The sequence below is a fragment of the Lathamus discolor genome, chromosome 11, assembly GCF_037157495.1.
Source record: "Lathamus discolor isolate bLatDis1 chromosome 11, bLatDis1.hap1, whole genome shotgun sequence".
In the NCBI taxonomy this organism is placed as follows: Eukaryota; Metazoa; Chordata; class Aves; order Psittaciformes; family Psittacidae; genus Lathamus; species Lathamus discolor.
Window position 1 is genome coordinate 2,704,811 of NC_088894.1, and position 109,014 is coordinate 2,813,824.

Sequence of the window (109,014 nt, forward strand, 5' to 3'; positions counted from 1 at the left end):
GCCACTAAAAAACAGGTTCCGTTCCTCCTGCTCCAACTACTGAGCCAAGCTGCTCTCTGTAAAGATGGTTTTGGGCTTTTCTGAGCAGCTTAAAGCAAACTCACTCTGGGTCCAGAGCATCTTCTCCTGTCCTGTAGAATCATAGAATCATGGACTGGTTCTGGTTGGAAGGGACCTTAAAGCTCATTCAGTTCCAGCCCCTGCCAGGGGCAGGGACACCTTCCACTGGAGCAGCTTGCTCCAAGCCCCATCCAACCTGGCCTCGAAAACTTCCACTTCCTTGAACGCTCCTCTGAGAAAAAGGCCAGAAAACATTTTGGTTCTTGATAGCTTCTTTTGCTTTTGACCCATTTTGGCCTCAAGAGCTGAAGCTGCGACTGTGGTTGCAAATCCCCGCTGTGGCTGTGCTCTGCAGTCTGAGGCAGCCAGTCTGGGTGGGTGGATATCACCCCAAGCCAGCTCTGAGCCATGCTGCCGTGCCTGGGCTGCACTAGTGTGCCTGGAGCCTTGCTTGACGGCTCCTCCGGGAGTGCTGGTTATCCTACAAGCTTTATGTAAATATTTGTAAGTGGCACATCTGTCTGAATTACAGCCGTGCCCTCCTGGATTGCTAATTGTAGGTTTTAATTCAGCTCTGACGACCAGTTTACATAAATTAGGGAGCTGGCAGTAAGCAAGCTTTGAGGAGATGGGGTATTCAGTGAGAGCTCATTTTTTTCTCTCTGGAATGCTTCTCCTCCCAAGCTAGTGCTTCCTCCCTTAACTTGAATTATTGAGGGGGGGGATAACAGAGTAGTTCAGCTCTGCATGTTGAAGGCGTGCAGCACTGTTTTGTCTTTACCCCAGTGCTGGTGTGCCCAGCTCACACCAGTAGCCTAATTGACTTTAATTTGCTATATTAAAAGAAAAGGATTTGGCGTTTAATTTCTATGGCATAGCCATTGGCAAAAGCCAGAGCCAGCATGGCTTGGCATTGTTCCACTGGCTTGCTGAGGTGAGGCTCTTCCTGATACAAGCACGATGTGCATGCTCCCCAGGCAGTCGGTGCTGGATGAAGGATGGACCAACCAAAGGTACTCAAATTATCAATAAAAGTCTTTCAGCTCTTCTTCAGCTGCACAGGCTACAGGACTGGTGCACCCAAGCCAGCTCTGGTCATTGAATAAAGCCCAGCCAAGCTGATTCAAAGTACAACTGCAAAAGGGACTGGGACTATCCCTAAAGGTTTTAACATCACCATTTTTTCCCTGGCTCTTGCTTGTGCTGGAAGCGTTAGCACTCCCTCATGCATGTTCTTGATGTGGAAAACTTGGAATTCAGGAATGTCACTCTCTGTCCTCTCTGAGAATGCCAGCTCCTAAAGGCACTGAGTGATGCCTGCTTGCTTGTGTCTTCCTTCTGTAAAATACCTCCTATGCATTGAGCCGTCTAGTATAGTTCTAGATAGTATAGTATAGTATAGTATAGTATAGTATAGTATAGTATAGTATAGTATAGTATAGTATAGTATAGTATAGTATAGAACATCCTCATCCCTATCTTTGCTGCTTCTGTATGATTTCCTGCATCCCAGACTGAACCTTACATGAGAACATTGTCTTAAGCCATCACTGATGCAATGGACCAGAACAAGACTGCAGCCAGTTGAATTTTTGACCCTTTCTTCCCAACATGTACACTAAAAACAATGAATTTCATCCACTTGAGTGACAATTCAGCTGCACCCAGGCTGGTCCAGAGCTCAATAAAGCTGGCAGAACTCTTTCTATCACTTCCTCGCTGGAGCAGGGCTGCCTTCATGAGCACTGCAAGCGGGTGCTGCAGTTCCTGAAGCACAATGGTGGTACCTCACTACATCCAGCAACCAAACTTTCCAGAACAAAAGCTTTAGGGTTATTTTTCTCTCTGGCTGGCTGCTACTTTTCATGGAATCACTCAGGGGCCAGGTTGCAGTTCTGTAATTGTACAGGGCTGTCATCCTCATAAATATTAAACACCACTTCCAAGTGAAACTACGGCTCCTTTTATTGCACAAAGCGATAGATATCCCAGCTGAAACCATTCTGCCTCCTTGCTGGTGCCTGCTGAAAAGTGACTGTGGTTCAAAATATTTATCGATGCTTTGTTGTATCGGGAGAACGCTCAGTGACAGATGGACACTCTCTTTAAAACCTCAGCGTATGCAAATCTCCATACAAAAGAGCCCAGGATGTTTTTAATATCACACACTTGCCTCAGGACATGTTTTTAAATCCCCACTTACCAAGAGCCCTGGCTTTTTATCAGTCAAACGCCTTAAGCACTATGTCAATGTGGACATCTGGCCGCGTGGCTGAAAATTTTTCTATTTGCTAAAATATTTAGTGATGTGACAGGGGTTTTAACTGGGGACATCGGGTCTAATGGCATATGTTCCAACCCAACTGCTCAGAGAGGGAAACCTAACGAGGTAGCTGTTCGGGGCAGTTTGCTGTTCGATGTGTAGTAAGCCCAAATAAAAAGGAAGAGAGAAGGCTGAACCCAGGCGTTATCCCTGAGTAGTGCAGGGATGTTAAGAATTGTGTTTAAAGACATTGACGGAGTTCATTGGGATTGTTCTGATTCCTCTCCATGATTTGGATGTGTAAGAGAAAGTCTCTTAAGGATGTGTGTGGGTTTGAAGAGCTTCTCCCTTGTTTTCAAGCTGTTGAGGAGGCTGGCTTGACCTCTTCCCATGTGGAAGCCTGAGCAGCACTGATAAAGGGTTTGGGACTGGTGGGGATGTGTGGGAGAAGATTACTAAGGAGAGAATGGATGAAAATAACAGATAGAAAAGCGTCATGAGTCTTTCAGGTTTCTTTCAAACCTCTCACATTTAACACTGAGCTACTCAGCAATGGCAATTCCTACCTAACACCATCTGGAGAGCAAGTCTTAAAGCTTCTCACAGGTTTTGGTGCCCCATCAAGCACCCAGACCATGGCAAGGAGTTACAATCCCAGCAATGCCAAGCATCCACCTTTCTTTCATCCAGCTATCCCTAGCAAGTCCTCCTTGAAGGACATTGTCAAGTTGAGAACTGAACAGAAGGTGTTGAGTAAAACAACTGTTGAGCAATGACAGGGCTCTTCACTGGGGCTCTTCCGAGGCAATGAGTGCTAACGCAATGCCCCAGCCTGGTACCAGAAGACCTTTTGCTTCCAGAACAACCATCTTTTAGCTGTAAAAATCAGATATGCAAAAGTGATTTCCAGGCCACTCTGCATGGATATGCCATGGTTTTGTAAAAGCAGGAGAGTCAGCTAATTGTTACTCACCTTCTAGAGCTATTCTACTCTCAATTAACACCCGTATTATTAGCAAGTTACCACATGTGAATTGAAACATTAGGCATGTTTGCCTTCTGCATGGGCAACCAGGCAGCCTGAATTGCTTAGAGAAATCCAGGCTTCCTCACCTCAGTGCTAATGCTAAATCCAAGGATAGTCATTTAACACTGTCATTAGGAGTTGATGTGACACCGCTGCTGTTACAAAATGAGCTCACGAGCGAAGAAAGTAACGCGGGTCACGTCACCGTTGTCATGTTTGATGGTAGAGACTGAAGAATCACTTCATTTGAGGGCGTAAGTTTCCTTTTCCTTCATTCAAGAAGAAAAATGAACCAGAAGAACAAACCCACGGTCTGACCCTTTGTCTTGTATGTATGTGATACCTGCATTTTATGTCACTGCATTATTCATGTTTACATATGATTAACTAAGACCCGTTGGGGTTTAATGGTATTCAGTGAGGCTGCAGATATGTCAGTGTGCCGCAGAGTTTCAGGTCAATATGTTAGAATAAATGAGGCCACTTTCCCTTAGAATAAAATTGCTGCCTTTTGTACTGACTGGTGAACGCTGCAGCACTCCATTGCTCTTGCAAAATGAACGAGAAGATAAATGTGGTGGAAAAGCTGCATATTACAATGCAATGTGATGATGTAAGGCAAATGAACAGTAAAATCAAGGAGTTTCAGCTCATTTATGCAGAAAAGAACAAACTGTGTCAGAGCCAAGCTCCATCCACATCAGTATTCTGTTTCCAGTGGTGACCAGAACTCTGCTGAAGGTCCAACAACCCCCGAAATGCTGATGTGATAAAGTCAGGTATGCAAAGTTGGTGCACCACCACCCAAAATAGGTTTGAATCCTGAAGCACAAGGTTCTCCTCTCTTCCAAAGTGCTGTTTATGGTGATAATCGAAGGGGAAAAGGTGATTTAAATAGAGTTTATTAAAACTGTTTTTACCTGGGGGGTGCATATATGTTACAGGGAAGCGTAAAAGGTCTGGGATGAGATACCTGGACCCTTACCTGACACTTATTGTGACTGTAGGGAGGGATTCTGCAGGGATGAACCAGCAGAGACATCTGCCTGGAGAGCCAGTCCCTGCTCCCTGTGGTCCCCATGGTCCTCCAGGCACCTTCTGGTTTTGGTTCCTATCACTGCAGACTTCCCAGCTCTGTATCTGCTCTCCCTCAGAGAGAAAGGTTTTGGCTTCACCCCTCTTCCTTTCTGGAAAGAGACAAAACGTCAGGCCTAGATCCAGGGTACATTGACGGGATGAGGCACCGTTGCAGGCACCAAGTGCTACATTTGCTGCTTATTTTCCAAACTAGAAGGTGATAAAGCTCTCTTAAAGTTCCAGCTTTTTAGCAAACCCCTAAATGACTTCGTTTTTAAAGCAAAAAGTTGTTTTCTCCAGCGCACATTCCTTCCTTTGTGTCATATGCTTGTCTTTGCTGCATCTCTCCCGAGAACAGCTGGTCACTCTATTTCTATAAAGTATTAATACCCCACCAGTGATATTTATGTACCCAGATCTATTTTCTTTTTTACCTTTAGATGTTCAACAGCATGAATATTCTTATTTTTTATTTAAAACTAATTTGGAGTTCTCGCTCTCTAAGGGGTTTCTAATCACCAAAAAGTGCCGGAGGCTAAAACTGATTGACAGGAAAACGTTGTGGCTTCTGAAAAGTAAATTGGCTATTGACAGAGCGGTATACAAAGGAAAATGCTAAATGCTTATTATTTATGAGCTATTAGGGAAAATGTTATTAGCATCTGTTTCCCACATGGGCAAAAACACCTGTCAGACATCAGGCAACTATAAAACGATGCACAGTTAGTAGTTACTTTGTTTAAAAAGTCATTAAAATTGAATGTCAGCGAAAACTTAGGAAAACATTCTTCTTCAAACAACTTTTAATCTCGCTGTTCAAACCCAAACCCAAACTAAAAGGAAAGACCTTGCCACGTTTTAATTTCCGGGAGCAGAAAGGAAGAAGACGTTTGATTTGGAAATGAAGAGGTGACTTCTGGTACACAACAAACAGGGTTTGAGGAATAAAAAAGCAGAGGAAAAAAGGGACAAGTTGGCTGCTCTCCTGGAGCTGTACAGCAGAGGGAATCCGGGGCAAGGTCAGGCATTGATATGGGTTCCCAGTCACAGGGATGTTTGGATTTCACTTAAACCTGTAAATGGGGTAGGTCTGTCTTTCCTCTGCCATGATGCTCTTCCAATGCAGAGGTAAGCATAGAACAGCACTGGCCTGACTCCAAAGCCAGCTTTGGCATCGGCCATAGACCAGGATGTTGATGTCCTCTGGCTGGGTGTAAGAACTGTTGGATGGCCTTCCGGAAGCAATAGCAATTAGCTTAACGAGTTGCACCTAATGGGCAGCTTAATGGTAGACTCTTCTAGGTGGGAGAAGCATCATCATCATGCCCCATCCCTGGCAGTGCTCAAGGCCAGGCTGGACACAGGGGCTTGGAGCAACCTGCTCTAGTGGAAGGTGTCCCTGCCTGTGGCAGGGTGGTTGGAACTGGGTGAGCTTTAAGGTCCCTTCAACCCAAATCATTCTGTGGTTCTATGATCATCAGACCTGAATCACAGTCACCGTAAGTCAGGACCAAACTCCACTCTGCATAGGATGGGTCACATCCAGGTTGGACTTTCTTGTTGTGGATGCACATATAAAGGGAAATTGTGGCCAAAATGTTCCCCAGTCACCAGCCAGGCTCCTTTCCGCCTGTCTACATTGCAACTGAACAGGGATTTGACTGTATTTTCCAGCTATTGATGGAATTTTCCAGAGTTGCAAAGAGCTGCATCTGAAAAACACCGTGAGCATCTCTCTGCCTTACAGCAAGAAAGGGGATGAGGATGGGACAATCCAGGCATTTCATGCTCAGCATATTTGGGTTTACTCTATCAAGACTGACCCTACATCAGGAATTATTTTTATTAGAACTGTTGAAGAAAGTGAAGACTCATTAAGGGGTTTTCTACTGAGGAGAATCCAGCCAGCGTTAAAATAATCGGAAAACAAGGGGGTTTAATGCTTAGTTTTACAAAAGCCAGGACATCTTCTGCTGTTCTATGTGCCACCAAGGTTTATTTGCCCACAGAGCCATTTTCCCTTTAAAAATCCAGATACGATTTTTCAAGCAGCCTTGTTCAGGAGGCAAACCTGCTCTCTGTGTTTATACACAGCTGAGCACACCAGCAGCATCTTAAAACCAAAGGCTTTTTATGACACACGATGTGATGGCACTTTCCCCTCCAGCTTGGTCGCAACTTTAGCACAGGTTGTGAAACCAAACCCAGGGGCTCTTGAAGGGATGTAGCTCCTAAAGGTGAAAATACAAGTACAATGTGTTGTTTTCAGTGTCTGAGCAAGTGTAACAGCAAAATGTACACACATAAGCCTTTGTGGGGAGCAGAAACATGACTTACCTTCCCGCAGCTGCACAGAATAACTGCTGTTGCAACGTAAATAAATCATTTGTGTCTATACAATTTGTGTTCTCACCTGGGTGGCAATTTTATGCCTGGAATTTCACTTTGGGAAATAGAGAAAAAGATAGATGATCTTTAAAACAACCCCTCACCCCAAAGTCACCCTGGTTTTACTTGCAGTGAATGGGATCGTACTGATCCAGGACACAAGGACAAACTCAGTGTGACACCAGTAAAAATGCCAAAGAAATATAATATAAAATATTGCTTGTCCATTTAAATTATTTAATGTTATTAACATTAATTACCATAGTTGGACACCCCGAGTGATTCACACGTTTTCCCTCCCCCAACTTCTCCTCCAAAGCTTAACTCTGAGTTTCGACATCCACTTGTTTCCTCCCTTTATTCCCTTAGAGCAGCAGAAGGGGTTTGGCAGATGGTACCTCGCCATCCCTGTCCACTTTGCTCCAAACCTGATTTCTTCTGCATCTCCTTCTTTTGCACCACAGCCACTAAGTCCAGTTTGGTGCATACATGTGTGTCCAGTTTCCAGCTATATCCATAGGGATACTGGGGGCGGGTCTGGAAGGGTTTGGCCCATTCCAAGATCCAGGGTGTGCTCAATTAGTGCTGTTGGGTGTCAGGGACTCAGATCTCTCTGCATCCTCTCCAATAAGGCTAAAGAGATACTGGAGATGTTCAGCACTCTGGTGCAATAAAAGGGTCGTATTTTACTATGGATAGTAGTATAAATTATCTTCACTTGGTGAAACTATCGGCTTTTATGAGTAAGTTTTAATGCAGTTTCTCCTGTAGCCCATAAATTGAGACAACATCTGGCCTGCTGGAGGGAAACAGTGTCCTCATCGCATGATGGACGGAGCGATCAGCCTGTGCTTCTGATGGGGTCGGCCATCCTTTATACACTGGCAAGGTAACAGCAAGGTAAAGGATGCTTCACCCAAGACCTCCTGGAAATGGCCAGGAAAGGAGGCATAAGATGTTCTTAGTTCATTATTAAATCAGTTTCTGGGGTTGGTTAAAGACACGATGACATTTTAGCAGCACAGGACAAAGCAGTGACTTTCCAACCAGCACCATTACCCCATAGAGGCAGATGTGCTTCCCAAAGCTGCATTAGCCCAATCCAGACCCCAAGTACCTTCAGAAAGACTTGGGGCTGCCTCTTGCCCTTCCCACCTTCTCCCTCAGCGCTCCCAGCAGCAGCAACCGCCTCTGCCTTGTCCAGCCCTCCAGGCAGGATCCCTCCTGGGTGGGTACTTCAATATCGGGCTGGAGCCGTCTTTGATGTGCCATTTTCCCTTTGAAATGCAATGTCTCGCTCATCTAATCCTCATCACATTTGGGAAGCTTCTCTTCAGGCTTTCAGATGGGGATGTCAGGGGAGTAGAGGTTATTTTTGAAAAGGGCCAGTTTGAAGTTTTTTGTTCTTAAAATGGAAATGCTTTTTTGATCAAAATGTAGAGTAACCCTTTTGGTGGTTGTTTCTGGTTGGGTTGGGTTGAGGTTTCATTGGTTTTGAGGGGGTTTCTTTGCTTGAGACTGTGAATAGCTCTCAGACACCCTTGGATCTGTTTTCCTAAACTTTCCCTTGATGCTCATTGTGTAGTCCCTACATTCCAAACCTCCAAATTGCTTTACAAGCACATGCGTGGGATCACTCCAAGAAGAGCTGTGCTTACAGCCAACAGAAACCAGCACTGTGCCTATTCCAGTGCCAGGGAGCAAATCCTAATCAGACCAAAATCTGCTGTAATTTATTCCATTTGGCTCATTGAAACGATCCTCTCCAACCCCTGTGCCTGTCTCAGGAGTGATGGGTACTTTCTTCCCAAGGAAGCACCAGGGTGGATGGGAGCTGTGATTGAGCAGCTCCAAAATCCCCCAAACCCACATTTTCCCTCGGACAAACATGAATGTAGAATGTCAAGCACAGCATGGGGTGGCTTCCAGCAACACCTTGAGTACAGAGATGTGGTTTGCTTGGACCTTGCTTTATACACGGATCCTGCAAACACAGCGGCTGCTCCTCGCCCATCCAGCAGCCGGGAGCCATGCTTGAGGCATGGCAGCAGCAGGGATTTAACTTTGAAATGACTTGCACTCTGCCTGTTTTTCCCTACACTAACCTTTCCTCCTCCCAGTCTTGAAAGTTAGAAACATCTTTTGTATTCCAGAGGCCAAAGGGCCAAACTTGCCTTTAATTAAAATGCATATTCTTTAATTAAAAGCCCTATAACACATGAAGGGCATTCATTGAAATACGATGTGTGACACAGTCATTACCCTGCTGTTAATTACTAATTAATGAAGCTATTTCAATTAATAGCTTCCCCACTGTCACTCTGGCTTTGACAGGGCTCCGTGCTGAGAAGCCGTAGTGGAATCACAGGCGATCGTAACTCCTGGAACAGCACCAAAAGGCATCAGCTGAATATTCATGTCGGACGCCGTTAACACTTTTCAATTAAACATAATAAAGTAAAAGCTCCGTCAAAAGTGTATATCAAACATGCGTCAGCCTTTCCCTCTCTCCCTGTTCTCTTCCAGCTTGTCAAAAATCAGTGGAAAGCAGTCGGGGGAGGGAAAAAATGAGTCTTTCTCTTTCCTTTTGACACTTGAGGCTGCAGCATCGTTTATCAAGCAAGTGGTGCTGCAGCACGGGGGGAAGACTTACACCAAGCCCAGGCTGCAGTTGGAGCACACGCACTTGCAGGTGGCTCTTCTCGTTCCGAGGGCCTAGAAATGCATCCCTCTCCTGTTTTATCTCCCTTTCCTACAGTAAAACTGCATGGGGACAGGTCCTCAGGGGTCTTCCCCGCCTTTTTGGGGGAAGCTCAGTAGCAACGTGTTTAATTTCTATGGTTAAAGGTATCACTTCCCGACTGCAAGTTGTAATTACAGAGCTGTGTCACTGAAGAGGTTCCTATTAAAAGCTGGTATAAGGAACAGCGGGGAAAGAAGCTGTTTTGTCGTTGAGTGTTAAGTTACATCAGTCCTAAAAGGTGCAGAGCTGCAATGTGCTCTCTCGGGCGCCATCTGCTTGAGGTTTCCCGTTCGAAACACTTTGAGAACGAGATCAAGAGAAATGAATGCGCAGTATCCATCCCGAACCCCAAATGGTATGTTTGAAGAGCTGCTTTTCTCATGCAGACCTTGGGGAGGAGGGAGGAATCTCTCAGAGAGGAAACATTATTTACAGAAAGCTGGAAATTGGGAGAAAAGGATGATATTGTCCAACTATCCCTATTGTTTAGGTGCACAGAGTTGTAGAGAAGGCTCATATGATTTGTTGTAGAAAGCAAAAGAGATGGTGACCTGGTGTGGGATGCTTCTGCTATGGGGATAGGGAAGAGAGATGGAGATTCCCATGATTCCTATGGAAAGAAAAGAGGAAAGTGAGAGGGACCACAAGGAGATGTTTCAATCCACATCTCAACTTCAAGTTTCTGTCTGAAGCCAAGCAAGACAGTACTCATTATGTTGCCTGTTGGAAATGCTTTGCTGACGCATTAGCTAACAGCACATCATTGAGGGGACTAATAAATAGATCATGTGTTTTGTGTTCAGCATCTGCTGCTCCGAATGCTGGCAACCATCTTGGGCGAGTGGCACTCCATCCCTCCTGGTATAACCTTTCAGCTGCTGCCAGGTTTACCCACCCCCTTTACAGAGCCAGCAATGCCCAGTTTCCTGCCCCATCCTTACAGACAAGTTTTCTTTGACACTTCAGGGTTTCCTGCTCTCGTCCTAGGCTGAGACTGGAAGCAAAAATCACACCAGCTCTTGAAAACAAACATTTCAGACACTCAGGAAACGGTGGCTACATCACCCAGCTCCTTCCTCCATTTGGAGGGCAGTATATAAGAGCAAAGACCCTTTTTTTCTCTGAGAATAGGGCAGGATGATTTTACTCACCATCTTGAAGGTACTAGTCCCCATCTTGCTTCTAACTCACTCTGCTTTACAGCAGTTGCTTGCAAGCCTTGGACCATGCAAGAGCAGAGTCAATGCCTAGAATAAAACCCCCAGGGACGGACAGACAGTCCTTCTGAATTATTTCTTTTGCCTCTTGCTAAAATCTGGGACGTTTTTATTCCTTTCTTCTTTTTCCTTACAGCCATTCCCAGACCGAGCCCTGCTAAAGCCGAGTGCAAGTGGAGCCCAGCTGATGTGCTGAAGCATGACTGAGGAGCAATCGTTTTTGTCCAGCTGGTTGACATCTAAAGGCTGGTCTCTGAGGTCTCAATTAGGATTTAGGCTGCCTCACCTCCACCTCTCCTGGGAAAAGGTTTTGCCTCTTCTGCTCAATTATACACAGTGTCCTCCTCATGCAAGACAGACCGGGAGGGAGGGAGCTTGAGCTCTGCTTCAGTTGTTAACATCTAAGGCATAATTCAGAGCCACACATTGCTGTAAACGCTTCACAGATTGCTCTTATAACATAATAGGCCCTTGATCTGCTATGTTTGTGATAGGTTTTGAGCCAAATTACTTAATTGGATAGGCCCCTATTTTATCTAAATGCTGTGGCCCTGTCTCAGGCAGCAAGTGATGCTACACAGTGATCTGTGCCTGACTTCACTGGTGCTGGTGGTGACTTCTGTGTCGTTCTGACATGTGCCTGGTTTTATTCCTTATTATTAACAAAGTAAGGAAGGGGAGAATTCACACAAGTCGCCCTTCATACATTACACTGCCTGCAAAAGAAAAAGGTGTTTTGGGGTATATTGAGAGAAGTATTGTCTGAGATCAGAGATGCCCTTCCCTGGAAATATTAATCCACCAAACACGGCTGAATCTCCTGGAATAATCCTCTCTAATGCACGTTCAGGAAATCAATTCAGTGCTTTATTCTTTAATCCAGACCTCTCCAAGGAGGAGGAGGAGGAAGAGGAGGAGGGAGAGGATGAACTGACACCATCAGGAGTGGATAACAATTGGCACAGCATGTAAGGAAAAGAGAGAAAACAGTGTCTTTACTGAGGGTGATGACATGTTCTTACCAGCCCAATGGTAAAGATTCGCCTATAAGCACTGAAGCCCTGAGCAATGCCTAAATGTGCTGTTTCTCACTCATGCTGTAGTTTTTGGCTCTGCATTAAACCTGCCAGAAAAGGTACTAAAGCAAAACCCTTCTTGGTTTCCATCATCTGGGACACTGCTGGAGGTAGGTGCCTTATTGGAGCTGTCAGCCTTAACCCCCTCTCAATCCAAACAGCAAAACCAGCCACTAAGACCCCAAATTCCATTACCTTGGTGTTACAAGCCAGATACTCGTGTGTCTACTCGGCATGTGTTTTAAGTGTGACAGCACACAAAGATACAACCCACACAGGCAGGTCTTAGCCAGGCTAACCACGGCAAATTCAGCATATAATTGCATGTGTATTAGCATAGCTGGTTCTCAAACAACAGTGAATCTGGTTCGGTTTCCATCCTGAACAGCTTTATCCATATCCTTTAAACCTGTGGCTAATACATCTTAATGATGCTCTTGCAGGCATGGTTTCTGTCCTAAACCCTTTAAAATACAGCTGGTTCCAGGCACGTTTGTCTTTCAGCTCTGCCATTTGTCAACCCCAAGCTATTCCCATTCCCATAACCTGCCAGGAAGAGTTTGTCCATCTCAAGCCTCTGCCTCTGCTTTCAGATTTCAGTAACTTTATCCTAACTTGAATCAAAATTACACAGTGCGCTTCTGAAGTGATCCAAAGATGCTGAGAGAGGTCACTTGGCATTTGGCAGAGCTCAAAGGATGAAGAGCTGCATCCAGAGTTTGGCAACAGAAAGACTAAAGCTTTTCACTTCACTCATCACAGAGACACAAGCCAGGGAAAAAAATCTGATTTGGAGGTGAATCAAAATTTCTCCATAGTTTTAAATCCTGCAAAATGCTTTGTTTAAGCAAGAAATGAGTTAAATTTGGATTCTATACTCTCAGCTGACTCCAGGCACAGCGTTCCCCCTCTGGAAAGGTTTGTCCTGGTCCCTGGATCCAAACCTTTCTCTCCAGGTACAGAACAGCCCGTCCCCACCGGTGCCGGCTCTCCTGGAAGGGCAGCCCAGGGCTGTGCAGATATTTCTCAGGTCACCCACTTTGTGCGTCCTACTTAGAGGTTTCTGTAATGGAAATTGCAAGGACGGAGGTTTTCTGCTGAGCTCTTGCTGCTCCAGGTGGCTCCTGCAGTGGGAACTGCAGCCTCCAGCCCTTTGCAAAGTGCAATTGTGCCCCAGATGGGCTGAAATACAACGAAATACAACAGATCATGATCAGTTACTCACCTGAAGATCTCCTCTCTGATATCTGATTATGCTCTTGCTGATAATATACTTGCTTAGGGGGGTTATTTTGTTAAATAACCAGTAAATACCCAGGTCTGGGGTGCAGAAGAAGAGGGCACATCCTCCCTTGTCACCTCCCCCAGACCTGCTAAAGGGCTAGGAGAGGGATGGACTATAGGATGGAGAAGACAGAGGGAGGATGCTGGAGGATGGTGGCATGGACCTGACAAGCAGGTTCATAGAATCCCAGACTGGTTTGGGTTCAAAAGGACCTTAAAACTCATTCAGTCGCACCCTCTGCCACGGGCAGGGACACCTTCCACTAGAGCAGGCTGCTCCAAGCCCCGTCCAACCTGGCTTTGAGCACTGTTAGGGATGGAGCAGGTTGGGTTTAGCAGCAAAACTGCAGCTGGGAAATACGTGACACCAGGGTTATGGGGCAAAATAAGAGCGAAGTCATAGAATCACCCATGATCCGTTCACACCCGCTCCAGGCATCTGAAGGGACAAGGATGAACCTCATGAAAGCATCCGCCTCACTTGTAACTCAGGTACACAGGGGAGATTGTAAATGAGTGAGTTTGTCTGAGACTTGTTAAGAAGGGGGAATAAAACCCAACATGAAAGGAACTTAACAGCTGCAACGAGCCTAAATGGTTGCACAAGAAACTCCCCTGTCAACCGCAAGCGGTTTGTGTTTAATGAGGCTGCAGGGCGTGCGCGAGGAGGTTGCTAATTTCTGTGTGCAAAGTCCTACCCGTGATTATTACACGTGCACCTTTCCATTGTCTCCCATGGAAGCGGGGCTTTTTTGGAGCTGAACTGAAAAACAATCAATGAAAGAATCATTAATGCCAAAGCACCAGGAGGTCGCAGCCAGTGTTGCGTTTGGAAGAGCAGAAGTAAGTCACTAGTAAATCGGCAGTTGCACAGAACAAGGGAAAGCAATTTGGGAAGGGATTCAAGGGATCAGCTGAAGCTTTTCTGGCAGCCACTTCCTCAGTCAAATCATTAATTTTTGTTAATCCTGTGCAGAAATCTGGTGATTTGGGAGCAAAATTTCACAAGTATTTCAGTACAGCTTTAGGACGCCAAATCCTATTACTGGATAATGGGACTTTAGCATTCCGGGAGCTGAGAGACTTTGGAAGATGTGGGTTGATATGGCGGGGGGTTCTTCTCTTTTCATTGTTGGATTAAAACCTACCTCACCCTTAATCCTGCACCAGCAACTGTGTAAACAGGGAGCTGAACCAGTCTGGACACCAACTGGAGCATAAAACCCCAGTTACCATTCCTGTGGCTGATGGCCATGCTGAGTTTCTGTTATGCCTGTGACTCTTTGCTGATGGAGCTCTGCTGTCCTGGCTCACACCGTGTCCCCGGCACTGCTGTGGGGCCATCAGATGGGGCAGCCTGGCCTAAGGTGATGCCTGAGAGCACAGAAACACCCCCAAAAACTACAGCCCAGGAGCACCCTTTTTTTGGTAAGAGGGAAAAAGCTCTTTCTTATAACTAAGTTGTACTAATGGAACTAAGACTGTTTTTCACATGTTTTCAGGCCACCAGCACTGAGGACACTCTAGAAACAAACCCAGGGAAGTTGGTTTGAAGAAATAAAAGAGGGAATTAAAAAGGGAAGAGCGCTTCAAGCTGCTGGCATGAGCTTGATGCCCTGGACCGCAACTCTCTGCCATCGCCCCCCCCCCATAACCCCCATTTTTAATTACAAGCAGTCAAACTGTAAAGACCTTAATGGACATCTTAATTATTGCATTAAAGTTTGAAATGGAAAAGTCCTCATTATGTGCCGTGCAGTAGGTCACAGCTGCAGTAAATGGTGATATTTTGCTTGTTACGATGCTGGGTGCCCTTTGCAGAGCTGCGGTGTCTTTGGGGCACGTCCCAGCCCTGGGGAGCTGGCAGGTGGATGCTAGATCAGGTCTCTGCTGGGAGAGCATCTGCTTGTGTTTTCAAGGCGAAAGTACCAGCGAGAAGTGCTCTTTGCTATTTCTTTCCTCCTCCAAATTGTGCTATTTTCCTCCTGTTTTGCTTTCCATCTGCTTGAATGTGTTTATTGATTTTGTGTTATGCAAAGTGCAATAAAACAGAATCCTTCCAATGCCAGCTATTGAATATGCCCCAAACTATTTAAATGCAAACCGATCCATCAATCCCAACGCACAGCAGCAATACAACATAACTGTGATTAACCAGCCTTTAAGCCCAGTATCAGATTCCCAGCTCCTTCTGCACAGTACCTGTCCCTGCTTGCCCACGGCAGGCTGGAAAGCCAGGATCCAGCCTGGCAGACGGGGTAATTATCCTGGGAGCTGGATAATTTATGGAATGTGGCAGAGCTTATCCTTCTATCTCAGGCTTTACACAGTTGTAGGATCCCATGAAGAACAGCAGGGCTGGGTTTAAGGTGGGTCTGTGGCTTCATAGAGTTTTTCAGGCCAAAATAGCTCCCGGGTGTATATCAGGGGCTGTCCATTCCTTGATAAGAGGAGCAAAGGGACAGGAAAAGATGAGGGTAATTCGCACTCTGCTAAACTCTTCACCATCATTTTCGTACCACAAAGATTCATGTTGCTTTATTCTGAACCCATTGAGGAGAAAATGAGTGAACTCTGCAGTCCTTAGAGATATCTTCTTGATTGCCTGACCTTGCAGATGAGGTTTGGAAACTCCTTTGGTGGCTATTTACCTTTTTAACAGGTTCTCCCAAACTTTTGGTCCCTTCCATACTAACTGTACAATTGCCACATAGTAAGGGAACACGGATGCTGGGGCAGCAGGTCCTGGGACTCCTCAGCACTGGCTCTGTCGGTTACAGCCACCAGCCAGGGCTCTGATCACTGCCCATCTGTGCCAGGTAAACCATCCATACCATCCGCACTGTCCGTGCCAGCTGTGCCAGCTGTGACAGGGCCAGGCTCAGCAGCTCTCAGCAGCCAGGAGCTGCCACATCCCAAATCTAACAGCTCCCTCTGTTGGCATCTATTCGAACCTATGAGCGAGGATGCAAAGAAGGGATCGATCTATTTCTATCAGCACAATCTCCAGGTGGAAGGCGATGTCTCCGGGGGGGGCATATCTCACCTAACCGAAGCCTTGCTTCATTTGTGTTGCTACTCAAACAACTGATAATGGACCATGTCTCCTGATGCTGCACTGACCACGGCTTTGCTGAAAAGTAAGATGTAGATGGATGTGCTCCGAGGCCCAACGTACAAACACACACAAGGATGCTGTGAAAATCTGCCAACCCTCATATTCTCCCAGGAGAGCCTCCCCATCCTCTCGCACCAGCCCTGAGGAGTTAATCACATTAAATGCACTTGAGCTCTGTCTGGCCGGACTGATCACGCAGATTAGCACCTCTGCATACACAGGAAAGTCAGACAGTGTGAAAATGATTCACTGCCTTTATTCTGTTAGATCCTTCCGTAACAAAACCTCTCAGGCAGCAAGCCTTGGCAAGGTTGCTTAAACAGATAATAGCACGGCTGTGTAAAATGGTTTCAATACTTCTCCAGAGGCACGAACATAATGAAACCTCAGACGTACTTCAGATATTTAACTTGCTGGCCAGTTTACAGAGAGAGGTAACCTGGACTGCCCACCAGCGTGTTAGCTGAGTTTACAGCGAAGGCACAGCAGCAACGTTGACTTCTTACTGAAGATGAGTTCCACATCTCCCAGTTTGCGGAGCCAAGGGGTGGCCAAGCTGCCTACTTTGAATGCGAGTGATTTAAACCCATCAGCTCTTCCCCAAGAGATGGTGCAAGCAGTAGGGAGAACCAGAATCCCCTCCTTGTGCTCCTGACCTACAACAACGAACGCCCAGGGAAGATGCTGAAAAGAAACCCACATCCCTTTTTTTCCCTATAGAAAGGCCATGCGAACAACCTGCTCAGACTGGGTGAGGGACAAGGCTGGCAGAGATGTCCCCACAGCCTCTGGCCTCTTTAGCAAGCCTGACTTGCATTTGCTCTGTGTGCCCTCCCTATTTTACCCACTGATTTTAAGAGGCTTCCCAGCAGCATTCGTGTGTCCTGGCTCTGCAGCAGCTCAGATACAGGACTGTAGCAACCAGCCTTTTAGAGACAAAAAAGCACAGAAGGAGGAAAAAACCACTTTCTTATCAACCCAGCCCCCATCTGGTCACAGGGATCCCATATTCTCTTGCAAAGACATCAGCCAGTCACATCTTTATCTCTTAATATCCCTGTAAGTAACATAGCTTAGCTTAGTGGCACCCATTAATGGCTCTGCAATTCAAAGGCTGTCAGTATTTGCACTATAAACTCAGCCATTCAGAGACTTTACATGGTTCCAACACACCCTCCAAGACGAAATTTGGCCAAAACAAAAGGAAAAACAGGGGGTAACCTAAAGCTTTTCCTGTACCATGAGGTCCCTTGGGAAACCTGCTTCCAAGGCTCAGCTGAAGGTTCCTGGAGCAATGAAAGGGTAAGGCTGTAAGCAGGAGGTGGGAGGGAAAGCAGTGAATTGCTTTAATACGAAACGTCACATTTAAAATAGAACCTCCAAAACCAGACACCGGAGCCTGGTAAATCCTTCCCTTCTAGAGATACTGTGGGGAAACCACTCAAAACAAGCAGAGTCGGGCCTCAAGTCCATAAAATACAGAATTTGGCACTTAGATTTAAAAATATTCATAAATAACTTAAGACATTCAGGCTCAGAGGCGTGTACAGCCTCTGTGTGTCCTCTGACACAGGGAACCGCAGGGATCCCCAGCCGGTGCTATGGATCCCCAGCGCAGAAATTTGCTCTATGCTTAAGACAGAAACAAAACCTGCCCCTTGCGGGCTCTTTGGAAAGTCTCCTGTGTCCCTTTGGGAGCGCATGGAGGATGTGTCTAACCAAGCAAAAAAGCATTTGGGAGAATAGATCCATAGTACGGGACGTGACCTGCTCTTCCGATACCTTCAGAGCATATGGCATAACAGCTCCCAGGGGATGCCTTGGCTGCACCTACACCATGAGGTCAGCCCAGCTATGCCTGACCATGGGTGACTGCACCTTAGCTTGGCTCTCACATTGGAGCTGCTCTCTGTTGGCTCAGGGATGGAGTAAAGCCAACCAGGAGAGATGGAAGCCCTTGAGCAAAGATGGGCTCAGCTGATGTGAGAGATTTGCTTTGCCGCATCCCAGCTCAGCATCAATGCAACCTCATGCCCCTGGGTCCACAGTAGACATCCAGCCAGAAGACTTCCCTTGAAGGGAAGCCTGGAATTCATCTCAGCCTGGCTTGTACCTATCAAGCAGGCTGCAAACGAAGGCACGCGAGGGAGGGTAAGGTCAGAGGTACATCCATTTGGGTTATTCCTTTCATTCAGTTCAGAGGACACTTGTCACCATCCACCCTCCCTGTGGTCCCAAACCACAGCAGCCTTTGGAGACACACCGTGTGTGAGCTGCTTCAGCCACGTGGTATTTGTCCACTGCACACAGACTGGGGCACACTGGTCACACTGGCTGTATCCTCACTGGAGATGTTGAGCTGGAATGGCTCTGCAGGCCATCAGCTATGCCCTGAGCACAAGGTAAACTCTATATTTCTTTTCTCCCATGGGTTCCATCCAGACCCACAATGTATTTGGTCCCAATGTACGTTTTCCTGTTAAACACCTAAAAAAATATGTTCTTTGGCACTTGTGCAATGATGACACAAAGATGTGACACTCTCCTGCCCTTGGGCTGCCTGTTGGACTCATCCTTAGAGGTCCATATACGCAGAGTCTGTGTCCACCCTCTGGGCCTCTCCGAACAGGAGGAATGCACAGAGGCCAATGCTGTTAACAGCAGCCACCAGGTTGAAAACAGAGATCCAGGAGCCGGTCGTTTCAATCAGGTAACCGGCCAGGTACACACAAATGACACCTGGGATGGGAGAGAAGAGAAAGAAATGCAAAGGCTCCAGGTCCAGATCCTATTTTCCTGCAAGGATAGGACTGCCCAGGAGCGGCTGAGATTGAGGAAGGTACTTTACCTAGGAGGGCTCCACCTGTATTCCCAACACCTGTAAAGGAAAGCAGCTATATCACAGGAGGAAGCTGAGGCTGCACGTATGGAATAGACATTGCACAGAGCTCAAACCTTCCTGCTGATGACTGTATTCCCCCCCCGCACACACAGCCCTCCCACAGGAATCCTTACCGAACAGCAAGCCAGCACACGAGGGGGCCAGATCCTGTACGTTCACTGAAATGCCACTAGTGAGAAACACAGACGGAAAATGGTTCTTTTAATGGAGCACGGCTCCTTTTTCATCATTCACCCAGAGTTCAGTTGTCAAACAAAAGGAAAGGACCAAGGCAATAAATGGCACTGGTGGGAGAAAGGAGGGAAGAGGCTGAGAGTGAAGCAGCACCAGAGAGTACCAGGAGGAAAAGGACTCGACTTCAAGTGTTTAGAGGGGCAAAAATGCAATCCCCTCCCTGCTTCATCTCCCTAATCCCTGCTGGTCCCAGCCCTTCCCCACACTAGAGGTTTGCTGCATCATTTCCAACCCACTGAACCCCGCCACCCTCACAGGGACCAACACAGGATGCTCAGACAAGCACCACTTCTTGCTCTGACAGTAACGACGGAGACAGCTTCCTCCAAGAACCCGAAATGCCAAGTGTGGGGTAAGAGCTAAGGGCCACAGCTCCTGCTGCTGTCGCTGGTTACCTGTGGTTAAAGGTCTGGAGGCCAACAGAGGCGGAGGCAAACACTATTGCTTTGCAGAAGCTGGAGGTCTGGCCCAGGCACAAAGCAAAAATGCTCGAGACACCGGAGCCAATGACCTGGAAGAAAGGGAAAATCAAACACCGCAGCACATTTTCTGTAGGGAATAAAGCAAGTCCTTCATGGACAAACTGTTCCCTTCTACAGTGGCAAAAGCTTGTATGCACCAGGTGCTTCTCAAGCCTTTTTTTCCTTCGTGTCCTGCCTTTCTATGTCTGTCCGGAGGGATGGGATGCTGCGGAGCTGGGAGGATACGCTGTGCTCTCAACCAGCATTTCTATGTCTGTCCATCCTTGTATTGCTACTTCCTCAGTATCTAAGGGAGTGACAGCATACGATTGGCCTCTGCCTGGGAAGGAAAACCTCTCTGGAGCACTCACACATCTCTGTGCTCAGCATTACTTTTGGTCCACGCTCTGTTCCTCGGTCAGGGGTTTGTGCTGTATTTCATTTCCCGTACATAACGATCACCGATCAGTCTTCAACCCTTCCCTCTTTCCGCCTATAACCACCAACCCAGCTCCTTAAGAAGCCTAATCTTGCCATGTAAGCAGAGCCCAGCAGGTACTCAGGTGTCTCTCTTGTGGCTTCAGCTCTCTTACCTGCATGAACTTGCGAATGGTGATGGTTTTGTACCCTGGAAGAGAAAGGGAGAACTGGAGTTAAGCACAGCTCACCAGGCCTCTTTGTTCTCCAGCTAGAAGACCACAGGGTCAGTGGATTTCATGCGGCCAGATTTCATCTCCAGGTGGATATTGCAAGTGAGATCAAAGGGAGCCCCAAACACATGGATGGGATTTGAACCCTGAAGTATTTATTCTGCTTTCAAATCAGAGCCTCACATCTATTTGCTGGGTCTTCATCCTACCAACAAGCCCACCTCCTCCCACCCAGGTCCTCTTCCCACATCACGTAAAATAAGAGCTGAGAAAAAGCCAAAAGAGCTCTTACCTTGGCTGATTAAATGATCAGACAGAAACCCACTGAACAAGCTTGTCGGAATCGCAACCAGCCAGGGGACTACATTAAACACCCAATCCTGAAAGGGAGCAAAAGTCAACAGAGGTTTGCTGTCAGAGGCGAGTTTCTTTGCAAACACTTTATGTGATAGTCTGTGATATCTGCAGAAAGGAAAACAAATGGAGTGATCAGGACTGCTTGCAGGACCTCTACCCCCTTTATACAGCAAGCTCCCTGCTACACCCTGCATGACCCCAAAGCATCTAAGGTATCAGGAGCATCATAGGGCTGCAGCATCTGTGGGTTTCTTGTCTTTCCTTTCACCCTGGTGACCCTGCAGAGGCAGAAAGCTCTGGGAAAGAGGGATTAAAGTTTACTGCTCCTAAAGGTGATGTGGCAGAGCCACAGAGCCCTGCAAAGCAAGCATAGACTTTACTCTGCCCTGTGGGTCGTCAGTAAAGCTGCCGGCAGAATTCCGCCATCAGCTTCAGCCTCATTAGCAGCATCCCTGTAAAGCTGAGGGACCAGAGCTGAATTTTCTAATGCCAGGATTAGGAAGTGTTATGGGCAGCAACATATTTTGGCCTATTTTCAATTAAGCGAGCTTGCTGCAGTTGTAATCACAGATGATTACTGGACATCAGGATTAGAGCAGATCAGAGGCGTTTTGGTGCCTAGATCCCACGAGGAGCTGAGATCAGTGCGGGTTGGGCTGAGCATCATCTCAGCTGGTTGAACCATCCGTCATCCCCAGGGTATCCCCCTTCACTCAGGGCCTGTCACCCCATGGGGGCATCCCTCCCTTCTTTGCCTGGTTTTAGGATGCCAGCTCTTGGGTGATCTTGGATTTGAATAATCCTGTTCCTAGACATCACATTAGGGTCCATCTTCAGCTTTCAGTGCCTCGGAACTTTGGGGCTCGGTCACTTTTGGAAGTGTTACCCTATAGGGCTTGTGGTTGGGTGTCTGTTAACACAGACTGGGGTTGCTCAGCAAGTCAATCCCAGCACTCTGAACTGCCCATCCCTACAGCCCATCACCTGGAGCCAAACCCCTCCATCACCTCCATCCTCATGGGCTGCCAGCAGTGGTGAAGGCAGCCCACCTGCAGAAAGGGACTTTGACCAGTAGGTGACACAGGCTTCCCACATTCAGGATCATCACCCATCCTTTAAAATCAAGCATCCTCAAGCCCCTTTATATTAAAACATATGAAGCGATTACCAGATGCAGGAATGCTCATAGAGCATCTTACATAAAGGCACCATGATATAATGCTGAACAGATGGTAAATTACTGCTGCACAAGCACATTACTTGAGGTGCACAGATCTTGTCACTACAATATGTTTGCTCGTTTTAATACATGATTTTAATATGAATATCAAGTCTGCCATAAAGCACTTTACACATGTAATATGAAAAGGCATTTGTAAGGAGCTCTGGAAAGTATAAAAACCTAACAGAGCCATTGTGTAAAGATTGTCTTGAGTTTCTGAGAACAAGATCTAAATACCAGCTCCCAGCCCAGATGAGCACTGCCTAGGCTTCTGATGAATGGGAGCATCATTGGTGTTGAGGAGAGGGAAGCTGTTATAGTACTTTTGAAGTATGTGTTATTAAAGGTAATTATGATTTTCTCAGGCCTGAGCTATACAATTCCAGTACAGTTAAAAACCCTGTGAAAACCCAAATGTGAATGGTGGTCATTTGCAACTGCATTAATGTCATGAGCTCTGTGCCATTTGGAGACCTCAGAAGAAAAGCAGTCCAAAAGCCTAATATAACCTTCTCTTCCCCATCATGAAGTTGCTCCAGCTCCACCTCACTTCGGCATCCCTAAAGAAGCAACTACAAACCACCCTCTGCCTACCTGAAGGGAGGATGCACCTCTAAATGTATGTACAGGGGAATAACAGCTCTTAACCCCATAGAGAAACCTCCCACCTCCTCCTGCTTCCCAGCCTGCTCTTACCACTTCCCTCTGCCATCGTATCCCTCCCTAACAACCCATTTCAGCTGGTACCCAGCACGACCTCATGCGCACAGAGACCTGCAATGCCTCGGGGCCAACTTACTTTTGACTCGGGGAAAGTTTCCTTAAAGAAAGTTGGCAGCCAGGAGAGGAGAGTGAAAAACGTGCTGGCCGTGGACAGCTGAGCGATGATGACAGCCCTGGAAACACGCAGCAGAGAGGACACCATCAGGAGGGACAAGTCACGTTGGAAAAGGGCACTCGAGCAACCTAACCTGTCAGTTCCTGGTCTATAAAGGGATCCCTCACAGTGCTACAATTGCTTCCTGCTGTTTCCATGGGTAATGACTCCTTTTGGCTTGCCACTCGCCGCACTGCTGGTTCCTCCTCCTCCTCATCACCCAGTGCCCATCATCAAGCGAGGTTAACTGCAGCAGCAATTGCGTGAGTGCATTTCCAAGTGCTGAGAGCTGGCCTGCTCCGAGAGGTGTTTAGGGCTTCCTAGGGATCTGTTATCAGCAGATGCTCCATGGTTATTCAAGGCAGGAATGGGCTTGCTGCCCTGCAGCCCCACCACCCTCCTCCCTGTCTTAATACAGCACTTGGGAACATGCTTGGATGAGCTTCAGTACCGAATGCATCATCCCGAAGGAAAAACAGCTATTAAAAAGACATTTTGCCAGCAATGAGAACACCCCCGAGCACCACTTCTTAGGAGCCCATTACAAGCAGCATTTCCAACCAGACTGGTGGAGAATATCCCTCTAGAGGAGCACACGACATCCAGGAAACAGCCTGTGAAGGAAAAGGATTTGCCAGTAACATTGAAGCCTGACATTCCTCTGGATAGGACATAAACCCTTTTGTCAAGCTTACCTTTTTAGTTCTGTATTTATGCAGAAGGGGTTAGAAAAGCTGGTTGTGTTTCCCAAATACATAAATAAGTGGACAAAACACACATATGCTGAAGAAATAAGCACAGAGGGGAGGAAAAGCCCTTGGAAGGAGGCTGCTCCCCAGCCCTGCTGATGCTCAAGGCCACCGGAGCTGCCTACCATATCGGTGCCTTCCTGAACAGCTGCTTCCAAGGAACTTTGGTCTGCTTGGATATGGAGAGGCCTCTCATTAAACAGTCTATGGGGATGATGAGTTCTGCAGGGAAGAAAACGTACAAAGGGAAGCTTTGATCAGTAATTTTCTGTGCAGCTGGAGGGAGCCTTGGGAGGCCGCTCTACAGCCACCTTTAATCTCCTTCTCACCCTTGTTTTTTGGCTATACCGCTATTGAATGCTCATGAAAAGACCTTTCCATATGGAACAAGATTTTCCCACTGTATCCACATACTTTTCCCATCCAGCCACCTTCACCCATTTGTTATATCTCCTGTTATAATGAAAGAAAAATCCCCTGGGCAGGGACCAGGATTGTACGTTGTGCAGCATCAGGCACACGCCAGGCTCCTGATGACCTGGGCTCCTACACATCACACTGTACTAATAATGCTGTAGCCAGGTGTAAGGCTTTCCCCATGTGTGGAATTACTGCCAGACAGTTACCTCGGAAAAGACACTCCAGATTAACTGGTTTTTAAAAGCTCTATGTGTAAATGCTCTTTGTTTGGAATAAGTATCTTGCCCTGCTTTAGCTTAATCCACTTTGAAGATCATGCTCTGTGTGGTGTTTTCGCTGGTACTTAAGAGTACCGAGGAGTCGGATCAGGCTCTTGGCAGCAATATAATCCAGTGCAGGACTTGGAACAGGAGATCAGCAATGCCAGAGCTCAAAACTGCCAGCAAAAGGGATACAGGTGACTGGATTTACCTTTCTCACTCAGCAGGTACTTGCAGGTGCAGTAAACCCAGAGCAAAGTGAGCAATCCAGAGAAGTAGAAAACGCTCTCCCATCCATACCAGTCCAGGAGGAGAGATCCAGCACCACCAATCACCAGTGTCCTGCAAGGAAAACCACCCTTGGATTACAGGTCTGGCCAAGAGCATTGGGACCGGATGCATCAGCGGGAGATGCTCCCTGGGGTGGATGCTACACGTCACTAAATGCACTTAAAAGAGATGCTGCACATCAGCCCCATCACACTGTGTCTTTGGAACCTGCCCTGCTCCCTGTATGGCATCTTGGGCCAGATCCTCACTCAGGCTGTAGAAACCATGAAAGGATCTCACCAACCCCTGGAACACGCACGTCAGTAAAGAACATGGGGTTACTGGTGCGCAGGAAGCATCTCAGAGAATGTATAACACTGGGAAGCCAAGTGGTTAAACACAGTAATATTTCTATTTGGCCTTTAAGCAGCCCTTCCATTTAGAAAGAATATTCTCATGGCCATTAACACAAGAAATCATATTACCCCATCTATCAAAGAGGACAGGTGAGCAGTTTCAGGCCAGCCCTTGCTCTTCCTACCGAATCAGCCTGTTTCCCATAGCAATTCAAATGTCGCAAGCACCCTTCAAAGTCTGGCTTGAAAAGAAAGTTAAAACCATACATAAACCCTTGACATGCACGACAGCAACTGCCTGAGGCTTCCTCAGCTGCAGCCGGTGTCCTCAAGGGCCCAGGAAGCCACATGCAGTTTGGGCTGTGAGTTTTGCCTCCAACTCTTCAATGGCATTTCATCGCGTCGGATGTCTGGAGACTGCCGCTCGCTGCTCAAAGCCTTCTGAACTTACCCAAACTGCGAGCCGGTCCCCACTGTGCTGTAGGTGAAGGCTCGCTCACTCTCACGGACCTTCTGGGATAGCAGGCTGGCCAGAGATGGGAAATACACCCCTACAAGCAATGGGAGGAGGGCAGGGAGCAGTCAGGCTCCTGTGCCCTTGAGAGCAAACCAACAGCAAATGTAAAGAACCCAGCAGGAGATAAACACAGAGACAAAGCACCAAAGCCTTTGGTGAATTCAAAGCAGGGGCATAAAGCAATGAAAGTGAATCCATCACCGTGGAAGTTTGGTTTGTGGCCTTCTCCGTAATCCCTTGTTTCATCATTACCTCGGCTGCTGTAAATCCATCAGTGCCAATGCACTTATCCCACCAGCTCCCAAGTGCTGCAGCTTGGCAAGAGGGAAGGAAAATCATCCCAAATGATCCAAAAGTTTTAGCAAGGACTGATTTTAGCCAAGTGCTTTGAAGGGGTTTTAAGACGTGGAAAACCAAACAGGAACAGGGATGGTTTCAGAAGCGGCAGCCCTTGCCTGGCACAGAGATTTCTACAGGGGAATGATTCATCAATGGCTTTCTCTAGAGATGTCACTTTCTTTTCCAGTGGACGTCCTGGATGTGGAGGCAGCTTTGAGGCAGAGGATGGCTCAGACGTGCAGGAGAAGGGTCCATGCACTGCAATGCATGTGGCCTGCATCTGAATTCACTGCACAAGGGCCCCCGTGCAAGGAAGCCCCTGGGCAGGCAGACACAGACACGTGCTCAGGACATGGGTCTCACCTTGCAGCAACCCCATGAGGAACCTGGAGGAGGCCATGAAAGCGAGATGTGCAGAAGTGATGTGGGTGAGCAGCGGGGTGAGCACCGTGAGGAACCCCCAGGCCGATGCTGACAGGAGGAGGACTTTCTCACCTCCTATTCTGGAACACAGAAACCACGTTATCAAAACCAAGGGGATGGCGAAAGGGCAAAGTCCCCCAGCCAAGACCCAAGGGCTTTTCCCTGTTCAGCCTGTTTTTAAGAGCCACCTTTCAGCCAAACCTGTTCTTCCCTCACAAATGTCTTTAGCCCCCCGGGAGTAGCTCTGACCTCCTGTCCCTTCCCACCTCAGCCTCCCCTGGAGCAGGCAGTGAGTTGGGATTGCTCCCACCAGGACACTGGCCACCAGTGCTGCCCACCCAGCTCCAGCACACCAACCCTAGAGACAGCACCACACTGATGTGCTCAAGGCTCTAACAGAGGGGAAGCTCAAGCTGCCGTCACCATCCTGCTTTTCTTATTCAGCGATGGTGTTTTCTCTTCCGTCTGCTCCTTTGCACCAGATCTGCCTGTTCACATGCGGGGTTTTGCTTGCAAACTATTGAGGAACACAATGAAATAGCACAGTGCACTGCATGGATGATGTACCTCTTCCAGGCATGTGTTCCTCACCAAGGATTTCATAGGAAAGCCCTCCTAAGAATAGGGTGGCTGCGGTAAGGAACGCGAGCAGGTGATTACTCAGATCTTTCCTTACAGTTAGCTGGGGAAGTTGGTTTTTAATTGATACGGTAATATGGAGACACTTGTTTTCTCCATACATGATGGAAACTGTGATGGGGGTTTGCTTGTGCATGAGAATAGAGGGTGGAAAAACTGGAGGTGCTGAACTGAAAATGAAGACGGGCTGTGCAGCACAAATCAAAGCTGTAGGGCTTGCAAAAGGAAGCGTTTTCTTCTTGTGGGTAGTGATTGCAGCTATAAACCTTCCTGTCCAGCACTGCTGGGATCAAACTGTTTGTAAATGGACAATGAGCAGCAGCCATGAACTGTGTGAAGAGCATCAGCATCTATCACTTCTCTAAAATAAATCCTGCTTCACACCCACTATTTCTTTCATATAAGCCTGTGGGTTTGCTTTTTTCACTCCAATTATGGAAGCAGTGCTAAAAACAACCTCCATCAGAGGAATCACGTTGGTATAGAAGTGCTCTTCACTGTTTCCAGGTGACAAAAAACCTATGTTGGTCTGAAGTGCCCATTAATGTGACTGTAGATCTCCCCTGGCAGTTGCTGTTTAGGAGCTCTTGAGGCCATAATGGTCGTGTGGATACCCCCTGTGTTTGCTGGGGATTTTGGCTATGCAAAGTCCATCAGCGCATACCGCCCTGCAAGCACTTACTGCAGCAATCTGAAGGCAAAGGAATCTAATCAGACAAAACTACCCATCCCTTCTGAATCAGAGCTAGAGACCCTGAGTGAGGCTGGTGGAGAGACCCCAACGGCTGTCAGATCAACCTGCAGTGCCCCGTAAAGCGTCTCCCCATGGATACGCGTCACCCCATCACTGTCCCAGGGTGAAGCTTGGCACTGCCAAGACTAGAACTGGGGTTGGTCAAAAACAAACTAAGTGTCATTAAATAAAGCCCAAGCAGAGGCCAACATGAGAATAGTTTCCAGTACTGGTCACTGATGTGTCCCCCGATAATCTGTGTCAAGCAGTAGCCCCAGAAGAAGCTGCTGAGCACTATCCCGGACTGCTTCTTGTCCCAGTCAAAGTAGGTGCTCAGGGCGACGGCGCAGATGGGCACGGTGACACGGGCGCAGTACAGCAGGCACGTCCCCAGCAGCAACATCACCGTCCAGACACGGGCCTCGGGTCTGCAAGGAGGGAGAGGAAGATGGGGAATGGTCTGTGGGGTAGATCCCCGCATAGCGAGGACTCAAGGGTCAGTCTTCGCTTGCGAGCTGAGTCTGTCTTCATAAAGGTCAGTGCAATCCCCTGTGGCACAGTGGTTCTGACACATCTTGTGACTATGAATGATGCTAACTTTCAATCCAAACACCATTTGACCCCAGCAGTAAAATAACGCCTGTCCAGAGGCTGCAAGGTGGAATGGGCTGCTCCTGCATTGCTGTGGATGGAGGGAAAGGAGGGGGGACCTGTTTGCTTTTTTCCCCAAACAAAAGCTTTAGAAACTGTTCTTCAAAAGATAAGGATAACAAAGGAAAGGTCAGCGCATGAGGTTGGAGGTATTTGCATAAGACACACCGTCTTGGTAGCAAACATTTGCTATTTGGCATTCCTACCCATTCCCCAGAGAGGGTGGCTGCCTGTTACTCCTCCTAAACAGGAGGGAGATGGAGGTTTTCTTTAGTGAGAGACAAGATATGATGGGGCTAAGTAGCCCAGAGAGAGAAGAGCAAGATAATCCAGGCTGGCCTGGTAAGAAGCCTAAGATGATACGAGCAGTAACACGTTAACAGAATACAGGTTTTGGTACATAAGCACCCAGCCTCAAGAAAAGTGCACCCCTCCTGCAGAAGATACAGGCTGGAAATAAGTGGGAAAGCAGTCTTCTCCTGCTCCAGGTCAGCGGTGTTATTCTGGAGCAGAGACCCACATCTTCCTGTGAACTTCAAGCTGCGATAACTGAACTCTTCTGCCTCCCCTCAGCGCCACTAACATCAGCCTGGATCACCCTTTGCCTGTGAATTATGGAGTTAAAGGCTTAGTATGAACCCCACTATTTGTGTTTGGTTTTTTCTATGCCCAGAGGCCAGAGCACGAAGCACTGAGCAAACAGACTCGCTCTGCTCCAGAGATGACTGCGGAATTCACCATAGCGGGGCATTAACCTCTGTGCTTTCCACCCTACTAAACATACCCACCTCCCGCGAGGGAAACAACCTGGGTCACTTCGTGTACCAAAGTGAGCGTTTATTCCTCTGTCCTGGAACGATGATAAATGCAGGTTAATCCCACACAGCACAAACCCATTTATAAACGTGTCAAATGGCCCGTCACGGGGGGAGGCAAAGGAACAATGAAAAGTAGAACCCGCCGGGCACTCGGACCCGCTGGAGGTGAATTTATTGCTGTTTCCTGACAGGGCAGATAAGCAGCTCAGTGCCAACCTCTGGCAGGAGGCACTGGAAGGGTTTCAGTTGGTGCTCTGGAGGTTGGAACCGTTGTTACTGTGGACACGTACGAAATAACACAGGAACTAGAAAACCTCACGTATCTTTGCTGGAGGAATGAGTAACCACAGGGTGAACTGCCTCAGCCATTTGAACTGATAAACACCCTCAGAGTCCCACCTGGTCTCACAGCAAGAGGAAGGGATGAAGCAATCATATCTGAAGGTGGTAGGAACTTTGCCTTCCCATGGGAAAGCACAATGAAGCCAAAGGCTCCTGGATGCCACGTGGCCGGGTCAGACCAGCCCCAGCAGGACAATATGGGCAGGACTTGGGTATAAATCCCCCATCAGAGGGCAGACGGGGAGCAACTGGCAATGGAAAACGTTATGGAGGGGTGTCTGAGATAATCCAAGATGGGATGCTCGCAGGTATAAGCGACCAACCTTCTGCACCCACCAAAAGGGGCTGTTGCCAGACCAGGTCCATCATCTCTCCTGTTATCTCCGGTGATTATTTTGAGCTATTGAACCTGCAGCTATTGAGGTGACAAAGTAAAACACAGCAACCTGCGATGTGCGTAGGTATCTCCTATTATTTAGCTGCCAAGATAGTTTTCTACATTGTGCTTTTTCCCCCGGAGCAAAGGGAGAGCTTTATGAGTTTTCTCACTGGATGAGCTCTGCCTCTTCTCCCAGCAGTTATTCGATGAGCGCAGCAGCATTCAATGGGATATTAGAACGACATTTCTTCCTTGGCCCTAAACCTTGTCTGGCTCTGATAGGTGTGAGATGGAGAGAAAAAGACTTGTGCAGCTCAACCAGCCTTTACTCTGCTTCTCTTTGTCATATTGCCATGGTCTGTACCATGTTTGCAACTAGGAAACACAGCAATGACCATGCCCAAGCACAGTTTGGTGCTAATGGCTTAAACCCCCAATAGCAATGAGCAGGCTGCAGGGCAGCTCTGGCTTCAGAGCACAGAGGCAGGAGGGGATGCTGTGAGATCCCAAGCTTTTTTGTCACTCCAATGAGGAGGGCAGAGTCACCCAAACCCCCAGCCCCTGTGTTGGGGGCACTCAGGAGGATTTGGGGGTGTGGAGGGACAAACACCATTCAAAGCACAGCTCAGATACAGCAGTGGGAAGGGATTCCCAAGCAGGGATGCTCTCCTGACAGGCCTCATCCCCTGGTGATGTTTGGATAGAAATCCCATGAATTTCTTCTCTTGACTTTAAGGCTTTTTCAGGAGCACTAAATAAGCCCCTGGGTATTTGACACAGTCCCAATGCTTTGATTACTCCACTCTGTACATTCATATTCTTTTCCCATATGTTCAAATGCACCAGTAGAGACTTATGCTCAAAACAAGCGGAGATGATAGAGATGGCTTCAGACTACCACTTGCTCCGCAGGTAGCATATCCAGGTAGGAAAATCCACTTAAACAACATGAGTGACAAATGTAATCACTGGGTGCCCACACCCACCTGAGAACATAGCAAGAATTATTCCTCTGCAAGGACAATGCTGGGCTTGCATCAGAGGAAAGAGCTCTGTAAATGCATTTTCTCCTAATTATAGTTATCACAGAGGCTGCCGATGAGTCAATGTTCTGCTCAGTGCAAAACAACAACAGCAAAGGTTACAGGAGAAACCTCCACTAGCACAGAGGGGGGAAAAATAGAGTTCTCCTTCAAAGAGTAAGGAATAATGACAACTCTAACACTAGTTTTGGGGGGTAAAATCAGCTGTCTGAGAAGTGGAGCTTTATCAGTGTTAATGAATTTAATCTGATGGATTAACTGAGGAGGGAGGTTCAATATAATCTGTGCTGGAGATAACCAAACTGAGTCAGAAGAAAACCTATCTAAACTTAAGGAAGCCGCAGCCATCCGTGTCATCGGTGCCACCATGCCCATCCCACCAGCCAAGTGGACAGACCGAGCATCTCCCCACAATGGTCCTGGCTAAGCCCCAGCTATGTGGGGCAGAACCCTCCATGAGAAGGGGCAGCCACCCCCAAACCATTGGCAGGAGAACCACCAGAGCTTGTCTGGAGACACCTAATTGACTGAATTGGATGCCCATGATGGCAGTGGCTCGCTGGTGCCCAGTCTGTGCTCTCCTGACCTGTCCTGCCTCTCTGCTTACAGGCACTGCAGGTGCATCCCCTCTGCATGGCACCAAAACCCTTTTTACCAAGGGAAGCAGCCATGCAGCTAGAAAACACTTCCTATTTCATAACCTCCAACCACCACCCAGACAGACTATAATTAGTTCAAGCCCTAATGACTCTTCCTGGGTGGCTTTTGCATGGCAGCAGCCCTACATTTGAACAGCTCTGCTTGATGTCCCTTGGTCCTCCTCTGAACACAGCCCTGGGTGCCTGGGGAGGTCACAGCTTTGCTTTTAAGCACCCAGCTATGCCCATGGGACCCAGCTCCCACCAACCGAACGGGTCCCCTGCCCAGGGCACAGTGGTTAGGACTGATTTCCAAGGGTGCCCAAGAGCCCTAAAGGAGCAAACCCAAGCCGAGCTGTCCCGCGGTGGAAGGGGAGCCAGCAGCACAGGGTATCTTTATTTGCAGTGTGTTTTCCTGCTGGAGGAATTTCTCCAGTAGATGCCACAGAGCAAATATTTATTTAACTTTATTTCTCTTGACTTGCTCCCTCCTTTCCCCCTGCTCTGTCTGTTTGCAGACACTGCAGGGCACTGTTAGAATGGACTTGCTGGAGTTGAGGCTATCAATCAGATCACAGTTTAGTATCCCCTCCAAGGCACGGGTTTGGGCCGTTGGGTATTTTCAGGTGCTAAAAGAGCTGTGTTAGCAATGCTACAAACAGCCTGCCCCAGCAACAGTTCTTGGCCAGAAGCTGTCTCTGAGGTTTGTGGGTGTTTTCCATAACTGGAAGTGGGAGAAGATCTGGGAGCTGTAGCTCCTGATCTGCACTGGAGCAGTGCCATGGCCGGTGTGGGCACAAGCATCGGCAGCGGGGCACACCGCCTACACCTAGGGCATCTTCACCTCAGTTCCCTTCTCTATAAACAGACTGAAATAGCTCTATGGGAGATGCATGGAGGATACATCACCAGGAGCCACCTCCAGTGTCCCCAGCCCATCCCTGCCAGAACCCCAGAGCAGGATGGGGATGAGCCCACATGCTGGTACCCAGCTCCCAGCCACACTGAAGGGACAGCAGCTCCAGACCAAGGGCACCCAGCAAGCCCAAGCATGGGACCACCTCCCAGGGGAGCATCCCCAGCACATGCCTGCGGTCCCCCTGTGCCTGGTCACTTGCTTTCCTCCTTGTCACCCATTCCCAACCCCACTGGAGCATCCCCCTTCTAAAATCTCTTTTCCACCTTGCCTTCCTATGGCTTTAATTTACAGTAATCACCACCACAACTGCAGCCTGACTGATGTGGCACAAACACAGCAGCCATGCCCACACTCCAGTGCAGGGAGGTAATACCCAGGTAGTTATTTCTAAGGCACTTTGACCATCCTCTCACTGCTCCCCCTTTGTTTTCCTCAACAAGAATTCCTCCTTCCCTTGGAAATCCATCACGCTTGTCAAGAGAGAGGTGAATTCCCCCCTCTCCTCAAGCTGATTTTGTCACGCTGCAGACTGGCTCCAAGCTAATGATTTGTCGCTGTCAAAAGGAGCTTTGGGGTTTAGAGGAGGGGTTTTTCCCTCCCCATCCACCCGCTAACAGCCAACAAGAGCAGTACAGAGGACACTGGGCTTTTTTTCCTGGGAAAGTTGCTGGTTTCCTGCCCACCTCCTGTGCACAAACTCCCTGCGCAGAGCCACAGATGGCAACAAAGTGGTGTTCAGCGAGCACGGCTCTGGGTTTATTCCCTCTCTTCGTTTCTTGCTTTCAGCAAAAGCAGGGATGAAATCAGATTTCAGCAGCTCATATGAGCTGGAAAGGGTTGTTCAGTCCAGGTGGAGGTGGTGGGAAGCCATGATACAGCACACGCATGCTTTGCACGCTGATTGAAGGGCATTCATGGAGCAGCCAGGAATGAAATGTGTCTTCCTTGCATTTTCCAAGGGAATAAAGTCCTCAGCAAGGTCATGATTAAAACCAGGGTGAGGAACGGGTACAATAAAATAACCCCACCACCAAAAAATGCAACTAAAGCTGCAACACCGTGTTGACTCAGAAACAGAAGGGGACCACTGGCTCAGAGCGCAGTCAGGAGACTGGAGACCAGCCTGTGGCCAGTGCTATGACGCCTTTTATCTCTGGAGCTTAAAGAAACTGATAGAATAATCCCTTGTCTTTGGGTGTAGCCAGAGGCTGGGAGAGGCAGAGTGGTTTCGGGAGTCATTTGTTTCCCAGGACACACTGATGACTTTTCCATGTTGTGTTTATCTCCTGGAGGCACCATCCCAAATGCCAGCCCCGTATCTGCGGCTGGATCCACTTTGTGTGCAGCCTTTGGCAACTGAGTTATCTTCTTACTGCTTCCGTCCTCCGCCGGTTAAACCAGAGATGCTTAAACACATCTACATGCCCCAGTCCTGCTTTGGCACGTTAAGATCTCCATTTAAAAGTGCTATCTAAATGTTCAGATGCACTACATGAAGTGTTGCTCTTGGAAGAGGAAGCGGAGACGCGCGATAACGGAGCCATTGGAAACCTGCACAAACGTTTGGGAAAGGCAGCTGGAAAGGCAGGACGAAACACAGGGCAAGAACATGGAAGAGGAAGGAAAAGCCATCTGAGAAAGGGGAGGACAAAAGAAGAAGCAGGATGAACAAAGATGGAAAAATAAACCTGCCAAGATCACAGAATCACAGAATCCCAAGGGTTGGAAGGGACCTAAAAAGATCATCTAGTCCAACCCCCCTGCAAGAGCAGGGTAACCTACAGTACATCACACAGGAACTTGTCCAGGCGGGCCTTGAATATCTCCAGTGTAGGAGACTCCACAACCCCCCTGGGCAACCTGTTCCAGTGCTCTGTCACTCTTACAGTAAAGAAGTTCTTCCTGATGTTAACGTGGAACTTCCTATGCTCCAGTTTACACCCATTGCCCCTTGTCCTATCACTGGATATCACTGAAAAAAGCCTAGCTCCATCATCCTGACACCTACCCTTTACATATTTGTAAACATTGATGAGGTCACCCCTCAGTCTCCTCTTCTCCAAGCTAAAGAGACCCAGCTCCCTCAGCCTCTCCTCATAAGGGAGATGTTCCACTCCCTTAATCATCTTTGTGGCTCTGCGCTGGACTCCTTCAAGCAATTCCCTGTCCTTCTTGAATTGAGGGGCCCAGAACTGGACACAATATTCCAGATGCGGCCTCACCAAGGCTGAGTAGAGGGGGAGGAGAACCTCTCTTGACCTACTAACCACTCCCTTTCTAATGCACCCTAAGATGCCATTTGCCTTCTTGGCCACAAGAGCACATTGCTGGCTCATGGTCATCCTCCTATCCACCAGGACCCCCAGGTCCCTTTCCCCTTCACTACTTTCCAGCAGGTCACCCCCCAACCTGTACTGGTACATGGGGTTGTTCTTCCCCAGATGCAAGACTCTACACTTGCCCTTGTTAAATTTCATCAAGTTTCTCCCCGCCCAACTCTCCAGCCTGTCCAGGTCTCGCTGAATGGCAGCACAGTCCTCTGGTGTGTCAGCCACTCCTCCCAGTTTTGTGTCATCAGCAAACTTGCTGAGAGTGCACTCAGTTCCCTCATCCAGGTCATTGATGAAAATATTAAACAGCACCGGTCCCAGCACCGACCCCTGAGGAACTCCACTAGTCACAGACCTCCAGCTAGATTCTGCGCCATTGACCACAACTCTCTGCCTTCTTCCTTTCAACCAGTTCTCGATCCACCTCACTACTTGATCGTCAAGCCCACACTTCCTTAGCTTATCTATGAGGATGCTGTGGGAGACAGTATCAAATGCCTTACTGAAATCAAGAAAAACTACATCTACCGCTCTACCATCATCCCTCCACCTAGTCACTTCCTCATAGAAGGCTATAAGGTTGGTCATACATGACTTCCCCCTCATAAAACCATGTTGGCTGTTCTTAATGACCCCCTCATCCTTGATATGCCTAGTGATGGAGTCAAGAATAAGTTGTTCCATCACCTTTCCAGGGATGGAGGTAAGGCTGACCGGTCTATAATTACCCGGGTCCTCCTTCTTGCCCTTCTTATAGATTGGTGTGACCTTTGCCATCCGCCAATCCTCAGGCACCTCGCCCGTTTCCCACGACTTACCAAAGATGATGGAAAGTGGCCTAGCAATGACCTCCGCCAGCTCCCTCAGCACCCGTGGGTGCATTCCATCCGGACCCATCGATTTACAGATGTCCAGATTGCATAGCTGATCCCTAACCCAATCCTCATCTACCAAAGCAAACTCCTCCTTTGTCCTGACTCCTTCTGGGGCTATAGAAATCCGGGGCCCTCGGCGAGAGTCTGCAGGAGTAAAGACAGAGGCAAAGAAGGCATTCAGCACCTCTGCCTTCTTTATATCCTCTGTCTCCAGGGTACCCACTTCGTTCAGCAGTGGGCCTATATTGCCTCTTGTGTTAGTTTTATTTGCTATGTATTTGAAGAAGCCCTTTCTATTGTCTTTAACCCGACTAGCAAGATTGAGTTCCAAGGAGGCCTTAGCTGTCCTAATTGCCTCCCTACATCCTCTAACAACTGTCCTATATTCCTCCCAAGCGGCCAGCCCCTCCTTCCATAATCCATAGATTCTCCTTTTCCACTTGAGTTTGCCCAGCAGCTCCTTGTTTAACCACGCCGGTCTCCTAGATCCCTTACTTGACTTCCTACTTATTGGGACGCTCCGATCCTGAGCTTGGAAGAAGCGGTCCTTGAATGCTAACCAACTATCTTGAGCCCCTTTACCGCCTAGTACACTTTCCCATGAGACTTCCCTTAGCAGTTGACTGAAGAGGCCAAAGTTGGCCCTTCGGAAATCCAGAACTGTGGCTTTGCTAGGTATTCTATTCCTCCCACACAGGATCCTAAACTCCACCATCTCATGGTCACTGCAGCCAAGGCTGCCATTGACCGTCACCACTTCGACCAAACCCTCCTTGCTGGCGAGTACTAAATCTAGCAGCGCTGCTCCCCTAGTTGGTACGTCCACCATTTGCATTAAGAAATTATCATCAATGCACTCGAGGAACCTCCTAGACTGTGAATGACTGGCTGTGTGAGTCTTCCAGCAAATATCGGGGTAATTAAAGTCCCCCACGACGACTAAGGTATGTAGTCGCGAGGCTACTTCCAGTTGCCTGTAGAAAGCCTCATCAACTCCTTCGTCCTGATCAGGAGGTCTGTAATAGACCCCCACAACTGTATCACCCGTGCCAGTCAGCCCCTTGATTCGTACCCACAGACATTCCACTTGCTCCTCATCCGACCCCGGACAGAACTCAATACATTCTAGTTGCTCTCTCACGTAAAGAGCCACTCCACCACCTCGCTTTGCTGACCTATCTTTCCTAAAAAGGACATAGCCATCCATGACCACATTCCAGTCATGTGAACTGTCCCACCATGTCTCTGTAATCGCCACTAGATCATAACCTTTAGCCCGCACACAGACTTCTAACTCCTCCTGTTTATTCCCCATGCTGCGTGCATTGGTGTACAGGCATTTCAGGGAGCCAGTCCTAGTACCCTTTTTCCCCTGCGGGACAGGGTCTAAAAAGCTATCCTTTCCCACAAGTGAAACAAGAGATTGATAGTCCTCCTTAGCCCGCCATCCTTCAATCCCTAGCATGTTCCTCTTGGGCTTGTCCCCAACAGGCCCTGTTAAATCCCCTCCCCCCTTCATAACTAGTTTAAAGCCCTGTCAATAAGCCCTGCTAACTCCTGCCCCAAAACCCTTTTTCTTCTCTGGGACTGGTGTATCCCGCCTGTCACCAGCAAACCAGGTGTCCCATACAGCAGCCCGTGACTGAAAAACCCAAACCCCTGCCTTTGGCACCAGTCACGTAGCCATACATTAACCTGCAGAGTCTTCTTATATATCCCTTCACCCTCGCTTGCAACAGGTATGGAGGCAAACACCACTTGCGCTCCAGAACCTTTAACCAGCCGTCCCAGGGCCCTGTAGTCTCTCTTCATCGCCCTTACGTTCCTCGTAATAATTTCGTCACTGCCAACCTGAAAAACCAGCAGTGGGTAGTAGTCAGACGGCTGCACCAGTTCAGCTGATCCCTCCTTGCACTGACAGCACAGACGGATCTTGGAAGGCTGCCTGGTATGTCTTTCGTTGGAGCATGAAAGGAGAACCCATGTCACTTCCCCCACTTGATAAGACCTTGCCTTCATGGCAGTAACTCACACTGGGAAATGGGGAGAGCTCTTTATTTGCATATGCTCTTTGAAAACTGGCCACCAGATTGACTTTAAACCACCCAATGAGGTATTTTATCCAACTCAACCAACCTGCGCCATGAGCTGGCTGCTCGCACCTCCTTGCTGCTCTCCCTTTGCCCTTCCCACCCTCTGCCTGCCCATAAAGCCTCCTCAATCACAGGCTGTGACCACGTGCGTGTGTCTACACCAAACAACAGGCAAAGGAGCTCAGCTTCTGTAACTGACAGCAATAGAGATAAGGATCTGATGGGAGTTATGGTTATCCTGCTGCTCCTTCGTGTTAACCAGGTTCTTTTTATTACTAGCAGCACTTAAGATGGTCAGAATCACTACAAATACATCTGTCTCGAGCCACAGACTGTCTTCATCTACATCCACTTTCATTTGGGAAAGTGTTATCGAGGGGGTTCAAAGAGATTTGGGAAATGGGAGGGTTCATTCTGGCCAAACGTGTTGGTTTTGTACTAGAGGAAGAACATCTAAATGGAAATTCGCTTCATGGAAACTTGGTGCGAGGTTCCTCCTCTCCCACCACTCTTGTTTCACAGAGGGAAAAGTTAAAAAGGGGGAGACAGAGAGACAGGAATATTCCGAAGTGCTTTGGGGGAAAAGAGTTTATTTTAAGCAATCAGAGTGCCAAAAGTCTGCTTTTGAGACCTTTTAGGTGAGATAAGCATGGGTTTGATTGGACTTTCAGGTCTCTGACTGCTGGAAAAGTCTCCCTTGGGATGGAAGTTTAAAGCAGCCATCATCCTGCTGCCCCTGCAGGAAGCGATTGATGATAAACCTCAGTTTATCCAGTGGCTGCCTGTTGCTGGAAAGGGCAATTCCTCCCCTTGGTGTTCCACCTTCCAGTGGACCAGGTTGCTCAAAGCCCCATCCAACCTGGCCCGTTTGCTTATCCCCTGACTGTTAAAAGTGCTCAGTTAGGGCTTAATCATGTTTTAATTACTTAACTTGAAGAACAGTTCGTGCTGCTGCCCAGCAACTACTCCAGACTTTATCTTGATTAATTATCATCACCAGCACAAGCATCCCTGCTGGAACACTTCGATAAGAACCTCTCAGCGGTCTCAGCACTATAACTGCAGGCCAGAAATAAGCTCAAAAGGCTTTTCCCCCCTCTTGTTTCACACTAATCCCAGATCTTCCCCTTTTCCTCCACCATCTCCGATGGAGCCGGCAAAGCGAAGCAGCGGGGACTGCCCGGGGCGGTGGGGCCGCGTACCCCGGTCCCATCCTCCTGCACCCGCGGGGGGCAGCACCGGGGCGATGCTGAGCTTGGACCGGCCGCGGTCCCGACGCGGAGCACCGGGCGCTCCCGACACCTCCTCTCCAGGGAACGGCTCAGGCTGCCCGACCCCCTCCATCCCGAAGCTGCATCTTTCCCTGGAGCTGCATCAGGCGGTGGCGAGGGACCGAGGGATGCCATAGGGGGTGTCCCGGGAGAGCGCTGCGAGCAGGGAAGCCGGGGCCAGCCTTACCTGGACCAGTGCGGGTCCCCGCCGCCATCCCTCCTCACGCCGCCGTGCTCGGCGCTGCACAGCGGCACCTTCCTGCCGCCGGCACCCGCGGCCATGCGGGCAGCGCCTTCCGCCTCCGCCGGCTCGGCTCGGCTCGGCTCGGCTCGGCTCCGCTCACATCGCGGCGGCCGCCGGCTCCCTCCCCCTGCCGGGCCGCGGCCACGTGTCAGCGCCTCCCGCCGCCCCGTTCCGGGAAGTCCCGCACCGGGCGGGTCCCGGTCCCTGTCCCCGGTGCCGGTCCCAGGGCGCTGTGGAAGCCGCGGCCCCCTGCGGGGTCGTTGTCTCCATCCAGCACCCACCGACCTGCGGGGTTTTCGCTCTTTCCCCTTTTCTTTCCTCTTCTCCTCCGGTAAATACTGACCCCCCCATCGGCAAAACCAAGCGGGGTTATGAGAGGGGCTGAGCCGTGTCTGTCCTCACCTCATACCAGGGAGTGCAACACTTGGGGAGCCCCCTGCGCCTCCGGCTTTCATGGGTTTGCCAGCAGAAGTCTCTCTCTCTCTCTGCTTTTTCAGGATTAGAATTGAACATTATATTCCTATCTAAGGAATTTAATGAATAAAATAAAGAGGAATCAGTGTTGTTACAGCTTGATTTAACTCTGTTGCATAGGGCTGAGGTCATGTAATTGTAACTGAAAGAAAGGACCAGAGTCTGTTATAGAAATAGAATCACAGACTGGTGTGGGTTGGAAGGGACCTTAAATCATCTAGTTCCACCCGATCCACAGCTTCCACTAGACCAGGTTGCTAGAAACTCAAAATAGATCATTAAAACTGTGGTTATTTCAGTCAAAATAAGAGGACTCATGACTCATTTCAGGAATACAAGGGAGCCAGCAGAAGAGCATTACAAAACATCATCCAGGTGATTCTGTGGCTGGCGGCAGCGTGGATGCAGGCACGGCAAAACCTGAGGTCAGCGGAGGACCGAGGAGCTCCTGCCCAGGCTCACCAAGGTCATACACAACCGTGGGGAAGGTGCCAGCTTCTGGGTACCAAACTGCACCAAGAAGTACAGGATGCAGGTGCAGGGCAGGCATCTCCCCTCTGCTCCTGTAAATGCCCATTGAAATTAAGCCTTTAGCAGACTGACGTTTTACCTAACTCACCCATTCTTCTTCTAAGGTGAATAGCTTGCAGGTCCCTAGCAGTTAGCTACTTAAATCAAGCAGGGTGACTGTATTACAGAGTTGAACTTCAGGGAGTCAAATAGCAAAGAGGTTCCTTACGCCCCATAGAGAACTCCAGGAGGAGAAGGCTGCCAGGGCTGACCAAAGCAAGAATCATACTTTGTCCTTTGCTTCAGCATTTCTTCCTCAGAGAGATCTACCCCAAAAGGCCCTTGGCACAGCCACACAGACCTGCTGCCAGCTGCGAAAACCAGCTACAAGTGGAAACTGAGAGGAACCATGCGTAGTAACCACAGGGCTTAACCTCCATCCAGTAGTAGGCTTTCCGCCCTTTATTTGGACAGGAAACTGGAAACTATAAAGTATTTTTATTCACTCTGCTACTGTGCCCGTTTCCAGAAGAGGGAGCCAAGGCATGGGAAAACGCAGTCAAAAATCAAAGCCATTGTTCAATGGGGGGGGGGGGTTAAACAGTGTGCATGCATAGAGTTAATTCAAGGCAGGAGGGGACATGAGTGCTGATGTAACTACACAAGTGAAATGCACATCATAAGCTCAGAAACGAACTAAAGAAGTCTTGGGCATGGGACAGTAATCACATAGACAACTTACTAACTTGAACCCCTGCATGAGTTACTACTATGCTAAGTCTCACTGCTGTGGGATGCAAGACACAACAGCAGCTGCAAACTTACCAAAATTAGGATGCAGTTTGGAAATCAAGCCCAGTGCAGCTTTCTTTAGCTATTGTACTCTTCAGTTCCTCTCCCTGCACCATTCACTATCACCTCCCCAACTAACAGCTGCTTTAACTAATTTGCTTCTCACATCAGCCGCAAGTTTCACTGTCCAAAATAGCTGCAGTTAAAAAAAGCATTTGAGTCTAGCATCTCTTGCATGCATATAAATAAGAAGTAAAATCACAGATTGCATCATTTTCTGGAAGCAAACCTCCCACGGAGCTGATTAAATGGGAAATGGAAGGAATTAGTTCAGAATCCAGGTGCAAGAACACAATCTCCTACCATTTTTCCTGCGTTCAGCTTAATCTATACGAAGATTCAACCACACGAAAAGATTATTGGGTTAATATATGGGCTGAATTATCACTGGAGCTTATCCACATAATGGTTGTTGTTGAAGATTTTATGAAGCTCAGCTCAAGACCAAATCCTGAAGGGGTGTGAAAGGAGAAAGAGGCTCACATGTTCCCTAAGGGACAAACTGTCTCCTGACAGGCCAGTCCAAGTGCAGCCTGAAAGCCTCCTGCTAACCAAGAGCAGTTTCAATGCGACTTGTCCCGTCTGAAGAAAACAAGTGTGGTTTCTAGGACTAAATAACACAACCTTGCAAAATCACTGCAGACAACTATATGCTGAAAACAAGCAAATGATCAGAGAGGTTCACAAACGGAGACTGCTTTTAAATGAACAGCAGCTCCCACGCAGGAATTCCCCCAAGTGGGTGAGAGGTGGCAGCATATTGTTGGAATCCCCATTTGAAGAATACATCAGTGTGCCCCCCAGAAGAGGTAGTTTGGGTGATCTCACCCTCAATTTAATCATATGAAGGCAAGAGGGGATAGGAAATGAGTAAAAATCACTTCTAGCACTTCAACATGTCCATTGAGAAGCACAAATCCTTTGGAGGCTGCTGTTAATCAGCTTCGTGTTTTGTCCCTGCTCAGCTGAGCACTCGAAGCAGTGAGCTGATGAACTCGACTAGGGATATCGAGCAGGGCTGGGGACACGTTGCCATAAACCCAAGTTGTCCCTTTTCATCAGGAATACGACAGTAGGAACAGATACTGACCAGTAACAGCACTTCTGGATGGAAGAGACACCTGCAGAGCAGGCCAGAGCCCAACCCAACTTGCTAAAGGTAGATTTATGGCAACATATGACTCCATATCCTTTCCTACTTTTTTGAGGCAAGCATCTCCAGGATGCTTTCGGCTGACAGCAGGAGGCCCCATTACCCGTGAAGATAACACACACAGGATCACGCTCCAACTCAATTTAATAAGCTTCTTAACAAACTTGGACAGAAAGTGGTTTGAAATAAGTCGAGCAACACTCATCTACTAGTCAAGGATTCTTTTGAAGTAATGCTTTTAAGCTTATACTCAAGCATACAAAGCAAAGTTTACAAATTAAAACCAGTAAAACCATCCTAGAATAATGTAATGGCTTCCCCCTATATGTACAAGGAGCGGAAAGGAGACAGAATTCTTTCCAGGTAATTTCACACATCTTAAATGCTACATAAGTGCTCTCCACGTTCATTTCAATTTTTCTTTTAGTGTGGGTGGAAGAAGCTGAAAGTGATTCAATGAAATCACCTTACGGAGAGAGCGGTACTTCACCTGGTTTCAAGCAGTGTATGTTTGCCTCTTTGAAAGTCTTGAGAAGAAATGCTTTACTTAAAATGCTGATAGCTTCTGTGCAGCAGCCTCTGTTTTCCAGCTATGTAAAATTACACAGTTTGGTAAGTACTTCTCAGAAAGTATGACCAATCTTCATGGAAACCTATTATATCCCCCCCTTCACTAATGACTCCATTGTACAACAGGAGCAGCCACGGTTTAGATTTGACAGGCAGAACGAGACAAGGCAACAGCAAAGACGACCGTTATTAAGGAGGCGATAGGTTTTGCAAACAGAGATTTGGAGCCTAAACCACACTTGACACAGAGCCTTTCTGCAGTGGCATTTAAGACAGGGTATTTTACAACCCAACTTCTTTGTGTCTTAATGAAAGAAATCATATTTGCTTTGAACAAGAGAAAGGTTGAGGAGGGGGAGGAATGACTGTAGTGTACGATGTTTCATTACCAGGTTTGCCACTGTTGAGTCTGGAACAAATCTTCTTATAAAAGTTATTCTCGTGTTGATCTAAATTAAGTGAAACAAAAGATGGACTTTTTTTACACTAAAGCAAACGGATCCAAGTGGTGTTTAATAGTATTTGTTAAAGTGGTTATCTAACAAAAATGGGTTAGCAAAATCCCATTCATTAGTAGTCACCAAAGAAGACACTTCTCATGCATATGACAAAAGTTCATTCGTGTACTGAGACGTCTGTTTACTGTGTACAATATTTCCATAAATTATAATATGTTTCACAGCCCCTACCATTCAAGAATATTTCAAACAGATTATATATTATATTTGTATATGCAAACTATTTTATATACACTAATATAAAGATCCTTAGAAGTACCAATATCACTACCTTTATGCTTTCTCTAAAATGCATAGCTTTCGAATATTTTCTTGCAGTTACCAAAAACTTTACAGATTAAAGCTGCTTATCAATGTGGCATGTTCATAAAAACAAAGGGAAATAGTTCTATGCTAATTTGATAGTAAACCCCTTAAAAAACAGGTGTCTTTTATAATGGGAAAAAAACCCAAACCCAAAACCAACACCACAAGCTAGTGAGAATTCAAGTAATCTATGCTTAATCTCTGTCCAAAGACTATAAGAAATTAATGCAGTGTTCTAGAAGTACAGTGAACTTCTCAACCGGGACTCTAATACTGCATTTCTCATGGAGAAAAATGCCACAGAAATGCTCCACTTTCCATTTCAACCAGGACAAGCTTTAGATGACATTTACCACCACCACCCGTGTCAGAACAGAGGAAAAGCTGATCAGTTCTATACAAAGAAATTAAGAGCTATTCCAGTTTTGTTTCTGCGGTTTGTTATTAAAGTTGTATTAAACCATACAGTTACTCACAAACTAAAAAGTCATACAGAGTTTTCAGACATCAACCGACTTGAAAAAAGGAAAAAAGAAAATAAACTTCAGAAAATAAAGTAAAACTTAAAAAAAAAAAAAGGGAAAAAATAAAAAACCCAACAAACAAAACAAACCCACAACTGTTAAAAATCTGGTGTTAGAATAATCAGCCTGGGTGAAGGCTGCTGTAGTTGGGGGGCTACTGTCAGCTTCTTCTGTATAAACTTGAAGATCGCCATACCACAAATGCCTCAAAGTGGAGAACAGAATGATCAGTAAGCAATGGGAACGAGTTATTTTGTTATATCCATCATCTAGCTTAACCTTGGCGCTCCACAACTCTAATAGCTGCTTAACAAACAACGGCTTCCCCCCACCCACCCAGAAAACAGCTCCACAAGTAAACAGTGTTCACAGTAATGCAATCAGTAACAGGTTTTGTTAGATCCCGTTAAATCAGGTGTATCTGCAAAGCTTTATACAGTTTAATGCGTAAGTATTCCAGTAAAATTAAGTGAAAACTAAGTTTCATTTCTACAGGGTAATATCTACCATACAAGACTAGATTATGTACAGTATGGGACCGGTGTGACAACTGCCTGTGTTTCATGATGTTAAGCTATTTCACCCATCAGCTCAGTCTTTAACTAAATCTGTAATAACTTGATATACAGACCTAAAAACCTAGAGATTGATTTGGCAAGATTAGTGCTTACTACCACTGGACATACCCCAGTGCTGCAAATCTAAGTCGACCAGAGCATCCCATACCCAGAAGATTACAATTTGTTGACTTGAAAGTCTGGACTTCACATGTAAAACATTAAAACTATAATCCTAAGCGGAATAAGGACAGTCATTAAACAAATACAGGTGAAGATGAACTGCATCTCTTCAGAAAGGTATGGAAGAACTGAAACAAGGAAATTTCTGGTTTTAGACAGCCCTGCTCTGCTCAGCTCAAGGCAAAACCAGCCCAAGTAGCTCTAAAACTACGATTCTTCCTCAGCAAGCATAAAGGCAGATCCTGCGCAAGATGATGCATCAGAGGCTTTAACAAGCACCTCTCCCCTCCACTGGATTTCCTAACACAAGATGTCTTTCAGATTACAAACATCCAGCAGCCTTCAAAGCTTTTGTAGCCTGCTGGAATCAGTACAGTGTCCACAGCTGCAAAGTGTATGTAGTGGGGAAAGGCCCCTGTTAAGAAAAACCCACAAATGCCTCTGGGGGCCATTTTGGTCATTAGTGAAAATGAAGGAAAAGAAACTTCTTTCCAACAATACTCCTCCTGAAAAGATGGGTCACTGATCCATTATGATATAGCTCTCACCATATAAAGCACCAAAAAAGTCAGAAACAAGGAAAACAAAAACAAAATAATTCCTTAAATTATGATTTACAAGTTTGTACACTATTTCCTAAGCAAAACATTGACCTTACTGCAAAGTTTATAGATGAAAACTTGACCAGTTACTTTGAAGGGGAATGTATATCTGGCTATAACTTAAAGGTAGAAAATATTCACTGTTCTATATACACATTTCAAACAGGAGACAGTTAAACTGAACTGAATAGTTGCCAATATAACACCGTGTTAACTCGCTGGCCACTAAACTAGGCATCAGTAGCCAATTAGAAAGTTTGAGTTCTGTACTTCTAAAAATGCTCTTGTTCCTGTCCTGTTCACTTGGTTTTTAAAAAGGTATTATAGTGCATAGCCTAAGTCAGACTTTCAAAGAGATACAGCGCCTTTCAATGCAGTTTTTGCAGCATTTAAAAGGGACTTTTCTCCCTTCAAATTCGATGTTCATTGAAAAATCTGAATTGAGTGCTGTACTGTAGTAAAAATATTTCAGTCACAGACTGATATAAATGTATACTGTGCAGTACTAGGATTGTTTGATGTCCATCTGCACATGTTTTACTTGGGTTCTTCAATCGTCCCCTTGCTGAGGTCTGTCATTTTGGGGTATTTCACTTTCTTCTGGTCCAGCTCATTCTGAGCCCACAGTAGTAGTTTCAGTAATTTTGCCAACTTGGGTGTTGATTCACGATTTTCATAGTCTAGAACAGCTTGATTAACCTCACTCCATACCTGGAAAAGAAATACTAGCGTTCAGTAATAGCTTTTGTATGATTAACACTGCTAATGTCACACAGACATTGCAAAGATCACACCTAGTGTGCTAATTCCTCAGGACAAAGCTCCTCAGACTATGAGCCTGGAGAAATCAAGAGAGCCAAGTAGTTGAACACTTCATGGTTTTTGAATGTTGCTTACGAAATACTTCTGTTCCTTTGTAACCATTAGATCCATTATTTTTCTAAACATATCAACAATATCTGGACATTATTTTCATTACACATTAATAAAAGACATCAATTTCCTTTTGCAAAAGGACTACCTTCTGTCGCTGCATCATGTTAAGCAAGTCTCCAAATGGCGATTCTTCAGGATTATCAAAGGCAAGCAAAGCCAGCGTGCGCTCCATTTCTGTCAGGCATTCCCTGCTCTCCTCCCCTTGCTCTGCTAATTGGGTCTGAGCAAATTCCAGAGCTGCTTCTGTCTCACGCTGCCGAATCAGCTCAATCAAATGCTGCTGCTACATAAGGAAGACACAGCAATATTAGCTAAAGAAATTAAACCTTAATTATGTCAAGGCTGTAATATTGAGACATTAGTGTGAAACCGGAGACAAACACTAATCCATACTTTAACAGTTTGAGGTCAGTTGTTCTTAATGTGCGAAAAAAGCAGCAGCAGTCTCCCAAAAATCTACTCGAAAAGGCAACCTGATGCTTCTGAATAATGTTTTGAACAGAAGCATTACTCAAATGCCCTGGTTTCAGTTGGAATAGAGTTAATTTTCATTTTAGCAGCTGGTACAGGGCTGTGTTTTGGTTTTAGTCTGAGAATAATACTGATAACACACTGCTGTTTCAGTTGTTGCAAAGTAGAGCTACTAAAATTCAAGCTAAGAGTAACTGAAGTTGGTTAAGCCACAGACCATAGCTAGTCGTAAATTTTCATGCTGCTAATTGTATATAAAGGTTCCTGCACCATGCCACAAAGTTTCCTATCGCTACAAAACCATGACAAGAACACTTGAAACTGCACCCGTGTTCAGTCACGCAAATCTCCCAACACGCTGCTAAAGTCTGCACTGCTCTCAGCAAGCTCTAAAACAAAGTTTGCCACCTGTCCTTACCTGCAAATGAAAGTAAAGATATCTGTTTGTATCTAGCAATTCTGGATGGAGGCTGTTTATTAACGCAATGGCTTCTTGGATCTGTCCTTTCAATATCATTTCTCGAATCTTTATTCTTTCATCCAGAGTCTCTAAATCAACACTGGGTTCAATTCCCGACTCCATTCGAAACTTCTCTGCTGCTTCTTTAAAGCCCTCTGAAATAGAAACATTTTACCTATAAAATACATTTCCTTAAACACTTGAATATCAGTTTAAATGAAAAGACTTGAGTACTGCTTGTTCATTTAGGGTTTTTAAAGATTAAATCCAGACTTCTACTAAATTCTTCTCTATTTAAATAAGCATTCATCCAACAGACATCTAACAGGACATATTTAATTCATTCTTAATTCATGTGCCTTCTCTAAAGATGCATGCAACTTGTAATCCCACACCTCTTAACTTGGAAGTTTGCTTTATACTTAGAGCAACGTGCTTATTCCAAAGTGGGATTTCTAAGATTTGGGCAGTTCTGCTTCACCCTCCAGCCCGCATATCTGCTTCCACAGCCCTAGCAGTATTAACAGCAGAACATTGTTTCCTCATACTATAAAGTACTATACAAGTACTATAACTGTACTTTTTAAAACAGCTATTTTACATGCAAAGTCATGTTTCCATATACACAGAAACGATTTACACCACCCACTGAGATGCTCTTCCTTCATCCCAGAGGCTTTACCTACACGCCAGTGTAAACAGGGTGTAGATGGGACACAAATGCCTCCGCCCAGGCAACAGCTTAGTCTCATGGTATGTATCATAATTGCTAAGGACAATTTCTGAGGAGTTTTGATTGTTCTAAGTATAAAGTTAGGCAATCTGCTGTAGGGGTTAATATTTCTGGTCTCAAGCTGTTTTGTCAACAGTGCCCTTTTAAGAGTTTATCTTCTCAACCAGTTAAAACTTGTTTCTGATAGCTCTGTACCGCTTTCAGAGTGTTATTTAACAAATGCAACATACTTTGAAGTCTGTTTTAAGGCACAAAAAAGGACATCGTACAAAACTAGGTTGTGTTTCTTTATAGCATTCCAGAAAACACTTTCTTTTCTGTATCATTTAGCAGAGGAGTTAAGGTTAATGAATGTTAATTTATTACATGGTAACTGCTCAGAACCTAAATTTTGGTCAGTTTACATAAGAGCGGTTGTACATTTCTAAGAGCAGCCAACAGCAATCACCGAGTTCTCAAAGCTCTTAATTTCACTCAGGTGAGTGGTATATTCCAGCCAAAACTGCCTTGATAAAGAAAGTGACATTTGTTCAAGAGCCTCCTAAACATCACTACTCACTGTTACCTGTAACAAGGTAGTTCATGATAAGCCGGTTCATGTCTGCTCTCTGGATATGCAAGTTATTAAGTTTTTCCATCCACTCATCTTTTGTGATTTCATCAGGTTTTTCTGTATAACTCATCCTGGACTCTTACTACAAGAAAAAAAAAGCATCTCATTTAACAGGATTCAAGCAGTAGTGAGTTTAATGTGTGTAAGCACTGTGTTACCACCATCTTTGTATCTTTTTATGAGATCTTCTAAACTAATAAACCAAATGAGAGCCTTTTATCTCAAACCACAATTTCATATGCTCCTCCTCGTCGTTCCCGCACACCTTCACATCTACCAGCCAATCTCTAAAGCTGCTTTCAACAGTCATCAGAATAAAACATTCAAATACCATCTTCTTTTACTTACTCCAAATAAAGCTTGGTTGGAATTCATACAGGACATACAAAATCACTGTGTGAAAAAGTGAATCAAAGAGTTTGACAACTAGCCAGAAAAAAACGGAGCAAACTTCTAAAGCAAAGCCTACGTAAGCAGCATTTGCTTTAAAGTCTTCCCCAAAACTTAACTCAGGGCGGCTCCATACAACGTACAGCTACAAAACTACACATTACATTACCCAATGTACAACTAAAGACTTAACGCTTAGCTTTGCTGTCCCCAGAAGTGCTCCAGTCAATGCTACTATTAAAACGTTACCTCCTAGTATTTCTCTCGACATGTATTTCCCGATTGTAAGCAAAGCGCTTTGCTAAACCCGGCATTTAACCATCGCTACCGCCAAGTCACGATCACGGGGCAGCGAAAGGGGAGGAGAGGCGGCAACAACAACAGCAACAGGCACCGCCACCCCTCGCAGGCAAACACGAGCGGCAGCGCGCCTTCTCATCACCAGCCACTTCCAACAGGTTCTTCCTTCTCTCAGCTACCGCCAAGCCCCCACGGCGCCCAGGGGAACCGGCCGCGGCTGGAGGCACGATCAACCCGGGGCCGGCCGAGGAGCCGACCGGGCCCCGGCTCCGCATTCACACCGCTCCCAACCCGACCACGCCGCAGGGGAACCGGGCTCCCCCCACGACGGGCTCTGGCGGCCCGAAACACAAGGGACGTTCCCCCCGCTGGAGGACCCCGACCTCCCTCCGCCGCCTCGCAACCCCCGGCCCGCCGAGCCGCTGCCCCCAGCCTGGCCCTCCACGGGGCCCAGGACACCGAAGCGCTGGGCCGCGCTCGCCCCAGGCCCAGCGCTTCCCCGCCACCCGCAGCAGCCGGCAGCGGTTTGAACCGCGGGGCCACGGGAAGGGCCCCGGCAGCCCCCGTCCCCCCCGAGGGCAGGCGCGGACCGCCCGGCGCCATCTTACCGAGCGCGCCGCGATGCCGGCTCCGACGCACAAACACGGGGCCTCCACCGCCTCCTCCAGGCCGCTGGCGCGGATCTCGCGAGAGCCGTCCTCTCGGCCAATCAGCAAGAAGATGTAACCATAGAGGCGTCTCCGCGGGATAGATCGTACACCCGTCCGTGCGGATCCACCCCGCCGGCGGTACCATAGAGACGGCACACGGGTGGTGGTGCGCTAGAGCCGCGGCTGTCAGTGGAGGGGCCGAGGCCGGTGGGATGCGGCCGGTGTGGCTGCAGGATGGCAGCAGGATGGCAGCAGGATGGCAGCAGGATGGCAGCAGGATGGGTGCCGTGCCGCTCAGGCGCAGCCGTGCGGCAGCGCTAGCCCACGGGATCGCGGTCACTGGAGGCCGCTGCGCCGCGTGGGGTAGAGGGCCAGGGTTCGTTCCTTACCCGCAACCCCTCGCGGCCGCAGGGCGGGGCCGGGCCTGTGCTGGTTCCACTTGCGGTCATGGCCGCCGGTACCGGGAGCTGCCATGGCTGCTCGGCGGATCACGTCCCTGCCTGACGCGTTGATAATGCCTCTCGCTGGGAGAGCAACACCAACCGGCAGTACCAACCGGGGCAGAAATAGACGGTTTCGTTGGTCTGGTCCCTACTTCGGTGCACCGGCAGCGTGTGTGAGCACCTACACGCACACAGCAGGGTCCTCAGGAGCAGAACAGTTATTCTAGAGCCTTCCTTGGCAAGGGCTGGCCATTTGAGCTGGGGCTGCTGCGACAGAGTTGGCCCTGTCACGACAGTGGGAAGGGAGGAGAGTCTGCTGCAAGTCACAACTAGTTAAGTCCCACCAGTTTCCACACCGATACGAGCTGAAGGCTCTGGTTTGTGATCTCTGACAGAATTCGTCTTGGCTGCTGAGGAGAGTTAATAAACTGACTATGGTTATGGTTTGTGACTAAAAGCACTCCACAGCGAACAAGAACGCACTTCCGTTTGTGTGTTAACACGGACAGTGAGCTGAAGATGTACAACTTTCATTTTGCAAATGAAACTGCTCATAAAAATGTAATTTTACTTAGATAATAATTTTAAATCAGAAACTCATTTCTATTGGCTGTGCTTCAGCTTTGCCCTTTCCACTCATTTTCCACTCTTGTTTTTGTAACTGCCCAATAAAGCGCAGCCAAAACAAAGCGAGTCAAACTCAATTTTATTACAGTTGTTCTTAGATTGAAACCAAGAAAATCCACAATGAAATGACTTTATTATTTTCATTTACCTCCCCAAGCAAAGCACCAAGTTTATAAACAACACAGAACGTTGGTCAAAGGACTTCGAATATTTAGTAATAGATGCTATTAGTTGTGACAAAGCAAGCTACAGCTGGCAAGTATCCCTGTTGATTGGAGAGGGCTCTTCCTCAGGCTTTACCCTAAAAGCTAATCTCAATTTGACTTGTTGGGAAACATAAATGTTCAAGCCCTATTTTGGAACCAGTGGGCTTGTAAATCTTGCTTTGGCTTAGTCCGGTTCTTGTTAGCTCCTCCCTAAAAGGTGGAGTTTCTCACGAGACTTCCGTAAAGAGGGAGAGAGGGTAAAGGTGCTCTTCTCTAGGAGGGGGTTCCTGACTTGTCAATAGAGGGAGACATACCCCTAACAAGAGAGGAAGCAACCATTCGTAGCCACAATTGCTGTTTACAGGTAAAGAATAAAGAATAGGTATCATTGTTTTCTAGTAAGTAGAATAATGTAGTGAATAAGTACGGTAAAAATGTATGAGCTGCTGTTTGGTTTCATGTTTGACTGTGAGGTGCTGGCACATGGTTTTCCAGAGGCTGAGAAGTCCAACCAACTGCAACAGAGGTTTCCTTTTACTCCTTTGTTGTTCCTGAACTAAAGAAGAGGAAGAATGGGCTGAAAGCAGCTCATGAGTTGTGGGTTTGCTTGTCATGAAGTATAGTTTGGTTTGTTATTTGGGGTTTTCTTTGTATTTGTAGGAGTTGGCATTTCTTATGACCATAATGTTAACAAAAATAAGTTTGCAGTGTTTCTGAGCAGAGTATTATGGCCAGCTGCATGCTCTTCTTTTCCTTTAATATGCTGTCCCTAGTTTTTTGATGCTTCTGTTAACATCAAACCTTCTTGGAAACGGGCTTTTCATTTGAGAGAAAGGGAGTTATAACCACTTCAGTCGCAACAACCACACTGAATGTTACTATAGTAGCATTTTCTTACTGAGCCTGAAAACAAAGTGACTTTCTAATGCATGAATTGTTTTTATGCAGTTAAATACTACTAAATAGTACTGCTGGTAGTGACGCCTTTTTTTTTGATGGCATCATTAGCCCAATGTGTTAAAATCCTAAGTATAGTAAAAAACCTTCTAGAACTGTTATTCCTTTGTCTTGATACAGGCCTTTTGTTTCTTTACTAATGCTCTGGGTGTAATGAAATCTCTGCATGTTTGGGGGATTGAGCAGTATTCTTAAGTAATAAATGACACATTTACACAACTCCTGATAGAAAGCTGCCTTGAGACCTTCTGTATTTCCCTCTTTTTAACTTGTATGTCAGTAAATAAATGTTTGATCATTCCATGTGTAATACCCATGGCTGTCTTTAATGAAGACGGATGCTTTTGTTCCCTCTGCTTCATAACTTGGAATACTTAAGGATTTGGAAATACCAATCTTGCATGACTTTTCTTTGTTAAGATTTACAAAATTAAGAAGGGAGTAGGTAGATACAAAGCTGTGCAACAATTCCTGCATTATTCCCTCTTTTCCTAGCACTAGCACCTGATTCTGTTAAAAACCCCTCACATTCTCCCCAGATTTGGAACCAAATCTGTCTTTTATTACGTGGCGAAAACCTTGCAGGATATTTCTGTGAGTACAAAGTTGGATTAAAATGTCTGGAAATAAACTACTTTGTTCTCAGGAAATTCTCCTATGGTTTCAATATGCCACAATCCTGTAAGAATCTTACAATAATGAGGGCAGGAATAACATGAAAAGTGGTATTTTTGGGTAAGACTACAAAATCAAGATGAAAAGAAATATAACTACTGTAATTCAGTGCAATTTGTAGGATTTTTACATGAGTTAGGATTTGATAAACCCTAATCTCAAAATGCCATTTTGATGGTGATGTTTGGAGTTGAGTGAATTTCAACCCAAGATCAGTAATTCCTGGAGCACTCGCAAAAAACCCTGCAAAAAAAGGCACAGGGGGCAAGCGGAGTTTACCTAGAACTGGAGGTAAAATATCTGTGCAAGTTTCTGTCTGCTGGTAGGGCATTGCTTTATTTCTGTGAATATGATAAACCCTCAGTAAAGTAATTCTCTGTGTTCATTCAGTCTTTATGACAAATGAAATATCAGGAGCCTTGGAGAATCAAGGACCCAGAAGATACACTACTTCAACATCTAACATACCTATTTTGAGTGCTGTGCTGAACTCCAGGGACAGAGGCCTTTTTCCATAAAAAAAGAGGTAAAGCTGAGGCACAAAAACCAGAAATTGGTCTCTTCTGACCTAAATGATTGATTATCTGTTAAAAAAAAAAAACAGAGATGGAGGGAAGAGAACTTGCTCATTTGTTTCCCTCTTCCTACTCTTTTCATGGGCTGTCTCTAGTTTTACCTGGCTACTGAAACTTGCTCACGAGAACATTCAGTGAGGAAGAATTGAGAGAAGGGATGAACGTAAAGTAAGTATTATGTTGAAGGGGTTTGCATCTTCAAAAACTGGAGATGGTTGCTGTCTTGGTGAAGGGAAAGGTGGGTGAGAGAGCAGAAATGACATCCCAGATCTAAGGGGACCATCTCTTTGAAGGAAAGCTAGTGCTGAGGGATTTATTGATACCTCAGCATAAGCTTTTGCCGTGTTTAAGGAGAGGTGGACAAGGTGCTTATTAGACTTTTTTTAGAAGCTGATTGATAGTCATTAACCTCTGTTAGGATTTCCCAGCAGTGTTTTCAGTTCAAACCAGTTACAGACTATCATCATGTTATATGCGAGGAGGCCTAAACCAAGATAAAAGCTACTTCTGCTTTGCTGCCAGGACAGTGCAGATTCAGAACAGTAACCCAGGAGTAAACTTCCTAAATTAAGGGAAACGAGGCTTTTACAGGGAAAAAAAATGGGAAGGGAAAAAACTTGAGGTGCTAATGGTACCCTTAGCAGGTGTTTAGTCAGGAAAGGTAGATAACTCTGACTTGGTCTTGAAATTGTAATGTGGTTTGGATGGTATTCACTGGGTGTGCAAAGTGAATCAGAATTATGTTAAGATGGTGTAAGCCTCTTACCAAATATATGTAAGGGGAATGTAATACCTGTTTCACTGCTGGATCCCCTATCACAGGCATCCCCTTTTCACTGCTGGTGTGCAATTCCATGTTTTGCATGCTCCCTTTCCCTTGGTGTGTAATTCCTGGGTTTGAGCACTCCCTAGATGCTAAATTTGTCCATTAACAACATATTTTAGCTTTTCCCAGGGCATAAATCACAGCGCAGCTTGATCTACCAAATCATAAGGTATTTCCCTTCCATGTGCTTTTCATTTATTGTAGCTGCAGAACGAAAATCAAACTCTGCTTGTCTTTAATCATGGTGTCTTGTACTTTTGCACAGCAATCCATTGGGGGAGATTACTTCTTGGTGCTCCTGTGTAAAGTATTTATACCGCCCAGTTTTACAGATGAGAGAAAGGGGCTGACTGTGTTAATAGTACCTTTTCCAGCATTATTCTGAGCTTTTAGCACCAGAAGTCACTTGTATAGAATGTAGGCTTCTAAAAGATGCCAATTATTTGATGGAATCCTGTAATTCTACAGAATTCATGCAGTGTGTGTGTGTTTCCTCATGTTTTCATGCCTTAAATCCATTTTAGTAAACCCTGTACCTGTCTGTGATCCAGCTGAAATCAATGTTATCAACCCATGAGGAAAAATGTGCAGTACCAGGGCCAGTCAAAAAGGCAAAGCTCTCACTTCCGGCTGCCTGAAAGGCTCTTCAGGTGTCCAGGTCAGGCCTCAGGTGCTCCTGTAAACATCAGCACCCCTCACTGACTGTAAGCTGCGGGTCATTAGTATCACAAAGGATGGCAATAGAAACAAAGCATGTAAATGGGAATTAACTGTTTATAGGTATGTATAGCAGCTTGGATTCTGGAGAGTTTTTTGGGTAGCCTGACCCTTTTAAAAGCAAACCAACCTCCATGAGGTGGATGAGCTGATCACTGAACTTCCCTTCCTCAGCACTCCATAACCCAGACGCAGAGGAAAGCGGTACTGCAGCAATTGCTGTTTGACTCTTTAAAACAGGTAGAACAGGAATAAACCAAACCCCAACGGAGTACGCACAGGTGGGCAGCACGGAGCAGCTGGCTGCACGCAGGAGACGGGCTCCTCTGCCATGTTAATCCTGTCACGAAGCTGTGCCTCTCCTCCGGGAGGTCATTGCGAACAAAACGGTGTTTAGCGCTGCTCGTGTGCAGTTTTGCTCACGAATAAAGCCGGGGCTCTGTGAGGTAAGACCAGCCCGTATTTTAGCTATGCGAATCGGAAGCAGGCGTTGTTGATCCCGCACAATTGGCCTGCGGAGGAAGCGCTGAGGTGACCGAACCTTCCCGCACCCCGTGTGGGGAGCACGGGCGCGGCCGGCGGTAGGCGGGAAGCGCGGCCGGGGCTGCGTCCAACCCTCCCATTCGCCAGGGGGCGCGCGGGCGCGCCTCCACCCGAAGTCCTCCGGGAGCCGTGCGCAAAGCGAAGCGCTCTAGGCAAGCCGTTGGTCGCCATATCGGTCTCTATGGTAGCGGGGGAGGAGCGCCCCCGCCCAGCGCTCTGGCGCGGCGGCGAAGAGGAAATGGCGGCTCGGCTCGGTTGAGACCCGCGGCGGCAGCGAGACCCCCGCACCCCCTCCCCGCGGTGAGTGAGGGAAGGAGGGCGGCGAGCAGCCGGAGAACGCACCGGGACGGGAGGAGAAAGGGCAGCGGGGCCCGCCGCCGCGGCGGGGAGGTCGCGGCAAAGGGGCGGCCGCCTCCTCCGGGCCTGGACGCCTTTGGGCTCGGACTATAAAATGGAGGCGGGCGGGTGGTGCGGGTCAGGGCGGCCCCAGGGAGCCCGGCGCCGGGCGTCGCGGCCTGTTTTCAGGGGGACCGTCGGTGCGGCTGCAGGGCGCGGGCACGCCGGAGGCCTGGCCCCGTTCCAGAGGAGGTCGGCGACTCAATGCGGGGGCCCCGGAGGACGCTGAGAGCCGCCGCCCCGTAAGCGCATAACGTGGTTGGGCCGGAGCGGAGAGGACGCCCTCCCCGGGCGGAGCGGGCTGGAAGGCGGGATCCTCCATGTTGGGGGGGGAAAAAAAAGGAGAGGACGGGTGTGCTCTGAGGCGATCGACGCCATAACCAAGCTGACACCGGCGAGCTTCTCCGTAACGTCAGGACCGACTTTAACCGCCTTTCCCGTTCAGTTCCACCGTTGCCCTAGTACCGGATGCGGGGTCGTTGGGGCGGGGGTAGCGCACGCCGCTGGGAGCCCCGGAACTCAGTGCTGGGGCTGGGGGCTCTCGGAGGGTGGGCTTAGAGCTCACCTGCCCCGAGGTGATGGCTGTTATCTTTGAGCAATGGAGGCGATCTCCTTATTGGTGAGTTAAACAAGAAAAGTGGAACTTTATCACACTCCTTGTGGGGGAAAAGAGGAGGGGTTGGATTGTTAGGCGGTAGGGATTGTTGGCTGGCTTTAAATACTCAGTAAATACCCTGTCAATACCTATTCCCCATCCCTTGTGCTAATGTGCTGAAACACTGTCTCTTGGAGGTGATGGTAGTTTGGAGCTGCTCATTTGGCTTGCAAAAGCCGTTCTTTGATGCTGACCAAATATTGTTTCATACAATTAAGTAGTTTTCTGTGTATACCTCCAAGCGATAGCTATATTTTAGTAGTGGGTTAAGAAGATCTTACCGTTTTAGCTTGTCATTTTTAACTTGGAAAGAACCTTAAATCTTTTTAACGTGTTACAAAACGAATGTATGTTACAGTCTCCATGCTCTTTGTATGTTCAGTAATGCAAAACAGTGTAACATGCAGTTTTTTCTTGCATGTGCTTTCATGTTTTCCTTCTCGGAACTTCAGGGAGACAAAAAAATGCAGATTTCTTTTATTTAACTCAAAGGATGTATATAGTATTCCTGATTTCCCTGGTTATTCCCCCTCGATCTATTTAAGATTTTTTTTGCAGAAATAGCTCTTTTGAATACTGAATCAGCACAGCCTTGTTTAAGTAAATTCTTTGGCAGCTGCTACTCAGCTATATTTTCCTTTATTTGATGAGAATTTGCTTTTTTTGTCTTTCTGTTTTACCCAGTTTTCTCGTAAGTGGCAATTTGAATTGGTTTAGCTTCAACTGTGTCGTTGCTACTTCTACAAACAAAATATACAAGTTGTTCAAGCATTTTAATTGCTGGTCAATGACAAATAATAATGTGTAGTTACTGCACAAGTGTAGCACATACTGTGTTAATTGTAATAGATATTTTGGGTTGTGCTCCACTTTTATGTATGCCAGCTGCTTGTTACTGTTCTTTGACATTTGGAACTTTCTATAGGAATAAATATAGACATACACTCAAAATAGCTCTTCACTTGGGCCTTAAATTTATTTTTCCCTTGATGGCTGCATAAGCATTGCTCCAAAATGTGGTTTAATGCATTTTGGTGGAAGAATAAAGGCTCATGTTAACCTTCAGCCTACTGGGAGACCACATGACCCCAGTGATTTGCAAATCAAGTAATTGTTGATTTCAAGACCAGCATTTAAATAATGGGTTTTTTTTACAAAGTTTCTGTAGTATTCGCTTTTCTGAAGGTATTTATATTTTAGTTGATTTCTGTTGGTATGCAAATGAAGTTTGCAAATGCATGTACATGACAAAATATAGATCTTAAAACGGCTCAAATATAAAATGATAACATGTAATTCGCACATTATGTGTCTTTTGAGTTTAAAAGAACCCCAACCAACCAACCAACCCTGAAACTCCCGAAAGCTATGTTAATAGAATTGTCTGAGTCCATAGTACTAAATAGGAGTTTTTCAGTGTCTAGAAGACTCATCAAAAGGCAGTGTTTGTTCTACTTAATCCTTCTTCCTCACTAAGATTTTCTGGTAGTAGGTTATGTTTGTTTCCCACTTAAAATAGTAATTGTCTTCAGAGTTGTAACTTAAAACTGTAGTATTTTAATTCTGTACAGCAGGTGGGGAGAGGAAGGGCAAGGATTATAGGGGTTAGGCTGAGACTTTATCAAGTTTAACTGATAAAGATGGAAGAAGGGTCTGTACTAGATAAGAGTAAGATTAGGTGGTTGTGGTAATACCTATCTAAACTAGTATTATTCTCTGGTGCACTTTTCTCTGCCTAGTGTCATAGTGCCTCAAATAGTAGGACAGCGGTAGGAGATTTAGGGAGAGGATTTTAATATACGTAAGATTTAGCTAGTTTATGCAAGAGCTGGTTGTGCTTTTTGTGTGCTGTCAGGCCTGTCTCCTCACTAGGAGAATCTTCAACAACTGTGAGTTATGAGGGTTGTACTACTAAGTTTTTATCCAGTATAGCTTCTGAAATCAGTGAAAACTTCACCAGGTACTAATGGTGGTAGATGTCTTAAGCATTCATGGACTTTGAGGTTGAGAAAAATGTTAGATTTTCAGTTAGGGAGTAAGAAACAAAGATTAAATGTGCGTTATGTGTGTTCTCACAGTAAACGCCAACCAAAATTGAGAACTGAACTGTTTACTGCATTGTTAATAGCATGGGGGTGTGCTCTAGTTACTGTGCTTCACTAAATTTTGTAGATAAATTATTTTACTTCATTTAATGAAGCCTTTTTGTTAGAATAAGAATGAAAATGGTAGCTGCTTGTATTTTAGCTTACTTTTTACAAATGAAATAAGGGGAAAAGTATAAAGCCGCAAGATTTTTGTTTTTCTTCAACAGCTGTGCTGATGGAGTCAAATCATAATCCTGCAGTTGTTTTGAGTCCATTTCTGTATATACAGTTTTGACTGACAGCAAGAATTAGTCATGCCAGAAGATGCAGATTGTTTAATTAGAAACTAAGTACAACAGTTTAGGCTGTGTAGCTAGTTTATGTACAGTTGTAATGCCAGCTTGATAAAAAGCCTGTACAGCTTTACTAGTTGGTGTAAAACTGTTTGAAAAGGGGGATTTTTTAAGTACAGCGTAAGTATTCAAGCTGAAATCTGACAGTTGTAGGATTGTCATCTTACATGTTTAAATATGAACAAGCTTATGAGCTGCTGAAGAGTTAAACAGTGAGGTTCTCTGATTTAGCCCCAGTGTTCTGAATATTGTGTTACCAGTTAACAGCTGCTGAACTGTTGCTGTTCAGTTAACAGCAGTGTTCCTAACAGTCATGATGAAGAGCTTATTTCTTTGGTACTTAAGTGGATGAATGCCAGATTGTGTGAATCACCTTTCCAACGTGCTTTTTTTTTCCTGTGCAATTGCTGAAAATGTGTTTTCAGTGCTGCTGAAGAAGTTGGATTCAGTAGCAGACACTGAACATTACACATACATACTACTTATTTGACTAAAATATTTTCAGTCAAGGTGACAGTAAAGGAATGGTAAAGATACTGTGTCATGAGTTTACCCAATAACAGTCAGAGTTTGTAATTGACATTTCTGTTGCCTAAACTTAGAACCATGGCGTGTAAAACTGGCCTGTGCTGGGGCCTTTAAAAGGTTTGCTACACAGAGATGCTTATGTTTGTTTCTTTTAATCTAAGCTTGTGACCACAGACAGCTGCCTTTCTTCGTAATCTATATAAAGGGGGGAAAGAAAAAATCAGAGGTATCTACACTGCTTGTGATTCTGCTCACAATTTTTCCTAATGAGCAAAGTCTATTTGCTATCTCATTTTTGCTCATACTGTTCAGACCCCGAGAGCAGAAGTAAACCTGACCAAAAGTAAATAAATTTTATTTTGCTGTTTTTGGGTAAATTTTCATTGTTGGGGCAGATATGGGATTAGCTTGCTTGGAAGAATGTGAATAAAGACTTCAAGAAAGTATTACAGGAGTAGTAAAACAGCCAGTTGTCAATCTGTTAGTAAGCCAATAGAGTGTATGTGCTTAGTGTTTTAAGCACCCATGAAGCTCTGGGCTAGAAAATATCAGTGGCATGTGTATAATACTTTTCTTTCCTCTTAAAATTAGTTAGTATTTCCTCAAATGCAGAAAACAGTAATGTGAATTTTGTTCATTGAACATGATTATGGGCCTTTGGGTTGAAGGATGTGCATACTTTTAAGTGCTGTTACTAAAGCTATGTTAGTACAGTAGTCAGTTACAGTTCTTTTCCCAGTTACAGAGCTATGCTGGCAAAAGCTCTAAGACGTATGCAAATATTTTGCAATCTGTTTGCTAATGTAACTTTTTTCATTCAAGGAATTTGAATCAACTTTCAAAGTCTAGCTTTCTCCTGAGGTAAACTGCTGCCCTCCTTGGAAGGGCCTGTACTAGTGTGTTGCTGGAACTTTCTTATATGTGCAGCTGCACTGATAAATCACCATTGCACCAGGATAGTGCACACCTGATACCCCACCCTGCCAACAGTGACTGAGGTGAAAGTACAGGTTTGCAGGTGTAATCAACACTGATACAAGGCACTTGCACCAGCACAGCTCTGTTGTTAAGACGTTTTATCCCTTCACCTTGAGCAGTCGTGACAGTGAACATCTGTAGCGTAGGTATGATTATAGTCCTGTCTATCATTAAATAAAATTTTCATGTTTGCTAGATTTCTGGTAGACCTGCTGCTAAAGCGCCTCAAATGTTTCTATGAGAAATCACTATTTAGTTGTGGGAACTTCACTCTTGGTTCAAAGGAGCACTTTTTGCTCCTTATCCAGAATAAAATACACGTGTAATACTTGGTGCTGTCCTCATTCTGCTGCACTTTCTGCTGAGTGGTCATCCCTTCTTTCCTTTAATTTTTAATTCTGGCTCTTCTGATCCTCTATGATGCAATCTGAAATAGGATTTTTTTTTTTAAGGATTTTTTGCTTAAGAAGATGATTTTCTAGTCTGAAAGACACAAAAATAAACTCCAGAATGTGTGTATTCTATATAAATCAGAGAGCTGCTTCATGCACATTTGCTTGGAGACGTTACGTTCTGCGGAGCTGTTCATTGTCTTTTGTAACTGCTGCTGTGCACCAGTTGTCTGTATGTGCATGGTAGCGTGGCTCTATCACGCACATTAAATTCCACACTTTCAGGAGGTCCCTCATTCACTGCAAACATGCAGGGTTGCTGTCCTGTGTGTGCAGTTTTCCACCATGTGAGGCAGTGGCCTTCTTATGAGGCTTACATAAGGTAAGTGGGGAGCCTGACAGAAACCATGGAGAAGGATGATGGTGTATGTATTCATTTCATTTTAGAGAGGATTTATAGTAATGGGTTACTAAATACATTTTAATTTTTAAGGATTAATATCTTTATTATTTAAAGTACAGAGACCAAGTGATTGTATTTATAGTTTTTAAGGGAAGCTCTTTAGCTTCTTAAAATTAATCATTTGCTTAATGATTCTAAGAAGTAAGCTGTCAAGTTCATTTGCTGTGAAGTTTATTGTTGATTTAGACTGTTTCTTCAGTACCATTCTCAAGTGGAAGAAGGTGGTCTTGTGAAATCATAAATGTATTTGGTCTTATTTTTCGTGAGAGAGAAATCTGGAAGAGAATTGAACACTTGTTTCTGCATCTCTGGAAATAAAGAGTGATTGATGTTTGCATTTTAAATCTCAGTAGCTGATTGGCATCAGCACTGCGTATTGGTGGTACTTGGTATCATGTAAATGTGCACTTAATAGGTTCTCCTGTACCAAGATAGGACAAGTGTTTTGCACCATTTACTGGACATTTAAAGTAAGTTTTCAACACCAAATAAAAAAGCAGCTGCATTTAAAGTCAGAAAGCCTGCAAACCACAGAACATCATTGAAATGGTCAATCTGAGTTTTCAGGGGTGTCTGTTGGTAGAAGGGTGGTAGTGACAGACGTTACTGAGTTCCTTGTGAAACCACATCACAACACCACAGGGTCTTATGGTACCTTCAAAGATTTCTTGGTAAAATGCCAGGGAGATTGAGGAAGGGGGAGCCTCAAAAGAGGTGCAGAAGCCTCTGAATTAATGCCCCCAGCATTCCCCTGGGAGATCTGATCATGTCTGTGTGCTAAGGTGTCCCTGGAGAGCTTTTCCTCTGCATGAGAGACTCCTGCAATATGGGTACCATCATTTATCTCTACCATCTTCAGAGGATGCAGATTCTCTGTTGTCTGGTGCAGCCATATATATCCAGAGGGAGCCTTATCTCCCATGCCACTTCAGTCAGGTTTTCTCCATTACTTTTGGTAGGAGCTTAGATGGGGTACCACTGAACACAGAAAAATGAGGCTTTACAAGTGCTAGAACCTGTCTTTGTAAAGAGACGTGGGAAGGTGAGGGAAGCAGCAGGTCTGAGTGAAAGGATGGAATGTGAGACTCCACTGTAGATGTCAGTGGTGATATCCCTGACAAATTAATATCATGTGCATCTGGGGGCGAAATGCTATTCAGATACTAAAAGCTACCTTAAAACTAAATCCTGGTGATGATTTGTCCTAATCTGGCTCTGTAGCACTGTTAATATTTGCCTGAAATTAAAACTGCTTTATGCAGTATTTAAGAAGAGTGCACATTCCTTAAATTGGGATGGCTCATTTCTGAGGAATGTGGCGGTATTACTGAATTATGTATTACTGAATTATGTATTACTGAATCTACTTCATGCAAATTTCAAGGCTTCTTAGAGTGTGAAGTTTTTAAATGGCAATCATGTACTGACTCTGAATAGGAAGGAATTAACTGCCACTTGTTAGAGTTGTGGGTATATGAGATGGTGGATTTGTTTATAATCTTGGAACTAATGTAGTGTATTTAATGATCGTCAGCAGAGCAGTTACAGACCAGTAGTACAGTTCTTGTAGGATTTTTCTGTTATAGGTCTAACTGTAAGCATTGAAATACTTTGATTTTATGCAGATTCTATTTTTAACATGATCTTTCAAATGTAAGCAGGTTCTGATATAAAATCTTCGCATTTACCAGGGATGCTTGGACTCCTGACTTTGAACTGTGGCTTGCCTATAGCAGTCAAGTAGTGAGAGAGTGAATTATTTGGGGTGCAGGGAAGGAGTTCAGGATCACAATGATTTTCTTGCATGTCCGCTTATCTGTACTTTAGCCGTACAACTGCGGCCTCTCTCACTCTCTCTTGTCACAGCATTCCCATTTCACAACTTTCTGAAGGGTGTTTTCCTACTTTCAGAAGGAAGGTACTTAAATCAATAAACAATAGATACGTTATATATGAAAATAAAAGACTGTATGCTAGTTGTACTTGGTCATCTGATTTTTTTCTCACTTCTCATGTAAGTCAATTGCTCCTGCATCTCTCAGAGATGAACAGATGGAGGAGCTGCGCTGCAGCCTCGGCTGTACAGGGCTTCTCCAGTTCTAGTGCAGAATCTGCTTCCTGCTGGCCTTGGGGACAGTGGGTTGCACCTTTTGTCCATGTCTGAATGGAACTGCTCATTTATGTACAAAGTAGGTTTTGCCCTACTGGCTTCGTTTGGGCTGCTTTTGTAATGCTTGTTGATGCGAGGGATTAGTTTTGTCACTGCTCTGTCAAAAGTGCAGGTTTCCCAGATGTCATCTTTGATAAATAGGGATGCAAAGTAATTTTCAGTGGGATCAGTCTTCTGAGTGGGAATGGCATCAGCTAATCCATACCATCATTTCTTTGTTTGCATCAGGAATTACGTCCTTGCATGAGTTCTAAGTCAGTTGGTTTTTTTTTTTTCCATGTGATATTAACATATTTGTTTATTAGGAATTTTTTAACACTGGCCAAGCCCAGTTCATCTTTTATAGGGAATAAAATGTGCAAACAGTGTCGGTTGTGATTGGAATCACTGTTACAGCATTCTGGAAAGGATGTTTTCTGTCCTGTTTGTAACATCCTGCAGTTTCTTTGCTATTTAAGAAACCTGTCCTGGATAATTTGGCTCTAGCCAAATATGTTGTGCGTCAAGCCTTTTAATTCTGAAGAAACTCGAAGGAGTTATACCTAGAGGCCAGTGGCAGGTAATTCAAACTGAAGCTACTATGTTCGATACTGACATTGGTTGTGTCTGGACGTGGAGATGAAACTGGTAACTGATGTATGAGACCTGCTTTTGAAAGACAGAAGGTGTAAGACTCTTACACTTTGAATTTCAAGTGCAAACTGTGTTTGGTTCTCTTATTATAACCCTAGTTTGCAGAACCTTGTGTTGGTCATAGTGGTCTTTATTTCTGTCCTGTTGTTGGGCAGTGGCCATTGAATTTCCAAAATGTACCTAAAACATCAACTTGAGCTTCAGTAAGACATTCTTCTGTAGAGTTCTTAGGGTGACTTGGGAATAAGAGAACTAATAGGTGCCAGGTATTAATACTTGGACTGAAGTATTCCTGCAAGGTGCTTGTGTAACCTCTGAATAATGAGATACCAGCACTTGTGCAGGTTGCAGCAAACTGAGTATTGAAGAGTGCTGACATCCAGGAACATGGAATGAGGTGCAGCGTGTTTCATCATGAAGCTGTTGACAATGAGAATCAACATTCATGACAGGATAAAGATCATTGGTCTTTCATATAGGAACCTCAGAAAGCTAAATATAACTGCTGGTTAAGCAGAAACGGAGAGATTTACTCTCAATTCTGACAGGTTATTTTTGTCTCAGTCTTCAGATAAAGGTGAAATTATTTCTTTTGGGTTTTTGGTTTTTTTTTAGTGCATGTTAAAAGGTTTTATTACTAAGCTGTCTTTCAAGATCCTTTTTTAGAGTGAAGTCTTCCCAGTTAACTGAGGCAGGAATTCTTAATGCAGTTAAAATAGTAAGTTCTAGAAAAGACTAAATCTTTCTGCAGTCAGTGGAGCCACTGAATGTCTTATTACCTGATAAGGGAAATGAGAGAAAAAATAACAGTGGAGACACTGCCTGAATGGGTATTTGTTGGCAACTTGTTGAATTGGCCTTTGTCTAAAAATACAAACACAAGAAGAATGGGAAATGTTGACGTTCTTTAAAAGCTTTTCTCTGTCATCATCAGCTTAAGATGTTATATTGAGGTGTCTTAAAAAGGACTTAATGAAGTCAGCATCAGCAGATCCAAGTGTCTCTGAGCTGCATGTCCTGCAGTTAACACCTCTCAGTCCTGTATTACTGGCATGGAAAATGGCTCTTTTGTCTGAGATTTGTATGAGCTGTTGGCTTACAGAGATGGCAGTAGATAGCAGTATGCTTTTCTTGAGGGTTTGTCTGAATGGGAGAGGGATAAAGAAAAACAGAGTGAGATTACAAGTTTTTTGTTGTTGATGTTTAAGAAAGGATAGATTTTTAATGAACAAGTGGCATTGCAATAGCAGGATTTGGGATTCGGGAATATCTTTTCTGTCTCATGTTAAATTAGCTGCTGAGAACTCCTCTGGAATTTCTTCAAGGCATATTTACTTAACACCCCACAGGTTTACAGGGATACTTGATGTGGGTGATGGCCCCTGTCATCTTAGAGAGTGGGCAGCCCTGGGGTTTTGGATTTGTCATTGGTTGAGAATAGTTGACTGTGTTGGAATTAAAAGTTTGTGATAGTTTTTTCCTGAGTAGGATACTTTGATTCTTCAGCTGCTTCTGTACTGTAGGTCCCGAATGAATTCAAGTGCTTAACTTGTTCTGAGAAAACCCAAACATTTTATCTACAAAACAGTGGGGAGGAAGGGAAACCCAGAATGTCATATTGGCTGAATATTCTGTCTGAAGATACTGTGCCGCAACTTTATGTTCCACTTCTGATAAGTGACTGTTCCGTTTCACTGGAATGCTCCCGTTATTACAGTTTGTAAGACTAAAACAGAACCTTGAGGAGGCAGTTGAAATCCTGTTGGCTGAGATCTGATGGGCACATGCTACGTGGATGATGGTGTGCACGTGTTGAATGAGATGGCAGCATGGTGCTACACCAGCTCAGCCTGCTTGAGAGGATCGTGTTCTCCATCCCTGTTCTTGAATGTCTTTATGCTGGTTCTAATGATCATTATTTTTATCCTTTGGCTCATTCTTTGGCAGGTTCATTTTCTGCTGAATTCATAAGCTGTTTGCTAAGGAGCCTGATAACTGTGTCAGAGCTGTGTGTGGTGGATGTGGCATAGACCATGTAACTGAGCACAGGAGAAGGGAGCGGGACAGTAGCAGCCCAAGTAGTGTCAGGGCTGTATTTTATTCTTTGTAGTTCATAAATATGGATTTAATAAGTACTGTGAATCCTCTGTTTAATGAGGACCTGCTGCCTATCTTGTGTAACCATTTAAATCAAGCTAGGGCTTGTATTGGCAAAGCTTGCTTCATCTGTAAGGGGAGAAGGGAATTTTCATGTAAGAAACTCTTGATTTATGTTTCTAACTTCCCTTAATAGTTGCTCTTAAAAGCTTATGCATTTTCATTGTAGCAATTGCTTACCACAGAGGTTGTTAACCAAAGCAAACCCTGAGGTTTTTGTTAGGCAACAGTATATCTGTTTGATATTATTTTGCCTTTCTGTACTGTCATTTGCAGAGATCCTTGCATTATTTTTCAGAGGTATATAGTATCCTTTCTAAAAGAGATGGGGCAGAAAGGCAGGGTGATGCTGATGGTAATTGGCCATTAGGGGAACTACAAGGGTTTTCAGTTTCTGAACATGCAGTTTCAGAAATGTGATTACTGTATTAGGAGGTAGAAGATTAATTTCATCACAAAGGATCTTCAGCTCCTTTAAAACAAGATAACTAGTTTGCTGCTTCAGCTTAGGTTTCTATCAGAATCTCAACTGCAATTGAATAGTGAACTTGAGAACAAAATGAGCAAAAAATCGTACTGAGTTTGGAAGAGAAGCAAAAATTTGAAGACTTCCAACGTTGCCTTGCATTGCAAGTAAATATTTTTGCAGCCAGTTAGAACGTTTGAAGTGCAAATTATAATTGAGTTAAGGCTTTGTACTTTCATATGTTGATAATACTTGATTTTTCAGCTTCTTCTAGTCATTTAAGTGTATTAAAATGCAGTTTTGTAAAAGCAGATTTATGTAAAGTAAGCTTGAATCCTCCTCTGTTTTTAATGAAGAAAAATAATTTGGACCAAATGAGGGAGGAATAAATGGAGACACTGGTAATAAGGAACAACCAAGAGTGTTACAGCAAATGCAGGGGACTGTAATTGTAGTGTTTTAAGTGTACTGAATTTTTATACCTTTCAAATTTGATTATTTTCAAATAACAGTTCTATTGAAGTTTTTTCTATAGGTAGTAATAATGCAATAACATCTGCTAATGCAAACCAGCATGCATAGAATCTCTTGGTTTTCAGTTATTACTTGTGTTGAAAATGCTATTTCATGTTAAATCAGAGCTGTACACTGCAGTGTGCAGCTTTGCCACTGGGTGGGGTATGAGTACTGTTGTATAAAGGATTGCTTTCAACGAGCCAGAACTTCTCCTGAGAAGAGAGGAGGATCCCAGTTCCGCGTTGGGGATTCTTTAGTGGTATCAGCTCTGCAGCTCAAATGTAATTGTAAAGGGCGCATTGAACGCAAGACCTTGAATGCACCAATACATAATTGTGCACTGTGAAGGCAATCCTTTGGACTTTCAAATGTTACTGGATAAGTTACTCATAGGATGCACTTTTTTTTGCCTGTTTCAGAGTTTGTTTCATAGTTTAATATTAGAGCTGAACAAGAAGTTTTTAGCTGACTTTCCCTCTTCCCATAGGCCTGTCACTTAAAAAAATTGCATGATGTGTGATCAGTTGGAGATTCTGAACAGGGAGATTGAGAGGTTATTGCAGAACAGCAGCGTGGAAGAAGACGCTTTAAACTCAGACTGTCTTCAGCCATCAGTGACTGATTCCCTGGATATAATCACTGATCCAGACAATGAAGCAAAATATTTATTAGAGCAGGTATTCAATGCCATGAGATAACAGCACCAGGGTCTTTAAAAGTAGCTTATTCTGTTGCCTTCTTTTTGTTGTTTAATTGTTTCCTTCTCTCTCTGGAGTGGGAACAGTTGGCTGAGGGAAAGAATGTTGATAATGTACATAATCCCCTATGGAGAAGGTCCAGGGGAAGGAAGTTCTGATGTGGATCTAGCTACAGACCCATGATGTTTTTCTTAATTCTTCTTTGCCACAGTCATGCAAATTCTGAGGTTTGCTGTTCGTGAAATAATAAAGTGATCCACTGATGGAAATCAGATTTGGGAGGGATTTGTCTTTTCCCCTCTCTTTATTTCTGGGACAGTGACATGGCATTGGAGAACAGCTGGAGACAATCATTGCTTAGGAAATAAATAGTATTCCTAAACAGCAAAGATGCTTTAAGAGTTGGGGGCTTGGCAGATTTGGAGAGGGGAAAAAAATGTCCCTTAAAAAGAAATGACTGTGTATTGGCATGTCTGTGAAGGATTATCTCATCTGTTCTTAAACTCTCCCAGTTTTTACACCTTTGAAAGTTACTAATGTTTTAGTCATTTCCTGCACCTTCTGTGGCAGTTCTGCGTCTTTTAATGGCAGAACACAACATGCAGACTCTGTCCAGTATTGCTCTTTTGTTCTCACTAGTATTTTAGAGGCCAGTTCAAAAGTGACATTTTCTATCCTGTCCATCTGGTCCTCCTTTTCCTCCCAGATTCTTTTCCAGTGTTCTTGTAGTTTGGTAGACTACCTTGGGTTAAATCCTACTCATTATCCAAGCTCACCTGCTTGGAAGCAGGCAGTCAGTGTTGATGTTGCATTGCCATTCTGCACATCAGTTGGGACCCCTGGACTAGCCATTTGCTCTTGTTCAGGTGCTTTAAAGGAATTCCTTGTGATTTTGAGATGGTTCCCAATGGTTGCTTTTTGGGAAGCCTTATTGTTACTGATAGAATCTGCTGTCCTTGAAATAAAGCTTCTGAGATGTTCTGTATTGCAAAGCTTACTTGTGAAAAGAACAGTAATAAGGAATATTCTTCTTTAATTCTGAAGCTCAACTATAAATTTTTAGTACTTTTCTTACAAAATCACCAAGTAGTCACTTGGATTTAAATCCTCAAAGCTGCAGGTGTCTTTTGCAGATGTCTTTAGTATAAACTGATAAATCTTCCCTACTGTAACCTTGAGCATGCTGATAGGGTTTAAAAGCATTTCTGCAGTTTCATTGCACACTACTGAATTTCACTCTTGGAATGCTTTTAAACTCTGTAAATGGATAGACTTGTTGATTACAGTTTGTTGCCATTCTGGAAGCCTAATGGGATCTAATCGAATTTGTAACAGTACAGTCATATTTGGTATTTATTTCAGAGGTCTCAGCTGGTGGAGATGGTATTGGTTTACTTGGACTTTTCATTCCAGTTTCTCTGTCTTTTGGAGAGCAGAAAACTCTAAAGAAGGTGATAAAATGAGTGATAGAGGCAAAACAGTTCCAAATTTATGTAAAAAATAGCAAGATCAGTTCATAAATACATCGGTGCCTGATTTTGTTTCTTTTTTTCCCCCCCAGGAGGCAGCAGGAAAAGGAGAATTTCTAGGATTTGGTCCTGCTGACAGCTCAGAGACTCCATCTGGCACCTCAGAATCGGGGAATTCAGCATGTGCTGGAGGGATAATGCTGAATGATTCTGATCCTTTGCTGCCCTCCTCTGGCTCTGCTTTTCGTTCAGCTCTGCAGGGAGAAACCATTCAAACCTCTAATGCTGTGTCAGGTAAAGCATATAGAGGACATAGAAGAGACTTCTTAGTTCTTTACTTTCTATCTGGAATTTAAATCTCAGGATTTGGATACCTCTTCTTGTAGCTTTTAACATTTCTTCATCTTTCAAGGTAAACAAAGTTGTAATCTTGAACTGTTTTGGCTTATTCCCTTCTGTTGCAGCCTTTTTCTGATATGAATATAATTTTAGTAGTGCTTATAAAAAAAAAACTATACTTAGTGATGTGTTTTACAGGGAAACTTAATGAAATTTCCCACTGGATTGAAGCAGTTTCAGATTTTGACCTGTGTCCTGGAGGCTTAAAATTCACTTTTTATTCTGGATGCTATGCTAAAAGTAATAAGTTACTATTAAATGGATGTTCTGGAGTCTGCTGCTTTTACAGCAACATTTATAGTATCTCACTGAAATGACTTTTAAGTTACAACTTAAGTGTTAATTATTTTAACCTATTTGCATGAATGTTGATGTTTCTGTAGTGCTGACAAGTTAATATTTCTATTGTAGCATTGTTAAATATAGTGCTAGAAAGCAGAGGAATTTCACTATAGAGAGATGGTGTTGGATAAGGCAAAACAATAAAGCAGCTGTTGCAGTATGTGCAATAAAGAGGCATTTATCACCAGTGCACACTGCAAGATTGGGAAAAGCTTACTAAAGGATGTCTGTGAAAACATGTAGGTGTAATATGTGCAGTTGTTAATGTTGCCTTTTGGCTATCCTGTGCAGCTCTTGAGCCAGGAATACTCATGTAACTACTCCAAAAACACTCCTGGGGGAGAGCTGGGGGATGTTTGTTGTTTTTTAAAGTTCTGTTTCTGTTTACCCAGTTCAGGGTATACTTACTACTGCATAGTATAGTTTCGCATGAGCAGTGTAATTGCAATGACTGCAAAATACAGTTTCTGCACTCATTGAGGAGAGTATTTATATGGCATGCAACTCATTTAAAGTAGTGCACCATGATGTAATACAAACTTCAATCCATGGTTATGTTATTCCTGAATTACTCAGAATGCAGCCTCAGATCTTGTATTTCTTCCTGTTATTTGCTTCTCTTGAATAAGAGAGTCTCCTGGTACACTGGGAAAGACTTTAGAGTTAAAAACGGGTTCGTGATTGTCAGCACAGTTGCTTTCTTTTTCCTTATGGCTCATTGGTCATTCCTGCAGATCATACAGGCTGAAAACCTTTTTGCAAATAACCATGGCAAGGAGCAGCCTTTCTGCGATTTCATTCTACACAGGCTTTTATATTTGAGAATATTTCTGAGTTGTTCTTGTCTATATAATTTTTTCTATCCAAATAAACGTTGCCAGAGAAATAACAAAGGGAAAGCGTGTTGCCTTATCCTGAATACACACCAGTGTTTCCAAAACAACTGAAAAATAGCAGCTAAACTATTAGCCAGGATACAGACTTGGTTTATTTTACCAAGGAAGACTGGAGGATTTCTCTGTTTTTTTCATTTTCTTTAAAATCCAAAACCTCATTTATTCTTTGGCTCTGTGTTCCCTAAACAGCAGTGCCTTTAAACTGATGGGTGTTTCTACCTTGTTTCTTACCTCCTGTAAGTAATCAGCAGAAAATAATACTGGTATCAAATGCCATCCTCACCTTTGAAGCAGTAACTCTGCCTGTACTGTCTGTTTGGATGACTCCTTTTTCTGTTCTTTGGTCTTTCACACTACTGCTTACGTGATTCCTGTGTCCACATAAGGAGTGGAACTGCTGGAGGTTTTTCCCCAGACTCCAGGGAAGCAATTCATACCATTGAGAAGTATTAGAAAATATCAAGAGATATCAGAAGTCCTAAGGCTGTTTAATAAAATATGTCAGTATAGTGTCCAGACCCATATATTCAGCTAAGTACTTTGAAGGGATTCAGTCAACTTTTTGTTGCTATTCAGTGACTGTTAGTGGCTTGAAATTTGAGGTAACTATTTGTTACAATAACAATATGTAGATTACATCAGAATATGTAATAATTACTTAAGCTACGAGTATTTTTGAATCTGAGTTTTGAACCTTATGTTTTTCTTCAGCATTTCAGGGTGTGGACAGTGGTGACCATACTATGGAACAAGCTGTAAGTTCACAGCCAGTGTCATTAGAATCTGAATCTAATACTGACAACATGGAAAATAGTTCTCCTGGTAAGATTTATTCCTTTTACATTAAGCAGAAAATGTGCTTTTTTGTCTGGTGTGTGTGTGTGTGTGTGTGTGTGCATATATATATGTGAATATATATGTATTTTTAAGTAACAGAAGCGTTTGTAACAGCTGGGTTATGTTGGCACAGTATTCAGTGAGGCACTTAATTGCTGCTGTTGTATTACATTGACTATAAAGCATTTTATCTGTTTTCAGGGACATAGAATGAGATAAAAAGATACATTATCACAAAGAAAACATACTATGTTGAAAAAAAACTTCTTAAGAAATAACATCTTTCTTCACCACCAGTTTAATACCTGTTCATTTGTGTTTAGCATCAGTTGTGGATGAAAAAGGTGAGCAAAGCAATGAGGAAGAACAAAAATCTATCAAGCCTACAAGTAAAGAGTTCAGGAAAACCTGGGGGTTTCGAAGGACCACAATTGCTAAGCGAGAAGGTGTAGGAGATACAGATATGGACTCCAGTGAGCAACAGCCCCAGCAACAGCAAGGCTTAAACCTCAGGAGAAGTGGACGGCAACCAAAGAGAACAGAAAGAGTAGAAGAATTTCTTACCACAGTACGACGCCGAGGAAGGAGGAGTATTCCTACTACTCTAGAGGATTCAAGTGAAGCAGCATCTTGTCCAGCTACAGATGCTGAAACTGCTTCAGAAGATAGTGTAGAGAGCACTCCAGATGCAAAACCTTTAACTCGGAGGCTTGGCCTTAGGAGCAGTAAGGATCAGAAAGACTCTAAAACGAGACATACAAAAGAAGAAGAGGAGGAGGAGGAAGACGAGGAAGAAGAGGAAGATGATACTTCTGATAGTGATAGTGATGGGTTAACACTAAAGGAACTACAGAATCGACTAAGAAAGAAGCGTGTTGAACAGAAACCTGTGCAGCTGACAATAAAGGATATACAGAAACGCTTTGGGAAAAGAAACGCAGAACAGAATCCTACAGAAACTGGTGATGTCCAACCTGAAAAAGAAGTTGAGCCTGAGTTGACTGTCAAAGAAGAGCCTGAGACTGTAGACAGCACTGAGATTGCAAGTCAGGTGGTTGTGTCTGAAGAAGACACTGAAGATCTTGAGCTTCAGAAGGAGGCAAAGCCTGCTGTTGCTGCAAAAGGGAACACAGATGAAGAACCTGAGGAACAGCCCAAAAGCAAACCTGAGTCTGAGATTTATGACCCGAATGCACTGTATTGTATTTGTCGTCAGCCTCACAACAACAGGTAGGCAAAGGTTTCAAGTAAGATCACAGAGCAAGTAGTTGGAATTTTTCTTTGATGAAAAATGAAACCAAATGCTCACTTTTTGAGTGTAAGTAAATGAGCTCTTGGGTTTGTTTGAAGTTTTGGGGGCAGTTTATTCAGTATTTTAAAGAGGGGATAAATGGATATGGAAGTGACGCAGAACAGTGTACTGGTACTTTATGGGGTACTTAAGATCTGCTTGAAATACCTGTAGAGCTTTAATTGCCTTTTCATAATGTTTTACTGTTCCTTGTTCATTTTATTTCCAGGTTTATGATTTGTTGTGATAGATGTGAGGAATGGTTTCATGGTGACTGCGTGGGTATTTCTGAGGCTCGAGGGCGGTTGTTGGAAAGGAATGGGGAGGACTATATCTGTCCGAACTGCACCATTCTACAGGGACAGGATGAGCCTATTTCAGAAATGGACCAGCAGGAAGCTAACGCTGGGCAAGTAAATGTGGATGGCACAGAATTCACAAGCATAGGAACAATTGAGCAAAAATCTGTTGAGGACCAAGGAATCAAGGGTAGGATTGAAAAAGCTGCAAATCCAAGTGGGAAGAAAAAACTAAAGATCTTTCAACCTGTAAGTATTTTAGTAGTTTCTTACTTTCCATGCCTCACTGAGTATGTTGAGACAACGGCTTACTTGTGTGGCTGTAAATCTGTCTTGGGTTTTTTAAAAAGCTTAATATGAAGCTGAACAGCTCACTAAATATTACTGGGTATCCATAGTTCTGTCAGGTCAGGAACTAAAACTAAAAGTGTTATTTTGATTTGGGGATTTAAAAGTTTAATGTAGGCATAAGGAAGTGCTTTGTGCAGTTCTGACTTTTTGAAATATTGTTTTGGAAGTAAAATAATACGGTGACATTTTAAGAAAAATACTAAAATTCTGGACTGAGTTATACTATATATATATATACACTTTAAAATAATTAATTTTGGACGTTTTCAATGATAGTGAAACTTTTTACTGAACACTGACAAGTGTCTGTTGGAGTTAATTCCAGCTGTACTTTCTCTATACATCCAGTTAGTCTCTGAAGTTCTGACTTCTGTCTTGGTGCTGCTTCTTCACGTTATTAGTACGTAGAAAAATGTTCTATACAGCCTTTTTAACATGAAACTGTGTATTTTGAACTATTGCAAATTCCGCCATTAAATAGAAATACAAAATCTTGTTCCATGCCCAGTTCAAAATCCAGGCAAAGAGTACTGAGCTTCTTCAGCTCGATGTATGCAGACGTAAAAATGTCATGCTATGGGAGTCATCTTAGTCAGGCCTAAACTACTGTAGTAATGCCAAGTCTTGAACATTTTCCTTTTCTCACTGTGCCTTTAAGAGCATGTTTAATGTCATTGCTGTTAGAATGCTACAGCTATCTCTGTAATTTTTTCCGATATGAATTTATTCTTTTACACGTGTTCTTGAAACATTGAAATCATCCCTAGAATTAAGTATGACAAGTGTGAGTAAGCATCTCTGGAGGAATCTTTTTGTTTTAGTACATTTTTTACAAAACGTTTATGGAACACTTTTAGTCAATTTAAATAGCAGAGCTGTCTGTATTAGTGTAGTGGGGATAATGTATAGATGAGAAGTTTGAGCTTAATGTATGTGTTTACTATTTTACTGTGTGCAGAAAACAGTATTTTTCTCTCAAATGTTTTCAGATACTTTGCACACAAAAACATTTTTGCAAGTCCAGTTCTCTTGTTTTGGACTACATTTCACTGGTGGTCTTAGTATTAAGTTCAGCATCTGGGTATCACCAGTTACTCTCTGGCATTAGCATGCTAACAAGTTACTTGAATGTGTTAAGCATCTCTCATTTAATGAAAGAAAAACCATAATTATTATCAACTTATTGCCTCTTTTGGAAGAGCTGCTTATATTTCAGGTGTTCTTTTGGCCTTTGGAAATGGAATAGAACTGCTGTACTGGTGTTTGCCAGGGGGTACCATGTCTTGAGGGAACTGAACAGTCAAATCTGATCATTTTTTAGCCCATGTTATCCCTCATACCTCAGTTAAGATCCCTCCCTGGCTTGGATAAACAAGCACTGCTCTCCCTCTAGAGAATTCCCCGCCCATTCTAGGCAAAAAGCTCATTTCATATGTTAATGTGCTGAAATCATTAACAGTGACTGAACTGTCTCATTATTCACTTTACCTGTTTTCTTGCACCACTGTTATAAGCACTTTGAGAAGGACTTCTTTTTGGTGCTGTGCGTGAGCACCTATAGCTGCAGAGGTCTGGGTTGTGATTAAAACTAGAAATTGTATGAGTACAGACATCAGCACTGCAGATCTTGTCATCATCTGAGAAAATGCCCTGAATTAGAAATGACAGCTCAGTTAACCTGAAGTTTGAGGTGCTTTTTAGGTAATGTGAGTTGTTACTTCTTTCTTGTACTTCACAGTTTATTTTGTACATGATGGAAGAGTACTCTAAAGCATAAGCGTAATTTTTAAGGGAAAACTCCTAAACTGAGGTTTTACTAGGTTGCAGCAGATAATGCTGTTATAATAACTTCTGATAAGGGGAAAAGCTATCAAATTATATAAATTTTTTACTGGAAATATTCCTGAAAACCTTCCTTTTGGTAATTACACATTGCAGTTTATTGATGGGGAGGGGCTGTGTTAGAACTAGCGTAGTGCTGAGTGTTAGGTCAGTTGTATAACATTTTTAGGAGCAGTCTAGAAGAGTGAGACTAGAGACCTAATACCTGGAGGTGATATAGTGGAGCCTTAAGAGCTATCAAATATTTCTACACTTTGACCTAACGTACTCTTGTTTTCAAGGAATGTGCTATTTTCTACATTTAACATCTGAAGTGGAAGTGTTTAGTATGTAACACATCAGTGTAAATGGAGAGTAATTGTGAAGCAGAAGGGAATAAAGATTGCATAGGCAAACTTCTCCATGTGTAAGAAGTTTAGGCTATGGAAAATTGGGAGAATGGTTGTATTTATGTAAGCTGGAGACTTCTGAAATGAAAACTGGTAAATCTAAAACCTCCAAGAGCAAGAATTATTTGTACACCTGAAAAGCTGAGTCCTTCCTTTTGCGTGTGTGCATGGTTGAGGGCAGTGGCTGATGGTGTTATGCAAGTAAAATGTGTTTTAGAAACCTTGCTCTTGAGAAAGCAGCTCTGCATTATTAAAGAGATTAATCACATGATACAGAGGATCAGAAAAAAGAATGTGTGTGCTTATGGCATCTGAAAATGTAGGAAATGAGCCTCCCTTGGGTCACTGCTGGCAGACCAGCCACTTGAAAACAACACATTCTGAAAACAGTGTGTTATGGGAGGGAGATTCTTATATTTGTATGTGGTGTTTCTCTTACACCATGAATGAAAGTTGCTTTCACGCTGGCAGTTGTGCAAGTCACAGTCGTAGTTGTGGTCTGTGCATACGCCATGTAAGCATTTCTTAATGCTACAAAGGTATGTTTCTGTCACTTCCTCTTTGAAGTTTGAACTCACTCCATTTCAATCCATAGGTAATTGACGCTCCTGGTGCATCCAAGTGCATTGGTCCTGGCTGTTTTAATTTGGCTCAGCCTGATTCTGTGTATTGCAGCAATGACTGCATTCTCAAACATGCTGCAGCCACCATGAAGTTTTTAAGTTCTGGCAAAGATGCCAAACCAAAACCTAAAGAGAAGATCAAACCGAAACCCGACAAACCTGGCATGCCAAAATCTCAGCTGCAGGTAAGCTTATGTTCATGATCTCTGTTTCTTGCATGGGCCATCTAGATGGCAGCATAGGTTTGGGGTTCTTTTGGAGAATTTTAGTTAATTCAAAATTGCTGTTGATTGTGAACTAATGTGGCTGCATCGTATATGTGCTTTGGGAAGGAAAAAGATTAAAGCCTTCTCTTTTCCCTTTTGAAAATGCTACAGAATGGGCAGTATTTCTGCAAAGAGATACCACCACCTCACCCCCGTCATACTGATAGTACTCTTCTTTTGAGGTGGTGTCTTACTATTGCCTTTTCCTGTAGTCAGTGTATATTTCAAGTGTTTTTACAGGAGTTCACTATAAAAGAAATCTGTGTACATGTATGTGACTGTATCTCTGCTTGTTTGTAAAGTGCACCTGATGATTATTACTAACTAAGCCTCACTCGATCGTACAGGCAGGTACTAAACCTCTTTCAAACCAAAAGAGACCATTTCCTGAGAAGAGAGAGGTGAATATGAAGAAGACTGTTTTGACAACCGCCAAGACTGAGGCAAACACTCAACCTGTTGCTAAAGAGCCAGCAGTAGAAAACAGCACACCGTCCTGGGCAAGCGATCATAATTACAATGCTGTAAAGCCTGAAAGGACTGCTGCCATTTCATCTTCACTGTTGTTCAAATGTATGTATCGCATAGGGATATTCCTGAGTAATCATTTACATTTTCTTTGAATGCCCATCCATTCTTGGCTCTGCAAGACTAGGAAGTTTAGGATTTGGGGTTGGTTTTTTTTCTTAATATGTGGCACCAAACTCTACTTTTCTCCACCTTCAAAGATTCCGCACCCAGAGCTACACACGAGTGGGAAACACTTTTAGAGGTTTTGTTTGTATTATATGACAGTTGTATGATTAAGAGCCTGTCAATCTACCCAGCTGATTCCTGGAGGAAAACTACATGATTAAGCTTTATTTTTTTCCCATAAAGATAATAACTATTTCTAATGTAGAAGAGGTAAGTATTGATACATTTGCTCTGTGTTTGACAGAAGGGTTGCACAGTGTGCACCGTGAATCAGCAGTTGACTGTACTAGTTTGAATTGCATTTTTGTAATTGTTTGGGCATCTCAGGTCTCTCAGGTCTTGCATTTTCAGTGCTGATGCCAAGAATGAAATCTTCATCATGGTATCCAACGATACTTTACACTTCTGCAAACAGCTTTTAACTGTGAAGTTATATCCAAGTTCTTCCTGCTGCTTTTCTTCCTTACATGAAATGATTTAAGGACCATTTTTACTTTTAAGCTCGGGGGGAGGCAGTACTGTATTTTTTTCTCCTTTTCTTTTTCCCTTTTGTATTTATATGTTCATACCTCACACATTATCCACACACACAAGAACACGTCTTGAGTGGATATTAGGCAGAGATGCCGCCTTGCATATTTTTGCAGGTTTTGAATAGCATCTTTGTAGCTCACACAAAGGTAAGTAACTCCTACTTTGTAGCCTCGACAAGTCTTTCTGCTAATGACATTTTTTCATTGACTCCAGCTAAGTAGTTTTATAATGCAGTGGTGGAACTTCAGATGGAATCTTACATTTCACAGTTACAAAACACATGACCAAGTGTCTGATTTTTACTCACGTGAAGACTAATGAATTCAGAAGTTCAATTCTCACAGCTTTTACCATAAATTAGCCCATTTACATTTCATTTTCAGAAATCTGGTTGTCAAAACACTGTATGGAAACACTGTATGGAAAGTAACTGATAAGTTTGTAAGTTACTTTGAAGATGAGGTTTTTTAGATATAACTTTAAACACTGAGGGAACACCAGCTACCCTAAATTGCTCTTTATTTTTATAGCACATAGTAGATACTCTAGGTATATTTGAATTATATTTACCCACATCAGATGTTTTAATGGTTATAGTTTTTCCCTGCAGATTTTCATTGTGTTTTGTTACTTGGGCCCTGTGCCTTTTTTATAGTGAACTCTTGAGATGTATTTTGATAAACATGCTTTTTTTTTTTAAGCTTATTCTAGAGGAACTGTAGCTTTTTTAGCAGAAACAGTAGTATTTAAAACATACCTAAAAGTAGGTGAGAAAAACGAAAATGAAACTATAAGGGCTGATTTTACATGTCAAATTCTTACGACACTTTATCTCAGTATAATTACAAGTGTCCATATAACCATATCACTTAAAATGTCCTTCTTGCTGTCGTCTGTTTTTGTAGGAGACAGGAATATACAGGTTTTGAGGTAGAGAGTTCAGTTGTGTTTAAAGGGGGTTGCTCTTAAGTTTCACCACACTGGAGGTTTTACAAATTTAACCAGTTCCAGTAGAAAATTAGATTGCTATAGCTACATTATTTAATTGGTTCAAAATCATGTTAGACTTAAGTTGTGACTAGAAAACAACCTAGTTTGTGTGATGAAGAGCTCTCATATCAAGTGCAAGGAAGAACTTCAGCTTGCTGTTACAAGGTAAGTTGTACTAAGACGGGCACTCTGTGCCATTACTGAATTCCGGGGTAAATTGTTTTTGTCTTTATGAAGAAAACTGTCCTGCTTTTTGATGGATGGGTTTGAGCTGTTATCTTCCTGAGAAGCTGCCATTGCATCGTCTTTAGGAGTATTCTACAAGACTATTTATTTAACAACTCTAAATGCTGCTCAAAGCAGAGAGGTTATGGCGTTACAGAAATTCGTGAGAGTCATCTCGCTTCACAAAACATACAATCTATTTTAGACACTAACCTTAGAACAAAGTGACTCACTGCTTAGCAACGTGCATTTCTGTACATCGCTTATGAAAGAAGTGTAAGGTGACTGGTTCAAACATCTTGGTGTCTAATGTTTGGACTTAAGGGTCCACCTAGAGGAGGCTAAGGATGGGTTTCTTCCATACACAATATTGCAAATACCTCCCATGTCCTCCCAGTAGCTTCAAGCTAAGTCCTGCAGATCCTGATTTGTGACTTAGGAATTAAGGAAAGTTGACACGATTAGTAGAACTCATCTCTATAATACTTTTTCCACTGGTCATCATCTTTCAGACATGGATTTGCTTTATACATTTGTTCTGGACTTGTCAGATGCAAGACTTTGTTGTTGTTACATATGACAGTAGTTTTACTAAGTAGTAACAAGAAGAAAACAAGCCATTATTACAGATATGCTGGGTGATGGGGACATATAGTATATTTGCATCTAAACCTTGCCACCAGGCCCACTTCCCCAGCCTGTTCTTGCAAATGAGTTAGGGCTGTACCTGGAAGTGACTTTGTACACCAAAATCTGGAGGCTGTTTAATGACACTTGATGTTCACAGTGAAAATAATCCCATTTGTTTAGTAACCGGAGTGGAAAATACTTTGAACTTAGTGACTATTAAGTAGAAGTAATAGTGAACATTAAGTACAAGTACTTCTAAAGTTGCAGGCAGTATTTGAACTACACTTATAAGAGGAAATCAGGTGTTACATTCCCTTTCAGAAGTGTCGCTTCTAAGTTCATTAGGAAAATGGGTATTAATTCAGTATGCAGTGCTCAACTTTTATATTGAATTTCAAAAGTCATCCTAGCTTTCAAATTGATACATATGCATATGGGTTGTTGAGATTTAGGATTCAAGTTGTGATAGAAATGCTGAATTTGTGATGTGAGCTAGTGTTATCATATTTGGGTCATATCAAAGGAGATGTAAAATTCAGAACAAAGCAAAACAGACTTCAGTTTATCTAGTCAGATCACATGGGTGTTTGTGGGGAAGCACCATCCAAAATGATTCATGAACATTTTCAGTTTTATTAGCAGACAAACATACATTGTATGGTAATAGGAAGCCTGATTTTTAATTATACTGAAGGAGGATAGACTTTAAACAATATAAGCCTGTTTTTTCCAGAAGGAAGTGCAGAAGCAGTTTGCATCACTGCCTGTTTGACTCTGCTGGGAACTTTTAAGTGTAAAGTTTTGCACTATTTAATATCATATACTGTATTTCTAACAGGATTCGTCCATTGTAGTCATTGCTGCCCTGTTAAAAGAGGATAAAGGAACACTTCAGACATGAAGTTTGCTGATGCAAATGTTTGTTAGCAGTATCAGTGTCTGAAGCACCTGAACTCAGGCTTTGTGTTTGACAAAGGAAACACTTGGAAGGGACTTTCTTCTGTATATTTATCTGTCAAACAGAAGCCAGCAGCAAAAGTGTCAGCAGTTTTAAAATAGAAAACTAATCCAAAAGGAGGGAAGACAGGCATTTGCAGGATCCCCATTTTTAAACTACAGATAAGTATGCTAAGTAATGATTAGTGCTTCAAGTCTTTGAAGTTCAACTGACTTGTTAGACATAGAAGAAGTACACAAACTGATAATTTACTCAGGTGCTAAAGCTCCTGAAGCATTTTAACTGCATCTATTGGTAACAGTAAGTGCATAGGAGGGTGAAGAGGGTTTCTAGATAAAAACTAAACAGTAAATGTGTTGGGTTTGTAGTACAGCTTTTGAGTAAAAAGCATTTCTTTGTCACACGAAAAACTTCTCCTACCTGTGGTCAGGTACAGTTTGAGTTATCTGCTGTAAGATCTTACTTGGTACTACTCTGCACAATGGTTGTGGTACCTAATCGTGCTTCACGGTAGCGAATTACAGAGACAATGCTGCCACCTCCTGGAAGTGGGAGCCCAGGTTTGAGGAGCTCTGCCTCTGGTGATACAAATTTCCTTTTGTTATCCCCTTTCAGTCGTCTTCATTTTTTCTGCAGCTAAACATTGCTGCTCCCAAGAGCTATGCATAAAGTGAATAGTGCTTGCTTGATCCCAGATACAGAGGGCATTTGGATTGCTTTTTTCCTACACAAAATGTGGAGACTTCATAAAGGGAATAATGATACTGGGAGCCCAAAAAATGTGATGTGCATATCAAAATCCTAGGATTATAGCATACATAATATAGGTATTATTTTCTTTCTTTCCATAATAATAGTACAAAGACAGGAAAGAATAAAACATAGATCACTATAAAGAGGGCAGGTGGGAAATGTAGCACACTCAAGACAGAAAAGTTAGGAGGGAAAACTGATTTAGGAAGCAATAAATACCTTGTCTGCACACAGGTTGGTGTGGATTTAATGTTCCTCTTCAGGCAAGATTGCACCAGCTTGAGTTGTGACTCTTCAGTGGAGTGCAGTGTATGTGCATATACTGCTGTTGGTTTAGCTTCACTATTAAAAAAGTATTCTATGTTAAACTGAGAAGCTGTTCTGAAGTCATGAGTATGTTTGTCTGCAAGGACTCAATGCTATTGTTTTGGTATGAGTGCTTCCCTGTAGGAAACGCTAGCAGGTGCCAAGCCATGCTGTTACACCTCAACTACTCCTGGCATCTGAGTTAACTCCTTGAAAGCTAAGGTGTCTTTGCTCAATGCTAGATTCTGCAACATAGGCCCATACTAAGAGACAGTAAGTATTGAGGAGTATCAGGGGAAGGAAAATAATTACTTTCTTTATGTTCCTGGCCGTTTTCCGGGCTACATGGCTGCTGTATATGCAGGCTTAGCCTTAATGCTTTGTAAGTAGAGGATTTTTCTGGAAGGCTGCTGACAGACCAGATAATGATCCACCTGAGATGAGTCTGCCAGAACTTCTGAGGAATCCATGCTGGAGATCTTCTGGCTTTGGAAAGACCATAGTACGGGAGTGGCCGGTGTACTGCAGCTCCGGTGCTCAGCTTGCATCATGAGAGCAGGTAGGGGCTGTGCTGGCACAGGGGCTGGCACAGGATCAAACCCTGGCTGTGGAGTGAGGCTCTGGCAGCCACCGCTGGCCTGCCAGCATCCCCTGGGAGCCAGCCTGTTAAAAGGAGCAGTGAGATCCTTGGGGAGTGATTGTCATCTCCTGCCTGTGAACTCCTGGAGCTCCCCTTCTCTGCTCTACAAGGTATGTCACATCTGCCCTGTGGCAGGCAGCAGCACGAAGATCCCTGCTGTGTCTTTTAAGTTAGGAAGGATGGTCCCTGCTGCTGGCATGTGGCCTGGTTTTTTTGCCCTTAGTACCCCCCAGGGCCTTGGACAACAGAAAGCCAGCCCTCTTGCCTTAATGGGTGCTTGGCTTCAGTGTCAAGGAACCACTGCTGAGGGGAAGGGCTGGGGGGCAGAAACCTGGTACAACTTATGGATGCACGATAAATATTAGGGTGGTTTATCTCTTGTCATCAACACTGAAATTGATGAAAGTTTGATTAAAAGAACCTCACCACCCTCTATTGCTGTTTTGCTTTCTTTTACTAATATTTAGTTCTTTGAACTTGCTCACTTGACTATAGCCAGTGAAAAACTTTCTCTCCTAGTCCCAAACAAAAGGGTTTTTTTTAAGGTGATCACTTGCACTTTGGAGTCAAGTTTTGTAGCTGATCTTGGTGCTGATGGTTCGCTGTGTCTGAGCTGTACTGAATTGGAACCTGAAGATGGCATGGCCCTGCAAGGAGTGATGACACCATCCATGAACAGTCTGGAAAATAAGGAGCCCTCTTTTCTTGTAGCAGGTAGTGCCCATCTCGCTCCAGAGTGGTGTAGTCGTGAAGATGCAGATCGGATAAATCACGGTCATTTCCTATAGATCAAACAGCTTTGCATATCTAAGCTGCAGATCTGCATGAGCATAGCTACAGCTCGGCTTGAATGCAGACAAATCGCCACTGTAAAAAGGTCCTTGTTTTGGAGTTTCCTGAATGGATTAGCTTTAAAGACAGGTTTACTTTCTTGTGTGTCTGAATGTAAAGGCTTGGCACACGGGCTGCTTCATTACCGCCTTCTCATTGTGATGCAGATGAGCACTGATGGAGGCTTTAGAAGAAAAGCAGCAGGGCAGGAGGCACACCTGAAACACCAGGTAATAAAAGTCTGGTTTGGTGTTGAGAGAAGCAGACACTTGGTTCTGTAGGCAGATAACAGTGAAAACTAACACCAGAATAGTGTGACACTCGTGAATTACTTAGGACTACGCTAAGGTGTCTTTGAGGGGTATGACAAAAAATGCGGCAGAGTTTGAAGAGAGCAGGCCATGGAAGCGAAGTGGTTACAAACTGCACCTCACCTCCACAGCCCTGGGCACTGAGCGCTCAGTGCCACAAGAGGGTGCTTCAGTGGCACCTGACGGGATCTGGACTGACTCCGGCAGTGTCTGAGGCTGAGATGTCAGGCATGCATCCCATGGGTGACTGTGAAAGGCTGCTCTTGAGGAATGTCTCCTAACGGGTAAGTAACCTGCCGTTGTAGAGTGCTTTATAGCCGACCTGTAAAGCACCAGCTCACCCATGTGTTCTGTGCAGTTTTTTAACTTGGATAGTGCATCAAAAGGTTTCACTTCAGAAGAACTCGTGGATTGAAGTTCCGTATTGGCCGTTGCATTAGGGTGGAGGGGTGGGAGTAAATTCTGCTCTGTTGTGACTATTTGTATCGCAAGTGGTGCAGAAGGAGATCGTACCGCAAATGCATCCGACAATCCATGTAGGACATAGCGAGGCAGAGGGAAGCTGTGAGAACACCACTGGTTTTAACTGAAAAATCCTGCCCGTCCTAACAATTTCAGAAAGGGAAAAGTTCAATTCTCAGATATTGGCAAATAGGGACAAGATTCTTCATCTTCCCTGAGCCAAGAGCCTGTCGTTCTCCACTGTGATATGTGCCAACACAGGCTGCCCTCTCCTGCCATTCCGACTGGACAGCTGTGGCATGCTGGAGCGACGGCACGGGGAGATGGATGGGGCAGGCACCTGCATCTTGAGCACCAACGGGTGCGGGACTTCGCGGTGCTGCTGCACAGGCCTGTTGTTGAGAGACACTTGGACTGCTGGGGGGGTTTGGGGGAATTCCTAAATAGGTCATTGTTCTGGCTGTTGTTTCCCACCTGCATTCCTGTTGCATGTTTGAGCTATTGTAGAGGCCAGTGCTGGTGCCTGTCTTTAATAGAGACTGGCTCTTCTCAAAACACAGAATTACTCTTTGGCCCAGCCTTTACATGGGCTGTTGGAAGAGATCTGCTAACGGGTGGGCTTGCTTTTATAACAACTGCAAAGCTGCACTAGTGGGAATTTTCCTTCTAATTTGACTTTTACTACTATTTAAGACACAAAAATCCTTTTAAAGTATAGTACATGATCCACTTTGAGGCAGATCACAGGTAGCTGTACTCTCCTTCTGCTTTATTGTGGAATTTTACAGAATTTTATATTTTTTAACAGAAGATTGTTAACTACCAGCCTTCTCACTGTTGGTGCCACACAAACTTGTGTGCTGTGCATGAGTTTGAAACTTAGTTGTAGTTTTAATTTTGGGTGCTTGGTTTTGGTGGGTTTGGGTTTTTTGGTTTTTTTGGTTTTTTTTTTTTTTTTTTTTGTGGTGTTTTTCCCCTAAACCACTCTATTTTAGTGACAGAAGAGCGTGAACAGTAGCTGCAGGACCCACACATGCTTCAGCAGCCCCATGCTGAAGACTCACCAATGTGCAAGGCAGCATCTTCCAAAGCGTGGGGCTGCCAACGTCCTGCTCCCTTGGGCCCCACTTGGCCAGTTCTGCTCAAGCTGGACAAGATGATGCAGCTGTCGGACTGCGCTGCCTGCATGCTGCAGTGAGGAGTTCTGTACAGGGGAGGGGGGGAATAATCAGTGTAGATGGAGGAGAACCCAGGGAATTGTTAAGACAATATTTAGATTGAGCTGAGCTCTTAGGCAGAAGCTCTTCCCTGGGAGGGTGCTGAGGCGCTGGCACAGGGTGCCCAGAGAAGCTGTGGCTGCCCCATCCCTGGCAGTGCTCAAGGCCAGGTTGGACACAGGGGCTTGGAGCAAGCTGCTCCAGTGGAAGGGGTCCCTGCCCGTGGCAGGGGTTGGAGCTGGATGAGCTTCAAGGTCCCTTCCAACACAAACCAGCTTGGGATTATAAGACAGCAGAGGCAATAATTCTGGGGTATGAGCAGCTTTATGCTAGATTTTTAATTCCATAGGGAGAGTTCTCATAATCAGTACTGTCACAATCAGCCTTCATGGCTGCAAGATGTTTTTCACAAGTATCTTAGTGCTGTGCAGTAGTAGCTGTGATGCCTTTTGCTATTAAAAAAGAGATTTTAAAAGAAGAAAAGCTGAGCCTTATGGGCTCGTTACAAAACAGGATCCTCAAGTGTAACTGCCTGTAGTTCTCTACACGTTTAAAACTTCTAGCATGGACACGAGCAAGAAATTAAAGCTCTTTAAAGAGCTGTGATGTGAGTAATTTGACATTTCTTTACACAAAGAAAAATAATGGCACATTTCTTCAGTATTTAATAATTGGAAGAAGCGGATAATATCTCCAGCAAAATAATGTGTCACAAATGAGGTAGCTTAAATAGAAACTAGAGGAGGTGGTGGTGCATTTTTGAGGTGGCTTTTCCAAAGCAATTCCAGAGGAAGACTGGGTGAGGAGGGAAGGGGGAAGAACCAGAATAGGTTAGAATCCTATACAAAAATACTTTGAGGAGATCAGAGGAGCAACGTTTCCTCTGAGTAATTTCTGCTCTGGGGGTGTAAAGCAACCTCCTGGTGTAGGAGAGGGATTATGGTGAGTGAATCCCGTGGATCCTTCACACAGCATTGCTACACTGGAAATCCCTCTTAAATCGAGCTTCAACAGCCACACTATAGTGCTGAAACATCGCCGTTGTGGTGTGCAGAAGTGAAATACATGTAACCATCAGGCTTTCAACAGGCTCGTCTGTAACACAGCAGATAACGTGGCAGTTGTGTCATCTACCGGTTACAGGAGCTTTGTTCTTAGCTGTGTGTTGTATTATTTGGCTTAGCTTCATGGGGAATGTCCTTGGGGGGGGTTCTGTATCTCTTGACATCTAGTGGGAGAGATTATAGTTATGTCTGTACGCAACATACCATAGTAACACTGTTTCTTAAGCCTTGCAAGGAATGCACTTTGATTCCCTGCCAGAGGATTCGGTGAGCTGCCTCATTAGCTCCATCAGAACCTCTTGGTCTTTTAGCCCATGCCTCTTCAGTCAGCAGGAATCCTGCTGCTCACAGGCTAAAATGGGGAAAACAGGAGTTCATGTTTTGTTTCAAGTGACGTTTCTAGCATCAAGCCAAGGAGGTACACTTGTGTGTTCTAAGGTGGAGAATGGAAGAGCTGCCGAATGCCTCACTCTGGCATTAATCTTCTGTCTGCAGTGAAACTCCTTGTTGAGCCTTGCATAGGCTGATGTTCAGTAGTCATCTTTCCTTTTGTTTTCAATTTGTTGAGGAGCATTTATTGTAGGTATGCTGGAGCTACTGATGAGAAGGACTGGAACCACCACTGTATAAAATACAGTGGTCAGTGTGTGTGCTAGGCATTGACTGCATCTTCAAGTTGTTTGTGGACTCCAAGGCCAAGCAATTTAAAACCCGGTGTGTGAGAGAGAATACCTGCTTCATTTTATATCGCACCAGTTTGCTGAGCTGTGGTACCTGTTCAGAAGTTAAATTCCACATACAATGCCATACTGCCCTCTGAGAAGAGCCCATGTTTCTGTTAACTCTTCAAGCATACACTTCCATGCTTCCATAGCTATCAGAAGGGTGAACTTTGGGCTGCTTATGTTGCACTAAGTGGATGGAAGAGTAGTGAATGGAAGAGTGAGCTGCCAGTGGAAGAGGCAGTCCTGCTCCTTCCTCATGCTTAGCTGGGAGCTCCTGTGCATTGGATCCCAACCCGTGTAACAACACAGTGAGTTGGTTCAGCTGAATTACACAGCAGCACATTAATGTTGTCACTAAACCTCAAAACTTCATAGGAGACAAACTCAGTTTCCTCATAATCAAAATAGGATAAGAAGCTTTTTAGGTTAAGTTCATCTGCAGCCCTCACAGGTTAGTTGCATAAGTAGAGACTAAGTAGTCTTGATTCTTTGCCAAAGTGTGCCCACTATTTGATAGTGCCCTTCAAACAGCAACGTGTCTTCCAAACCTGAACGTAGTTGGCAGGTGTGAAGCACTGAATGACCTACACATGACTGAACTAGTCCATATGAAACCTGTACCAGCGATTCCTCTAATCAAGTGCTGCTTGGTAGACAATTCTGATTGGTATAAAGGAGTGTTGTAGTTTGAAACTGTTACACTTTCATGAAGCTTATCAAATGTCTGTGTATTTTCTGTTAGCTAAAGCAGCACAGAATTGCATCCCTCCCTTTGGAAACCTCTCTAAACAGCCACGATGTCATCTTGCAGAATAAAGGATGCTTCTGCATCTTTCTTCTTGGATGCTTGCTGATTCTGCTGCCCTGGGAACTTCAGTCTACCTTTGTACTAGTACCTTGTATCTATTTATTTTACAAGTACTTCTTACTATGACATTGGTGTTTGTGACATAGCTTTGTGGTGTGGATATAGTTCTCGCACGTACGCCATGTGATTGACCCAGAGCATCCAGATTGTGCTATTTTTAGTTTTATCAGTGTAGTTCTTGGTAATGAATTTGAACTGGCCATTAAAAGATAGCACATAGAAGATGAAACAGAGCTTTAGAATTTCACATTTTGTACTTGTGTGAACCAAAAGAACCAAGGCACAGAGGCCTGGATTTTGCTGTCATCCTTCTGAAACCCGAGCCGTGCTGTCCTGCCTTTCCCTGATGAGTCACAGGAACGTGCTCCGGTCCAACCTGCCTGGAAAGGTGCAGTGCTGCAAGGATCATGCAATAACCCAGGAATAAGAGGGTGGAAGTAATTCCTGCAGCGTTCTCACTGCACACATATTGAATATTTGCCTCCTCTCCATTCAAGACTATAAAAAATAGAATCGTAGGAATAGTTCCTAATCCCCTTCCTTCCTGTGGGATTGCCAAAGCCCTCCCGACAACTAGAATGGTGTTGGTGCAGCAGGGGAGAGTGGGAGCACAAGGAGAGACAATGTGGGTCACACAGAAGGTCTCTCTAGGTGGGTCTCTTCAGTGACCAAGATGGGTCTCTAGGGAAATCCATGGGAATACTGTGAGAGTGATAATTTTAATCTACTTTAAAGTGTAGATTTTACATGGAGGTTTATATAGAACTAGTTTCTAAATCTTCACATCCTTTGATTTAATGTGTTATGGCAACTGTTTCCATTATACACTTCAGATACTTAAATCTCACTGAGAACTTCTCAAGGCTTCTACTTGTAAAATGCTTCTAGAAAAGAAAATCAGGATAAATATATAGTGGTTATGGGGCATGTGGCTGCTTCTCCTTGTGTTCCAGCGGAAGTCCAGCACACACCTTTGTACTTAGCTATACAAAAGTTCATCTTCACTGCAGGTTTTGGTGTTTGCAGTGAAGCCACCAGCAGCAAGAGCCCATTGAAAGAAATGGGTGAAGAGCCATTCTGCTGGAAGCATATGGCAAGTATTTGGGGGCACCCAAACTTTAAGTATGGGGGAAGGTTGCAAGGCCATTTCCTCCTGAAATGAGTATCCCGTTATGACTCTTGAGCCTTCCAAGTCTTCCACAGTTTGAGGGGTGTTTCCATTGGAACCTTGCGCTGATCTGTGGGGTTGCATGAACCAGACTTCATAGGAGTGCTTTCTCCCCTCCCAGTCCATCTTGGAACAGAGGTTGGACAATGCAGACCCAGCCCAGTAATTTCTGCTCTTGTTACAGCAGATCTGGAAGGTGAAAAGGGACCATTTGGTCTTTGGTAAAGTTACTGACAGTTAAATTCCTGGACCTTTCCCAGGAAGTGTCCTGTGTTTTGTAACTAGGGCTTTGGGCTATTTAATCAACAAACCCTCACTAGCTAAAACCATCAGATTGAAAATGAACCTGTTTATTGGTCAGTGGTTATCTATGGATTTGTGAGAGGAAAGGCTTTTTTGGGAGAAAACCTGGCTTTTCCAATTGGAACAATTGTATTTCAGGAGTTGGGTTTTGGTAGTGTCCTCAGAGCCCTTTGTCGTTTGAGCCATCAGGGTAAATGTGCTGGTGTTCTCCTATTGTAACATTGGTGTGTTGTAAATGATGTTTCATTTGCTCTGTGTGTGTGTGTGCGGTAGTTTTGGCTATTTTTGCTCTGTTGACTTGTTCCTGTCAGTGCCACAAGGTGGACAGATGAAACGAGACTTGAAGAAATGCTTGCTTGTCAAGTCCTGAGCAAGTGTAACTTCAGCACATGTGAAAACTGGAGCCTTTGCTTATACTTCTAAATCTCTTAGTGTCTAATGTGTATCAGCTGTTCTGTTAACATTTAAGCAGAAAATCAGTATGCTGTGAATGGAGTGATTTGAATGAATGGTGGGAATTAGATCACCACAGCCTGAGCAGCATTATCAATGTTTGATTACTCTGTAGATCTAGAATTTAGCTAGGAACTGAAAAGGAAGATCTAATAATGGTTTATGGCAATGTCATCAGCGTGATACGGGTACTAACAACCAAGTTATGTGCAGATTCTCTAAGTAACTTCTGTGTTTTCTTGCTCATTAAAGTAAGAAATATGGGTGAAAGGGTTTTTTAAACTTCAGTGATACTAAACTTAAGGTGGTATTAATGTAGTTTCGGATTCAGGGGCTCTCCTCAGGTCAGCCTCTGTAATGAAGTGGTTCTGTGAGGCACCTTAAGGTTAAAATGTGGGTTGTATTGTGCCTTTTTCTTAAATTTGTGGAAGTTTGGGGTGTTTCGGAAGCTTCCCCGTGAAATCCCGCTCAGGAATCTTTGAAGGTGGTGCCATATTTTCCTTTCAGTTTTCTTGCACGGGTTATAAATAAAAATGTAACCTGTAGAGCCAAAGTGGAACTCCCTTAAGTTCTTCATTTGGCCTTGGAGATGCAGTATCTGAAGGGTCAAAGACAAACTTCTTCAAAAGGAACTATATGAATCTCTGCATGATTTTTGAAAGTACTTTTCAAATGCTAGTGAAAAGTAAATTGCTTGAATTGCCTACTTGACAGTAAGCTCTGGAGATGTTATTTCACAGACTTCGTTATAGGTTGGTACCTGCTCTTCATGAAAAGGAGGTTATAAAGTTAAGCCTTTAATATTGTATTATCTTCTTTGTTCTAACAGCTCACAGGGAAGAGAAGAGGAATGAAGATAGAGCAGAGGCTGCACTGACGTCAAAGAAAGCTGTTGTATCTATAATGGAGAAACAGACTTCTCTCTCTAGAAGTCTTCCTTCGAAGAAGTCCTCCTCCTTCTCTAACACATCAGTAACTAAACAATCACTTAAACCTGCTGCTGCCAGTTTCAAAGGTGTCATTCCCAAGAAGCCTTGGCTTCCAGCAGGCAGTGTTTCTCCAGCAGGCAGTGTTCCTTCAAAGCATTCATCTCTTTCTCATGGCTCATCAGTTTCCAAAAAACCAGCTGCGTCTTCCAGTTTGGGTGGAGGACTCAAAAAGCCTTCACCGTCTTCCATTTCTACTGCATCTGGAAGCAGTCAAGGAAAGGCATCACCCGGCCCTATCCAGTCACAACCCAACTCTCAGATTCGGCAAAATATTCGACGATCCCTAAAAGAAATTTTATGGAAGAGGTGGGAATTCAAAGCACTTATCTTATGTAGGGATCTACAACTAGAAGTAAATGTTTAGCCTGAACAGTTTTGCTTGCAGCTTGATAAGGGGTATTGAGGGATTGAATTTATACTGCAAACTACTGCAAGTGTAATTGGTATTTCAGGTGTACATTAATAATGATCTTTATTAAATAAATGTGAAAAAGCCTTTAGGAATAAAAAAAAAAGATCCTCACTAATCCATTTATAATGAGGCAATTACAGTTGAATTAAATTACAGCACAGGGGCATTTTATAATGCAGGTGCTCTGAAGCTTTAAAATCAGGTGATGGTAGTGTTGGGGATGTAGAGGTTACAGGGAACATAGTACAGGAAACATCACAGTGAAAGGTTAGATGCCTACTGAAGTAGAGATTCCCTCCCAACATAAAAATCCACAACAACAAAACCAGGTCAGTGGACAGCTCTGTTCCTTAGGAAAGATAAAAAGCAAACATTCCCACAAGGATTATTAAAGGTAATGCCAGCTATTGAGGCTTATTACAGAGCACTGCACTCTGGTGGTGTCTCTGAAGTGGAAATGCTGTTCACAGTGGAAAATCTAGCACTAAGGCACAAGCACTTGAACCTCACTGAGGGAGGACAAGCCTAGGTTAGCTGTGTAAAGTTAGCTTTTAATAATGCTGCCTGAAGATTCATGCCTAACATAAATGCACGTACCCTTTTCTGTTTTTAACAGAGTCAATGATAGCGATGATCTGGTCATGACAGAGAGTGAAGTAGGAAAAGTAGCACTCAATATTGAAAAGGAAATGTTTAACTTGTTCCAAGTTACGGACAACAGATACAAGAGTAAATACCGTAGCATCATGTTCAATCTCAAGGACCCCAAAAACCAGGTTTGGAATTTCCTTAAACAGTAAATATATATATTGAAATAGACTTTGGTTTTTAGTATTTCAAACTCTGCCTTCAACATTGCCTTGAACATTTAGAGTTTCAAGGCTGAGACTTATGAATTACACTATAAAAGATTATTACTGTGCCATTCAAGTATTGGAAAAAACTGTTTTAGCCGAGTAGAAGTTCAAAGTCTACATCAGTTGGTCGTGTGTATTTATTAAGTGTGGCCATTTGGTGTGAAATACTTATTACAGAATGGCTTTCTTTAAATACAGACTTTATTAGTTTCTCCTCTTGTGACATTCTCTACTGTCTGTTAGATACCGCCCACATACATGGTCATCTTTAAGCTTTAAAAGAAAAAAGCTGATGCTGGCACAGGTGAAAATACTTACTAGAGAACACTTGAAATGTATTGTGTTTTCTAATTTCTACAGTGGATATGAAACAAGAAGTGGCAAATTCTGACACTCCTATTCAGTTACATTGATTGTTATTGATAATGAGGAAAATTCATACTTTGTGTGTATTTCATCCTTATGTTCTGGTTACTGCACCTTTCCAAATTTGCTTCTTAAGTAGCCAGTATCTGTAATAGTGAATTGAGAAACTGGAACAGGTTTTGCCTGATAAGCCCTGCAAATCTTGTTAGTTACAGGTTTTTTTCAGCTTAGGAATAAAGTCTGTTCTGTTTTCAGGGACTCTTTCATCGTGTCCTTCGTGAGGAAATCTCGCTGTCAAAACTGGTGAGAATGAAACCAGAGGAACTTTTATCTAAAGAGCTCTCTGTGTGGAAAGAGAAACCAACTAAACCAGTAAGTAACAGAATGTTCCCCTATAACTTTAATAGATGCAAATTAAAGAGTCATTTAACTAACCCTTACCATCCATATTACGTTAATGCACCATTTTCTTCCTAATGAAATACTAACGCTCAGTTTCAATACACTTTTTCTCTACCTCCAGGTAACCGATAACGAAGTACAAAATAAAAGTCTAAAATTCTAAAATAACAAACTGGTTTTATTTTCTTCAGACTCCAGAGGCAAGAAGCAAATCTCATGAAGTCAAGAAAACAGCTGTAAAACGGGAACATGTGCCACCTGTAAACATGGAAGATTCTCCGCCAGTGTCTGATTCTGATGTAAGTATTGGCTATTGCTTCTGCATGAAGACATTGAGGGAGATAAATCAGGGCCTCCAGTCTCTCATCAGAAGTGTAGATTGTTTCAGTTGAGCTGTAAGGATATTATTGCCTAGTAGGTGTGCTATGAGCATGTTTCCTTTTAGTTTGAAAGACTACAACAACCAAATGATAGGCGTATTTGGATGCACTTCTAAAATGCTGTGTATTTTTCAGCCCCGCTGTCAATTTACAAAGCAGCCCTTTATTTCTGAATATTAGCTCCAGAACATGTGGAGTGAAATGAAGACAAATACTATTTGAGAGCTCTATGTGACAAGATATGCTTTAACTAAGACCTTTAATCTTTCTTTTAAAAGAACTGAAGTTAGTTAATGGTTTCCAAAGTATTTTTTCAATAGTAGGAATTAATGATCAACTGGAGTATCTTTTGTGTTTATTTGCTTTTAGGAGCAGCAAGAGTCAACTCGAGCTGCATCAAATTCAAACAGTGCTGCATCTCTAGATGTGTTTAGCAGTATGCTGAAGGATACAACAAGTCAACATCGAGCCCATCTTTTTGACCTGAACTGCAAAATCTGTACAGGTACCTACAGTGCTGACTTTGTGCAAAGTAAAAGAATGGTTATGTTAAGAGTAGTGTGTTTGTTTTCCTCTAAGCTATTTCATTGTTAAATAGTAATCAGAAGCTTTTGAAATCAATTTATAGGTCAGATTTCAGCATCCGAAGATGAAGGGCCACCTAAGAAAAAGTCAGTGGCTTCTGTTAAAAAGGTGGAGTCGAAATCAAAGCCAGAAGCTCAGCCAAAGTATGAAAGTTCTGCACCAGCTTCAACAGCAGAGCTTGCCACAGAGGCCAGCTCTGAAAACGCGATGGAAACTGAAGATGAACCAGTAGCAGAAACAGTTCCTCAGTCAAGCGCAGAAAGAGCAACTCACATTCCTGCAGCCCAGGCCCCTACCAGTGCAGATTCCCCTGTACCTGAAGAGGTCTCTGCTTTTCCTGCCACTTGTGCTGGCGTAGTTGTCACGACAGTAACAGTTTCGGGCAGAGACCCCAGGACAGCAATGAGCAGCTCCTCTGGTATTGTGACCCCAGCCCTGCGTTCTGCTCCTGCCTCTGACAAAGTTTCAACAGTGGAAACAAAACAGGAAACTTCAAAACCAATTATGACTGTCCCCAAATCAATATTGACAAAGCCATCATCCTCACCAGATCCAAGATACTTAGCAGTTCACCACTCACCCAATGTCAAGTGCGTATACTTTATAGTAACCCAAGCTACCCAGTCTTTAATGCGGTTATCTTCAACGTCCCGTGTGTCCCATGTCCCATTCCCCTCCTCCCAGTTAAAAGGCATGGTCAATGTTAAAGTTCAGGTAGCCTGATTCAGGTTTTTGATTTAGCATCTCATAATTTACCATCTCTAGTTGGAAAAGTTTTCAGACCATCAGCAGATAAATAAAACAAGGTATTACGCAGACTTGAAGTCTGCATGTACATTAATATAGAGAAAGTGTATGTGAGAGTATAAAATCAGTCCTTGATTATTCATCCTATATTAAAATACTTCTGCATCTGAATTTATGAATTAACCAATTGACCAGCTTGAAAGGAGGTGGATTTCTTCCATATTCTGGGTATATACAATAGTCAGCATAAATATTAAGTATATCCTTATGCAGCTGTAGTTAAAGACTTTTGTTTGTAGCCAATTCTTTTACTTGAGAACCTCAGGTGTATATTGTTAACCCAATTAGTAGGAAATATACAATTCACACTAGTTTGTTATAGAGTCAGGATCACAATAGTTAGAGTGCTAATATGATTTTATAAAGTGATGTGTTTTGGCATCTTTTTTCCTGTCTGCAGCTGCAAGTTCATTTACTGTTACTCCTTTTTTCACTAATAGCAAGTTAATGGAAAGCGTTAAAGCATTTAGTAATAAATCTGTTATTTGTTTAAAATAAAGTAGTTGATCAATAGAAGGAGGGAGGAAAAGAAAAGAGGTTCATTCTCATTTGCATTCTGTAACCTCTCTGTTCTGGATTTGTTTTGCAGTGTTGCAGAGCCACGCTCACCTCAGGACAGCGACACTTCCCTCTTTCTCTCTCGTCTCAACACCATTTGGAAAGGATTTATTAATATGCAAAGTGTGGCCAAATTTGTCACTAAAGCATATCCTGTCTCCGGGTGCTTTGATTATCTTAGTGAGGTTAGCACTGATGTGTTTATGTGTTTAGAATAAATCTGCTGCAGCTCCTGTTGCTAGAAGGGCTGGGGTCACTACATAGGTGTTATATTAGAACTGTAGCAGTGGTAAATGGCATCCCTTTAGTAATAGGTGGCTCAAGCTAGAGGGGTCACTGATGTGATCTGTTACAGAAGTTTGCTTGGCCATTTATGAAAAATATTGTGCTTTTTAATACCTTTCAACTGAAACCAGTTGGATGATATTACTCTGAGGTGAGTGTACATTGAAATAATGAGACTGTATCAAGGTTTGAGCTAAAACAAATAAGCTTTTCTTTCCCATTCCTCTGAAGCTTATTTTATGTGACTGTTAGGAAGTTTCAAACACAAATGTGTGGTTTAGGACTTTTATTAATAGGGTGGGTGGTTCTTCTTGATACTGCTTTTGCTAAACTGAGTTTCACAGTCCCCATGACAGGAAGCTCACTAGAATTCATGTGACTTGTAGTCACAAGTGCAGCATTTCCTGAGAAACTGAAAGAGTGGAGGAAAGCTCTATTTCAGATGTCAGCTTCCCTATAAAAACAAAGCCAGTAATGGGTATACAGAGCTAGTTTACGCTTTTGCTGCTGTCCTTGTTTGGGAGTGCCTTTTTTTTCTATGTATACCATTAGCCTCTTGGTAATTAAACACCTTGATATTTAGAAATAGCCTGTCCGAAGTTAGAAAAGTATGTGTGAAAGTTTCCCACAATCTAATAGTGCATTATCCACTGGGCTGCTGGGATGGGGCAACCTGCACTGCTTTTAAACATCAGTCTCGTTTGGTTTTTCTCATGCTATCGTGTAATACTTCTCGTTTAGGATTTACCAGATACAATTCATATTGGTGGGAGGATCTCACCGAAGACAGTCTGGGATTATGTTGGCAAACTCAAATCTTCGCTGTCTAAGGTATTCACTTAAAATCCTTTGCAAAACCCGGAAGAAAAATACAGCCATATGATATAAGAACTTTTTATAATGAGTAAACAGGAAATACTGACATAGATCACACCTGGAAAACTATGCACACCACCTACTCCTTTGACACTTTTGATTTATTGAAGAAATACTAGTATAGAGCTGCAGATCCCCTTGATCTCTCTCTCCTGCATATTAGTTAAAATCTTCATACTGTTTATTAATTTTTAATGATTGAACATTAATTATTCAGCATTGAAGATTAAACCCCAAATTTTAAAGAACTTTAATGAATTTTGCTATTAGAAATATTTCAGAAGTGAAAAAATGAGGCCCTGGATACAAATATAATCATGAAACTAAGAGTTTTCCCTTTCACTTGTATTAACTTGAGCCTCAAGAAGGTTAGTTTGATGTAAGATACACAAGTAACTTGTATTTCTGAAAATGACAAGCCTAATTCTGTTTTAGTATTAGAAATTGAACAAGAGTTCTCTCTTAAAGCCAGAGTATTGCCTTGAAAACATAGTTGAAGTGATAAATGCGCAGTTATTTTTTACCCCCTGGAATCTGTCCTTTACCATTTTATTTGCTGGTATATTGCAGCTTGAATTTTTCCACTTTGCTTTTGTATTACAGGAATTGTGTTTGATTCGTTTCCATCCTGCAACAGAAGAAGAGGAAGTTGCCTATATCTCTCTCTACTCCTATTTTAGCAGTCGTGGTCGTTTTGGTGTTGTAGCTAATAACAACAGACATATCAAGGATCTCTACCTGATCCCCCTGAGTACTAAGGACCCAATTCCTTCCAAACTGTTGCCCTTTGAGGGACCAGGTAAGCACAAAACAGGGGAGGTTAAATGCTAGGTAAAATCACCACACAAAAGTCAATCTAAGACAAATTGTTGAATGTTTAATGTAAGTGTTACTAAATTTTTTCTATATAAAACCAATTTTAACGTATCTAAATAGGGAAAAATTGGAAATCCAACTGTGGTTGAGATAAAATTACCTGAAAATTCCATAGCTTTTCCAACAAGATGCTTGTATACTAATAAGAGAATGAGTTTACCTATAAAATCAACTAAACCCAGCCACATTACTGGAAAAATAACCAAAATAGCACCCCCACACACCCTATCTTCATCAACCCATAAATCCACAAAACCAAGGCCCTTACCAGCCATTCAGTGTTACTTAAATCAACCAGGAAGTGTAAGCCACAGAGGAGTCAAGAAATCGTTGAAGACAAAGGTAGTATCTGTAGTGGTTTCACTCCTCTGTTGTTGTTTTATGCTGATTATTAATCTATATGTGCAATATGGTGCACAAGAGGTTTGTAATGTTTTATTCTAGTTGGAGCAAATTCTGGCCAAATCACTGACTTCTCAAAATTGATTTGTTGGGGGAAAAGGGATTCATATTCCATAGGGTTAGTAGGTGGCAGGTAGTAGTTGGTATAGGCAGGTTATAGTACAAGCTGCTGGTTTCAGATAAAAATACCATTAGTAATGTTTCGTTTGAGCTTGCTCCATGCTTGTGTGTTCAACATGGTGACAGAAGAACTGAGAATGAACTCACCCATGAAACACCCATTCAAAAACTTGAAGTCATCTTCATCTGAGGCTGGAGGAGTTGCCTGTGCATAGTTTCCAAATAAGTTATACACAGTAACAGATTGACAAGCTGAAGAGCTGCAGGTTACAATGAAGGTCCTACTTCATTGTCCTAGCAATGGTTTGCAGACTATTAAACGGTAGGTATGAAACAGCAGACATGTAAGGAGCTGACCTTTCTGAGAAGCTGACTGTCATCTCCTCCTCAAATACACATCTAGGACTAAACTCAATAAAGCCTTCTCAGAGCTTGATTGCAGGAGCAACAGTGTCTGGGACAGGTTTTCATGTGTTAATGGCATAGGACTTCAGCAACAACAGCAAATGATGCATCTCCCTCCATGAGACTGCAAAGGGTAATTGCTCTGAATCCTCAAATAAGATTTTTCTCATACACTCCAAGTCTGTCTTACCCATCCTGGAACAGTGCACAGTGGAAGTCATTGTTTTTAGGCTATAGCTAAAAAGGCAGGATTATTTCTATTTGGATTATAACAATATAGCTATAATTGTTGAATCTCAGCACCTCAGTCTTTAACTTACTAAATTGTTGAAAGGTGCGTAAAAGTTATTATTTCCATTTCATAGCCAAGATGTGAATACACTAAGCACAGAACACTTGGCACAGAGATATAGGCCAAGGGTCTTAACTCATGGACTGGTTTTTCCAGCCAGAATAAAAGCACCACCCTCCTTTCTGGGCAGTAACACCAGGAAGGGGCTGGTCATTCAATCAGCTGTAAATGCTGGGCTGGTAAATAACCTGCTTTAGGGAGGCACTTCCCTACTTGTCACCTCCCTGCATTCCAGTGGAAAGACCAGCTTTCCTTTTTACTTCCTTTTATTTTTCCTTTATAGTTTTCACTTAAAATGAAACTCCTAAAAGAAATACAGGTACGATTTACAGGTGTTGTTCATGGAGGTGAATTTTGAGTTTTAGATTGAAATTTCTGTTTGTAGTTGAACTGGATTAAAGGATAGCAATAGAAACAAGGTTCCAAAGGCAGAGAGGCCAGAAGATGTAACAGTTTCTTTGACTTTGACTTTGGCCATCAATTCACACTTGTTGGAAACCCCTGTAACAGCTTTACTTCACACTTGTGCTAAGTTGTGTTCAGGTAAGGTGTTTTTCTGGTTTTGTATATATGTTAAAACCACGGTATAAAAGACGTGTAATCCACACTTTTTAATGACATTGGATGGAATTCACTGCTTTTGCTTTCATAATCAATAAAAATATTTTATGGAAAGTGGTCATTGTCTCCTTAAATTTAATCGTGTACCTTCAAATAGAGTTGAGCAAGGACTCAAAAAGCATTATGCTTTAGATATACTTATCAAATCATCTTCAGATGACTGGAAGGGATGAAGAGGGAGAGGGCAATACACCCCTGCCACTCCAGAAATCCTAGTTAGGAGATATTCCAGCTGTATTACCCAGTTCTGTCGGGCACATATGGATTATGGATTTCTCCTGATTTCTGGTGGACTGGATTGGGAGCACAACTGAGGACTTCTGAACTGCGCTAGTACCTAGAAGATCTACAAAAACCTGTAACATGAGTGATTTAAAACCAGAAGAAAATGGAAGGTTATCCATACTTACACTTAATTTACCTCAGTTACTACCAGATTTTATGTATCAGTGGGCTCTTCTGCATTGTTTTGTTGCAGTGGTTTGCTGTATGTGAATTTACTTCTCTCTTTCACATACGCACTTAAGATTATTTAGCACTTTCATCCGTAGATCTCAAGGCACTTTGTAAAAATAGTGTAATCAGACTTAGTCACCAATAGTAAAGGGATTTAGTGGCAACTTTGGCAATGTAACAACAATCTTATGTAGTTCAATTAATGAAACAGCCCTATATCAGCAAAGGATTCTACAAATGTTGGTCTCTTCTGGTAGTTTACAATAGGATAAAGTATGAAGGCATGAAATCTCATGCTATTTAGAATGCTCTTTAAAATTGCAACAAATTGAACCAAATTTTATCTGTAGTTTCAATGGAGTTGGGTATCTGTCTCAGCAGAAATCATTAGGAAAAGCAGCAGTTGTAGAAGGACATGGCATGAAATGCATTGTGTACCTCCCTAGGCAGCAGCGTTGCCATGCAGGCAGTGATCTGTACCTCTAAACCTGATGATACCAGTCAGTTGCTCTCATGGTTAACTGGAACAAGTACTGAAATGGGGTTGATAATATTTAAAGATTATCTTGTATCAGTCTCTCTGCAGTTTAAAGCTGTGCACCGTGGGCATGCTTAGTCCATTCCCTTGGCTGTGTCCACTGATATACAGAAGTTAGGCACAGGTCTCTTAACAGGTAGTTCCTTACCTGCTGGTGATGGTAGGGAAAGATGTGGCCATTATATGCATACATATGGTAAAACTGTTGTAATTAATATATTTAAGGATTAAAAAAAAACCTAAATACTTGCCCAGTGCTGATACTTAGTACATCCTGGTTTAGTAGCTTTAGTTACAGGATGTATCTCAATAAAACCAGTGTCTGGACTTCAAGTAATTAATAGGATAATAACTATAAATAACATAGTGCTGAAAGCTGCTAACTCTGCTGACATGGCTTGCAGCACTTCTGAAATGCTTGTGAAAGACAAGTCATTGTGCAGTAGTTGGAGATTGCAGCCACCATTTTCCTTAGTACCTAAAATTAGGCACTTAACCTATTTATGGATGTTGAGATAGAATGGGACTGACTTGAAATACTGCACCGGCTGTATGCTCCCATTTAAAAGAAGCATTTAGTATTTGATCACTTCGAGCTAAGTGAATGTAAAGCCAGGTTAGGTAAAACTTCTAGTATTGGTGTAAAATTACAGTAGCAAAACATAAGACGTTAATGGGGTTTCTTCTGTGATGACTAAACAGATAAAATGACAACTAATGCTATTAACTTACCACTGGAATTTATTGTCTTGAAAGTGTATGAAAACTTTACCCTGTTTTAATTAGTGCCTCAATCTCGGTTTCTTACAGAGATTCAAACCTGATTTTTCAGTAATTGCTGTTTATTAGATACCCTGTTTGGTGGATTTTTGAAACCTCTTGATTTCAGTTACTGTTTGAGATTCATTGTGACTAACTGCATAGATCACAGGTCTCTGCATAGAAGTCAATAGCCAAAACATTACCAACAGGAGAACAGCAAGTGCCTACTAGGGGGAGTTGGATGAATGCCAGTTTGAGGGATACCCTGCACTGGTCAGCACTGACCAGATGTGCAGTTGTTATTCATATCCTGATAAAGAAAAGATACAAAGCAGATTGACACACAGTGAACCATTTCTAGCTAATGAGTCTCTTCTGACTGAATTGTGAATGGTGGTGGTGGTGGTGGGGGGTTCCCAGTTGTCTTTTGAACTACGTCTTGATCTTACATATTAATATAATTTAATTTAAGGTAGTAAATTATTGTGAACAGAACTGCTATAACTGCTTTTAGGCTGCGGGTGCAAATGAGTAATTGGATGAGTCAAGTATCTGTGATCCTTTGTGAATAGCCTTAGATTCACGTTGTTTAGATATTTAGATAATACTTTGTTTAGTTCCTGTCCTGCCTGCTTTCATTGTCCATCTCAGCATCCCTCCCTCTCTTACGGGGCAGATTTATGCATGTACTGAATTATTAGCAAATCTTAGTCCTGGTAATGTAAGTGGTTCATTTTCTTCATGCTTTCATAAATTTTATATGTTTTTTCTAAATATGAAAGAAGGTGAAAATTTGCAACACTTTTCACCTTTTTTAAATGACAAATCTTGTACCTGGAGGGAAAAAAAATACTGGGCACTGAATTTTAGGTGTACAAATAGGAAATAATAGGTACTACAAAATGAAAGCTTCCTAAAGCAGCATATCCAGTACCCTCTTAAGCACAGAACTTCATTCTGGACATGTTCATCTTCCCTAAGTGCGAGTGGGAACTGTCCATGTAAAAGGAAGAAAGACGGTAACAGACCTACAGCCCTTTTGTTTTTTCCTCTTTATCAGATATGTTCCCATCAGTTTAGGATATACTTCTCCAAGGATTCAAGCCTGAATGAATCTTTCACTAAGGTGTAATTCTATATTTCACTTGTAGAAAGGCCTACAGCATCAAACTGAACCCTGCAGCAGAGGGTTTAAAGTCACCAGGGTCTTGCCGAAACAACTCTTTTCTTGCAGAGAGAGTGAATCCAGCCACACATATAACTCCTTCCTGCTGAACCCCTCCTTTGCTTGCTCAGTAGTTCAGCAGTTTCCTTGCTTCTAAACTCTTAAGTTCCAAGCTTTGATACCGTTTCCAAACACAGTTTGTTTGAGGTCATCTTCTCAGTGATTACTGATATTTGTTTTAACTTGGAGATAGACGAAATGTTTATAGAGTGCTGTCAATGTTAGTGGTTTAGCACAGATTGTAATAGAAATAGTTACAAAGTTTACCCTTGGTTTTGTCACTTTTCAGTATCTCTGGGCATACAATATGTTTGCCAACTATTTAAATCACGATTTCAAACCTATCTCTGTAATCTTTTATTTAAAATATCAAGGAAGGGATTAAAACATTCCTTACTGTATACAAATATATATAAAAAGTAGAGAAATACAGATGCATATGCAAATGAAAATTGCCAGTAAGTCATGTAATGGAATTTAGAAAACCCTCTTTATGTCTTTTGTAGCTGCCACTATATAAAATACTATGTTTCTGCTGAAAGCATTACTAAAACCTAGGTTTTTACATCTACAATCTTTGTGTTTCCTTTCAGGTCTTGAGTCATCTCGGCCGAATTTAATCCTTGGATTGGTTATCTGTCAGAAGGGGAAACGTCCCGCCACTGGCTTGGAAACAGAAAAGCCAGAGGAAAAGCGAAGCCGAATTCAAGCACATGAGGAAAGCGGGACGCTAGGAATTTCGCAGGAGAAGAAAGCTCCAAAGTACACCCATTATTCAGGAGACCCTGCCATAAGTACAACACCACCTGGATCTCCTCCACCTCCACCGCCACCACCTCCACCTCCCGCTCCGGACACCTCAGCAGTCACACCTTCAGTGTTAAAAATACTGTCCTCAATCAAAAGTGGAACCACAGCTCCTGCAGCACCACCACCTTCAACTGCTGCTTCTGCCAGCACTGCTGCTACCCATTCTTCATCCACCAAAACGGCCACGCCGCTCGAGCACATCCTGCAGACCCTTTTTGGCAAAAAGAAGACTTTCGAGCCTGTTGCTAAGGATCCTGAAACTGTCCAGGCCTCAAATCAGGAAGGTCAGGCTACTCCTGAGGGGGGAATTGCAGCCGTTCCTTTGTTAGATCCCATTGTGCAGCAGTTTGGCCAGATGTCAAAAGACAAAGCTATAGAAGAGGAGGAGGATGACAGACCATATGATCCTGAAGAAGAATATGGTCCAGAGAAAGCTTTTGAAATGCAGACTGGTGACAGTGAAAAACGATATAATGCGGAAAAGCCGTCAAATGCAGCAGAACTAGAGGATGAGGCCTATGATCCAGAAGATGAAACTATCTTGGAAGAGGCAAAAGTGACTGTTGATGATTTACCTAACAAAATGTATACAGATTCTAAAAGCAATTCTTCAGAAACATCTGCTTCATACGTCCCCGATTTATCTGCATCCTCATCCTTGGTAGAACAGCAAAAGATGTTGGAGGAATTAAACAAACAGATAGAAGAACAGAAAAGACAACTAGAGGAGCAAGAAGAAGCCCTCAGACAACAAAGAGCAGCTGTTGGTGTTTCCATGGCTCATTTTTCAGTGTCTGATGCTTTAATGTCACCACCACCAAAATCTTCCCTACTAAAACCTGAAGTATTCCACCAGGACCAGCAGGGTACACAAAAAGTAGATTTACCTTCCTCTTTAAATCAGCAAGCACAACTTGTAAACCAGGGCTGTGACCCACGGCAGAACAGAGATCCTCGCCAAGCTCGGAGGATGGCAACAGAGACTAATGACAATGCTGATGCTCGATTAAAGCCCCAGGTGGTACAGACTGAGATGGCCACAAGAGAAATGGCTCCAGCTGCTTTTCCAAATGCTTTTCAGATGCCACTTGGTAAGGAGGATAAAGCTGCTCAGCCTGGTTTTACTAGTGATAATTGGGTTTCAAGTGAAACCATCAAGGCTTCTACAGTGTCCCAGAAAGAGTCATCTAATAGCAAATTTGAAAACACGCTCCAAATCACTTTGGAAAACGTGAAACAAACGGCTTCTGGAGAACCTTCATCCAAACCTCTGCGTAAGGTGCTGCTTCCAACACCTCCAAGTACATCTTTCCAGCCTAATTTCCCCGCATCAACTGACAGCCAGTCTTTGCATGATATGCATAAAGTGTCGTGGTCAGATGAGCCAAAGGAAATGATGGGAAGAGATTCTTTCTCAAATCCAATGTTTACTTCTCAGGAACAGGCAGCCGGTCACTTTGAACCAGAGAGGGGTCTTTCAGCAATGCAATATGATGAGCAAAGAAATCAGTCTCATCAATTTGTAGAACAGACTGAATCTCCATCAGTTCAGGGTGAAGGTGGACCTTCCCAACAGCACTTTGAAGAAAACCGAGCTGGACCTCAGTTTGCTTTGTCAGGGCAGAAAGGAGGACTTCCACAACCACTCATGCAACCCGGAGGACCTCATGGACCTAATTTTAGAGGACCGGCACCACAGTTCCCTGAAGAGCATGGTTTTCCAAACAATGATGGGCAAAGAGGACCTCCATCCGGAAGATTTGGAGGTCAGAAGGGTCCCATTCCTTCCTTATTCTCTGCACAGCATGGACCATCCTCTCTTTTTGGTGATAACAGGGGCCCTGCCCCTCCTTATCATGGTGTTCCAAGAGGAATGTCACCATCTCAGTTTGAAGATCCCAGGGAACCTCACATGGAACAAAGGGAATTCTCAGATTCCCAGTATAATGAAATGATTAGGCCTCCAGGGCAGTTTGAAGGACCAGATCAACCTCAGTTTATGGGAAACAGAGGACCTTCGCCTTTCCCTTTTGGAGGTCAGAGGCGGCCCCCACCAGCTCAGTTTAAAGGACAGAGAGGAGGCCCTCAGTTTGGAGGGCCAAGAGGTCCAGCCCCGAGTCATTTTGGGGGACCAAGAGGCCCTCACCCAAATCAATTTGAAGGGCAGAGAGGACCAGCTCCAAATCACGTGCCTGGTCCAAGAGGACTTTTGCCACAGCCGTTTGAAGAACGGAGAGGGAATTCACCACCCAGATTTGCCAACCAGAGAGGTCCAGCACCAGTTCAGTTTGGAGGACCAAGAGGATCCACACCTGCAATGTTTCCAGAAGAAAATGAACCTCCCTCTTCTAGGTTTCATTTCCAAGGTCAGTCACAAGGCATGAAGCCAACCCCAAGACCACTCCTGGACCTTCCAAGCCATCCGTCCCACAGAAAAGAGATGTGGGATGAAGCTGGACCATCTGCATCTGGTTCCAATATTCCTGGACAAGGACCTGACTCGGAAGGACAGTGGTCAGCATCTGACTTCCAAGGCAAAAATCCTGAGTTTAGAGGCCAAGCATTTGAAGGGAGACAGAGAGACAGATATGAGGGAGGAAATAAAGACAAGGGCTTAGATCAACCAGAGTCTCAGCAAGCAGATAATCGACAAGGTAGACCCTTTGAGGAAAGGCGAAGGGATCGAGAACACAGCAGACCTTGGGAAAGAGACCGTGGCAGAAACTGGAATAGAGACCGGGACTGGGAGAGACACAGAGACAAGGACTGGGACAAAAATAGAGACAGAAACCCAAACAAAGATAGAGAGAAGGATTCGGACCGAGGTAAGGACTGGGAAAGAAGCAGAGACCGAGACAGAACAAGAACCAGAGAGAGAGACTCCTACAGAAGACGTGACAGAGATCGATCACGAAGCAGAGACAGAGATCGCGACAGAGACAAAGATCGGGACCGGGATCGGAGCAGGGAAAAAGACAGAGATAGAGAGAGAGATCGAGATCGTGACAGAGACAGAGGAAAAGACCGCAAAGATCGGAGTAAAAGTAGGGAAACCGGTAAAGAGGTGAAGCCTGAAACACCGAAGGAGACTCAGAAACCTTCAGAAACAGAAGCTTCATCTTCCACTAATCAATCATAGAACTAAGACTGATATTTCCCATAGCTAATAGACTTTTAGAACACAGCAAGGACTGAAGCAACATCTTGTACATACTGTATATTCTAACCTTTACAGGAATCCCTTTGTAAAACTAGCCTTACACAATGTCCTGACAAATAATAAGCAATTTTGGAACAACTGTGAATGCAACTACTCGAATGGGTAAAAGGCAAGAACACACCGGACTGTCACTTGCTGCATTTTGTGCATAATGTTTTTCTTACCTGAATTCACAGCGTTACCTGTACTGAGATTTTGTTTTTTCTACTTGCATCTTTATCTTAAAGTTTCCATTTACAGTACAGAAATGGAAAAAGTCTAAGAAGAGCATATTGCTTTTTAAGATTATAAAGTTATGTTTTCCAGTAACTTGAATTGTAATTTTATAAGAGAATTTAATCCAGACCTTAGGAGCCATACTTTTACATCTCATTTACGTGATATTTTGGTGTCAAAAAGTTGATCCTACAGCACATGCTTTAATAAAAAGGAGTCCAATGTTGCTGTCTTGTTTATTTGACAACAGAAGGGTCATGTCTATTTAGGAAAAGGCTGCAGAAGAAGTGTTAATAACTACTTGTGACTGATGAGGCTTTGAAAACGGAGTGTTATAAGCTTAAAGTGCACTGTCTTCCTTTTTATATACATGTATTTTGTGTTTTGGAATCCATCTGTTAAGTGTACAGCAAAGAAACAAGTCATCCTTGGGGGTTTTTCATGAGGGCAAAGGGTTTTCATTGTCACATTTTTACAGATCTGTAATTAAAGAACATATAAGAGTAGCACCTTTACAACCAGCAAAACTGAAGAAAGCCTCAGTTCTCTGAACAAGGCTAAGACTCAAATGAATTGGCTTACCAAAGGGAAGTAGTTGGTTAAATAGGCAGCTAAATCTGTTCCTTTGATTGAACTGATTTAGTGGAGCATTTCTGTGGTTTGCTTTGAGTTTCCAGAACTTTCCCATACACCTAAGGAATTCCCTGGGGCTTTTTTTTTTTGTTAGAGCCTGCTTAGCCTGGTAGTTTATATAAACCTCTCCACCGAAAAAGGTACAACTGCATTGAGCTTGGAAAGAAGAGCAGCGGGACTTCATGTTGGGATTCAAGGGGGACTTTTTTGGCTGTGAAGTCCATCACACGGCTCCTTTTCACGTGGTCCTCGTTCTGAAGTATGAAATAACCCCCCACTAATTTATTTGAGCGTGAAAATGGACAGTTGGGTAAATATTTTGGTATTTTTATAAGATAGTTTTGGAAATATAAAACGAGATTCCTTATAACCATTTACATCTTGGAGACTGCGAGTAGCGTGCAAGCCGTGTGGCACAGATCCCATTGGTGCATCTTTGAAGCCCTGCTACATGGAGGGTTTGCCGGTGGAAATGATCATCTGTATCCTGAACCTGTAGACGCAGCATTACAATGAAAATGCAACCATCTCCTATGGTGTAAGAGTTCTTTTCTTAATGAGATGTTTCTAATTTAAAGACACACATAAACGTATGCAAGGAGTGTGCTTGTTTAGGTTTACTTGATAGAAATCTCTGTAAATTGTATTTTATATGGCAAATTATATCACTGTACATGAAAATACGGGACTTGGCAGGTTTTTGTTACTGTAAAGTAGAATAAACATCTACAGAGAACTGTTGTCCCCTTAAATCTCTATGTGAATGTTACTAAATGTTGCTGCTTCTCAGTGAACCACAGGAGACTGACTGATGCCACATGGGTTCCTTTCCCCGTTGTTCACCAAATAGAAGATGCATCGCTGCCAAGTGAGGCTTGGTTGTCTATAAAGCCTATGAAAATCTGTGCTGCTGAGTTTGGGTTCTAAAAGGTGCTCTAGTTTATTCTGAAGGGGTTTTTGTTTGAATTAGGAAGTTTGTGAGTTGTAGATTTCACAGCAGAAAAAAAAATGGCTAAAGAAAAAATATATTCAGGTCAGCTTGGAGCTTAAGAAAAACTCATTCACAACATGTACGAATTCCTTGACTTTACATGAAATAGATGTGTAGCTTTTCATCTAAGAAACACTCCTGTATCAAAGATCAGCTTGGGGAATCTTTTCTGACTTCGGAACAGCAAATGCATCCTCCCATGGATGGAGTGGCCAAAAAATCAACAGCATCGAGTCAGGCATTAACGACTTTATTAAAGCACAGCTTTAGACAGTTTGTAATGACCTGGATTTGGATTTTGCAGCCAGGTTCCTGTGCTCTTTGGGGAGACCTTAGAGCAGCTCCAGTGCCTAAAGGGGCTGTAGGAAACCTGGAGAGGAGCTTGGGACAAGGGCCTGTAGGGACAGGCCAAGGGGAACGGCTTTAACCTGCCCGAGGGGAGACTGAGCTGAGCTCTTAGGCAGAAGCTCTTCCCTGTGAGGGTGCTGAGGCGCTGGCACAGGGTGCCCAGAGAAGCTGTGGCTGCCCCATCCCTGGCAGTGCTCAAGGCCAGGTTGGACACAGGGGCTTGGAGCAAGCTGCTCCAGTGGAAGGGGTCCCTGCT

At 43.7% G+C, this 109,014-nt stretch overlaps 3 protein-coding genes across 6 annotated transcripts; 1 reads left to right on the forward strand and 2 right to left on the reverse strand.

Annotated features, from left to right (window-relative positions):
- Nucleotides 1–16,489: 16,489 nt before the first annotated feature.
- Nucleotides 16,490–39,579, reverse strand: SLC17A9 (solute carrier family 17 member 9). Of its 2 annotated transcripts, XM_065691571.1 has the most exons (13): nucleotides 39,209–39,577; nucleotides 27,893–28,090; nucleotides 26,231–26,370; nucleotides 25,463–25,562; nucleotides 24,597–24,727; nucleotides 23,831–23,927; nucleotides 22,879–22,975; nucleotides 20,793–20,880; nucleotides 20,444–20,478; nucleotides 19,785–19,900; nucleotides 19,269–19,324; nucleotides 19,102–19,131; nucleotides 16,490–18,992 (listed from the first exon to the last, which is right to left on the reverse strand). In XM_065691571.1, the coding sequence occupies exons 1-13, from the start codon at nucleotides 39,301–39,303 to the stop codon at nucleotides 18,829–18,831; spliced, it is 1,347 nt and encodes a 448-aa protein (XP_065547643.1). In that variant the 5' UTR covers nucleotides 39,304–39,577; the 3' UTR covers nucleotides 16,490–18,828. The 2 variants fall into 2 exon arrangements, with proteins under 2 accessions (XP_065547643.1, XP_065547644.1); XM_065691572.1 differs by lacking the exon at nucleotides 27,893–28,090 and having other exon boundaries at nucleotides 39,209–39,579.
- A 2,801-nt stretch (nucleotides 39,580–42,380) lies between these two features.
- On the reverse strand, nucleotides 42,381–50,146 carry GID8 (GID complex subunit 8 homolog). The gene is made up of 5 exons (XM_065691704.1): nucleotides 50,026–50,146; nucleotides 48,680–48,809; nucleotides 47,340–47,536; nucleotides 46,536–46,733; nucleotides 42,381–46,225 (listed from the first exon to the last, which is right to left on the reverse strand). Exons 2-5 carry the CDS (start codon nucleotides 48,795–48,797, stop codon nucleotides 46,052–46,054), a joined length of 687 nt encoding a protein of 228 aa, XP_065547776.1. The 5' UTR covers nucleotides 48,798–48,809; nucleotides 50,026–50,146; the 3' UTR covers nucleotides 42,381–46,051.
- A 1,423-nt stretch (nucleotides 50,147–51,569) lies between these two features.
- On the forward strand, nucleotides 51,570–107,012 carry DIDO1 (death inducer-obliterator 1). 3 transcript variants are annotated; one of them, XM_065691701.1, is made up of 21 exons: nucleotides 51,570–51,707; nucleotides 53,366–53,501; nucleotides 53,646–53,718; nucleotides 54,496–54,545; nucleotides 67,918–68,107; nucleotides 69,690–69,891; nucleotides 71,946–72,056; nucleotides 72,395–73,301; nucleotides 73,592–73,910; nucleotides 76,839–77,051; nucleotides 77,480–77,705; nucleotides 91,096–91,561; nucleotides 92,284–92,443; nucleotides 93,146–93,262; nucleotides 93,484–93,591; nucleotides 94,042–94,177; nucleotides 94,301–94,847; nucleotides 95,654–95,807; nucleotides 96,649–96,738; nucleotides 97,387–97,582; nucleotides 103,134–107,012. In XM_065691701.1, exons 5-21 carry the CDS (start codon nucleotides 67,940–67,942, stop codon nucleotides 106,487–106,489), a joined length of 7,476 nt encoding a protein of 2,491 aa, XP_065547773.1. In that variant the 5' UTR covers nucleotides 51,570–51,707; nucleotides 53,366–53,501; nucleotides 53,646–53,718; nucleotides 54,496–54,545; nucleotides 67,918–67,939; the 3' UTR covers nucleotides 106,490–107,012. The 3 variants fall into 3 exon arrangements, with proteins under 3 accessions (XP_065547773.1, XP_065547774.1, XP_065547775.1); XM_065691702.1 differs by lacking the exon at nucleotides 54,496–54,545; XM_065691703.1 differs by lacking the exons at nucleotides 51,570–51,707; nucleotides 53,366–53,501; nucleotides 53,646–53,718; nucleotides 54,496–54,545; nucleotides 67,918–68,107 and adding an exon at nucleotides 55,712–55,936.
- Nucleotides 107,013–109,014: the final 2,002 nt, after the last annotated feature.

Bases quoted from the DNA above. Each gene is read 5' to 3' on its own strand.
- GID8 (XM_065691704.1), bottom strand. From the start codon at position 48,797: ATGAGTTATACAGAAAAACCTGATGAAATCACAAAAGATGAGTGGATG. The intron at 47,537-48,679 runs GTAACAGTGAGT...TTTCTATTTCAG, and splicing joins CATGAACTACCTTGTTACAG to AGGGCTTTAAAGAAGCAGCA. The intron at 46,734-47,339 runs GTAAGGACAGGT...TTCCTTATGTAG, and splicing joins ATCTTTACTTTCATTTGCAG to CAGCAGCATTTGATTGAGCT.
- DIDO1 (XM_065691701.1), top strand. From the start codon at position 67,940: ATGATGTGTGATCAGTTGGAGATTCTGAACAGGGAGATTGAGAGGTTA. The intron at 68,108-69,689 runs GTATTCAATGCC...TTTCCCCCCCAG, and splicing joins CAAAATATTTATTAGAGCAG to GAGGCAGCAGGAAAAGGAGA. The intron at 77,706-91,095 runs GTATGTATCGCA...TTGTTCTAACAG, and splicing joins ATCTTCACTGTTGTTCAAAT to CTCACAGGGAAGAGAAGAGG.
- SLC17A9 (XM_065691571.1), bottom strand. From the start codon at position 39,303: ATGGCCGCGGGTGCCGGCGGCAGGAAGGTGCCGCTGTGCAGCGCCGAG. The intron at 26,371-27,892 runs GTACTGGAAACT...TCTGTGTTCCAG, and splicing joins GGGGGACACATCAGTGACCA to AATAGGAGGTGAGAAAGTCC. The intron at 19,325-19,784 runs GTAACCAGCGAC...GTTTCTCACTAG, and splicing joins CTCCAGACCTTTAACCACAG to TGGCATTTCAGTGAACGTAC.